Below are 137110 nucleotides of genomic sequence, written 5' to 3' on the forward strand. Positions count from 1 at the left end.
GTCTCCCATTGGTTGAGGGCTTACTCCGTGCCAGGCTTTGTGATTTATGGGAATGACCTCATTCAATCCTCACCACACTCCTGTGCCATTGGGGTTCTCATTATCAGCATTTTACAGAAGGAGAAACTGAGTCTCAGAGAGGTTAAGGGACCGGCCCAAAGTCACACAGCCAGTATGTGGCAGAACCAGCATTCAGACCCAGGTCTGCCTGCCTGACTCCACAGCCCCGCCCCACGGCACTGCTTCTCCTGCCAGTACACGAGTGAAGGGTGCAGGTTTGACAGGTCATCTACTTATGAAGCATTCATTTTTCTCGTGATAATTACATAAAACACTTTTTATACTAAAGTGAGCAGATACTCCCAGGAATGAAAGTGAATATTTGTGCCAAGATTGAAATGCAACTTGAGACGCCGGAGATATTCCATATGCCAAGGTCAAGGCTTCAGGCTCAGCCCCCGACTCCCTGAACCGACCTCTTCTCAGACCTCTGCCTTTGGAGGGATGTTGACCAGGGAAGCTCTGCTGCAGGGCCAGCTTCTGTGCGGAACCTTCCTGGAGGCCAAGAAAGATGGCCTCTCCCCAGTTTGCCATCCCACTGAATTGCTTACGAAGGTCATCGAGTTCCTCTGGGCTAAGGTTTCTAAATTCCCAGCACATATATCAATCTAGGACTGGGGACTGAAAAATTGGAATTCTTAGGAATTCCTGAAGTCATGTTATTCTGTATTTTTCATAACTTTCTATATTTTTTTAATAAATAAGAAATAAACATTTAGTAGTAGTTACAAAGAACTGTAGGCTATAGCAAATATTCAAAACCAGGAAAATACCAGAGAACATTACTGGGTAGTATTTGGATAACAAAATGTTTAAACCTTCAACAGGATCAACTACACTACACAGAGCCATGTGTTGAAATTGCCAATTTAAGGACTTGTTTCTAAAACTTTTGACTTCTCAGAACATCATTCATAGGATTTGTATAAGATATACAAGTAAACAGGTTAATATTTTAATCTGTGAGAATGACTCACTGTTAACAACAAGTAGGGCCACGAATACGTTTTTTATTTGTTTGTTTGTGGTGGCTTGTGGGATCCTAGTTCCCCGACCAGGGATTGAACCCAGGCCCTCAGCAGTGAAAGCATGGGGTCCTAATCACTGGACCGCCAGGGAATTCCCACGAATACGTTTTTTACATGGCAACAGCTACAAAAAAAAATGACTGATTAGTTGTGATCACTTATCTCCTATGTACTTCGGTCCCAAGTTCCAGAAATGTCTACCTTAACCTTGGACTCTGTCAGCGTTTCATTCTTGTGCCCTGCTTTTTACTTGACATCAGTGTATTCCTTCAAACCAGGAATTCCTCGATGTTTATTGTTAAGCATTCGTTCTCACAGGAGAATTATAATAGTTTTTCCTGTTTTCCCAATTTTTTTTTTTTTTTTTGCGGTACGCGGGCCTCTCACTGCTGTGGCCTCTCCCGTTGCGGAGCACAGGCTCCGGACGCGCAGGCTCAGCGGTCATGGCTCACGGGCCCAGCCGCTCCGCGGCATGTGGGATCTTCCCGGACCGGGGCAGGAACCCGTGTCCCCTGCATCAGCAGGCGGACTCTCAACCACTGCGCCACCAGGGAAGCCCCCAATTTCTTGACTGATTGTTCTTGGGATTCAGAAAAACACAAATTTCAGGACTTCCCTGGAAGTTTTGCATGCTGTGTGGTGCGGCCAAAAACAAAAAACACAAATTTCCTGAAAATGGTCGGGAAGGACTTCCTGCATCAAAATACTCTTCTGAGCTGAGTAGGGTTGGCAAGGCAAATATCCTGCAGAAATAATTCTCCTGTATAGCATAAAGCCCAGTCACTGAAGTTTCATGGTTTCAGGAACCTCAGAGTCAGAAGATCCAATTATGGATTCCAGCTCTGCCAGTTCCTGGTTGTGAGACCTTGGGCAAGTCACTTTACCTCTCTGAGCTTCAATCTAATGGATAGAATGCTACCTGCGAAATAACATGCTTGCTTTGTGAGGCTGTACTGAAGAAGGGTTAAAAGTGTGGCTTTGGAGTCAGACAGTCTGAGGTTTGAATCCACTGCTTACTACCTCTTTGATCTGGGGCAAGGTCTAACCACTCTGAGCCCCATTTTTTTCTCTTCTGTAAAATGGAAAAACTGATTGAACCCATTTCATAGGATTTTGGTGAGTTCAAATGAGATCACCTATAAAAACACTTAACACAGAGCATGGTACATTGTGAATCCTTGATGCGTGTGGACCAGTATAGTTATTATCTGCTGTATCTACTACCTCACAGGGCAGTTGTGAGGATGAAAGGGAGGTTATATTGTGGAAGTGCTTTCTAAGCTGTGAAATGGTCATCCACACACTTCCCTTTCCTTCAGAGATGAGATGGCCAGAAGCTCCTGGCAGACATCAGTGGTTTCTCCCAGTAAGGAGCCCAAGAATACCTACCTGTACCCACAGAAGGTAGCTGTGTTGAGGAGGCAGTGTCACCATGGTTACCTGGGAAAGAAGGTTTAATTGCAATCGGGTAGGCAAACTCCAGCATCATCTGACTGTGGGCACACTTTGGGGAAAGCCAGTTTTCAGAAGGAAGCTTTGGAGAAAGGACAATATTCAACAGAGCCTGCCCACCATAGGTTTGTTTAATAGGGATCGAATCAAGAGAAGGGGGCGTGTAATAGAAGGTGGTGAGGGGCTGTTGGACTGTTGTCTGAAGCCCTCTTATTGGCTGAACTTAGGAAACAATTCTATAAGCCGGAACCAGTGCATCCTGCTCCTGCCATGTGTGCACTTATGATGCGCATTCATTCTTAGGCTGTGGACAAAACACGAATCAAAGGGCTCTCCAAAGATGATCTTGTGTAATCCTGACAGCAGCCCCATAAAGTAAATACTAGCATTACTCCCGTTCTGTAGCTGAGGGCTTGGAGTCTGGGAAAGTTAAGTCCATCGCCCAAAGTCACATAGCCTATATGTTGTGGAGTCAAGATTCAGACCAAGTCCAAACCCTTAGCCTCCGCCAGGCTTCCTCAACTCAGCGGGTGCCAGATGCTGAGCTTGAACAAGGAAGAAGGAAACACAGACGTATAGGATTTAGTGCCTCAAGTGGCCTCCTCTCTTGCCTTCTGTAACAACTCTCTCTCCCCATACTATGCCTACTTTTCTGGACACTGTTTCTTTGCTTCCAGGGATGTTTTTCTCTGCTTAGCCCTTAAGTCCAGGTTTTCTGGGCCCCATCCTTGGACTCTTTTCTTTTGTATAGGACGATGAGAGATCTTTATGTCCACAGTTTCAGCTGCCAGTCATCTCTCCTATTTTTAATTTTTTTTATTATATTTTTTTAATTCTTTGGCTGCATCATGCGATTTGTGGGATCTTAGTTCCCTGACCAGGGATCGAACCTGGGCCCTCGGCAGTGAAAGCGCAGAGTCCTAACCACTGGACCGCCAGGGAATTCCCCATCTCTCCTTCTAATCCAGACCGCCCCTCTGAGCACCAGCTCAATCCAGCCAACTGCCTCCTTGACATCCCCTCTGACGTTCCAGCCTCCCAACCAAATTCATCCTCACCCCCTTAATATGCCTCGCCTCCTGAGTTCCCCTTCCTCCTTACCATGGCCTCCTAGTTTCAAATACTGGTGTAGTGGTGAGGAACCCTAGAAGTCTTCCTAGATAAAGCCTCTTGAGTCAGTTCTTGGGGCTGAAGAGGGACTGTGGGGTGTGTGCTTTGAGAGCTGCCATGGGTTTGGCGGTGAACTTGGAGGGTAGAATGCATCGTTTAATCAGCTGTCTGCTAAGTGCCCGGCAGTGGGCCTGGTCTAATAGCAGGGGTGGAGGACACAATCATGAATGAAACAGACAGGATCCCTGGCTTCAGGGAGCTTTCAGAGAAGACGGACCTCAAGCAATCCTCCCCAAATACCAGCTCTTACAAACTGTGACAAGTATCATGAAGGAAACGTTCAAGGTGCTATGAAAGAACGTGGTAAATCTATAATGGGTGGGGGGAGGGGGTCAAAGGCCATTTGGAGAAAGTGACAATTACTATATTCCTGAGAACTGAGTTGAGGGAAGAGAATTCCACATAGAAGCAACCGTAGGTACACACACAAAGACCCAGAGGTGGACAAGAATGCGGTGTGTTGGGAAAACTGAAAGGCAACTCGTGTCTATGGCTCTGAGTATGCTGGGGCATGTGGGCAAGACAAGACTGGCCTGGTTGGCTGGGGACGGTGGCAGGTGCCTTGTGGGCCATGGTCAGGAGCCTGGATTTTTTGGTTTAACTTTTTATTTGGAAATAATTTTGAAGTTACAGAAAAATACGAAGGGCATCCGTATGTCCTCTACTCCAAACTCATCTGTTAAAAATTACTTGTTCTCCCTCTATATGTAGTATATACACGTGACTTTTATTCTGAACTATTTGAGAATAAGTTGCATACATCTTGTTCTCTTACCCTTAAATTCTTAGAATTTCCTGCCCCAGTGCAGTACAGTTATCCACTTCACTAAATTTAACATTGATGCAATATGGTACCTAATTTACCATTCACTTTGTCAATTGTCTCAATAATATCCTTGATGTAGTATTTTCCCCTCTAGTCCAGAATCCAGGCTAGAAATGATGTATTGCATTAAATTGTCATTTCTCTTTAGTCTCCTTTAATCTGGAATAGTTAGCCTTTGTCTTTTATGACATTGACATGGTAGAAAAATGCCGTCTTCCCCTTTAATAGAATGTTCCTCATTTGAGCTTTGTCTACTGTTTCTTCATTATCATATATGGGTTAAGAATTCCCAGCCGGAAGACTGCATAAATGTTGTCGTATCCTTCTCAGTGTGACAGCAAGAGGCACACAATGTCTGTCTACTCCTTAGTGATTTTGTCTGATTTCTCCAATCTCTAGTTAAAATTTTTCCCTCATAACTGATAAGCCGTCAGGGAGATACATTACAACCATGCAGCTACCCTATTCCATAGATTATTAAGTAGATGAGATTGACTATCTCTTCATGATTCTTGCCTGAATCAGATCAGTCTTTATTACGATGGTTACAAAATGATGACTTCAACTCCAGGACTCCCTCCACTTGACATTCTTCTGCCTACTTATTTAATATTTATTATTAGTAGGGACTTTGAGATTTATATTATTTTCCAATAGTTTTATAGTTATTAACCTTGCTTATTTTGGTGCTCAAATTGCTCCAGATTTGGGCAGTGGGAGCCCCTTGAAACTAGAAGCCTGGTTTTTATCCCCCACTTCAGTGGAGTAGCATGATTCTGTTTGCAAATATGACCACCTTTTATTGTGTGACAGTGTGTCGCAGGGGCACAGACATAGGGAGACCTGATGGGAAGCTCTTGTGTAGTTCAGGAGGGAAACGTGGCTTAGACTGGGGCGGTGACATATTGGATGGAGAGAATGGATGGACATTGGAGGAACTTTGATGGTAGAATCAGCAGGACTTAGCGGGTGCAGATGGGGGTTGAATGTGTGAGAAGTCAGAGAGGGAGAAGTCAGGAGTGACCGAAGTGGCTGCAGGGATGGTGGAGTCGTTTACTGACGTGGGAAAGACAAGCAGAGTGAGGGGGTCGGGTGGGATGGGTATTTTAGACAGTTGAGTTTGAGATGTCTTTGACATCTGAGCGAAGGAGTCAAGTAGACAATTGGATATATTGTTCTGGAGCTGATGAGAGAAGTCCAAACCAGAAGAAAATTTAGGACTGCCACAGATGGATGATTTCTGAATCCATGGTCCTGGATGAAATGCTGTGAGAGGGAAGTGTAGAGGAGAGAGAGGGATCAGGCAGGGGAATCCTGAGGGAGTTCACTGTTTAGAGGTCTGGAGGTGCGCGGCAGGAGATGGCAATGGACGGGTCTGTGGGGTCAGATCCCATGGAGCCTGGAATGTCAGGCCAAATCCTGAAGGCTCTGGGAAAGCATTGAAGGGTTCTGAGTAGGGAAGTGAGTGACAGGGAATGATTTGAGTTTTAGAAAGATCGTTCTGGGAGCCAAGCGGGGATGATTTGGAAGGTCATTACAGTAGCTAATGCTACGGTTCTTTCTAAAGTAAATCGGTTTCTCTTTTGCCACTGGAACTTGCTCAGATGGCCACCTGCACCTAAATGCCCCCTCCTTGTCCATCTGGGCACAAAAAAAGATGAACTGAATATCTGCCCCAGCTGCACTTATCAGTCCCAGGTAATGTGACAGCAAACCCCCATCTCCTTGCCTCATTTTGGCTGGAGGCTATTTTGGGGGGGCGGGGGGTTTGAACCTTTTGAGCCAGGCAAAGTGTAGGTGTGCAGGTGATGGTCTCTGAGGTTTGTGAGAGTCTGTTTAGGGACCGTGATCCTCTGACCCGGCCTGCTTTGAGTTTAGCGTGGTCTCTGTCCCCCGGGCAACTGCCCATTTAAACCTGTATGTCGTCCCCTCCCCACACCCACACATGCAGGGGGAGGTGGGTCGCGTCTGAAAGAACATCTCAGTGCATCCTCTCCTTAGCAGGGGTGGTGCTGTGCAGGGGACCTGCAGTTCTGCCCAAAGGGTGTCGGCACCTGTTTGGATGGAGACACAAACAACCAAAAGCGGACATTTTAAGAGGCCAGAGGGAGGGGCAGATGCTCTGGAAGCCCAGGAAAGGCAAGATTGTTTCTAGTTGGAGAAATCAGGAAAGGTCCCCTGAGAAGGTGGCATTTGAATCAGGCCTTGAGGGTAGAGGATTGTTCTGTGAAAAAGAGGAAATAAAAAAAATCAAGTCCTGCGTCCTCATATTTTATTGACATTGTCAACACAGTCGTTATTGGTTGCATAAACATCCTGTTAGGCAGATCCTCCATTGTTAGTTCTCCGACTGTTGGAATCATTCATACCAGGCCTCGTGACATTGGCTTGGGGCTTGGGGCTGGGCACTGGGGACAGAAGCAACTTGGGACCAAATGCAACTCAGGAATCAGTGCTTGAGCCCACCCACTCATTCTTCCATTCAGCAAGACCCACCACCTCCCAGGCCCGAGGCTACGACGACGATGAGGAGGACATGGTTCCTGTTCTGAAGATGTCACGTCTGCTAGAAAGGGAGCCACAAGTGGAGAGAATTTATTGTAGGGCACGGGTAGATGCTGCCGTAGAGGCACAGCGCGTACAAGAAGCGTGCTGACACAGAGAAAGGGGCTGAAGGGAGCTGAGGCCTCGGGAGCAGATGAGTATATCAGGCAGAGTGGGACAGCGAGAAGCAGGGGAGGTCTGAGGACACACGTCAGAGGACCAAGTTCACGTGGAGCACAGCAACATACTTCTCTGTCCACAGGTCAGAAGGCACATCTCTCCTACTCAGGCTTCTGGGCATATTCATTTTTTCTGTTTTCTATTTCAAATATTTCCTTTCCCATTTTGGGGGTGGGGGAGTGTTTTATACTCTTTTCCAAAATCTCAACTTGCATGCTTAATTCATTTGTTTTATTTTTCTCTTTTTGACACTAAAAGTATTTAATGCTATTAATTATGCCTCTGCAGATAGCTCTGACTGTATCCTTTTTTAAAAATTATTATTATTTTCTAAATAGGTTGCTTTTTATCCTTGATTTACTTCTTGTCCTAAGGGTACTTTGAGATGTTATTTATGTTTTTCAATTTCTGAGTGGTGTGTTTTATGTTATTGTTAGTTCTACTGCATTTTGATCCGAGACTGACTTCTAGAATTCCCACTTTTCAAAATTTACCAAAATATTCTCTGTAGCTTAATATTTATTGAATTTTATCACTGTCCATGAAACTTGAAATGAAGGTACACTGTTTTCAGGGTCAAAAATTTATATGTTCATATCTTTTATGTCCTTATTTATTTTTTGATTATTTGTTTGGAAAACGTGTTAGGATATTTCCAATAAAAGTGTTTCTCATGTTTCTTCTTGTATTATGAAATATTTGATTGCATGGATCTTTGTTGTTATTTAACACATAAGAATTAAACCCCTTCACTGTGAAGTATACCTTTTATTTTTTTTTAATTTGATTTTACTTTTTATTGAAGTACAGTTGAGTTACAGTGTTTTGCAAGTATACCTTTAGAGAGTGAGGTCAAGAGCTCGCATTCTGGACTCAAGACAGCCTGGATTCACACCCCAGCTCCACCATCTCTCAGCTTAGATTCCTTATCTGCAAAATGGAGCTAGTAATGGTATTTCCAAGTTTGGGTTTTTTAAGCACAAGCTGTCTTTTCTCTTTGCTTGGCCCTGCAATTTTTTTTAAAAAAAAGGTATTTCCCTTGTCCCTTGTATAGTTGTTGGATTAAATGAGATGATGAATAGAAAGCATTTAGAATGCTGCTTGGCACAAGGTAAGTGCTCAATAAAGCCAGAATTCACTGCTACAATCACTGTTATGTTGCCTGGCTGACCATTCCTGGCATTCGAGGCCTCTGTTGTGGAGAAAAGGTCTCTAGGAACCTCTTTCTTTTTCTCCATCCAGTAAACATTTGGTAAACAGAATGCTTCTTCGTGCAGAACTTTAGAAGACATTGTGGGGAATTCCCTGGCGGTCCAGTGGTTATGACTCCGCGCTTTCACTGCCAAGGGGTGAGTATTCAATCCCTGGTGGGGGAAACTAAGATCCTGCAAGCTGTGCCATGCAGCCGGGAGGCATTGTGGAAAACAGGAAGAAAAAAAAAAAGCTGACAACTTCCCAGCATGCAAATGCAGTGACACACTTTGGCTTTGATGATGGGATCACTGGGTGAGTGTCAGTGGCCTGCTGCCACTAATGTGGGGGTGGGGAGGGCAGGTAGGACGGGAGAAGAGGGGGAGGACCCAGCCTTCCCTGGATATTGTATTGAACACTATCCAGGATGAACACATCCCTTCCACCAGTGCTGTGAGCCAGAACGCTGTAGGATTCCTGTCAACAGCTTCCACCTGCAACCTTCAGATGCTTGCCCTCAATGCTGGAGCCACTTTCCCCATGGGAACTTGCATGTCACCATGCCCTCCCTCCCCCAAGGGGGCTTATAGCCAAAGACTGGTGTGAAGTACAAAAGCCCAGCTCCTTGGCCTGAAGTAGGACAAACTCTAAGGTGTTATTTATATCCCAGAGCTGCTAACACACTTGCTAACCTGCCTACCTCACTCCCTTACTGGTTTTTCCTGGGAACACTTCCTTAATACATCACTTGTACTTCATTTATTTATGTTGGCTGCGTTGGGTCTTCGTTGCTGCACGCGGGCTTTCTTTAGTTGCATCGAGCGGGGGCTACTCTTTGCTGCGGTGCGCAGGCTTCTCATTGTGGTGGCTTCTCTTGTAGCGCAGCATGGGCTCTAGGTACATGGGCTCCAGTACTTGTGGTACGTGGGCTCAGTACTTGTGGCACATGGGCTCAGTAGCTGTGGCTCGCGGGCTCTAGAGCATAGGCTCAGTAGTTGTGGTGCACGGGCCTAGTTGCTCCGCTGCATGGGGGATCGTCCCAGACCAGGGATCGAACCCATGTTCCCTGCACTGGCAAGCAGATTCTCAACCACTGCACCACCAGGGAAGCCCCCATCACTTGTACTTTAATCCTTGGCCCAGGTTAAGCTTCCGGGAGAATCTAACCTAAGATAAACTGCTTTGCTCCCTCCTAACAGGAGGAATTCGGATGTGGAGAGAACATAGTAGTCAGTTTTTGTCCCTTTGGTTGCAAGGGACATAAACCCCAAAGGTACTAGCTTAGAAAAAAGGGGGAGTGGTTAGAAGGATGCTGGGATATCTTAAGTAATCACAAGGAGGAAATGAGTGCACCTGGGCCATTAGAAGCATCTGGAATCAGGACACTCTCTACCCAACATATTTCTTCTTTTTGGCCACGCCACGTGGCCTGCGGGATCTTAGTTCCCTGACCAGGGATTGAACCCGTGCCCTTAGCAGTGAAAGTGTGGAGCCCTAACCACTGGACCAGGAAATTCCCCTTTCTCCAACTTTACTTATGCTTTTATTCATGTCTGCTTTATTCCCTGAGAGTTGTATTTCCAAATAGCTGGAAATGAGGCTGCAAAGAGCGTCTCCACCTCACTTTCCTCAGCTCTGCCCCTGGTTTGTCCAGCATGGTACCAAATGGCCACAATTGGGGATAAGGAGTCACCTAGTCCCCATGAATCTCTTCTATTCCTAGTGAAAGAGGGGCTGTGACCAGAAGGAAGGAGGGGTGCTGGACAAAAAACAAAACCAAAAAACTAGCCCACCACACAGTTCTTCTGATGAAGAATGAAGTTAAAAATGCATGGCTTACTTGTATACCCATGTTCACAGCAGCACTAGTCACAAACCAAAAGGTGAAAACAACTCAAATGTCCATCAACAGATGAATGTATAAACAAAATGTTGTATATACATACAATGGAATATTATTCAGCCTTAAAAAGGAAGGAAATTCTGATACATGCTACAACATGAAAGAACCTTGAAAACATTAGGCTAATGAAGTAAGTGAGACACAAAAGGACAAATATTTGTTATGATTCCATTTATATGAAGTACCTAGAATAGGCAAATTCATAGAGGTAAAAAGTAGAATAAAGGTTACCAGGGGATAGTGGGAAGGGGCATAGGGAGTTATTGTTTAATGAGAACAGAATTTCTGTTTGGGGTGATAAAAAAGAAGTTTCAAAATGGATAGCAGTGATGGTTGCAAAAGATTGTGTGAATATATTTCATGCTAATGAATTGTGCACTTCAAAAGGGTTAAAATGAGGTGTTAGGCAGGGTTCTCCAGAAACTGAACCAGTAGGACAGAGATATATATAAAGAGATTTATTATACGGAATTGGCTCGTGCAGTTATAGAGGCTGAGGAGTCCAGACTCAGGAGAGCTGATGGTGTAAGTTCCAGTCTGACTCTGGAAGAATCAAGGAAGAAAAAATATATGACACACATAAAACAAATAGCTAAATAATAGAAGTAGATTCTTTACCAGCAATCACACTAAATGTAAACCCTTCTATTAAAACACAGATCAGGACTTCCCTGGTGGCGTAGTGGCATCTGCCTGCCAATGCAGGGGACACAGATTTGAGCCCTGGTCCGGGAAGATCCCACATGCCACGAAGCCACGAAGCCCGTACACCACAACTACTGAGCCTTGTGCTCTAGAGCCCGTGAGCCACAACTACTGAGCCCACGTGCCGCAACTACTGAAGCCCATACGCCAAAAGCCCATGCTCCACAACAAGAGAAGCCACCGCAATGAGAAGCCAGCGCACCGCAATCAAGGGTAGCCCCTGCTCACGGCAACTAGAGAAAGCCCGCGCTCAGCAACGACGACCCAACGCAGCCAAAGATAAATAAATAAATTTATAAATAAATACAGATCAGTAGCTTGGATTAAACAAACAAAAAAAACCCCTAAGGATCCATCTATATGCTCTCTACAAGAGACTCACTTTAGATATAAGAACACAGAGTCCTTTAGAAATAAGGACTCACTTTAGATGAAAGTAAAAGAATGGAAAAAAAGATATTCCATGCAAGTAGTAACCAAAACAGTGCTGGATTTGCTGTATTATTATTAGAAAACATAGACTTTAAATCAAAAAAAGGTAATAAGAGACAAATAAGGACATTATATATTAATGTTTTTTTAAAACAGGGTATTTATTTACTTATTTTTATTTATTTTTGGCTGCGTTGGGTCTTCATTGCTGTGCATGGGCTTTCTCTAGTTGCAGCAAGTGGGGGCCACTCTTCATTGCAGTGTGTGGGCTTCTCACTGTCGTGGCTTCTCTTGTTGCGGAGCATGGGCTCTAGGCACGGGCTTCAGTAGTTGTGGCACGTGGGTTCAGTAGTTGCGGCACACGGGCTTCAGTAGTTGTGGTGCAAGGGCTCAGTAGTTGTGGCTCGCGGGCTCCAGAGCGCAGGCTCAGTAGTTGTGGCGCACGGGCTTAGTTGCTCTGCAGCCTATGGGATCTTCCCGGACCAGGGCTTGAACCCATGTCCCCTGAATTGGCAGGCAGATTCTTAACCACTGTGCCACCAGGGAAGTGGTTAAGAGTTTTTAATTTCAGTTATTGTACTTTTAATTTTTAAAAGTTCTATTTGATTCTTTTCAAGTCTGCTTGGTCATTTGGTGGCGTTATTATTTCCTGCTCCCTGGCAGATATTTTAAGTCTATGTTTTATTTCTTTAAACATAATAATCAGAGGTATTTTATAATTTGGGTGTGATCATTCCGATATAGGAAATGTTTGCAGGTTGGTTTCTTCTTCTGGTTATTTCTCTGTATCCCTGGATATTTCTATCCGTATATTCTCCTTAAAAACTTATTTGGGGGAATTTGTATTTGCTTCTGCCAGTGCCCAAACACAGGCAATCGACAGCCAATTTAAATTTATAGCTTGATGTTTTTACTTTTGACCACACAAGTGAGGTGATTAGGAGCTACATATCCACCCCAGGGCTGGCTTGTCATCACAACTTCTCAGAAGTAGTTTCTTCTCCCAGCTCCTGGTTTACTCCTGTTCGATCACGGCAGGGGGTGTCTCTCCGTAAGCACTGGGCAGACGCAGGGCTTGAATTTCTGTTCTGTGAAGCATGCTAAAGTTCATCTAGTTTGGCAAATGCTTTCAGGGTAAAAGCAGTTTGTGTTCCAGTTCCTCTGTGGGTTCACACTTTCAGCTAAATTTTAGTCTGATAATTCCTTCTTCGTCCTTCAGTACTTTTAAGAAAATTTATAATTATTATTCCACATTTTTATTGTTTTCAGTGAATAGATTGCTCTGAATAGCCTGCCATATTTACCAGAAAGCGTTCTATGCTTTCAAGCTTCAAAAAATATTATTTATTTCTTATCTTCTTGCATTTCCTCTCTAGTTCTCTTTGTCTTGTGTACTTCAACCTGTTGAAAAGGTCTTTACTTTCATTTTAAAGGAGTTTTAAGAAAAGTCAGAGATAAAGTGCTTACAGACCACCATATTTAACCAGAAGTCTCCCATTAACGTCATTGTTATATCATTTTTGCAAATAAAATAATAAAATTCTAGAGGCTGGACGGGATGCTTCTCTCTGGTCCTGTCATCTGATGGCTAAATTTCAACTTGGGGGAAGGAAATAGTTGTTCCATAAGATGAGCCCTTTACTAGAGAGTAGATACCCTTCCCTCCCTCTGTTTTATCAGCCTCAGTCTTCCTTGCTGGACTGACTGCACACAGCACTGCTCGCACCACTCCTTCCCCCGCCCCTCACCATAATCAAGATTTGGGGGAATGAAGAATGCCTCCATGGTTTAGATTGAAAAGATTTCCCAAGTGATTCTGATATGACCTCATCATTAATTAGAGAATCACTGGGGTAGCTTACATAGGTGAGAGGAAGCTTTCTTGACTCTCACCTAAGTTAACTGAACCCTGTTATGTGCTCTGGTCACCCCTGTGTTTCTCTGATTGAAAAACTCCACCTGTAAATATTGATTTTCCCAAGACCCCAAGTCTGGTCCACCCCCCGCCTTTTCTATGTCAATTGATGGCGATTCCTTCCGTTGTTCAGGCCACAATCCTTAGAGTGATTCTTAATTCCTATCTTTATTTCATATCCCATTTCCAATTTAGGGGGAAACCTTTTGGGCTCTACCTTCAAAATATATCCAGAATCTGACCACTTTTCACCACTTACACCACCACCACCCTGGTCCAAACTACCCTCATCTCTTATACACTAGCATGCTTTTTTTTTTTTTTTAACCAAGCTGCTTTTATTTTATTTTAATGTCTATTTATCTGGCTGCACAGGGTCTTAGTTGCAGCATGCAGGATCTTTAGTTGCGGCATGCAGGATCTAGTTCCCTGACCAGGGATGGAACCTAGCCCCCTGCATTGGGAGCACGGAGTCTTGACCACCAGGGAATTCCCTTATTTTATTTTTGGCCATGCCGCTCAGCTCACAGGATCTTATTTCCCCCGACCAGGGATGAACCTGGGCCCTTGGCAGCGCAAGGAGTGTGGAGTCCTAACAACTGGACCACCAGGAAATTCCCTAACATGCATTATTGCAATTACCTTTTAGCAGACTTCCTTGCTTCCATCCTTGCATGTTTGATTGATTACCAACACAGCAGCCAGAGGGTTATTTTAAATATGTCACATAATGTCACTCTTCTGCCAGAAACCCTGCAATGGCTCCCTATTTCAAAGCAAAAGCCAAGCATACAAGACCCTGTAAGATCTGTACTCCCTGTCCCCTCAGTCGTTTCCCACCACTCTCCCTTCACTCACACGCTCCAGCCAGTTTTCTCCTCGCCGTTTTTCACTAATACCAGTCAGATGTTCCCTCTTGCCTTGGATACTCTCCCAGATAGCCCACTGGCAAACCGTCTTGCCTCCTTCAGTTCTTTGTTCAGATCTCACTTTTGCACTGGTGTCCAACCTGGCCACCTCGTTAATGATGCAACCTGCTCCACCTTACCTTGCTCTACCTTTTTTTTTTTTGGGGGGGGGTGTTATTCATCTTTTTATTGTTAAATTGTAAGAGTTCATTATATATTATGACTCCAAGTCCCTTCAGATATATGAGTTCCAAACGTTTTCTCCCATTCTGTAGGCTGTCTTTTCACTTTTTTTTTTTTTGGCCGGGCAGCACGTGGGATCTTAGTTCCCCGACCAGGGATCAAACCCGCCCCCTCTGTGTTGGCAGCGCGGAGTCTTATTAACCACTAGACCGCCAGGGAAGTCCCCCCCTTGCTCTACTTTTTTTTTTCCCCACAGCCTTGTCCCATCTTCTAACACACTACGTAAGGTATGATCTCCCCTCGTTAGAATACAACCTCCAAGAAGGCAATAATCAGGTTTGCTCACTGAGCCCAAGCACCTAGACCAGTGTCTGGCACCCAGCAGGCGCTCAATAAATGTTCAATTTAAACATTAAATGCTTGTATTCCTCGCAATACTACTACCACCGAGAAGTACAACAATATCGGGTAGTTTTTGGTCTCCCACTACCTTCGCCCACACCTAGGAGAGCAGCTACTTCGAATTGGAAACACGGAATTTTCAGTTCACCAAAGCTCTTTCTCTGCTCAGCTTCTCGAAAGTGTATGTCCCAGACTCACGGTTTCCAACCTGGGCGAGGTCCCACTCCCCAGCCCCAGGGTCACGCCAGTGATTGTACCCGACTCATCAACCAACCAATCAAAAATCGCCGTTCTTTTTTTTCTCTTGCCCCAGTAAATGACTTCACTTTCCGATTGGTTGTGCCAAGAGGGACAGGACGAAGCAATTTTGGCAAGGGGGGGTTTTACTCTAGGGCGGTTGCCTAGGTCACCGCCCGGCTTTCCGGAAGCTGAGGAAAAATGGGCGGAGCGAGTACACCCCACCCTTATTCACGATCTGGCTTGGTATTGGTTCGCAGCTTGCGGGCCACGCCCCCAACCCGGACTCGCGCCGCGCCCCAAGCGGTCCGCTGCTCCGGGCCGGGTTACGAGGAGATCCTGAAGGCTCCTCCCTGGGAAGGGGACCTCAAAAGCCAGGACACCTGAGCCCCGCCCCGAGTAATCGCCCCGGGCCGACGCAAGTAGAGGTGCCTCTGCCGGCAGGGACCCCTAAGATCACGTTCATTCATGCTACAGTGCGAGACCGTAGGTCTGGATCCAGGTCCAGTAAATTCCAAGAAACCTGGCCGGGGCCGACACCTCTTCTAAACCGCTGTTAAAAGAGGTTTTGGATTCTAGATGACCTCCAAGGAGCCTTCCCCGACTGACAGGCCCTATTCTTCATGGAAGTCTCTGGGCTCCGGCTTCCTCAAGTGTAAATGAATAGTGCCCCGCTATGGCACTCACTTGCTGTTTGGCCTTAGACAAGTTATATCCTATTTCTGGGCCTGTTTCCTCATCCTGGCATGAAGGCACTGGGCTAGATGTTCCCCAAGGTCCCTTCTAGTTATTCCTTCCTAACTATGAAACAGACCAGGTAACATGTATAAAAGTTCTTCATAAATATTTGACCCGTTATATAAATTGTAAGCAATTTACGACGCTACCTTCTCATCCTCCTTACTTTCTGTACCCAGGAGTTCCAGGAACGGAGAACGAGTCTAGGGTGGCACCTAAAAATGAAATACGGACTGTCAACAGATACGGAAAAGGCTGACTGCCTGCCGCTCAGGAGATGATGCTGGAGAGGAGGTGGAATAATCTTTAACCCCCTCATTTTACAGAAGAAAAACCTTTTTTTTTTTTGTGGTACGCGGGCCTCTCACTGTTGTGGCCTCTCCAGTTGCAAAGCACAGTCATCCAGACGTGCAGGCTTAGCAGCCATGTCTCATGGGCCCAGCCGCTCCGCAGCACGTGGGATCCTCCCAGACCGGGGCACGAACCCGCATCCCCTGCATTGACAGGCAGACTCCCAACCACTGCGCCACCAGGGAAGCCCGGAAGAAAAAGGTTTGAGAAGAGCTGAGTCAGGCTGCTAATGGGAAGAACCAGGTTTCCTGAATTGACTCCATGATTGGTCCCCTTACACTTTACAGTGCTGGCAAAGAGAAGGCATAACTGTGTTAAAACAGGTTAAAAAAATTGTTCACAGAAATAAAAGCAGACAATGTAATCTGGAGCACTTCCCACTTCCATTTACTTAGGATTCCTCTCCTCCTGACATTTGGGGTGACTAACAAAGAAGAAATAGAGCAATAAAAAATAAAACAGAAGCAAGTTATTTCCCTCTTCTGCTTTTCCTGTCACCTTTGTCTCCTTGGAAGAGCTTCTCAACTTCTAATGTTCCAAACCCACCTTTGTAAGACTCTTCAGTGGTCACCCACTCCCCTTCCAAAAACAAGGGGAAAAAAAAAAAAAGCCAACTAAAACCAAAACCAAAGTAGGCCATTTATACAGAATGTCCAGCCTAGGCAAATCTACAGAGACAGAAAGTACATTAGTGGTTGCCTAGAGTGGAGGGGGTGGGAGGTGGGAGGGGTGGGAGTGAAAGGGCAGGGGGGAGATTGGGAAGGGGGCGGACAAGAAGTGACCCCCATAGATAGGATGTTTATTTGGGAAGTGCTGAAATGTTCTAAAATTATGGCGATGGTTGCACAACCCTGTGATTGGACTAAAATTCCCAGAATTGTCCCCTTTAAGTATATACAGTGTGTGAATTCTACCTCAACTAAGCTGTTAAAACAAAAGAGGCATACAAAAAGCAAAACTAAAACCAACCAACGTGTGCCTTTGCTTCTTCCCTAGGTTCTGCGTGTTTAATCCTCTCACTCTTAGGGGATCTGGGCCATCTGGCCCTGCAGATGTTTCCTGAATCTCCAAAATGTGTCACCTCCAGGGTTGCCTGCCTCCTGCTCTTGCCACCCCTTCACATTCTGCAAGGCTCCATGTAATAGAAGGAAGCATGCTAGTTCCCCTGCCCGCCTGCTCCCCCCCTCCTCTGCCACCTCATTTCTTGGCCACTCTGGACGGCGCTGGGATAAAGAAAGGAAGGACAGACAAGGCAGAATAGAGGTGAGTCTTGCAGGAGATTGGAGAAGTGAGAAAAGATCTAGGGCAAAATGAGAAGAAACGAAAGGGAATGTTGAGAAGGAAAAGAATCAACTTCACTTTTTGTGTTTTCTTTTCCCCTTCCTGGAATACTTCAAGGATAGCAGATGGCACCTGAATCACTTTCCTTGGTCTAGGTTGTCTTCTTTCTCGAGTTCTTGAAGGAAGCAGCAGACAGGCAGTTGTTACACATCTGCTTCCTGTCAGTCTTTCACATGAAAGCTCACCTTCTTAAAGAAGTCCCCGCCCAGCCTCCTTCTCCAAAACTACAACAACTTCCCTGACCCTGACACTTCCTAGCCCCCTTCCCAATTTGTTATTTTGCTTTTCTGTCTTCCTTAAAATTTAACCTCTGTGAGGGCAGGACTTTTTTTTTTATCTGTTTGAGTCCCTGGGTCTGGCCCAATGTCCTCCTCAGTCTCAGATTTTTTTTTTTTTTCTTTTAAAAAATTGAGCTAAGGGACTTCCCTGGCGGTCCAGTGGTTAAGACTCCACGCTTCCAATGCAGGGGGCACGGGTTCAATCCCTGGTTGGGGAACTAAGATCCCACATGCCGTGGTGCAGCCAAAAAAAAGAAGAAAAAGAAGAAAGAAAGAAAGAAAAAAAAATTGAGTTAAAATACACACAACATAAAATTTACCATCTTAACCATTCTGAAATGTGCAGTTCTTTGGTATGAAATAGAGCCTCAGATGTTTGGAAGGAGCACAGTGCTAAGGTCAGAAGCCCTGGAATCAACCCACGTGGACGTAGCTCCTGGCCAGCCTGTTACTATGTGGCCTTAAGTGAGTTACTCAGGCATTAGAGTCTCGGCCTTCTCTCTGTGAAGAGGAGATACTCACAGTATTGATGCCATGGCCCTGGAGAGGCTGGAAGGCCATGGGTGTGTAGCAAGGGGCAGTGCTTGGCTCAGAGGGAGCCTCGGTACATGTGAACCATTGTTATTCTAGAGCTTGGAATTCAGAATCAGAATCAGGTTGGCTTTCACTCACAAGGTCACACGGATACAGCTCGGTCCTAGATGTAGCTTTAGCTGGATCCTGAGCAGAGCCTCCAGGTTGAGGGGTCTGTGAAGTGCTCCTGGCTTTCAGGACTGAGTAAGCCTCTGCTCTCTCTTCTCTGGGGCTGCCTCTCCATTCCTCTGGGGCTTGGGGGAGCAAGGGGTGCTGCTTCCAGCCATGGGACTGCACTGAAACTCGGTATTTATTGCTTGTCTGGGGCACCTCCTTACGGCACCTACCTCCTTAGCCATTCCCACGTGTCTGCTATGTGCCGGGCACTGTAATGGTTGCTAGGGCAGTGCAAAGATAGATCCAATTTGGACCCCATCCTCGAAGATCTTACAGTTCAACCACGAGGATAAGACATGTGTGACTGGGCCATTTATCAAGCTGATAATTATTTATTGACTGCCTACCATGTGCAAGATGCTGTATAAGACACTGATTCAGGCACGGCCACAGAAATCCAGGGGAGGGAGAAATGATGGTGGTTTAGTCATACTCATCTAACCTAGTGCCTGGCTTCCAGAAATGCTGATGAGACGGATGGGGTTGGTTGGATGTTTGGTTGTCAGGGAAGGTTTCACAGAATAGGAGAACAAGTCGAGGACACTGCTGAATAGAATCTACTCACTGGAGAAGATACTGCAAAGATATGGTCCTCCGGTTCATCTGAGAGGCTGTGAGGCAATCTAGCTGATGTGAGGGTTCCTGTAGGGCAAGTGGAAAATTCAAATGGAAATGGGGTCCAAGAAAGAAAAGGAAAAGCATGAAGGATGCTGAGAGCTTACTCTCTCTGTTGTCTTTACACAAAGGTCCCTCTGGGTTTACTTTCCATTTGAGTCCTTTTGATAGAAACCCAGGAGCCAAAACCTACTTCTCTATTCTAGGAAAAACATCAGTGCAAGCACAACAGCTGATCCTCAGGCTCAGAGACAGGGAGGATTCTGGAGTGGACGGGACTAGGGTGAACTGGGAAACACAGCCCTATCTAAAAGGGGGCAGCCACTGCTCGGTTCAAACTAGATGGTGGAGGCAAAAACCTCGGCCTGCTGTTTCCAGCTCTTTTGATGGATCGAAAGCTGGAAACCTGTTTGGTTTTTTCTTTAATGGGATTTCCCAATGTTAAATATCAACTCAAATTTTGTTAATTTTATTTCTTTTTTGGCCGTGCCACGTGGCACGTGGGATCCTAGTTCCCCAGCCAGGGATAGAAACTGTGCCCCCTGCATTGGAAGCACAGAGTCTTAACTACTGGACCGCCAGGGAAGTCCCAACTTGAATTTTGAAAAGAAACTCTGCGACCATTGAAACACATTTTCCAACTGTAGCTATCAGTCTATAACCTCTATTTAGGGAACCAAGAGAGATGAGGTTAGAAAGATGGGCTGAAGTGAAGTTTCAAATGGCCTTGAATGCCATGCTTAGAGAGGCCTGACTTGAGCCTATAGACAACTTCAGTTTGATAGACTAAAAGGGTTGTTTGAACAGGGGAGTGGCTTGATGCAAGGGTTTGGGGGCAACTGGAGTAAAGTGGGGAGGTGTGGCATATGAAATAACAGGGGAAGCAGTCAGGATTGAAGGTTACTGCAACAACGCAGGTTTGCAGCAATGAAAGCTGAAAGATGGTGGCAGTGGGACTGGAAAGATAGGTTGGGGGAAAAAAAAAAGACAAAGACTAACAAGATGATAAGGAAAAGATGGGGGAAGTAGAGGGGGTGGCAGGAGAAAAGATAACTGGGAGTTCCAACTCGACTTGGAATGAACCAGCTCTCTCGCAAAGAGAAAAGGCCAACCAGCTTGGTTTCAGGCCTGCTGAGTTGAAAGAAGTTAGCCTGATGCTAACCCACCACCCGAATGCTGAGCCGGTAATTAGTCCGCGGGCCAGAGCACCGCGGCGCGGTCCTGGCTCCGCTCCTGGCCCCCTGAGGGTCTGGGACAAGCCCGTTTATAAATTGACTTTATAAATCAGTTGCCTACAAAATGGGGGTGATGCCGCCGGCTTCTCAGGTAGGTTGTGGGCGTTAAGCAGGAGGCGAACGGGGCCGCACTTGGGAGCGGGGAGGAACGAGCGAGCGCAGTCTTACCCCGGGCTCTGGAACGTTCGAGGTCTCCGGGAGGGGCCGGCGAGGGCCCCGGCGGGCGACCGGGCTGCTGGCCCTTCCAGGAGAAACAGCCGCCCGCCCCGCGCCTCCCCGGACCAGCCTGCGGTGGAAAGACCACAAGCCTCCGGGGCGGCCAAGTTCAGGGGCACCACCCCCTACTCCCCGCACCCCGGTGGGCCCCTGGTCTGCGCGGGCCGGGCCCCCCCTCCCCAGCTCAGTCCCCGTTTTCTGGAGCCCTGCCCTTCCTCCCGTCCGCAGCTCATCCTCCCCGCGGGGAGGCCCAGGCCGAGGCCCGGTCCGAGCGCCGCAGCCCGCAGCCAGCCCGCCCGATTCCCGAGTCCCGACACGGCCGGAAGCGCATTTTCCTCCCGCCCCCAGCGCGGCCGCTCTAGGAACCCGGGGTGCGGGCTTCTCAGTGGGAATAACCCCTTCGGCCCCGGCAAGTGAAATCGGCTTCTGGAGGAATTGGTACACTTGCTCCCTGAGGAGGGTTGAGTTGCCTGGTGCTCACTCCGGGGGACGTTTTGATGATTCTGGTGCCTAGATCAGGAGGGCGAAGCCCAACTGCCTCGGTTTCTATCCCAGCTCGGCTGAGGTCATTTCACCTCTCTGAGCCTTGGCTTTCTTACCTGCAAACATAACCAAGCTAGCTCAAAGGCTTGCTGTAAGGATTCAATGAATTAATACATGTAAGCACTTAAAAGTGTGCTTGACACATAATAAGTGCTCAATAAACGCTAGCCAACGTCATTATTATTGCTATTATTACTGCTGTCTTTTTTAAAAGGTCTGTCGGTAGAGGGTCAGTTTTGTGACACAAGAATAAGGAACACGGTAGAGACAATAGTAAGGGCTGCTATTGATTGAGGACCTTCTTGCTAGGTTACTTACAGACCTTATCTCTATGGCCTTAGGGCAATTCTGTGAAGGGAGTATTATTCTTTGTCCCATTTTATAGGTAACTGAGTGTATGTCAGAGTCTGATTTGAACTCAGATCCCTCTGGTTCCAGGGCACATGCTCTTCTTCTCCTCCACACTGCGTCTCTGATATTGAAAACTTTTTCTGGGAATTCCAAACTAAAGCATCAAAACAGACATGGATGTCTAGTTAGTCCAGAGCTGAGGAGGCTGTGCAAAATCACCTAATTCCTCCAACGGGACAAAAGTCAATAATGAAGGGAACTGCCCCGGGATGGACACCATCCTTGCCTAAAGAAAAGGATCTTGTGACCTTAAAAACGAGCAAGTTGCGCAGATCCCCCTGGAGGTCCACTGCAGTGGGTACGATTCCTGGTGCCGGAACTAAGATCCCGCATGCCATGTGGTGCGGCCAAAAAATAGGAGAAAAAAAAAGCAAGTTGTAGACGTCCAAAGAGAGAAAGGCGTTGAGCATACATTTTAAGGATAAATTAAAACCATGTTTTTATGTGCAAAAACAATTACCATCCAGCCCGCCCTTTCACACACCCTGTGGAAACCTCAGGGGCCAGTTTGACTGGCCGTTTCTTCCTGCTTCAATTCCTCAGAGTCCCTCTGGGCAGTTTTCACTGGGCTCTAGCACTTAGTACTACTAAAGGTCCTTAGAGTGTGTGGAAGCCTGGAGGACGTGGGCGGCTGTTCTTTCTTCCTTTCATTCTCTAGGGATTTAGCAACTAGACAGGCATGCAGGAGAGCAGCCCAGGAGAGGGTGGGCCTGGAAGCTGTGAGTGAAAGGGGTGAGAGGCAATGGGAGATGAGGAACTGGAGTTGGTGGGCACCAACTTTCTTCCCCTCCTCCTCCCCATGTCCTTAGGCACCCCGCTCCCTCTGCCTGGTTGAACCTTTGAGAGGGCTAGACATTGTCCATCTTGTCGCTTCTGCAAGAAAGAGTGGGGCTTTCCCAGGATCACTCCACAAGTTAATGGTTTAGTCAGGACTGCTTAGGACATGAATACCTCATTTAATGTACCCAAGGCAGGAAAAGGAGCATGAGGCCACACTGGTTCAAAGACCATACACACTTTCTCCAGTAAGGAAAACCATGTCCATACAATACAGGGGAGATGTTTTCTAATAATTTTTCCTTTTCACTTCTTTTTTTTCTTTTTTTTTTTTGCGGTACGTGGGCCTCTCACTCTTATGGCCTCTCCCGTTGCGGAGCACAGGCTCCGGACGCGCAGGCTCAGCGGCCATGGCTCACGGGCTCAGCTGCTCCGTGACATGTGGGATCTTCCCGGACCGGGGCACGAACCCGCGTCCCCTGCATCGGCAGGCGGACTCTCAACCACTGCGCCACCAGGGAAGCCCTCACTTCTTTTCATAGTTTGAAAAAAAAATTCAAATGGTATAAAAAGATAAAAGTGCAAAGCCAGCCAGCCTCCTGCCTCTGGCTGCCCCATCCCCTATCAACACCTGCTGAGGTGAGCATGTTACCAATTTCTTATGTATCTTTCTAGAGATACTTTACGCATATGCAAGCATCTCCTTTTAGAAAAACATAAAAATGATAGCACACTGTAGATACTTGCTTTTCCCCTGGCTTTTTTCACATAGCAACATTTTTTTAAAATAAATTTTAAAATTTTATTTATTTATTGTTTCTGGCTGCATTGAGTCTTCGTTGCTGCGCGCGGGCTTTTTTCTCTGGTTGTGGCGAGTAGGGGCTACTCTTCGTTGCGGTTCGTGGGCTTCTCATTGTGGTGGCTTCTCTTGTTGCGGAGCACAGGCTCTAGGCGTGTGGGCTTCAGTAGTTATGGCACATGGGCTCAGTAGTTGTGGCGCATGGGCTTAGCTGCTCTGCAGCATACAGGATCTTCCTGGACCAGGGATCAAACCCGTGTCCCCTGCACTGGTAGTCGGATTCTCAACCACTGCGCCACCAAGAAGCCCTCACATAGCAACATATTTTGGAGAATGTTTCGAGTCAGTTTGTACATAACTAGTTCATTTATTTTCACAGCTGCTGAGTATACCATTGTATGGATATGCCATAATTTATTTAATCAGTTCCCCTATTGGTGGACGTGTAGATTATTCACAGTCTTTTGCTATAAAAACAACATTTCAGTGCGTATGATTGTGCATACGTCTTTGTGTGCACGTGTCACCAAGCCTGTAGGATCTAGAAATGGAATTGTTGGGTCAAAGGGTGTGGGCGTTTTGAATTTTGATCAGTGTAGCAAATTTCTCCTTCCTCCAAAGAGGCAGTGCAGATGTATCCTCTTATTAATCATGTTTGAGAGTGTCTGTTTCTCCACAAAGTATAGAATCAGACTATTCATATTTGATAACTTCTTAGGTTAAAAACAGTGTTTCATGGTTGTTTTTATTTGCATTACGAGGGTTTTTTCTTTTATAAATTTATTTATTTAATCTATTTATTTCTGGCTGCGTTGGGCCTTTGTTGCTGCACGCGGGCTTTCTCTAGTTGCGGCGAGTGGGGTCTAGTCTTCGTTGCGGTGCACGTGCTTCTCATTGTGGTGGCTTCTCTTGTTGCGGAGCACGGGCTCTAGGTGAGCAGGCTTGAGTAGTTGTGGCACGCAGGCTCAGTAGTTGTGGCTCACAGGCTTAGTTGCTCTGTGGCATGTAGGATCTTCCCGGACCAGGGATCGAACCTATGTCCTCTGCATTGGCAGGAGGATTCTTAACCACTGTGCCACCAGGAAAGTCCCTGAGGTTTGTTTTATAACCAACACTGGTGAGAGAAAATTGAAAGCTGACATTGGAGGTGTGAGATTTTAAGAAAGCATCATGCTGCTTTGAACTAAGTCACGTCTGATCTGATTTGGACGAAGAAAATGAGAAAATTTGCCAATGAGCTCTAAGCCACCTGACTCCTTGGAGAAGAGGTACAAAAGACAGACAAATGAAATCATGATTTTCAAAAGAGGGGAAAGATATCAGTAACACAAACCAACGGCCAGGAATCTTGATGTTTAACTCATCTAGAATTCTAAACCAGACCATCAAATGGATGATTTTTGAGTACAATTGAATGGTGTAGGGAAGAGGAAGGACACTGAGTCCTATCAGACTGCAATAATCACAGCTTTTACCTAACAGGGTGACCTTGGGCAAGCTACTTCATATATCTCTGAACTTCTACTTCTTCAGCATAAAATAGGGGCAGTAATAGCCATGGGCCAGAGTTATGGCAAAAACTAAAATAACTCATGGAAAATGCTTGGCACAAAAGATATCAGTGGGAGTTCCCTGGCGGTCCAGTGGTTAGGACTTGCGGCTTTCACTGCCGTGGGCCTGGGTTCAATCTCTGGTCCAGGAACTAAGATCCCACAAGCTGCACCGTGTGGCTGGAAAAAAAAAAAAAAAAAGATATTAGTTAAAGTGGAAGGAAGGAGGTCAAACCTGAGCCCTCTGAGGTTATAGGCCCTAGACATCTGAGAAAAGGGGAAGAAAGCTGGACAGATGATCTGGAGATAGAACAGCTGTAAGCCAGAGCAGCTTGATCGCCCCTGTAAAAGGCAGTATTTTCCAAATCTAGTGATCAGATCTCAAGGGTGAAAAGCCAGACAAACAAAACCTCCAAATACTATCCCCCTTAAAGCTTGAAACAAAACCATCTTCTTATCAGTTGGGTATTTCTAGGGCCACCAATGTTTCATTCTTTGTGAATGGCCCCTGGAGACGACAAGGAAGAGGTACTGTGTATCTAATCTGTCAACCCCCAAAAAAGCCTAAAGATGCATGTTGCAGTTACTCCCCTTATTGGGATTATGAGTGGGATGCGTAATTTGTAATAGTGTCTTTAAACCCGGCTGCGTTTATGGCAGCCATGCCGCTCATCACGCCCCGTCGGAGCTGTGTTTGCCATCTGTCTCTGTGTTGGACTGGATCCAGAATTGGATCCAGATTAGGGTTGAAGACATGGCCCTCGGCATCTCAAAATGTCATCTTGATGAGGACTCACCGGAGAACTTTCTCCCAAACCTCACGTGAGTTTTGTAACCAATCTTTGCTTCAGCCTCTAGAAAGCACAGCAAATCTGTAACCCGCTTTTAGTAGTTATAAACAGAGCTTTATACATATGTATTGTATACCAACCCTGGATCCATGTTATCATTTCACCCCTTATTTTCCCTTTGCCATTTTATTTTTTATCTTGATCATGATACCCTACTACTGCTACTGTCAGTAATTATGGCCAGCGTTTTAGCGGCTGTGAGGCTTACTAGATGCCAGGCACCTGTTGCAATGCTTCAAGTCTTTGTTGAAACCAAGCAAGGTACAAATAAATAAAGAAACAAACACAACTGCCAGGTTCCCTCATCTCCCTTATGGTACCAACTTAAAGGGGTCGTTTTAATATCTGAGGACATAAATCTTAGAGAAAGGCTGCATATCTTTGACTTTATAGTTCTGCTTATGAAGCTGTATTTGGAAATAAACAGACCTACAAAGCAAAACAAGAACCTCTCAGCAGTCAGAAGGCATCAGTCAGGGAATTCCCTGGTGGTCCAGTGGTTAGGACTCTGTGCTTCCACGGCAGGGGTCCTGGGTTTGAACCCTGGTCAGGGAGCTAAGATCCCGCAAGCTGCTCACTGTGGCCAAAAAAAGAAAAAGAAAAATGAGTCAAATTGAAGGAAACATATCAAATAAATAATAGTACAGTGGGTACCCAGATGTGGCAAAGGTGTTAAGTAGAACTTAGGAATCCCTGAGGTCAGACCCCCAGACAAAGGTGAGGGCAGTTATCTAGGAGACACTGTAGTCAGGGAAGGAAGAGGAAGGATTTAGCTGGATTTCGAAGGAGAGAAGCTCCAGTCTTAAAGCTGGGAAATCCAAGACTTCACAGTTGATCTGTGGCCTAGAACATGTTATCTGACTTGTTTGCAGTCCCATTCCCTTGTGAGTAAAAAGAGGATGATAATACTTGCCTCTCAAAGGTAGAAACAAATGCCTTCATGTGAATGAAAGTATAAGTTGTAAAATGCTTACTCAATGTGAGCTACTGTCAGGGCCTAGATTTACATTGGCTGGTATTTGATCAGGACCCTGCAGACAGACCAGACTCAGCTATGTGGACAGGAGGAGGGGAAGTGCTTTAGAGCATAGGGAGGGAGTCAGGGTTTGGTGAAAGGCCCAGAAGCAGGACAGCCCTTACTCTGTCAGGGGATGGGTGGGGTGGAGCCCTTGGTACGTGGGAGGGTGGGGATTACCTGTGAGGGAGGCAGAAAGGCTGCGTTCAGATAGGGCCAGGCCCTTTGGGGGTTTGAACTTCACTGTTCTATAGGCACAGTTCTAGGTTCCTTGGGGGATGTCAATGGTGGAATCAGGCTTCAAACTTTTGAGAGCTTCCCGATTTTTTAAAAAGAATTTTAATGTGTGTGACAATATAATACTCTCCTCCATCTGCCTTCAACCTTCTTTCCCTTGCTTAGGCCCCAGTAGAGCATTTGTTCCCAGGGCTGATGGGAACCTCTCCAGAAGGTTAGTCCATGTGTCACATATGGATAGGAAATCAGTTGAATCGACCTAATTTGACTCGGATTAGTACAAACCTGAAAAGGAAATCAACTTTTTTTTTAATCCCACAATCGCCACTCCTAACCTTCCATTTAAAAAGTGGTTGTGGGCTTCCCTGGTGGCGCAGTGGTTGGGAGTCCGCCTGCCGATGCAGGGGACGCGGGTTCGTGCCCCGGTCCGGGGGGATCTCACGTGCCGTGGAGCGGCTGGGCCCGTGAGCCATGGCCGCTGGGCCTGCGCGTCCGGAGCCTGCGCTCTTCCGCAACGGGAAAGGCCACAACAGGGAGAGGCCCGCGTACCACAAAAGAAAAAAAAAAAAAAGTGGTTTTTTTTTTTTTTTTCTCTAAATTGGAAATCATCAAACAGAACAAAAGATTACAAAGCTAAGTCTTGCTCTTACTTCAGATTCTCACTTCTCCTCCCCAGAAGTAACTCTTTCCAGGTACTTATGCAAACTCCCCAGAATAGTCAAGATATACACAAAAGTTATTCACAGAGTCGGACTCTTGGGGTTGGAGAACATCTGAGCGACCATGTCATTTTTCAGAGGTGGTAACTGAGGCCCTGAAAGCTTAGCGACTAGAGTTAGTTCAGATCATACCTTAATGCTTTCAAAACAGTATACAAAGATTTCATTTCTCTTCATTTGTATTATATATATATATAATATACACATATATATATAATATACACATTTACTTAATATATAAGTTAATTTTATTTATACAATGATATATGTGGTCTTCAGTAGCTTAATCAAAGTTATTTTAACTTTATAAAAATAGAAAAGTTCCGTAATTTCCAAAAATTAAAAAAACAAACAAACCATCTCTGTTGAGGATGAGGACCATGGAGTCATTCTGAGGGCAAACACTGCAGTGCCTTTGGGGAGACCCATGGGCACCAGATGGGTGGGGAGAAGTAAACGACACTGGAAGCAGGACAGCTGGCTGGAAAGTCACTGTGGTAATTCAGGAATGAGAACCAGGGGGCTGCAGTGGCCTGGGGCGGGCGGATGGAAGAGCTGGATGGACTCAGCAGGGGTGCCATAGGCCTGAGGACCTACTGGCTAAGGGGTACAGAAGATGGACCCCCCCAGGCTTGGTATCGTGTAGGGAAAAGGAGCCGGTGAATCTGGGATGAGGGCGAAGTGGACGGGTCTGTTCGGCAGATGGAGAGAAAGAGCTAAGGCTTTGAGGATGGGGCAGAGCTGGGCAGCTAACAGCTAAGGATTTGGAACTGACCACATGCAACAGGAGATTTCTGAGGAAGAGAATGTAAAGGAAGGACTTGGTTCTGAGCTCAGGGGACACGGTGGTCGGGAGGCACCAGGAGGGAAGGACTTGTTGTGACAAAGCCTTAGGAGCCACCGTTGGCACCTGAACAGTTCCTGAGTCTGGAATCTCAGACTCTCAGAGGTGGAAGGGACCTCCAGGTCCCCAGAGCCAGCTCTTGTCCCGCATTTGAGAACCACGTTCCTGAATAGCAGCTCCCAATATTCCCTGTGGGCACGCACATCTCCGCGGAAGAAGGCCCCATCCGTTCCTGGTGGCAGCATCTGGCAGCCTTTCTGCCTGTGGTTAGACAGCTGTCCTGGTGACAAGGTGCTTGGGGTGGTGAGGTGAGTGGCCTCCTCCAGCTTCACCTTCCCAGTCCTTGCATCCTGCCCTGAGAGCGTCCCCATCCATACAGCAGGGGATTGGAATGTCTAGTCGTGGCCCCAAGTCCTCCCAGATTACTCAGGACATTACCCAGATTTCCAGACTCCTGGCTCTCCTGCCCACCAGGCTGAGGGCTGTGCCCTCTGATGAGGAAGACTGAGGCAGACGTGGCTAGAGTTGGTCAGCTCCAAATTCTTGCATCATCTCATTTAACCCTCCCGTCCCTTGGAAACCAAGGCTCATCCTCTTTCCAAAGAAGAGGAAGTTAAATCTCCAAGAGACAAAGTGACTTGCCCAAGATCATACTGGCAGTGAGGATGGAGCAGGGTTTGGATCAGGATCTACCTCCAGGACCTCACTGCTCTCAAAGCAACCTGGGCCTCGGGGCACAAGGCCCTGTATTAAGGGGCCATGTGGGAGGCTCGTGAGCTGTGACCAAGAAGAACATGGCAGTGGGTTGTCCATGAAAGGCAGGGAGTCAATCCAATCCTCATCCTTCCAGGAATTCCCCTGCCAGGAGGGTCTCCTTCACGACCACTGTGCCAGCTGACTATAGGCAACAGGACAGCACACTGTCGTCTATAGTCAGAGCGCCCTTTGCCTCCCTAGAAGCAGGACAGGAAACTTTCTGGAAAATGGCTTGGCCCATCCGGAGTGCCCTGCCCTTCCCAATTCCTCTCTCCAGCTTGTGGAGCAAGATGAGGAGAGAATGGCGGGGCTGAGAGGCTTAGCCTGTGGTCCCAGAAACGCACGCACACACACACACACCCACACCCACACACACACACAGCCAACCTGAGCCCTGATGGTTCTGAAGTCAGCATGCCTGGGTTTGAATCCATCTCTGTCACTAGTAAGCTGTGTACAAGTGACTTACTCTATCCTCAAATAATAATAATATTGGTTTCATGAGTTGTTTTGAAGGTTCATGGAGTTACTACATGTAAACCCTTGGAACAGTGCCCAGCATATAGTGAATAATGAAAGGAACTACGTCAGCAGACATGATCCTATTTATTACTCTGAACCTGGTAGACACAGATCAAGGGGTACAGAATCAATAGCTACAGTTAAGTGGGTGCTGGAGCATCAACAGTGAAAGATGATTAACATACTGAAACCACCTTTCAGCCTCACGGTTGGGGAATACAAGAGGAGTGACAAGGATTGTGACAAGCTGGAAAGCCCGTGCCCCTCTAAAGAAGGAAGCTACCACCCAGCCAGTTGTTGCCATGTGAAAATTTGGGTGATGTTGCCACATCTTTGGATTTTCCAAAATTTGAATTTTTATGTGAAATGTACCAATTTTTAAATGTGGCAATTAATTCAGTTTTTAAAAAACCCCAAAACCTTGTAGGCCAAATTCAACTCTTCTGTGAGCCTCCAGGGTACAGCTTTCCTGTCGACTTACTGCCCCACGGCCAGGTCAGGCTTTTGCAGCCCTGGGAGGGCAGAAGAGAGCCTTGAGGGCCGGATCTGCCCACAAGCCTCTCTGATCCCAAGTCGGCCTCCTTCTCACCTGTCCCTCCGAGCAAAGGGGAGAGTGGGGATGTCTGGGAATGAATGTGATCGTGCAGTGGAGGCTCTGCCCAACTCTACCCCATCTGTCCAGCCTAGGGATTAATCCAGAAACAGATGGAAGAGGCAGAAGGATGACTTCATTCCACGCACTGAGCACCTACTACCTGCCATTACTGTTCTAGGTGCAGTGGAGACAGCAGTGATTACAAGAGGCCAGGCCCCTGCCCTGATGGAGCAGATCTTAACCCCTGTGTGTGCGGGAGGGGAAGGCAGTGCCAGAGGTGATGCGTGCTTTGAGAAACAGAGCAGGGGAAGGGGGGCCAGGAGGAGCAAAGGCCCTGAGGCTTGACTGAGGTGTCAAAGGTGACAGAAGCCAAGGATAAGATGGAGATATGCCTGCTAGGGAAGGTGGAAGGAGACAGCTCTGATAAGGAGCAGAGGCAGGGCCAGCAGGGCCTCTTCTGCTGGTCACACTCTCTAAACCGCATATGTAGGCCCAGAGGAGTTGCCTCCCCTTAGCAATTTCTGACAGTTTGTTCCTCCCCTCACTCCCTCACATCTCTGGACAGATAGCCCTTTTCACACTCTCTTTGTGAATGTGATTTGTAATTCCTTTGTGTTTATCACACACACACAAACACACACAATCAAACCTCTTGAGTTCTTGAGGGTAGAGAGCCCAATTTTTGTTCAGCTCTGAGGTCTCCCTGCCGTTATGCTCCCCACAGTGCCCAGAAATAATAGGCTTTCATATACCAAAGTGTTAAACTGAAATAATGGCATGGCTTAAGCACGTTCCCTCACTTCTCACACCTTAGTTTCCTCTCCTGTAAAATGGGGATAATCATTGATTATGATGAGGAGGAAAAGAGAAAAAGGCTATAAAAATTGGGGGCCTAGATAACCTGGACTTGAGGCCACCATGGTTTTTCTCTTGCTCTGAGTTGGGTGCCCCTGGAGCTACTGGGAAACATTCTTGCCCTCCTCCCTCCTGCCACCACGGGGCCTCAGTTTCCTCCTCTGAGGGGAGCTAACTGGGGAAGAGGGGCCAGCACACACTTCCCAGTGAGGCGGGGGCTAGGGACACAGGCTGCCACAAATCTCTCGTGGCTGCGCTGGTCCCCTCAGCCCAAATGCTTGTTGCTGTGACTACTTATTTCACCTAAGCCATTTTTGGTCTGTAGGATGTTCCGTCTCCAGGTCTGTCCTGCCAGCCCTGGCTCCCACCCCACAATCCAGGCATCCAGGACCCATGCCTGGGTCTGAGTCCCAACAAAGGCAGGCCCCGGAGACCAGCAGCCAACAAATCTGAGATAGGGCTTTCTGGTAGTGGCAGGCAGAGCCCCTGTGAAATGGAGGGCGGCCATAAATCCGGAGGCCCTCACTGGTATCTGGGTTCCCCAGAGAACTGGCTTCCACTGGAGACGGAGAGAGGGGCGTCGTCTCAGCCACCTCCCTGCTTCCCGTCCTCTTTTTCTCCCAGGCTGTGGGAGGCAAAGGGTTAAATCCCATAGAGCTGATGCTCTGACTCCAGGCTAGAGGGGCCCGGGAAGCTGGGGTCACTTCCTGCTCCGTCCCAGTCACCCTGAACTGGTCCCCGGGTCCTCAGCCTGGGATCACCCCTTGAGAAGGACCCCAGAGTCCTCGGCATCTAGCCCGCCCCCCGAGGCAGGGCATTCAAGGGGTTAAGTCCCCTGGGGCTGGATTCTGCCTTCCGGCCTTTCCCAGACCCCAGAGCCGTGAGTTGGGGGCGCCTGGGTTCCCGGGGGGTTGGCCCGGAGGGCCCGGGACGGCCGCCGGGGAACAATGGGGCGCGAGAGGCAGGGGCTGGGCGCGGGACTGAGCCCCCTCCCCCGCCCCCGGGCCGCCCGGGTTAGGGGTGGGGGCCGGGAAGGGGCCGTGAGGGCCGAGGATTCTGGGAAGAGCGCGAGGGTCTGGCTGTGGGGGAGGGGAGGGCGTGAGCATTCTGGGAAGAGGGAATTCGGCCTGGCGGGCCGGGCCGGGGGCCGGGGCGCCGCGGGAGAGCCGGGAATCCTGGGTGCCCCGGGCGGGGGAGGGGAGGATGCCAGGCTCGGGGTTGGGAGCCAGAAGGAGGGTCGTGGGGACCAGCTGGAGCAGAAGTCCAGGGTCCGGGCTGGTGTGGGCGTCGGGGGGCCGGGGCCAGGGTGGCTGTATTCCCGCGGCTGCCTCCATGTCAGGGTCACCCTGGGCCGCTCTCCACACCTCTCTGTGAGGCAGCCTCCTCCTCTCCTTCCCTCCCTCCCTCCCTCCCTCCCTCCGCAGTGGGGCTGGCCTGAGGTCGAGGCCGCTGCAGGCCCAAGCACTTCTTGCCTCCCTCGTTCTCCCCACTTTGATACTCCATGTCGGCCTTGTCATTAACCCCTTCCCTTCTACCCTGGATCGCTGAGTTTGAATTTCTCGAGAGTCGATCATGGTACATAAATTCTTACCTGTCCTTAGCAAACACAGCAGGCCTCTTCAACATAGTCAGGCAGCCCCCAGCTTGGCAGAAGTCCCTGCTTCCACCTTCCCAAAGACACTTACAGATGGGGGTGGGGGATTCTCATAGCCTAAGGAGCTGCGGAGATGAAGAAGTTCAGTTACTTCCTAACATCTAAGTCCTGTCTCTCCTACTGCTGTTTGGCAGGCTTCAGCTAGCTCCTGCTTCACTTTGGTCACCACCCTGCTGCCTTCTCACAAGTCCTTGCACCATCGCCCCCATACACACAGTGGTTATCCCACATGGCCACTCAAAGCCCAGGCCCTCCCCAGGGTCTCTCTTGGGAGTTCTCCTCCTAGCACTTAGCTCCTGTGGCCCTGTTCCCTCATCATGGAATCATATGACTGTCTCTGGAGTGACAACTGCCTGTGTTTTACTCTGAACTCCTGCTCCTCTGCTGCCATCCCCTTTAAAGGCATTGGACCAAACAGGTTTTCTAGGAGCAAGGGGCATCTCATTCATTCATCTTTCGTTCATTCAAAATTTATTGAGCACCTATTACGTGTTAGGGATGGGATACAGCAGTAACGAAAGAGAAGATGGATTAGAGGAAGGGGTACCAGGATGGGAGTGGTAGTGGAAGCCTTCAGTGGGGAGTACTCTGTTTCGAGTTCACAGCTACAGATTGTCAGGATCCAACCTCTCCTTTTACAGCCAGGGAAACCTCTTGATCCCAGGAATTTCTCCATCCCGTTCCCATGGCCAGCAGGCTCTGTCTGAGCTTCTTTCCCCAGCTGCCCACGTTTATGAGTTTCACATGACTTTCAAGGTCACTTCCCTCTCTTAGAGGCTGCGACAAGCCAGACACAGAGCCTTGCATATCTGGTCTTAGCTCTGCCACTTCCCAGCCTGTGACCTTGGAGAAATCTCCCTGGGCATTGATTTCCTAATCTGGAAAATGGACAGCCTGATTCCTGGGTCTCCTCACAGGACTGTGGGGAGGATGGGGTGCGACAATGAGGACAGCACAGCGGGCACTGTGTCAGCTAGCTGTCAGCTGCCAGGTGGTCTCCACACACTCATCCCGCCTCTCTTTTCCTTTCCAATTCCCTCTCAAGGTAGTTCCTGCAGAAGCCCCCGATGGCTTTAAACTGCCCCCTCTCCCTACCTCTGGCCCGAGCTTCGACCTTCTTTCTGTGCTTGGATAACGGGAAAGTGCCCCAGTCTTTTGGAGGGCCCTGTCCCCTCAGGGAAATCAGGGTGGTTACTTTCTTTTTTTAACTCTTTAAGTGTTCCAGGCAGTCTTGGTTGTCTATGGGGCTCATAAGGAAAGTTTATTGGTCCCAATTAGCAGCCCCATTAAGGAGGAAAATTAGAGTCTTTAATGAACTTCCTCTGATTAGCAAAATAACAGGTTTCCCAGCCTCTGGGCATCAGAGGGGTAGGGTGAGAGCCTGCTTCCCCTGTGGGTATCAGATAATACCTCTCCAGCCCCCAGTGTGGGTTCAAAGGGTTATGACTGATGAGCTTTTAATTACACTCTTAAATTCACCTACTTGCTTAGTTGTGATCTTAAGATCTGGAGCAGGAATCTGGCCTGCGGGGGCGGGGTGGGGGGAGGGGGGTGGGCGCGGTGAGAACTGATGCCCAGAAGAATGGGGAGGTAGGAGACTGCAGTTCAGATCAGGAGAAATAGGGGCTGGGGGGTGGGCAGGTGGGGGAGTGGGGCTGGGGGAGTAAAGGAAGGCGGGAGGTCAGCTCCCATGGTGTGCTCTCTCCCCTCCCCTCCCCTCCCCAGGGTCCCTGGAGCACTGGGCAGTCCTGAGTTCTGGGATGGAGCCCGAGGCAGCGCTGTGGGGCCCTGATCTGCAGGGTCCTGAGCTGAGCCCCGACGATGCTCATCGAGGTGAGGGACACAAGAAGGGACTGCGGTCCTGACAAGACAGTAGCCCCAGTTCAGGGAGGGGCGCAGACTCTGGGGGAAACCCAGGGGAGGGAAGTGATGCTCGGCCCGTGTTCTGAAAGGAAATGGGGGCTGGAGACTCCCTTTCTCTCTGTAGGTGCCGACAGTGGGAACGAAGAGGAGAGCCCTCAGCAGGAAAGTTCTGGGGAGGAGGTCATCTTGGGAGATCCAACTCAGAGTCCAGAATTCAAGGACCCACCAGAGATGCCCCTGGAGACACCCTCCCAGGATCCCTCAGTCCCGCAGGACCCCCCGGCCCCGCTGGGTCACTCCAGCCCCTCAGACCACCAGAGCCCTCTGGACCCCCCAACCCCCGAGGTAGTCCCGACCCCGTCTGACTGGACCAAGGCCTGTGAGGCCAGTTGGCAGTGGGGGACTCTGACCACCTGGAACAGCCCCCCGGTGGTCCCGGCCAACGAGCCCAGCCTGCGGGAGCTGGTGCAAGGCCGCCCTTCCGGGGCCGAGAAGCCCTACATCTGCAACGAGTGCGGCAAGAGCTTCAGCCAGTGGTCCAAGCTGCTGCGGCACCAGCGCATCCACACAGGCGAGCGGCCCAACACCTGCTCCGAGTGCGGCAAGAGCTTCACGCAGAGCTCACACCTGGTGCAGCACCAGCGCACGCACACGGGCGAGAAGCCCTACAAGTGCCCCGACTGCGGCAAGTGCTTCAGCTGGAGCTCCAACCTGGTGCAGCACCAGCGCACGCACACGGGCGAGAAGCCCTACAAGTGCACCGAGTGTGAGAAGGCCTTCACCCAGAGCACCAACCTCATCAAGCACCAGCGCTCTCACACGGGCGAGAAGCCGTACAAGTGCGGCGAGTGCCGGCGGGCTTTCTACCGCAGCTCGGACCTCATCCAGCACCAGGCCACCCACACGGGCGAGAAGCCCTACAAGTGCCCCGAGTGCGGCAAGCGCTTCGGCCAGAACCACAACCTCCTCAAGCACCAGAAGATCCACGCCGGCGAGAAGCCGTACCGCTGCACCGAGTGCGGCAAGAGCTTCATCCAGAGCTCGGAGCTGACCCAGCACCAGCGCACGCACACCGGAGAGAAGCCCTACGAGTGCCTGGAGTGCGGCAAGAGCTTCGGCCACAGCTCCACCCTCATCAAGCACCAGCGGACTCACCTGCGCGAGGACCCGTTCAAGTGCCCGGTGTGCGGCAAGACCTTCACGCTGAGCGCCACGCTGCTGCGGCACCAGCGCACACACACGGGCGAGCGGCCCTACAAGTGCCCCGAGTGCGGCAAGAGCTTCAGCGTCAGCTCCAACCTCATCAATCACCAGCGCATCCACCGCGGCGAGCGGCCCTACATCTGTGCCGACTGCGGCAAGAGCTTCATCATGAGCTCCACCCTCATCCGCCACCAGCGCATCCACACCGGCGAGAAGCCCTACAAGTGCTCCGATTGCGGCAAGAGCTTCATCCGCAGCTCCCACCTCATCCAGCACCGGCGCACGCACACGGGCGAGAAGCCCTACAAGTGCCCCGAGTGCGGCAAGAGCTTCAGCCAGAGCTCGAACCTCATTACGCACGTGCGCACCCACATGGATGAGAACCTCTTCGTGTGCTCCGACTGCGGGAAGGCCTTCTTGGAGGCGCACGAGCTGGAGCAGCATCGAGTGATCCATGAAAGGGGCAAGACCCCCGCCCGAAGAGCTCAGGGCGACAGCCTCCTGGGGCTCGGGGACCCTGCCCTGCTGACCCCACCCCCTGGAGCCAAACCACACAAGTGTCTCGTCTGCGGAAAGGGGTTCAATGACGAGGGCATTTTCATGCAGCATCAGAGGATCCATATTGGAGAAAACCCTTACAAAAATTCAGATGGCCTCCCTGCACACTCCACCCCCAAGCCGCCTCAGTTTCGACCCCCCAGGCTCCCTTTTGGAGGAAATTCCTATCCAGGTGCGGCGGAGGGCAGAGCTGACCCCCCAGGACAGCCCTTTAAAATGCCTGATGGGCAGGAGAGCTTCAGCCAAAGGCTGGGTCTGCTGTCCTCCAAGTCTTACATCTGTTCCCACTGTGGAGAAAGCTTTTTGGATCGCGCTGTCCTCCTTCAACATCAGCTCACCCACGGCAACGAAAAGCCCTTTCTCTTTCCTGATTATAGGATTGGCCTAGGGGAAGGGGCAGGGCCCAGTCCCTTCCTAAGTGGAAAGCCCTTTAAATGCCCCGAATGCAAAAAAAGCTTTGGCCTCAGCTCCGAGCTGCTGCTGCACCAGAAAGTCCACGCCGGTGGGAAACCCCAGAAGAGTCCGGAGCTGGGGAAGAGCTCTTCGGTCCTCCTGGAGCACCTCAGGAGCCCACTGGGGGCCAGACCCTACAGCTGCTCAGATTGTGGGGCCTCCTTCCTCGATCGCCTAGCCCTCATCCGGCACCAGGAGACCCATACCCAAGAAAAGTCCCCCAAACCTGAGGACCCCCACCCAGAGCCAGCCACCCTGTCCACAGGCCAGGAAAATGAGGAGGAAGCCCCCATCCCCACAGAGAGCAGCAGCCACGTGGAAGGGGGAAGCCCCAAAACGCTTTCGGAAGAAAAGCCCTATTTGTGCCCCGAGTGTGGAGACGGCTTCACAGAAGTCGCAGCCCTCCTCCTCCATAGGAGCTGCCACCCAGGGGTCACCCTGTGAAATGGGTCTGGAGACCAGGGGCCTCTCTCTCCTGAGAGGAGCACTGGATCTCCCCAAAAATTATGTGGGGAAAGGAGGAAAACTCTTTCAGATTGTAGCGAGGCAGAGGATAAAGAATGGTGGGTAAAAATAGTGCTTTTACATCAGTGATGAGAAACCCTTTAAAATTGTTGGTGGGAACCACTTATAAGGCAGTAGAGAAAAACTGTTGGGTTAGAAACCCTATAAATACGTAGGAAAAAAAAGCCCTTTAAGTCTGTAGCAGAAAAACCCTATAAACCATAGTGGATAAAAGCCCTATTAATTGTAGGAAGAGGTCCCAATATGTCTCTAGACAACTCTATAAAACTGTATTGAAATCCTTGTGAAACTATAGGGTCAGGGAAGTGCAGGGAATATGACAATGGCGTTGACTTGGGAGGAGTGACCCTTAGAAGGTGTAGACGAACCTCCCATGAACTTGCATTCTCTCCCCTTGGAGTATGGGAGGGAACCTCTCTCCCAGAGCCGTGGACAATTACACTGAGGAAACTGCTCGTCTGGGGAGGAGCGCGGGAATGGGGTGGAACCAGAAAAGGAAGAAAACAGAGGAGAAAAATAAGTGATGAGGAGCCCTCAGATCCACAGAGGAGAAATGACCCAGGAACTAGGAAAAGAAGGTGTAGCTCAGGACACTGGGGGTTCCTTGGGGTACGAGGGCAGTCTTAGATGATTGTGTGTGTGAAAGGAAGAGGCCCATGGAATTCCTGATCAGAAAGAACCCAAAAATGGGGAAGGAAAAAAAAATCCAGCCTTTTTAAAGGCTGAAGTTTGGGGTGCATAAAAGCTTTAAGTATAAGGAGACCACAAAAATTAGGGAGGAAGAGTAGGGGGTTGGTTATAGTGCTTTGAGGAAAGCAGACCAAGGTGGAGAAACTGTTCCGATGGAACCCAACAAACTCCAGGCTGCCCAGTCTTCCCTGTCTCCAGGAGCTTGTTAAACTACAAGTACAAGCAGATCCCAGCTCAGGCCATGAGGGTTCCCCCCACCCCCAAAGCAGGCAGGACTCCCCTCTCCCCAGCCCAGCTGGGGACGTCTACTCTCAGAGGCCTCCAGGGATGGAGGGTCCCTCCTGCCACATTCTCAGGTCTCACTGTCAGGAGGCTTCTCCTGAAATCTAACTGCCACCAGTCCTGCTGCAGTGGCAGCCCATTTCCTCAGATTCTGTCCTCAGTCAGAGAGGGAGAACCGCTGCTAGTCGACCTCCAAAGAATAAAGCCCTTCAGAGACTCAAGGCCTGTGTGTGGTTAAATCCTCCCCAGACTTCTCCAAGTCAAGAGAGCTATGTGTGGGCTCTCTGTGGCAACGAGGGACAGCAAGTTGACAGAATAGAGAGCTTTGATTAGCCAGCAACCTGATTTTAAACCTCACTCTTTCATCTGAGCTGTTAGCAAGGCTGCTAGCAGGACAAGCCAGCCCGCACACTGTGATGGGTGTCCAAACGCCCCACAGACTGGACCGTGGGTCCCTGAAGAGTATATGGAGACCTGACCACCTCACCCTGGTACCTGGAGCCCTCTGAGGTTGTTAACAACCCAGCCCGACTGTGGGCTTGCAAAGGGACAGATTCCACCCACTTGGCTCCTTTCCTCCTTAGCCAGAAACCTTCAGAGGGAAATGGAAGGATGAGAAACACACTCCCTGGCCAGGCTTGTCTCCAGTCCTCACACACCACACACAGTGACATACTTTCATTAACCCAGCCAAACCCGCTCACATGACTGGGAGTGTGTGGCAGGGGAAACAGACTGTTTTCTTCTAAAGTGGTTGGAGAGAGAAAACTCTTGAAACATCTGTAACAAGAACCCCATCCCCTAACCCTAGAGACCCTTAAAGAAGGAGAGGACTCCATCCAGTGCTGGGTTCAATGGAAGTGCCCACTGACCCCACGCTGGCCCCTGTAACGCACTGTGGTCCTGAAGTAAGAGGACTGAGATGCCAGGTGAGGAGTCACATCCCTGGAGAGGGTGACCCAGCTTCCTACAAACTTGTGGAAGAGACCTCTGATTCCACTACCTAAAAGTTCAAAAGGTGAAAGTCCTTCACCCTTCGTCTATCCTGTTCCCAAAGGGATGACCCTCAAATTCAAAGATCGAAGTCATAGAACGCTGTAGGAGGAAGAAGCGAGGCCTGCTGGGGAGAAGGAAAAGGCAGGCCTTGGATGACTACGGGGAGACCCTTGTTAACATCTGCATAAAGCCCCGCCCCACCCAAGTGCCAGTTCAGAGAGCACCACCAAGAGGGGAGAAGAAGGCTGCCTGCCTCTACTGACAGCATGGACCAAGGGGGTGTCCCTCTGAGACTGAGGAAGAGGAGACGATTCTCCAAGCAGGTTTTTTTCCCTGTAAGATGGCAGCAGAAAGAAACTTCAGTTGTAGAGACAAACCCCTTGTAAAGCTGGAAGCAGATCCTCTCAGAAACAGGTCTGAGGAATCTGTCTCCAGAAGGGTCCTGGAGAGCCCTTGGGGCTCCAGGGTCAGTCCAGGGGAAGATGGTCAGTGTGGTCAAAGGCCGACTGAAGGCCAACTGAGGACTAGGGTGTAGCATATGTAGTAGGATGCTCGCATGTTGTAGGGTGAGGGCCAGAGGTCTTGGCTCCGGTACTGAATGGATGATGTGGACACGATTAGTTGGGGTCTGGGGTTTCATAGCAAGAAAGGGGGCAGAGTCAGAGACCTTTGGGGCATCACCTGTTCTCTGTTGCCCACCTCCCCAAACTCTTTTAGCTGGGTACTTTCCTCCCAGAGCAAGCTACATCTTGGGAGGAACTAAACAGGGAACAGGCTGGGGGCGGTGGCAGTGTCCAGAGTCCCTCTGACCAGCTCAGGCCAAGGCCCAGGGGTCGTGGCACTTTCCCACCAGAACTGGGTCTGGAAGGCAGAGCGTAGCCAAACCCTCTCGTTCAACTCCACGCAAGCCTGACTCTTAAGAAGTGCCCTCGTGGAGGAGTGCGACACAGAGTCACAGCGTCATTGGTGAAAGCAGAGGGGAGAATAGAAACTGATCTGAGCTTAGGCTGAAACTTGAAACTGCTATGGATATGGAGGTCAGAAGGGAGCATGGGCATGAATCCTGAATGGTGGGGCAACTCGAAACCATCCCAACCAAGAGGTGGGTTCCATGGCACCCGCCCCTCAGGTGAGCAGCCCCGACTCCTTTGCCCCCGTGAGGGAAGCCCCACTCACCTGACTTGTCCCCCCTGGAGTGAAAAGAGGCCCCACTTTTGAGTGTTGTGTGTCAATAACAGTGTTGTGTCACTGGTGGTCATGTTGAATAGTTGAAGAGAATAAAGGGAATAAGATTTCCCAGGTGGTTTCTGTCTTCTCTTTCAAGCCTAGAGCAAGCTGAGAGAGCCCGTCCTCTCCCAGGGCAGCTTCCATGTGTAACCTCAAAAGCTCAGTCCAGCCCCAGGCCGCCCTTGCAGCCCTCTTCCCAGAAGCCTAAAATCCCCTTCCAGAGCTTGCTGGTGGGAGCCTGAGGGTTTATGGAGTTTTAAAATCTGCCCCCTTGGGAGACAGGGGCAGAAATGTGTTGAGAAGGTGGCAGAGCCAAGCAGCACGACATGCTGACTTCTGGGTGGCAGCCTGGTGACTGGCACTCGCTGGCTCGGGTCCAGCTGTGCTGCCCCAGGGAGGCCTCTTGGGCCCCAACACCTGCACCCTCCCCAGATGGCCACAAGGCAAAGTGCCTAAGATTCTAGTTCCAGAAGCCGGCAGCTACCTCCCCTGGTTCGCCTGGGTCCTGGCCCTGGCCCAGCTCTTCCTCTGGACCAGAGCCTCCTAGCCCCCGAGGAGAGGTGGGTGGTGACCTGGCTCGTCATCTCACTCTCAGGATGTAGCCCGTGAGCCCCCAACGTGTGGAGAGGCTGAGGCTAACAGGAGGCAGCCATTTGCCTAAGATGCGAGGGAAACCAGAATGGCCAGGAGCAAGCTCTGCACCCAACCAAGCCTCTCCTCCCCCACCGTTGGGCCTGCCTGGGCCTGGCCTGGGCTCCACACTGTCTGGGCCAGGCAGGGGTTGCTCCGCTGAATCTGCCTTGCAGGCTTGCCTCAGCGCTATCTCCTGAACCTAGACCTGGCCATGGCCCCTGAGTGGCTGCTTGAGGTCAATACTTGCTCTAACCCGTTGCCTGCCTCTGCCCCAGTCTGCCGGGGGCCCCGTCTCCCCACCTTCCCTGTGCTTCTCTGACCCAGACTCCCAAGGCAGACTCAAATTGTCTCTCCTTCCCCTTTTCCATCTGGAAAGCAAGGGGTGGGGGACGGTAGGGAAGGGGGAAAGAGAGGAGGGAATTGCGTTTCACGTAGAAGCGAGTAATGAAGGCTATTCTATATTCCCTGGGGACACTGAGGTACGTCAGCACAGGAGGATCCTCAGCAAAGTGAGGGGACTACAGGGGAAGAACAGACACTGGAGCACATTGGTTCATACTTAGCAGAAGGGGCTGTGTATCCAGACGTGGTACCTGCCACGGCAGAGGGTCAGGAAACTGGCAGAGGAAGTGACCTGAAGGTTGAGGGCTGCAGGAACAGGAAATAGTAAGTGTAGGGGCCAGGGGTGTGGTGGGGGATAGAAGGTGCATAACAGTTAGGTGTAGGCTTAGAGCATAGTGGAGTAGAAATTGAGAAAAGGGAGACAGCAGAGCCTGGAGTGTAGAGCATCCTGTTTGAGTAACTTTGGAATAAGGACACCATTGGGGGAGAGGGGGTTAAGGAGAATGATGTGATCTTATCCCCCTCACCCAACCCTGGCCACGAATGATGGTGATTTACCAGGTCTGGAGCTCAGGAAAGAACTGGGTTGGAGGAGTTGGGCCTTAGCAGCCTAGCTGTAGCCATGGTTCTGGGTAAACACACCCAGGGAGAGCAGTAGAGTAGAAAGGAGAGGGTCTAGCTTACAGGTAGAGGAGGAGGACCATGAGAAGGTGGTAAGTACGAGGAAAAGCAGGCGAGTGCAGCACCACAGGGCCCAAGGGAAGTTTTAAAGAGAGTAGTTAATGTCAAATGCTCCCCTGGACCCTGTGGCCAATCACAGACAGCAGCCTTAATTCTGGCTAAAACACGTAACTTTGCCACTGAGGCCAACATCTGCTTACCCTCCGAGGCCAGCCAAGGTCAAGATTGGTTCAGGAGGAGCTTTGGCCTGCCCATCCCAAGGGCCCAGAGTACCACACAGCCACTGAGATTACTGCGGGTTGTAAGGGATCAAATATCCTGAGTGGAAGGGGCTGACCAGCCCCTAAGGCAGATCCTCCCAGCACTGGGCAGGCTCATTGCAAACCAACGTTTACGGTGAGTTTACTCTGCTCTTCCTGCAGCATCAGTGCTTGCTCCTCCCACAAATTCTGGGATTTTTATCCCACTCCCTTGGTCTGGAGCTTGAGAAAGTGGTTTGGGCATACTTTATTAAGCATGAGGACTCAAGAGATTTTGGCCCTACTGGATATGGAGACTAGCCCAGGAGAGAGATTTGGGGAGGTGTCGCAGTCACTTGCATTTGTTAAGGAGCTCACGTGGAGGTGACTCCTGGGAAAAAGGGTAGTGCTCACAGAAGATTGGCGGACCCCGGCCCGCTCCAGGGCGCAGCGCTCCTTTCACAGCCAGACGGCATCTCTATGACGCAATGTGCTGCGTTTTTTCCCACCTTGGCCACCACTGCCGGGAGCCACGGACACCTCCTCGACGGCCCGATGCCAACCCCCGCCACGGCGAGCGCCTCGGCGAGCGCGCCCACTGCCGCCCGCCAGCCCTGAGCCGGAAGTCACTGTAGCCCGCGTCTCCGTCTCCGGACCGACCTGGTCCAACCGCTGCGGCCCCGCCGAAACCTTGGGCACCATGTGGAGCCCGAAGGCGGACAAGGCCGCGAGCCCCAGCAAAGGTGAGACCTCTGATAAAGCCGCAGCTTCGCGCAAGGGCGTGACTGCTGACAAGTCGGCGGCCGCTCCCGTGGCCATGGCTCCAGCACCAGCTCCCTCACCAAGCCCGGTCAACACCCGCCCGAGCGCGAGCCCCAGTGCAGCCTCCGGCCGCGTACCCGACAGCACACTGAACCCACAGGCGCCGCCGGACACACGGTTCCCGAGAACAAGGCCAGTGGCCAGTGCAGGTCGCAATGAAATAAGTCACCCGCTGAGGCGTCCTGCTTGTCCGTCCGAGGGGGAAGGGCGGGTGAAGCCATTGGGGAAAAACGGCCCACAGACTGGGTCCAGGCCCGCCTCTGGCCAGCACAACCGGGGACCCGTCTCTCCCCTCCGAGGATCTTGCCTAGAAGCGCCAATATAGAACTACATTTCCCAGGATGCACTTCGGGGTTCCCAGCATCCCTGCCGCCAATGACTGCGCGGGCTGTTGCGAGCCCGCACGGACCCTGCCGGCAGAGATGCGGAGATCCAGGGTGTGTCAGCCCCTTCCCATGGGAACAGGTGGGGCCGGCTGGCGACAGAGTGCTGACCACGATGCTTTCTCCCTGCAAACGCGCCCCCTCCCAAAGGCCCAGTCTAACCAGGTGTTGGGAGTGGGGGTCTCATCTGTGCAGGTCCTCCAGGTTCACACGCCAGCCAGGGCAGCGCTGGGAACAAGGGTAACAGCCAAAATCCGGAACCACATTTAGGGCAGGAAGCCTGGCTACCCGGACTACAGGCTGAGGGTTGGACGTTTATTCAAAACAATTAACAGCCTATACAAGACATCTCTAGGGCAGGGGCCAAGAGGAGCCTTGCACCTCTCAGCAGCTCCACCTTCCAGGCCCCTGCATACTGCCTTCACAGCCCATAGAGTTTGCTTGGGCAGGCAGCACAGGAAGCATTGTGGGTATAGGCTCAGTCACAGGGTGTTAGATGCTCTTCTACCTGGAATGATTGGAAGTCGGCCCAGCACACTAGTCTGTCCCTTTTTCCCCCTGGAAGTTCTGCCTCCACTAAAGTTAAGGCCACCAGGATGAAAGCAGGGTCAGGGCTGGGGACCCAGCAGAGCCCTGGGAAGCATCAGGGCTGTAAGTGGGGCCTGGGAGCGAAGTAGAGATTGGGAGGGGTCTGATTAGAATAGAAACTGATGATCTTAGTTCAGCACTCCCAAGATGAGTGCAAGGTGACTGCAGCAACCTTAGAGCTTCCCAGAAGACAGTGCCCCCACCAAGGAGGTGCTCTTAGTATAAGACCAGACCAAAGAGCCCAAGGAACTCCACAGGAGGGAAGGTCTGCCCAGGTCTGGGGAGCAGAGGGTAAAGAAACTCCCTGGGCCCCAGAGCCCAGTCTCAGAGCAAGGAGCTGGGGATCTGACCCACCCCTGGTCCTTACTTGTGGGTGTGTAAGCAGGTAGTGAACTTCCACTTGTGCGGGAAGTCACAGCCTGGGGAATTTCCCCTTTAGGGCTGGGATGGGCCCATGGAGTCAGTTGGAGAAGGTTTAGGGCCAGGTTCCAAGAAGTTCTGTTGAGTGCTCTGGGCCCCTCAGGCCTCTCACAGCAGACCTTTTGTGCAGGGCAAGTGCCCCCTAGGCTGTAGTTCTGACCTTGGGGAAAAGGTGAAACTGAGCTTGGTTAATCCCACTCCCACTAGCATGCACTGGGGCCCCCAAAACCAACTACATGGGGAGGGGCTGGGCCCACAGGGTCCAGAATGGAGGGTGGGGGCCACTGGGTGTGGGGTGGGGAGGGACTGGAGGCACAGCCCCCAGGGTCCATGGATGTTCCAAAGTCCCCTGAGTTACGGTTCAGCTGATGTAGACACGGTGGAAGTCATGGGCACCAAAGGCTGCGTTGCACTTGGGGCACTTCCTCTGGCGGGCCTCATAGCGGCCCCGTACGCACTCGAAGCAGAAAACGTGGAAGCACTTGGTGAGAACTGCATCCTTCTTGCGGGTGTTACAGCAGGGGCAGGTCAACCGCGCCTGGGCAGGGCAAAGGCATCAGCTCAGGAACAATCCTGACAGGGCCCGGATCCCAAGCTGATAGCAAGAGGTGGTCCAGACTAAGGCCACCACAGAGCAGACTGCACCTAACTCTCACCATAGCCCTAGGAGGTAGGGATAAGCACCCTCCAGATGAGGAAACTGAGGCTCAAAAGCCCAGGTTTCAAAACTAGAAAGTAGCACAGTCTAGACTCTAATCTGGGTGGTGATGGCCAGTGGTCACATGTCCCCTCTAAAGGTCAATGACCCACAGGCTCCAACCTGAGCTCCTCTGCCCTGGGGCTTCATCTCTTGCCCCTCTGGCCTTCTCTGGCAAAACCCCAATCCTAGCTTAAGCCGACTGTCTACCTTCTCTCCACCTTCTTCTCTCTACCTTCTTACCTGCATCTGGTAAGTCACAGCTGGGTATGGCAGTGCCACTAGAAATCTGCTGTTCTCAACCCTCAACTGGGCCCATCCCTGGTGCTGCCCAGAAATCCTGCTGTGGGTCCTGGGATCCATTTCTCTCTAAGGAGGTTTTACAAATCTCCTCTCCTATCTTGAAACTTCCCACCTGCCACCAGGTCTCACTTCCAACTCCAGACAGGAAATTCCCACAACTCAACATTCCCAACATGCATCCTCTGCCCTGCCCGCCACCTCAGCAACTCCCCACAAGCATCACCTCTTCCCTAGCTCTCAGAACCCTACCCATCAGCATTTGACAGGCTGCAGTCTGTTGTTTCTCCAAAAACCCTTCCCTGCTCCCTCATGGCTGCCTCGAGCTGCCTCTGCCCCTTCAAGGCCAAACTGCTTCAACAGGTTGTCTACTTACTGACTCACTCTCCACCCTTTCCTCACTGCAGTAGGTGAGAGTCCAGGTGATCTGACCTCCACCTCCACCTCTGCCCAAGAACTCCCACCAAGGCTGCCAAATCCAAGAGGCATCTCTCAACACCTGCTTCATTTGCCTTCTTGGCAGTTCTGAGCTCACCTCTGCCTCCTTGAAACCCTTCCCCAATCAATTCCCTCTAGATCGCTCTCCTTCCTCCTAAGCTACAGGCTCCTCTTCCTCTGTCCATTTAAGTTTCGAGGCTCCTCAGGGGGAGTGACCCCTGTTCCGTGTCATGCCACAGACCCTCCCTGGGTGACAACAGTTATATGTGGCTTCTACCTTTGCCTCTGCTGACAATCCCCCACAAACTCCTGTCCTCCACACCAGCCCTTTTGCTTTGAGTGCCTTCCCAGACAGCCTCCCAAGAAGTCCCACAGGCACCTCATCCTCAACATCCTTGAGACATCGCTCTCTGCACACTGACTACAGTGCAGCTCAACCTGGTTTACAAACCCTTCAGGATCTAACACTGCCCAACTCCCACCAGGCTTGTCACTCACCACAAAACCCATGTTCTGTCCTCCAACTACGACTGTCCAGCTCTGTCCTCCAGCACGCCTCTCTCAACTAAGGGCCTCCACCTCTGCCTTTCCCTTTGCTGGAATCGTTTCATCCCTGTTCATCACGGCCAACCCTGACTCACTCTTCAGTTTTTCTTTGGATGATATTCCTTCCAGGAAGCCTGCTGACCACCAGGGCTGTTAAGGGGCTCCCCTGATTTCCCACAGCCCCTCTCGCCTCTGCCATCACACTGCTCATCACTCAGATGGGAGAATTACTTGGCTGCCTCCTCCAACAGACTGTCAGTTTCAAGAGATCTGAGACCAGGTCTAGTGCCTAGCCCTCTCATACCTAGCCAGGCACTCTGCCTGGCACACAGTATGTGTACCACACTTGATAGTTATCTGATTCTCCACATCGGGTTCTGCACAGGTTTTGCCACCCTACCTTATTTCTGGGTTCCCACTACCCACCAGAGCTCTCACCAACCCCCCATCTAAGATTCCTAGGTCATCTAAGATTCCTGGAGCACAACCCAGCCCCAAGGCCCCACCTTGTACTCCTTGATCTCCTCCTGGAGGATTTCATCGGCATCTGCGTAAACCTCCACCTTCCTCTGCTTCTCCAGCTTGCGCCGCAGCCGTGAGATGTCCTCCTGGGGCAGGAGAGGGGCTAGGCTGAGTGCAAGGGTCCTCAATCTGAACCTCCCGCTCCCACCCCGCCCCCACCCCCTGCCCACCACACACCTGAGCCCTCTTGAGGTTGAAGCTCTCTTTCTCACGGGCAGCCCGGCTCTCTGCCAGGCAAGGCTGGATCTCTCGCAGCCGTGTCTGCACGTGCTCCAGCTGTACCTTCAGGTCCTCGGCCAGCTGAGCTGCTTCCACAGCCTGAGGTGGGTGGAGCGGGGAGGAGGGGCACCGTTTGCCTGAGCCTGGGGAGTCAGGCATGTGGAGCCATGGCCCACAGATGCTTGTGTCAACCATCCAGTGATTCCTGCTCTTGGGATAAGTCCAGTTACCTTCACTGGAACTGGTTCTGTCTCCTGACCTCTGAACGCTCACCTCCTCCTAGTCTACCTCATTCCCAACACCTTCAGTTCCTCAACTGCATAACGCTCTCTCCTGTCTTTGAGGCTTCACCGGGCTCCTCTTTCTACTCCCCTCAACACACTTTTTTTTCCTGCAACCCCCTGAGGCCTCAGCTCAAATGTCACCTCCTGAGACACGCTGTCCTATTTTTCTTTCATCCGCCTCTATTTCCTTCATAAGACATACTGTGAGTTCCCTGGTGGCCTAGTAGTTAGGATTCCAGGCTTTCACTGCCGTGGCCCACAAGCTGTGCAGCGTGCCCCCCCACCCCCACAAAACATGCTATGATCTGTAATAATGTTATTTTGTCTGTGGGATTATTGGCTTGCTATCTGCCCCTCAAAACTGGAAGTTCCCACTTCCAGCAGGACGGTCTTGTTCCCGTGATCTCCCCAGCACTCAGTGCAGGTCCTGGTATATAGCAAGGGTATGACTAATACTGCTTCAATGAATGAGCCAAATGGAGAAGAAAAAAAGTCCAGGAGGGGAAAAAAGATGAAAGTCAATGTTAATCTTAAGCCTTTACCATAAGCTAGAGGAGTGATGTCACCAAGAGGGCGCCACAGATCATTCCTAACTCTGTTACCCTCAGAAGAACAACTACCACAAGCTAAACATTTCTTAGGTTTAATACAACTACATGACAGAGACCACCATGCACATTTCACAGCTAACCAATGCAGTGGCCAGGACGTGGGCTGTGGAGCCAAGGAGACCCCGGGCCCAAATTCCAGTCCCACTCTTTCTTGAGCAAGTCAGCTACCTCCCTGAGCCTCAATCTTCTCACTTATGAAAGGTAACAACAAAAACTGTTGTAGGATTATTTTCAGACTGAAATGTGACCAAGCATGCAAAGTCCTCCAGTACACAGTCTGGAACACAGTAAGTGTCTGAGACATGAGCTGGGCTGTGAGATGAAGCAGAGCCAGACTTTGGCCCAGGTCATCTGTTTCAAGTTCTCTAAGCAGAGTCACAAAGTGAGGCTGTGAGCCAGCATCCCAGGTTGCTGTCCCCTCGCACAGGTCTGGCCTCACCTTCCTCTTGTTGAGCTCCAGGGCCTGGCTGCGCAGTGTCAGCTCCTTCTCCACACCCCCGAGGCTGCCCTGCAAGGCCCGCTCTTTTTCCTCCAGCTTCTGCACGGTCAGCAGCTGGGCATCCACCTGAGGACAGGGGTGGGGACTCAGTGCTGGGGAGCCCCTGCCTCTCCAGCTCCACTCTAACAAGCCCAGGGCAGCCATACCTGGGACTTGAGGCCAAGAACCTGCTCGCCCAGCTCATCCTTCTCCTCCCGCAGTAGCTTATGAATCTGGTTGGCCTTGATCCGCTCTGACATCAGCTTAAAGTTGGCATCGTCCTTTTCCCGCAACTGCTGTAGCAGCCGCCCATTCTGCTCCTGCATGTCCTCAAAAGCCTGGCCTGTCACATCCATCTCTGAGAGCAGAGCCTCCTCCTCCTGCAGCAAGTGGGCAGGGACAAGATGGAATGTAGTAGATGGACAAGACAACAGTGGGGAAACCACAGGAAAATATGGCTGAGCAAAGAACCACAGAATGGACCCAGGTCATGTGCTAGAACAGGAGGTTTAGGGAATTCCAATATTCAGAAGCAAGGGGACCAGAACGGGGTCGCACCTGCTTGGTGGCACCCAACTTGCGTTGCAGGTGTTCTATCTGCTCCTCTGCCTGACGAATGCGCCGCAGGGCATCCTCATCCGCGATCTTCTTGCTCTCCCTCCGATCCCTCTCCTCTAATTCCCGGATGCGGCTCCGTAGCTCATCGACCTATAACCACCAGAAGGAGGGAGCTCTCTTGTCACTGCTTCCTGCTGACCTAGGGCTCTGCTCTGGTTACAACCCCCTGGGGCAGCCTCTCTGCACACCTCATAGGCCCTACCTGCCCTCACCTCAGCCTTGGCCTTGCGTTCCGCTGCCATGAGCTGCACCTTATCCCGCTGCTCCTTGGGTGCAGACTTATACATGTCCAGCAGCAGTTTCATCTCCTTCTGACTTTCCTGGGCCTTCCTGGGGGAGGCACAGGAGGAAGGCTTGGTGAGTAGGGTTGGAGGCCACTTGGCAGGGGTGGGAAGGAGAAAGGAACAGGGCCTCACTTGAGCTCTGCTCGGAGACCTTTGAGGAGCTCTGACTCCTTCCTCTTGGCCTCCTCCACCTTGACCTTCTCCCGATCAGTCCTTGAGAGAGCTGAGGCTACAGATGGGGGTCCCAGCCCAGGCCCTTCCCGCTCCCGAAGCTCCCGCTTGGGTTTAGCCTCAGGTTCTCGGGCCCGGGAGGAGGGGCCCTGGGCCCCGGGGGTCAGGGCCTGGGCCTCTTCCTCAGAAGGGACCAGGTCTTCCTTCTTCACCAAGGAGGTAGTAATGGCAGCGCCAGGCATTGAAGCCATCTCCTTTCTGGCGTCAGGGGCACCAACAGGGCCTGGCCCACCCTCTTCTTTCCCTGGGGCTGGGGCACTCAGGCCAGAGTCCTCCGGGTGGCCCAGGGTGGGGATGGAGTGGGTAGAGCCACTGGCCTGGGCCCGGAGCTGCAAAGCACAGAGAGAACAGGGCTGAGGTGAGGCGTGCTCACTGGGGTCTAGCCGCAGCTTTCCCCAGGCAGCCCCCTCCTCACCTTGGCAATCTCAGCCTGCACCTCCCGCAGCTTCCGCTTGTATCGCTGAGCGTCCCCCTTTAGCTGGTGGTTGTGGTTTTGGAGGCTGCTGATCAGGTGGCGCATCTCCCGGTTGATGGGCCCTGGAAGAGTACAGGAAACCAAGGCTGGGCTGAAGGCTGGGCTGGTCCCTGGGTTAAGGGCCCAACCCCTCAGTGGGGGAAGGGGCAGGGCCAGAGCCATCACTCTCATTACAAAGGAGATAACAACTGAAGCCTTATGCAGAAAGTGTGATCTCATCAAATAAATGAAGAGAATTCACCTAAACATAACTTGACACTGCCTATGTGTGTTATTTCTGCTAATGCAGACTTCTAAAATATTTCCAAATTTCCTTTCAAAGGAACACATAACTAACTGTAAATTCACAAAAGTAAGTTAGTCCACTTCTTTTAGCTTTTTAAACAAATATCATCTTCTTAGTTACACTTCCCCGGCATTTCTCATAATACTTCCTATCTTCCCTCCCTGCTTTATTTTTCTTGATATATTTGTCACAACCTAATATACATGTTCAATTTTTTCCTCCTTTGTTGTCTGTCTTCTCTCACTATAACAATGCTCCACAATAGGGATCCGTCGTGTTTTGTTCACTGGTATCATCCCAAAGCCTAGAACTGAGCCTGGGTCATAGAAAGTGTTCAATAAATCTGTGAAAAATGAATTAGTATCTCAGAGAGGCACCATAAGGCCAGAGAAGTATGGATGAGGGTGACAGCTCCCGTTCTGGCTAAGTCTGCTCCATGAGCCACCTCATCTGGCTGTAAGCCTCACTGCGCCTTTGAGTCAGGTGGTGTGGTCCCCATTTTCCACAGAGAGATGAGGCTCTGGGAGAAGAAAGGACTTAAGCTCTTACATCTGGATAAGCATCTGGCCACACCAGGGCCCAGCAATCCCAGATAAGGCCCCACCTCAACCCTGTCCTCACCACATACCCGCCTGCTCGTTGGCCGCCAGGTTCTGTTCAAACTCGATGCGCAGCATCTCGTACTCCTTGCGTACCTGGGCCAGCGTATCCTCCAGCTGGATAACCTCTGTGCGCAGCTTCTTCTGCAGCCCCAGCTCATCACTCTGTGGGTTGAGGCATTAAGGACCCACCCAACCCCTTAGCTCCCGGCAAGCCCCCCCACCCTCAGGCCTCAGCAGCTCAGGAGGAATTTACTCCCAAGGCATCTCTGGCAGGCACACAGGGCCTCTGACACCCTTGACCCAGGAACAATCTGACCCTAAGGGTCTGGCCTTTACCCCTGTCCCCGGCCCCTGTTCCAAGGGCATACCTCCATGTGCTCAATGTGCCTCAGGTGGGAATTCTTGGTGGCCAGCAGCAGCCCACGGGCCTCGTCCAGCTGGGTCTTCACTTGCAGAGACTCATTGTAGAGCAGTGAGAACTGCGCCTGCAGCATTCGGTACTCCCCTGTCTCCCGTACCACCTCCTCAGGAAGGCTCCGCAGGGCTACCTAGGGGCAGGGATGTCCAAAGGCAATCAGCAAGAGGTTTCAGAGCTCCTACTGTGCAGGCTCAGGCCCTCGCAGTCCCAAACACAGCTCACCTTGAGGCGCTCATTGGTCCGCACAGCCCCCTGAAGTTCCGCCTGCAGCTTCTCCAGCTCTGCCATGCGGCTATTGGCCAATTCCTGGTTTTCCTCCAACTCCGCATTCAGCATCTCAAACTGAGGAGTGGGAAGGGCAGTGGGAGGCAGGGCCAGGCCAGGACGCATGCTTCCCTCATAGCCCCACCATATGCCCTACCCAAGCTCCCCTCTGCAGAGCAGTGATGTACTCTGAAGGCCCAGGGACAAGCCGGACCCAGGCACTTTCCTAAGGGCTCCCAGGCAAGTAGGAGAAAACTCAGTACTGCCTGGTCAGTGCTGGGAAGCAAGGCTTGTAACTGACAGGGGGTCAGGGAAGCCTTCCTGGAAGACCTGAAGAGCAAGCTGAGCAAGGGGAGACAGGGCGCAGTGACCCTGTAGCACCAAAAAAGTGTGCAACGACCAAGAATTGAGAGAGCAAAAGGACAAGGAATGAGACAGCGACAGCAAGGCCCTTTCTCAGCTACACAACTGAGAATGCCAGTTGACTCCAACATACCCCAACATCTCTTTTCTAAGTGGTACTTTTTTTTTTTTTTGGCGGTACGCGGGCCTCTCACTGTTGTGGCCTCTCCCGTTGCGGAGCACAGGCTCCGGATGTGCAGGCTCAGCGGCCGTGGCTCACGGGCCCAGCTGCTCCGCGGCAGGTGGGATCCTCCCGCACCGGGGCATGAACCCGTGTCCCCTGCATCAGCAGGCGGACTCTCAACCACTGCGCCACCAGGGAAGCCCCTAAGTGGTACTTTTAACCAGCTGATGTACATACGACCTTACCTAATTCTTGTCAGTTACCCAAACTAGAACTTAAGCTCCGTGAAAGGTTTAATCCCTGTCTGTTTCGTTCTCCAAAATGCCTGCTTCCTACACAGTACCTAGCACTTAGTGTTCAGCAATTATTTACTGAATACACACATGAAAGAATGAAATAAAGAGCACTGTGAGTAACGGGGAAAGACCTCCGAGACCACAGCTGAACGTCTGTCCTTAATTCTGAGGGGATGTTCAAGGGTAGGGTAGAGAACAGGTTGTGGGAGGGACGAGGAAGAATGCTGCTGCTCACCTTCTGCATGCTGAGTGTGATCTGGCCCCCCTGAAAGCCTGAGGAGCTCCCAGATACATAGTAGCCAGAGTTGAGCTGTGGAGAGAAGACAGAGGAGTAGACGGGTGTGGAGAAGAGAAGCGAGGGCCCCAAGTACCCTGCTCTGGCTCCATCTGAGCGGATGTATGACCCTACCTGCTCCAAGGCCTCCGCTAGGTGCTTATTGAGCTTTTGCTCACGCTTCCGCAACTTCTCAATGTCCCACTGCAGGTCTTCTACTGTCGTCTCCATCTCCAGCACTTTGGTCTCTGCAGATGTCACTTTATCCTGGAGCTCAGAGTACTGGGGACAAGGAAGGGGACAAGTACTTAGATAAGAGACCCGGCTCCCTGAGATCCTTGGGTGCCCATCTAATCCAAACCCTGCCTTGGTTCTAATCCCACCCTAAAAGCCCAACTCCCACCTCCAACGAGATGCGGTGGTGCTTCTCCTGTAGCTGGGTGGCCAAGTCCTGCAGTCGCCGGTTCTCACGGCCCAGCTCCCGGGTGCGTGCCCGAGCCGCCTCACTGGGGGGCTCACTGTCCCCTGTGAAGGGAGGGCTCGGGTAAGAGCCAAGTCCAAGGCAATGGGTCAAAGTACTGACTCATCCTGGAGTCTGCTAGGTCATTGCCCAGTGTGATCCACCAGCTGTCTTGCCATTTTCTCATGACAAAGCCAGGAGTCTTTGTCCCCACTGCACAAAGGAGGAAACCAGCTCAGAGAGGAGAGCCATCTGCTCAGAACGCCCAGGCTGGACTGACAGAACTAAGGCTGAGAGAAGTCAGCCTGCCTGCAAAGCCTGGGCACATGCTGCTATGCCTCGTGGATCAGCAACTGCCAGCAAGATTTGTGCACAGTGCTCCCAAGAGGTCTCCAGCCACAAGGGGGAAGCTCCCCCAGCATCAACAGCTCCTCCCACCCATCTCTCCAGAGCTCAACTCCAGGAATCAAAGCGAGAGCCACCATCAACAGCCTAACCCTGCACCTGAAAACATGGCTGATTTATTCCTTGGGGAACTGTGGCTGCCTCTGGGCCAGGAGCACTGAGGAGGGGATACCATAAAGATGCAAATGGAGTTGGACCCTCTGGGGTGGGGGCACAAAGAACTAACCTCGGCTGTATACTCGCTGACAGAGTTCCTCCACCTGGCGCTGTAGGCGGTCAGAGGCCTCCACGACACGGGACACAGCTGCCTTGGAGAATTCCATGCGGCCCTGCAGCTGCAGCTCCACCTCCTCACTACTGCTTGCACCCAGGGCCACCACAAAAGCCAAGGCTGGCTCACTGAGAGGTGGCCGCAGCTGCATTGGCAGGGGCTCTGAGAGGGACAGACAGACCCTCATGAGGATAATGGTAAGTTACCACCACTCTTTACCAAGTTCCAGATCGCCTCCTTCAACTCTCTATGGCTCACTGAGTCAACATAACCAACACCTGTAGTACTGTTGTTATCCCCATCTTAAAAGTGAAATAACTGCAGTTCAGTGAGGTAATTTCCTCAAAGCCAGAGAGCTACCAAATCACATCCTCAGGGAAGGCCTTCTCTGCCTTCCCAAGCTAAACTAGTGTGCATACACACTAATTCCCATTCAGGGACCCCTATACTTTTTTCTTATGGTTTATAATCACTTTCTCTGTAATGGTTGAGGCAGTAAGTATTTCTTATTTTCTTTGTCTCCTCCAAAGCTACAACAATGTCAACTACACAGTCAGCATTTAATACTTTTTTGAACTAAGAGTGTCAAAACAAGAATTGCACTCTTAACCATGTCACTCAGATTCCAAAACCTGTGTTCTTACCCACTGCCCTTTGCTGCCCAGATATGAAATCAATTTGTGTGTGTGTGTGTGTGTGTGTGTGTGTGTGCGCGCGCGCACGCGCAAGCAGGGAATTCAGCAGCCTAATGTCAAAGTTCCCTCCTCTCCAGGACCTTCCCCAGAACTTAATTAAGCTTCCCAGATCCCAGGGCTCTGGCCCTACCCCTCAGCTCCGATGTCCCTGGCTCTGTGAGAGGGGTCTCATCACGTGTTGGCCCCTCCTGGGTCCCAGGCGCCTCTGTCCCCGAAGACAGCTCCCCCTGGCTCTCATGGTGTCGGAGAAGGGCTTCCACAGTTTCATCCAGCTGAAGGGAGAAAGCACCAAAAATGTTATGAATCCCTCAGGTGCTTCCCAGCATGATACTCCTTTCCTAGCAGAGGAATCTGAGGATTGGCAGCTGGATCAAGGCCAGGTCTTGGCAAGTAGAAGGGCATCCACCTGGGCCCAGTAGCGATTGACAATGAGGAGTGTGGCGTCATCTGTGGCCTGCCGCTTCTCCAACTTCTCAATTCGTTCTCGGAGTTCATCTTCACAAGCCTGTCTCTGTTCCAACCGCTCTGCCAGTTTCTTATTCTTGAACTGCAAAACCTTCAAGTCCATCTCCTCCTACCAAGGAAACAAAGGGGCCGAGAAGATGGTCAAGCAGGGACCAAGAACCCAATCATAGAAAGAAACAAAGAAAAGCAAAATGGAATGGATGGGAGAGGGGAGTATCCCCAGACTAACTGCTAACAGGATTTAAAGAGGCTCAGACACCCACAGAGAAAGCGTCTCGGTTGTGAGGAGGGTCACGTTCTGCTTCTGCCTCTTCCTAACTCTGAAGTCTTTGACAAGTCACACGCCCTCTGGAAACCTGTTTTCCTATCTGTAAAGGGAAGGCAGACGTCGTGTCCTCGGTTTCTTTCAACAGAGTGTTCTGAAAAGTGGATCTTGCTAAACCTGGGGAACTGGGAGTAAGGCTCTGGACGACGTGGACGGAGAACAGAGATGGGAGTTCTGGTAAGTTGTGAGGCCTGAAACAGGAGCCCACGAACCGTGGAAGAGATGCCCCCAAGACGAATGGGCTCTATAAGCGTGGTTGTGGTCTTCTCCTCGCGACTCAGCTTCTTCTCTGGGGGCCCCGAGCCCCCATCGCCGGCGGCGCGTTTGTTGCCGGGCCCAGACATGGCCGCGGCGGGGAGGAGCGGCGCAGGCTCTCCCGAGGCACGTCAGGCAGGCGGAGGCGACGCTTCCGTCACCTGCAGAACACAGAGAGCAGAGATGTGGAAGCGGCCGGAGCTCCTGCGGCCCCGAGCCTCCTCCGCACCCACCTGCTGGACCCCGCCCCGCCGGCTCCGGGCCCCTCACCGGCAGCAGAATCACCCCACCGCCGCCATCTTGGACTCCCCTGGACGTCACTGGCCTCCCCAGCACAGAGCGCAGGCGCCACAGGCAGTACCGGATGTGGCGAAATCTTCTCCACTTCCTGTTTCTATTGGTCGCCCTTTGTGCCGCCTTTCGGGTCCCGTTTGGTTTCTTCCTGAACACCGCCTCTTCCTCTCAGTGATTGGCCAGTAGGCAGTTCCTATGGTAACCGACAACACACTTCCACTCTCCAGTCCTAATGACATCGCCTGCCTCAGAATAGCAACTTTGAAGCGAGGGCACGGGGGCGGGCCTTGCGGCTTATTACGCACGCGCATTCTCTTCTCACTGATTGGCGAGCGCCGTACACTTTCTCTCTTGCTCCAAGAACCCCCTTAGCAACGGTCACCGTTGAGACGGAGGAAGACGCCCCCAGCGGATTGGCTGCACCGGGCCTCTCTGCAGCGTAGATTGGCTTGAAGCGTCGATAGAGGTCCAGGCCTTGGCAGCCTCTGCCGGAGAATCGGCTGTCCCAGAACCGAGGCAGGACAGAACCTGTGGTGCCCCGCGGCACAGAGGAGCGACAAGATGATCCGCCGGAAGTCCAGCCAATTCCAGGGACTGAAAATGCAATCGGAGCTTGAACAGCACTACGAACTGCGGAGAGAACCCAAGAAAGACCTCAGGTCATTGGATGAATCGGCCACGCGGATGGGAACAGGTGTGCATACCGAGTCGGGGACCGTGGCTTCAGTGAATGCGGATGAAGATCCTGCAGCCGACTTGTTCCCGGTAAGGACTGGACAGAGTCGTCCGCTCATGAATGTTTATAAAAGGGCTCCCCAGCAGGGCGCCACCCGTCGTTATGCTTTCTAACGTTCAAGACGTTTCCCGGGCTGCCTTGGTGAAGAGACAGGGGTGTGTGACCCCCCCTTGTTAATATGCTCATGAATAGTACTTAGGGGTCGCTGAAGCCCAGCCCGCCAGCATTGCTCGTAGCTAGTCTTTAAGATGAGAAGGCAAGTTAGCGCGTTCTTAGGCCCGCTAGAGATTCGCAACGGCTCAAGAACTAGGGGCCACGAACAACACAGCTCTGCCTTTCCCAATCCGCTTTCTCTCTGCAGCCGTCACTGCCCCAGCCCCGGATCTGCATATGGTGAGTGTGAAGAGCTTTGGGGGAAAGTTACCCTTCACACTTGTATTATTCCTTTAGGGCTTCCCCACAATCCTGTCAAACAGCAACGGTATCCTCATTTTACAGATGAGGAGACTGAGGCCCAGAGATGCAGTTACCCGAGATGACTAAGTCAGGTCTCCTGCTGCCCCAGTCCAAAGAGAGTGTGAGAAGAGGGGAGCCAAAGACTGAGAATGTAAATGTAGTATCAGTGCCTCTATGGAGCATTGTACAAATGGGGACACTGAGGTTCACAGAGGGAGACTTGCCCAGTTATACAGTAGGGAGTGGCAGAGACCAGAACTCAAGTTTCCTAATCCTACGCTTTAGAAATGAAGAGGATCATAAGAGTTCATTTTGGCCATACCCTCTATTTACAGATGGAGAAAGTGAGGCCCAGAGAAGGAAGTGACCTGCCTAAGGTTACAAAGCAATTCAGTGGAAGGGCCAAACCTCTAACTCAGGTCTCTTGGTTCCCAGTCCAGTGCTCTAGCCATCATAGCCCTGTTATGAGGGTAATGCATAATGGCCACCAACACATTTTCCCCTCTTTTCCTATGACAGGAAGTACCTGGACATCCATTCCATGCACAGGCTGGAGAAGACAGCCAACGTTGAGGAGATGAGGGAGTATGCGGGGGGAGCAGGGAGGGGAATAAGAGCTAGCTCTTGGGGAAGGCTGGGAGGTGGATGGGCTGGGAAGGCATGAGGAATGCCTGGCTCCAAAGCCTGTTGTACACTAGTGTGGGGCGGTGAAGAGAGGCTCTGGTTGTCGCTCATTCCTTCCTCTCTCCCTCCCAAGGGTGCTGGCCGAGCTGTTGGGACTAGGCTCTCCTGCACAGAGCCTGCGGGACACCATCACCCTGGACCTCTTCTCCCATGCACTCATCTTCTGCCGCCAACAAGGCTTCTCCCTGGAGCAGACATCAACGGCTTGTGCCCTGCTCCAAGATCTTCACAAGGCCTGTATTGGTAAGAGAAGGCCCCCGAAGGCTGTGAGTCCAGGGGAGAGGAGAAGGCTGGCACAAGTGACCAGGGGAAGTAAAAGCAGGATTAGCACCTGAAATCTTTGTTCTGTCATCACTAGCAGCAGTATCACACCCGTTATTTCACCTTTGAAATCCTCTATTTCCTTATCTATAATAAGGCTACAGCACTAACATTATGAAACTGTTCTGAGAAATATTATATATAATAAATGTAGATATATGCACAGTGCTCAATAAAACAGGTCTTGCTTTACTCCTGGAACTAATTTTCTACAGAATGTTTAACGAGAGCTAAACTATGTCTTTCTTGGTTTATTGTCCATCACTTCCACGAGAAAATACGCTTCTTAAGGGCAGGAACTTGTCTGGTTCAGTGCCCAGAACAGTGCATAGTGGGTACTCAATATTTGTTGCCTGTATCTTTCTACTTCTAAAGCTCATGCTCAATAAGTAGCTGTTGAGTGACTAAAATGAATGATTATCAGGGAGGGTACTCACTGTCACATCTTGCCTTCTCTCCCAGCAACCCCCTTGGGCAACGTGGAGGAATGTTACCGCTACTTCACCAGTGTTCTTTTTTGCCACGGAATCAGGGTCAGTTTCACTCTCCCCCCAGATAAGGTCTAGCCCAGCCTCCCACCCTCTCTTACACACATGACCCTCATCTTCCTCTGAAGGCCACAGTGGGCTCTTCCTGCTCCTGGATTGCTGGGCACTTGGAGAAAAGGTGAGGGCTTCAGGAGGTGGTCAGTCCTCTAACTCCCAATCATCCCCACAGCGGCCCCCCTTCAGTATCAACCTCTTTAAGGAGGAACAGCTGCTGGCCCTGGCAGATTATGTGGTCAACACCTACTTCCGCCACTTCAAGCTCTACAAATATGTCTTCACACCCCAGGTACTGGGCCATGGGCTACAAGAGGCCACCCCTCATCTCCTCCCTTTCCCTCAGTGCAGACGTCTTCCTCCCTCTTCCCAGGTGCGGCTGGATCTGTCTTTGACTTACATGGGGCTACAGGCACCCAAGCTCTGGCCAAAGGATGAGACGGGTAAGGGAGAATGCCGGGGCGAGGGCTGGACTGGGCTGGGGCTGAAGCCTCCTCCTGCCTTCTGGCTTGCAGAGAAAGAAGAGGGCGAAGAGGTGGAGGAGCAGGCACTCACCCCAGATGAGGAGGAACCAGAAACAGTGGTCCAGCCAGAGCCAGAGCCAAGTGAGGACCTGGAGGGGTTAGGGTTCCCTGTGACTTTGGGCAGGTGTGAAATGAAGGGTTTAGACCATATCAGGACTTCAGAATTTTTGTTTTAGTCATGGTGTCCTTTCTCCAAATGATTCCTTATGCAGAAGTCCAAGATGGCAAACAGATAAAAGCACAGCTGCTGGGGGTGAGGCAGGAGTCCCAGAAAAGGATTATAAAACCAATGACAATAGGGCTTCCCTGGCGGTGCAGTGGTTAAGAATCCACCTGCCAATGCAATGGACACGGGTTCAAGCCCTGGTCCGGGAAGATCCCACATGCCGTGGAGCAACTAAGCCTGTGAGCCACAACTATTGAAGCCCGCGTGCCTAGAGCCTGTGCTCCACAACAAGAGAAGCCACCACAATGAGAAATCCGCGTGCCACAAGGAAGAGTACCCCCGCTCGCCACAACTAAAGAAAGCCCACGCACAGAAATGGAGACCCAACACAGCCATAAATAAATAAATAAATAAATAAAAATTAGAAGAAAAGAAAAAAAACCCAATGACAGTAATAGCCAGCACACATTTGACAACACTATGTGCCAGGCAGGCCCTATTTTAAGCATATATATATATAGAGAGAGAGAGAGAGAGACCTTTTTTTTTTTTTGTCTGTGCCGTGTAGCTTGCAGGATCTTAGCTCCCTGACCAGGAATCAAACCCGTGCCCCCTGCAGTGGAATTGTGGAGTCATAACCACCGGACTGCCAGGGAATTCCCACATTTTACATCTATTAACCCATTTAATCCTCTCTCAATCCTAGTTGCTATCACTATCTGCATTTTACACAGAGGAAACTGAGGCATGGAAAGGTTAAGTCACCTGCCTAAGGTCACAAGGCTACTAAGTAGCAATCCAGAAAATGCAGCAGCATAGCCACTCTGCCCATCTTTCTCTCACAGAAGGGCTGGCTGACATTTTCTGAATTGAAGCAACACTGCCACTAGTGTAGCTCCCAGGGCACCCTGGAAGGTTGTGTTTGCCTGGCTAGGGGCAATCCCTCAGCCCCAGACGGCATCTCTTCTGACCCGTCCCTTCTTCCCTGCCCCTGCAGGCCAGGTATCCATCCTCCGGGCCTACATCAAGACCCAGATGAACAAGGAACTGGAGCAGCTCCAACAACTGGTGGAGGAACGGCTCAAGGCCAGTGAGGAAAGGCTCAGCAGCAAGCTGACCGCACTCGAGCGGCCCCTCCAGCTACCTCCAGGCAAAGGCAAGAACAAGACCTAGTGACCCCCACCCTCTTCCCCAATAAAGACCTGGACCAAAGTGACCCTACCCCGCCTCCATCCTGAGCACCTTCTGGGCTTCCCTGCACCAGACACAGGACGCTGGCTCTCCCTGGCGTGTAGCAGATTTTATTGCATACGTGGCACAGGCAGCATGGATAAGGCCAGGCATGGCACTCTGGGTGGCTCTCTTCCACCTCAGCTCTGATCTCAAAGCCCTGGCCAGTGTGGGTAGGTGTACAGGGCTGGTCTCTATGATACTTTGATCAGTGGCGGGCCTGGCCAGGCATGGGGGCCTGAGGCCATAGCCCAGAGGGGCTGGAATGATAAAAATCCTCCTCCTGGAGAGTTCTGCTTCCTGGGATTCCTCAGGGCTGAAGTACTAGCCCAGCACCAGCATGGCCTCATCTTCAGTGATAGTAGCTGAGTCCCCCTCCTCTTCAGGGCCCATCATGGAAAAAGGCCCTGGGGGCCGGTGCTGGAAGAGGGCTGCCCGGTTCTGCTGCTCACCCTTCTTCACCCAGTGTCCATAGAGCCGGAAGGCACAGCTGTCAATGAGGCGCCGCACTGGCCGCAGCGCATAAGGGTCCCTCAACAGTGCACTCTTGGTCAGCGGCCGTACACGGTGGGTGCTTAAGGCCACCCGTCCAGCAGCCAGCACTGTCCACACTGCCACCTGGGAAAGGGGGCAGTGTGAGCTCCACGGGCACATCCACCGAAAGAAAAATCATGGGACAGAGGAGCAGGCCCACACCCTGACACTCTCAGGCTTACCCGGAACCGCTGGCGGGGGCTGAGGTTCCAGGGTTGGCTGCCTTCACAGCGCTCAAAGAATGGGTGCTGTAGGGCTTGCTCAGCTGTCAGGCGCTCCTCAGGATCCACCTGTAGCAGCCTCGAGATCTACGGGAAATGCCAGAGCATGAAGGGCAGCTCTTGGGCCTCCCTCCTTGCCCTCTCATGGCCCCAGCTCACCAGGTCTTTCACAGTGTCAGAACGGTCATCCCACTCAGGTGAACTAAACTGGTACTGGCCCTCCATAATCATGCGTAACATCAGGATCTGGCGTCGGTGCCAGAATGGTGGCGAGCCAGCCAGGAGTGTGAACAAGATCACCCCACAGGCCCAGCTGAGAAAGAGACCACAGTCAGGGAGGACTAGGTGAGCGAATGTGTTGAAGGACACTACACAAAGGAGGAGGGAAGGGGGAGACCAGAAACTCACAGATCGACCTCCTTGCCGTAGCCTGGGTGGGTTTCATCCATGGAGCACTTAAGGATCTCTGGTGCTAGATAACCTGGAGTCCCACACAATTCTGGGGAGAGAGGCCTGAGATTGATAGGATGTCACAGCCCCCTCAAGGACCCTTAACACCAGACCTCTGCTGGAGCCTCAACACCACCAGAGCCCCAAGTGTTCCCATTCTGCTCCTGCCTGCCTTCTGCCAAGTCTCGGTATTAGACCCTAGCCCTGCTGAACAATTCAAGGACCCACCAAGGCTCCTGGTGGCCTTCCTGGGAAAACCTGATTTTTAGATTGACTTAAAGGTGCTATCCAACTGTATCACTTGCCTCCCCCAACCCTCCAGCCAACCCACTCCTCACACAACTTTTTACCACGTTTTTACATATATACACACATAGAAAACAAAACTTAAATCTTTTCTACATTCCTTTCTGCCCAAATCTATTCCTCCTCCTATAATCTCTACTGCAGTTAGTGGAACCACCACTCAACCAAGGGGAATGAGTAGGAATATGGGATTTCTTAAGGCACATTCTGGGTAAATTGTTTGTTTAAAACCCTTCCCTGGCTTCCCATCATGGCCTCAGGATCAAGTCTAGACTCCTACAGCACAGAACCCTCCATGACTTGATCTAAGCCTGTATTTTTAGTTTCTTCTGGCACCAATTCTTCCATCCCAGCAATTTCCAAACTGTGATCCATGGCACACTTCGAAGAGATCTTAATAGGCCTGAATTGAGAAACTGAATTTCTCTGGGGAAATTCATTCCAACTCAAACTATTTACTGAACGCCTACCATGTGCCAAGCACCACACTAGACACAGTGGCGAATTTGATGTGCCCTTACCAAGTTCACCACCTGCCAGAAAGCAAACAAATAACAGAGTAAGACATGTATCATGAAGTGGGGGAGATATAAGAGCAAAAAGCAAGGGCTCTAACCTGACATAGAACTTTAAAGTAAAAGCTAAATTATCCAAGCCAAGGGAGAGGCTGGAGTGGGCAGGGGCAAAAATGATGCAGAATAGGGCAGTGTATGTGGCAGCCCAAAGGGACACAAAGCACAGCATATGGAAGATGTGTAAGTCCACAGATTAAGACCATGAACTCTGGAGTCATACTGCCCAAGTTCAAATCACACCTATGTGACCTTGGGCAAGTCACCTCACCTCATTAAGCCCACTTATAAAATAGACACAAATACTATTTCAGAGCTGTTGAGAGGATCTAGAGAAATAAGCCATGTAGACGCAGTGTGGTGCCTTACTCACAGTAAGTGCCCAGTGGATGTTAGCTATTAGTAAGTCCAATGCAGAGCCACTGAAGGAGAGGAAGTAGTATATTAAAGGCTCTGAGGAGTCTCACAGTTGAACTTTGTTTAGTTTTCCACTTGCACTAGAAATGGTTGTCACAACAAATGTGTGGGCACGAGGTGAGAAGGGCTGTCGCGCCACACCAGGCTCCTCATAGCACCTAAGCAGCACACTGTGGACCTGCCTCCGCCAGACCCCAAAGGCACAGCTGAGCCCTGCTACCCCTCGCTCCCTCTTTTTCCTCCTGTGACAAGCCCAGCCTCCCCAGGCCGAGGTCCGAGCCCCTTCCTCTGTGGGTCCCTACAGCTGAATCAGGTACTCCTTCCTGGCTTCCTGGCATGGCTCCTTGCCTGCTGTGTGCCATGATCTTCTCACTTGTCTGCCTCCAGGTCAGGAAGCCCACACTGATTTGCACACGAGGCTCTGCACCCAGTGGGGACCTGGCAAGTGCTCACTGACCTTCCTTTCCTTGGTACTTGGGACCCAGTTCTCAGACCCAGCCAACCAGCCCCAGGCCTGAGCCTCTTTCTCTCCCAAGCCTCTCAGGGTACCAGGTCCCCTCACCTCGAAGCTTCTCATCAGGTTCCAAGTGGCAGGAGAACCCAAAATCTGATAGTCGGATCTGCATATTGTCATCTAGGAGAATATTCTCAGGCTTCAGGTCTCGGTGTACAATGTTGTTAGCGTGGAGAAAGCTCACTGCTTCCAGCAGAGACCTCATGATGGACCTGAGGGAGGCACAGTCTGCTTTGCTTCCCCCTGTCCCGCCCCACCCCCTGCTCATCCCAGGGGTTGCAGGCTCACCCATTACCTGGTTTCCTTTTCTGAGAGGGCCACCTTCTCTGTGAGATAGTCAAACAGCTCTCCCTTCCGCATCCTAAGGGATAGGAGGGGTTGGGAGATAGGTGCACCTCACAGTGGTGGCTGAGAAAAGAAGCCAGTGCTCACAGAAAATACCACGGAAGAGGCCAGTAAAGAGATCCCTCTGTAGACAAATGAAAGGGTCTCGAGACAGAGCACTCCAAGAGTGAACCGGATGTCAGGGGCACTTTGGCCCAATGGGTTGGCCGTCGAAATATCTGCACTGTGCCACAAGGGGGCTATTTTAGCAAGAATAAGTGCCTTGTGATAATAATCATTTACAGGAAGTCTGTGTTATCTGAGAATACACTCACAAAACGCCTTCTGAAGTGAATCTATTTAGACCACGGACCAAAATTTTCCAGTTAATAGTAGGAAGAAAGTTGAATGGGACTTTATTTTGAATTTTGCTTATTTTATCTTGTCTTTAAAATCTGAGGTTATAATTGCAACTCTGCATCAATCCTTGAAATAAAGAACACACCAGGTTCTGCAAAGTTGCATGGTGGTGTAACAGACACTTCCCACTTCCCCTCGACTTTTGCAGAGGGTCATTACTGTCTGAAGACTTTGTAAGTTTCTTCCAAGGGCCTCTCTTAAACATCTGGTATCCAAACCATTCTCTTTTGAAGTACCTTTGCAACTGGTTTGCATTATAGCACTGTATAATATCTGACATTCAGCTTTAGACCGACCAGAAAAAGAACTGATGGGCAGACAGAGACTCCAGTGGAGGGTGTTAAACACTGGGAGACTGGTGAGGGAGAGTCTATTTATATGTGGTCAGCTCACGAATAAACACCCTCCTCCTAAAACAGGGTCTCATGAAGACCCTTTGTACTTAGCTGGTCACTATGACTCTTGAAGAACTTGCCTCAATCTGGGCACCTAGGGAGAAGGGCCAGAGCCCTGAGCTGGCAGGCAGGCCTGAGTGGGAGCAGAGGAAGGTCTTCAGCCCACTGTGCTGTAAGGCTGGGGCCATGCATGGAGGTGAGGAGGAGGCTTCTCGATTGGGGCTGGGAGATACTCACAGGTCAAACACCAGGAACATGAAGCTAGAAGACTCGTAGGAATCGATGAGAGTGACTGGGGAAAGAGGCAGAAAGGCAGAGAGACAGAGATGGAAAGGAGCAGATGCACATTAAAGGGCCTTTTCCACCCTGAGGCAGCAGTGGACTGTTACTGGGAAGGAAGGAGAACCAAAGGAGGCAGTAGGGACCCAAAGGCTGGCCACACTTTGAGGTGCAGCGGAGCCAGGACTAAGGGAGCAGAGGCATGGAGGCAGTGCTGGGGGAAGTGGGCTGTGGGCAGGGCTAACAGGAGCAGGGAATGCAGCCTCACTGATGTGGGGGTGGCCGGCGACCTGGCGAAGGATGTGTGTCTCTCGCCGCGTGGCTTCTCGCACCTCCTCCAGCTGCTCAGGACTCAGCCGCTCAGCTGTCACCTCCATGATCTTCACCGCAAACTCCCGGCCAGTAACTCGATGCACGCAACGGCGGACTACAGAGCTCACTCCTCTGCCAGAGTCAGACAACGCACAAGTCAGGGCCTCCTGCTCTCTCATTTCCACGCAGAGTAGAGCCTTGGCAGCCTCACACCCACTATGCCAGACTCTGGAAACCCATTTAGACAACAGGGCGAACTCCCAAGGAGCTCACCCTGGCCTGCAGGAGCTTCACAGCAGCATCAGCAAGCAACCTGGGCATCCAGCAATGTGCAACACAAAGCTCATAGGGCAGGCAGGCAGGCAGGGGTCCTGGGTTCCAGTCTCTGCCACTCCCTCCATGGGTGAGCCTAGGCACTGGGCCCCAGAACCTGCCCCTTGCCCTAGAACCCCACAGGGAGAAAGTGGGAAGGCTTCCTCCAGATTTTACCCACTTCCATGGTTACCCCATCTAAATCCCAAAGTTCCCCTACAATATCTCAAGTGAAGGAGGCTCCAAATAAATATTGGGCCACTGACCAGAAGACCAAAGTTGAGAAGTAGGAGATCTCGGTTTAGGCCCCAAATCTGTCACTAATTAACCTCCAAGTGACCCACTGACATAAGGTCTCTGGGCTTCCACTTCACCTGCTCTGAAACGTAGCCAACAATATCTTGAAGGGATGCTGAAAGGCGTTAATGAGGTAGAGACAGGAAAGCCCATTTGGCTTTGTAAAGACAAAGTCCTAGGGAATTCCACGTGGTCCAGTGGTTAGGACTCCACTCTTCCACTGCAGAGGGCTCGGGTTCGATCCCTGGTCAGGGAACTAAGATTACACAAGCCGCATGGCATGGCCAAAAAGAAGAAAAAAACACAAAGTCCTAGACAGGGATTTCCTTGCTTGGCTCTGTCACCAACTCCGTGTGACCCTACAAGTATTTCAGGCTAAGGTGAAAATCTCTCCAGGATCTGACCTCATACCACATTTCGCATGCTGGTTCCCTGGCTGCCATTCACAACCTCACTGCCGTGCTCCCAGGGCCTCCTTGCCTTTATGTAACTCCTTTTGCTTGAAATGCCTGTCACCCACATCTCTGGTTCAATCAATGGATGCAAACTATTGACCCTCCAGGCAAACACAGCCCACAGATATATTACACTGTGGTCAGTGCATTGTTATTTACAAATCTGAATTCACATATCTTAGTTGGAACAAGAACGCTCCAGCTGCCACAATGCTCACCACTTCCTCTTTTTTTTTTTTTTTTTTTTGCAGTACGCGGGCCTCTCACTGTTGTGGCCTCTCCCGTTGCGGAGCACAGGCTCCGGACGCAGACGCGCAGGCTCAGCAGCCATGGCTCACGGGCCCAGCCGCTCCGCGGCATGTGGGATCTTCTCAGACTGGGGCACGAACCCGCGTCTCCTGCATCGGCAAGCGGACTCTCAACCACTGCGCCACCGGGGAAGCCCACCACTTCCTACTCTTTTACTCTTGGCCACTTCACAGTTTTCATTTTCTGCCCAACTACAAAGGGCACCTGAGTTTGAGGTCCCTGGTCTAATTATTACTCATCTTTTAATGAACCTCTGAGAATTTGTGGAAAGCTGGAGACCTCTGCCACATATATCCAACATTTTTATTATTTCGGGGCAGGGGGGTGGTCAAGGATCCTTTGAAGCCATAAAGCAAAGAATCCCCGCTTTAAGGCCCAAAATGAATGCTGCGTCTACCAATTCTTTGTTTATTCTCCAGGAGGGAGGGACCACTCCCATCGCTGGTATCCTATAGCATGTTATCTGTAGGAGCATTCCCCTTTTTTTCTTTTATTTATTTATTTTATTTATTCTTTTTTTTTTTGGCTGCATTGGGTCTTCGTTGCTATGCGCGGGCTTTCTCTAGTTGAGGTGAGTGGGGGCTACTCTTCATTGTGGTGCGCGGGCTTCTCACTGCAGTGGCTTCTCTTGTTGTGGAGCATGGGCTCTAGGCAGGCGGGCTTCAGTAGCTGTGGCTCGCGGGCTCTAGAGAGCAGGCTCAGTAGTTGTGGCGCATGGGCTTAGTTGCTCCTTGGCACGTGGGATCTTCCCGGACCAAGGCTCGAACCCATGTCCCCTGCATTGGCAGGAGGATTCTCAACCACTGCGCCACCAGGGAAGCCCCTACCTGTAGGAGCATTCCCTTTTAATTAAGCCTTCCTACTATGTGTCATGACTATCTACATGGGAAACCTGGGTGTTCAGACTCAAAGTCCAAACTCTTCCTACTGATGCACCCCAGTACCTTGTTCTCTGCCCACCCCTTAAATCTTAAGACTTCCCCAGGATCCCATCCTTGGCCCTGTTCTCAGGCTATATACACTCTCAGTAATCTTATCCACCTCCATGACTTCAACATTCATGCTGAGATGTCTACCCCACCCCCTCGCCATTTTTTTTTTTATTTTTGGCTGCACCACACAGCTTGCGGGATCTCAGTTCCTCGACCAGGGATTGAACTCGGGCCATGGCAGTGAAAGCCCGGAAGCCTAACCACTAGGCCACCAGGGAACTCCCCTAGATGTCAGACCAACACATCTTACTGAATAAATTGCTTCCCAAGGGTCCTAGAGACCTCTCACTGTCATCATGACCACTGAACACTTCATCTTCCCGACACTAGCTCCTCAATTCCTGATCTCAATTAATAGCAGTGCCATTCAATCCGACTCCCAAACTAGAAACACTGGTGCTATTCTTGGCTTCGCCCTCTCCTTCACAATCTACAACATCCAACCAGTCCAGCCCATCCTGTATTATCTCTCAAATCTGTTTCCTAGTACTCCATCCCCACCACTACGATGGCCTCCTAACTGATCTCCCTGCTGCTAATCTCAACCACTGCCACCCATCTGCCACACTGCTTTGAGAACTAGCTTCTTAAAACAGTCCCAATTGTGTCATTCACTGCTTAAAAACTTCCCTGTTTAAATTCTTTACTAAGTTCTGTGTTCCCTCATTCCTCAGCAGTACCCTTAAAGCAACTGTCCTCTTTTTAAATGATACCTAATACTTTCAACCTTACAGTTACCTGTGGAATGCATTCAAAATTCTTGTTTTCTTTCCATACTGCCTCCCTATTAATTACAAGATAAAAGTCAAATCCGAATTCCTTCATCTGTCACTCAAGGCCTTCACCAACTTCTTAGTCTCTTTTCAGCCTCATCCCTGGCTATAACCCTGCTCTTCAACCTTTGTTTCAGTGACTTATAACTTGTCACCAATTTCCAGAATGTGTCAAGCTCTTTTAAAGCTTCAGGTCTGAAATTGGTACTCTGGAAAAAGTAATTTAGTTAGAGTGTGCAGGTAATTTACTGTGCAGGAAAAACAAGAGGGAAAAGGTAGAAGAGAGAGACGAGGTATGATGCTACCACAGTAATCTTGGAATGAAACGATAAGGACCCTACTCTCTGATCTGCCTTCTTCAAAACTGGTTCTTCTGTGCCCTTGGCAGTGGAACCACTGTTTTTACCTAAGGGCTCTTCCTAGCCTCAGTGCATCTTCCCTCACCTGGTCCTGAAACCTTGTAGCATCTCAGGACTTGGATCTCAGCTCTCTTCTTTTCCCAATATTCTCTCTTCCCTGTGACCTCCAACCAGACCCAGGAGTTTTGTGTCTTTTTTTAAAATTTTGATCACGCCATGCGCGGCATGTGGGATCTTAGTCCCCTGACCAGGGATCAAATCCATGCCCCCTTCAGTGGAAGCACAGAGTCCTAACCACCAGACCGCAGGGAATTCCCCCCAGGGGCTTTAAATACCAACTATGTGCAAATGCTTCCTGCTACGCTGTCTCAAGCCTTGATTTCTCTCCAGAATTCCTGACTCCAACAACCTTTTTGACATCTCCATGTGCTATCTAAAAGAAGTCTGAACAAATCTAACGGTCACACCACCATTGGATTTCCTGGCCTCAGCAGCATGTGTCACAGCAGACCATGCCAACCTTCCAGAAATACACTCTTCCTTTTTTTTAAAGTTGGTGGGTTTTTTAAAAAATTAATTTATTAATTTATTTTTGGCTGCACTGGGTCTTCATTGCTGCGCGCGGGCTTTCTCTAGTTGCAGCAAGCGGGGGGGCTACTCTTCGTTGCAGTGTGCGGGCTTTTCACTGCCGTGGCTTCTCTTGTTGTGGAGCACAGGCGCCTGGCATGTGGGCTCAGCAGTTGTGGCTCACGGGCTCTAGAATGCAGGCTCAGTAGTTGTGGCGCACGGGCTTCGTTGCTCTGTGGCATATGGGATCTTCCTGGACCAGGGATTGAACCCATGTCCCCTGCATTGGCAGGGAGATTCTTAACCACTGCACACCAGGGAAGTCCCAAACATACTCTTGTGTTTTTCTTTCTAACTCACAGATGGCATCTCTGTAGTTTCCCTTGCTGGCTCCTCCTTCTCTAACTCTTTAATGGTGACACGCCCCACAGTCTGAGCCTAGGTCTCTTTCACTACTTCACATTTCTCTTGCCAACTACTATCTATATGCTGATGCCTCCCAAGTAAACAGCTCTAGCCCAGCGCTCTTGTTTGAGTTCCAGACTCACATGCCCACTGGACAGCTCCAGTTGGTGGAACTCTTGACTTGCTCACACCTCCCTCCAGACTGATCTTCCCCAGTCTTCTTCATTTCAGTAAATGGTACTCAAGCACTCAAATCCAAACCTTAGAATTTATTCTTGTTTTCTTCCCTTTCCCTTGTGGTCCATATCCAATCCTTCAGGAAATTGTATCAAGTCTCCCTTCAAGCCATCACCTAAATTATCCACTTCTCTCCATCTCTACCACTACCACTCTAGTCTAAACCATCACCATCTCTAGCCTGAATGAATCAATAGCTTCCTAGCTGGTCTCTATGCTTCCATTCTTGCCCCTCTCCTATCCACTCTCCACATAAGAGCCAGAATGATCTTTTTTAAATGTAACAACACACCTGTATTAAGCACTCACCATGTGCCAGGACGTGTCCTAAGAGTATCATATTAACTCTTTCTGTCCTCACAGCAACCTACAAGGTAGGCTCTTTTTTTAATTCTCCCATTTATAATGGAGAGACTTTGAGGCATAGAAAGGTTAAGTTCCTAGGCCCCAAATCACAGAAATGTAAATCAGATCATATTACTACCCTACTGGAAACCACCAGTATCACCAGAGCAAACTTTACATTCCTTACCCTAGGGAATTCCCTGGCAGTCCAGTGGTTAAGACTTTGCCTTCCAATGCAGGGGGTGCGGGTTCGATCCCTGGGGAGCTAGGATCCCACGTGCCTTGCGGCCAGAAAACCAAAACATAAAACAGAAGCAATATTGTAACAATCAGTAAAGAATTTAAAGATGGTCCAGAAAAAAAAAAAAAAAAAAGATGGTCCGCATCAAAAAAAATATTAAAAAAAAATTCCTGGAACTTCCCTGGTGGCGCAGTGGTTAAGAATCCGCCTGCCAATGCAGGGGACACAGGTTCGAGCCCTGGTCTGGGGAGACCCCACATGCCGTGGAGCAACTGAGCCTATACACCACAACTACTGAGCCTGCCCTCTAGAGCCCACAAGTCACAACTACTGAAGCCCAGGCGCCTATAGCCCGTGCTCCGCAACAAGGGAAGCGACCGCGATGATAAGCCCGTGCACCGCAACGAAGAGTAGCCCCCACTCGCCGCGACTAGAGAAAAGCCCGAGGCAGCAACGAAGACCCAACACAGCCAAAAATAAATAATTAATAAATAAATAAATTTATTTTTTAAAAAATTCCTTATCCTGGCCCAAGGCTCTACATAATCCAACCTCTATTTACCTCTCCAACTTAATTTCCTCCACCTTTTCCCACTCTTACAACATTCTAGTCACTATCATCTTCTATCTGTTGCTTGAATAGGCCCTTTCCTATGCTGAGCCTTTGAACATGGCAGTTCCCTCTGCCCGGAATATATCCTGCCTCAGCTCATGACCTGTTCATTCTCATCGTCCAAGTCTCAACTCCATTAATTTCTCTTGTTCCATAACCCTATTTAATTTCTCCCTAGCACTTACAATGAACTTTAACTTGTTTTCATGTCTATTGTCTCTCTCTACCACTGGAACATAAACTCCAGGAGAACAGAAATCTTGTAAGATGTTAAGGTGTGGGTCTTACATCTCCAGTGCCTAGCACAGTGCACCCAGCACATTGTACATGCTTAGGAAACCTTGATGAATAAATGTATCGGCCACTGCCTCTACAGGTGATGACTTCCTTCTATTTGGTGTGTGCTGAACTCCAACTCATCCTTCAAGACCCAAATATCACCACTTCTGGGAAGATGTGGTTTTCTGAGACCCAGCAGCACTTTTTACACAGCCTGATACTTTTTATATGTTCATGTGTCTCCTTCAGTCACATCACTTGGAGTACCTCCAAGGCATAAACATCTCTTCTACACTCCCCATGTTTATCTTTGTGTCTGGCACCCAGTAGGTGCTTGAATTATGTTTGTTGAACACACAAATGAATGAATTCGTGAAAAAATGGGGGTTGACCCAGAATAAGAGTCTAGTCACCAAATGTTCCTCCACTCACCACTGACCCTTCTCATTTAGAACTCTTCAGCCCTCAGAGAGAACTGTGTACCCTGGCTAGGACCTGACCTCTCTGGACCTCTGTTTCCCTGCCGTGAGCTCACCTGCCAATGACGTCCTTAGGGTCGTACTTCTGGTAAAACTCCTTGGCCGCAGCCCAGTCGGGCAGCTCATCCTCCGTTCCCACGTCCAGCGTCATTTTGAAGTAGGTGGGGGCCTGTGTGGAGGAAACGGAGGGCAGTGAAGGCAGGGAGGCCCACAGGCTCTGAGAGGACGAACATCGCGGCTCGCAGAGGCGCAGCCCTTGCGGCTGGGGAGCCAGGATCCTGTGGGATGGGGACGGGGTGGGGGAAGGACAGGGACTAGGGAGACCCCACGAAAGGGCCTTAGGGGTCGGGACGGGATAGCAAGGCAGGGAGGGGGGCGGGGGAGAGGAAGGGAAAAGGTGCGGAGGAAGAGGGGAAGGGGCAGTCGGGCTGGTGGCTGTTGCTGCGCAGGCGCACTTGGGCGGGCGCTGGGAGGGGGCGCGGGGTCTCGCGCGGGCTCACCCGCGGGGGCGGGGAGAGAAGTCAGAGTCGACGCGATGCCGCCCTGTCGCCTGGTTCGCCTCTAGTCCCTTACCTTATCCACAGGCAGTGCCGGCGACGACCTCAGGCCCCGCCCCCATTCTGTCCGCCAATGGCCAGCGCCACCCGAAGACTGAGGTTCAAAGACCCTTCCGATTGGAAACTGGTAGTCCAATAAGAAGCCGAGAGTCCCGAGGCTGGCGCGGGAGTTGGAGCTCGGAGTTACCTGGGGTTGCGACGCTAGGGCGGGGCTTCAGATACGGCCAATCAGGGCACGGCATCTGCTGGGGCCAGCAGGGGGCGGAGCTTATTGACCAGTGGGGCTGGAGGCCTGGAACGGGACCCGGAAGTTAGATTTACCGGTAAGTGTGACCTCCGGGTAGCTGGGACGCGGGACTCGCTGCGCCTTCGACTCCCGGACTTGGGCATGGTCCCCTCAGTCTCTCAGAATCCCTATCTCAATTCGGCTTTTAAAAATATTAGCAGCCTAGTCCAAAGCGCCTGCTTTGAGGAGCAGAGCATGCAGCTTGGCCCTCAACCTGGCTACTTGGTACGAACTTGTACGAGCCACGGCCCGTCAGGCAGAAGAGGCTTTGTCGTCCTGTGGCTGCTCCGACTCTCGAATACCTCCAAAGCCCTAGTGCTCACCATCTGGGGTTATACATTTTCCCAGTCTTCCACTACCACCTCCCGAAAGCCTTGGGGAATATCACACTTTGTTCGAGGCCTACCAGGTTATGAGATTCTGCCAGGAGCGACTCACTTCATAAATCTCAGCGCACAGCTCAACCCTGGCATTCACTTACTCATTCAACAAATATTTGTTGAGCGTCTAAGAGTTAGACTAATAGCAATGAAAAAAAATAAGGTCCCTACCCTTGTGGAGGTTGTGTTCCAGGAGGCAGAGAATGAATTCATTTAATCTTAGAAATGTCACTTTGGGATTGCAAGCATGTAAGAGGAGAAAAACGAGTCCAAGTAACTTTTTAACAGAGTACTTTGACCTTATACCGTTAATCTAAAGACAAAATAGTTGCAAAGAAATCTTGTACTTAGTAGACTTGTTGTTTGGTAGCATAATGGGATAATTATTTTGAAATTGAGCAAGTCAATAAAGATTGATGTAGTTGGCAGCCTAGATTCTTACTGTGGGAATATGGAATTTAGAATAGGGAAAGGAGAGCACCTTATGATTGATTGAAATTGGAGGTATGATTTCAAGAAATGACTTAAGATAGATAAAATTAGATATTTTCTAGCTCTAACCTCTGAAAGGGCCTAGAAGCAATAATGTCCCAGTAGAGTGAGCATAGCTAGTGTCTAGATACTGATTTCAAAGTAACAGTCCTCAATAAAAGAAACCAGGCCTCCTTGGGAGAAATGGCCAATTCCCAGGCTGGAGCAGAGAAAGTACAAGATGAGCCTGGAATAATTTGTGCCAGAAAGCAAGTGAAGAAAGATGGGGACTTAAACACAAGAACCAGGTTGAAATCAGGGACAAAAAGGATAATGAGACTGAGAGGGCTATGAGGGAGCCTTCTGATGTACTAGAAATGTTCTATTCACCTAGGTGGTGATTACACAGGTGTGTTCGTGTAAAAACATTCACCATTCGGCACACATAAGATCTGTGTACTTTACTGTAGGTAAATTATACCGCAACAAAACAATTTAAGAAGGCTAATGACAGTAATGGGTATAACAAATTGAATTTAAAAACAATCTGAGACCATACTGACACTAAAAATTGTAAATAAATAAATGAAAGAGAAAAAGACCTTCTTTATAGTAGAATGCCAACTAATAAGTATAGAAAGAATGATAAAGTTAAAACATCAACATTTTGTAAGCCTCAGAATAACTGACTTGGGCAAAATGGACATTAAAATTACTGGTAAAAAGTTGCTGAGGTATTTATACAGGTAACTTTTTTTTTTTGGTAAATTTATTTATTTTATTTTTGTCTGCGTTGGGTCTTCGGTGCTGCGCACGGGCTTTCTCTGGTTGTGGTGAGCGGGGGCTACTCTTCGTTGCGGTGCGTGGGCTTCACACTGTGGTGGCTTCTCTTGTTGCAGAGCATGGACTCTAGGCTCGCGGGCTTCAGTAGTTGCAGCACGCAGGCTCAGTAGTTGTGGCGCACGGGCTTAGTTGCTCCGCGGCATGTGGGATCTTCCCAGACCAGGGCCTGAACCCGTGTCCCCTGCATTGGCAGGCGGATTCTTAAGCACTGCGCCACCAGGGAAGTCCCTATACAGATAACTTTTTAATTACAAAGGAAAAAAGTATCTTTACCTCTGCAGAAATCTGACAGACACTACCTTAAAATCAAGTTGTCAATGTTACCTCCACCAGTAAAAGGGCAAATTGACATATACCTCTCGATGTGATGTATTGAGGACATACAGCTTATGTAATATTTTAGCCAAAAATGCATAACCTGAATTCAGTCATAAGAACCCAAACCGAGAGACGTTCTACAAAAGGCCTCACCTCAAAAATGTCATGAAAGACAAAAAAAGAAAGGGTGAGGACCTACTAAAAATTGAAGAATGCTAAAGAGATATGACAAACTAAATGCAATAAGTGTTCCCACACTGGACCCTAAAGCAGAAATTGCTATACAGGACATTACTGGGACAACTGGCAAGTTTGAATATGGACTATATAGTAGAAGATAATATTGTACTGATGTTAACTTCTCTGAATTATATAATTGTACTGTAGTTATGTGAGAGAATATCCTTGTTCTTAGGAGATATAGATCATGAGGTATTTAGAGATGAAGGGCCTTCAACTTACCCTCAAATGATTCAGCAGTAACAATTACGTATATTTAGAAAGATATAAAGCAAATGTGGTGAAGTTAAACATTATAAATCTAGGTAAGAGTACACATGAGTTCATTGTACTGTTACTGTTCTATAGATTTGAAATTTTTTCAAAATAAGGAGTTAAAAAATAGCAAGACCTCATGTAATCAGTTTGGGGAAATGGGATATTCTAGTAAACTGAAGCTGCTAATTAATCAAATACTAGCTTCAAAAATTTTTTGTAAAAAATCTCTCTAAAATGAGTTATCCTGATGCCCAGGCAGCAATTCACACAAATTAAATCAGAATCTCTGGGGGGGTAAAGCTCAGGCATAAGTTACTTTTTAAGGCTCCCCAGGAGGTTCCATTGTGAAGTCAAGGTTCAGAACCACTGCTGTTTATATGGCTTCTACCCATTGTTGTAGTTCTAACCTCTGGACCAACAATGGATTCCCTTCACTTTTCCTTCCTGAAACACTCTGGAACACTGAAAACAACCATCATGTGCCCCTCCTTCCCCTTTAATCTTCATCGTGCAACATCTCTAATTCCTTTAGGTGCTCTGCTGGTGAAATCACCCCAAAATTTCATTCCCAGGGTACGTGTACTTCAAAAAACATGTACAAGAATGTCCAAAGCAGCATGATTCATAATATCCTAATGGGAAACATTCCAAAAGTCCACTAACAGAAAATCGGTAAATTGTAATATAGTCATATAATGGAATACTATACAGTAACGAAAACTACAGCTACACCAAATATTGATCAATCTCACAAGCGATGTTAAGTAAAAGCAGCAAGACATAAAAAGAATACATATGATTCCATTTATATAGTGTTCAAATGCAGGCAAAACCAAACTACATTGTTAGAAGTCAGAATACTTGTGGGTAACAAACAGAAAGTTACCTGGGGGAAGAAACGAAGGTGTAGTGATTGAGAGGGGTATAAAGGAGGGTTTGGAGTGCTGGCAATGTTAAATTGGTTACATTGACTGAATGGTGGTTTTTCAGATGTTTTCTTTGTGTTAACTTATTGAGCTGTCTATTCTGTTTTGGATATTTTGCTTTGTGTACCTCACAATTTTAAAAATGTTTAAAATATTATCACAAGGCCCAAGATACAGGATATGAAAATTCATTATAATCATACAAGTTTCTACATACAGGGTGGTGGTTGCTATTATCCAATCCTTTCACTCCTCTCTCAGCTCTGGAACTAACTGTCTAGGTTGAATTCCAGCTCTGCCACTTACTAGCTGTGTGACCTTGGATAATCTGTGCCTGTTTCCTCAACTATAAAATAAAAACAGTAGTACCTACTATTGAGTGATTTTGAGGACTGAAGAAGTTAAGAAATATAAAATGCTTAGCACACAGCCTGGAATATAGTAAGCACTCAATAACTAGTAGCTGCTGCTACGACTTTTCCTCTGTGGCCTAAGGGTCTCTGTTGATAGGTAAGGGAGAAGTTTGGGTCTTTCCAAGAAGGGAAACTTCCAGAAGAAGAAGGAAAAGGGGGAAAAAAATCCTTTCCTCCTCTTGAAGCCCCTAGGTAAGGGGAGATGCAGGCTTCTGCCATCAGTCAGATGTCCAGTCTGGCTCTCACTAAGGGCCCAGGGAAAAGCAGGGGAAGAACAATTAGACAGGAGCATTTCGCCACGAAAAAAGACTTTTATTACAAAACAAATACTAATAAAATCAGGCCTGGGCTTCAATCCCACCTCCTAGAGGCCCCTAGGATGGAGGAGATTGGGGGGAATAGGGGATGGTGGGCACTGAAAGAACAGAGCAGGCTGACCTCCCCTCATCAGTCTCAGCTGCTGCCTCTCTCTTCCAAAGCCCTTTGAGAGAGGCACCATCCTTCCAGCCAGGAAGTACCATTGTTGGCACCAGACCCTAGCAATGCCGCATTGCAGGATTCAGGATGTCTCGGCTGACTCTCAGCAAAGGCCAGCTAGGGTCACTCAGCCTGGGCGATGGCGTAGGAGAGCAGCCATAGAAGCAGCGGGCCCAGAACAAGGACAGCAAGCCAGACGGCAAAGCTGGCCAGGATGAACCTCCGGGCCCGGGCCCCCCAGTGCACTGCCTCCTCCAACCGGCCTGCCTTATGCCGCTCTTCCGCCTGTGGGGGCAGGTTTTTGGTTAGGTTCTCCCCCTGCTTCTGCCCCAAAATGCCCTCTGCCCCACTCCAATCCTACATCCTCATCTTGGCTCAAAATCTCACACCCAAACCCTCCACCTCCCTTTCCAGTTTCTAACTCTCATGTCTCAACTGCAAAGTAAGGTACCCACTCTGCTCTGCCTCCTTTTCAGGATGGCTGTTGTTTGCTCAGAAGATCGCATACGGAAAAATACTTTTCATTTTATTCCCCATCCTTTTCTACTCATTTCAGATTCATTCAGAATTTGGAATTCTTGGCAAGAAACAGTGACCAATCTTGGAGTATTTCACTCATGTCCAACCAAACAACACTCTATTCTCATTAGCCCAATGGGCCTCATCTTTTTCATTAAGGATTCTTTTTATGATTTTGCCCTAATGAAATCCAGAAATTATGACGATAAGAAAACAGTTTCTGATAAAAATACAGCTAGGGTCGAGGAAATTCCAAAAGGTACACATGAGGTTTCTGTTAGATGTTTTGAAATGGTGAAGCCCTCTCAAAAACTTCATAGCTTCTTCCGAACTCCTATAGATTGTTCTAGTTACTGCTCAGCTGCCCCGAGTCTTGCCCCTTCCCATTCATCCTCTTTATAGGCCTTGAGAGTAGACCTTAACTACAACACAAATCTGACCATGTCATTCTCCTTTACAAAAATCCTTGAAAGGCTCCCCAGTACTTCCCAGATAAAGCTGAAACTCCTAAGCACAGCACTGGAGGCTCTTGGGAATCTGGATCCTCTGGCTTCATCTCTCACTGTTCCTTACTGGTTCATTCATGCTGAACTAATAGTCCAGGTTGCCTTTGTATAGGCTGCCTGTGCTCCCTTCGCCTGGAATGCGCTTTTACCCTTATTCACTCATCCTTTAAGATTACTTTCTTTTTACTCCCTTAGGATGCCTTTCCTGTTCACCTACTCTATTATAAATGTACATGTACTTACATACATATATATACACATACATAGCTCCTGGAATACACTGTGCTTCCTCTATCATAGAACTGATGAGCTGTATTCCATTAATAATTACCCATTTTCACAGCCATCTCTTTTGTTAGACTGTGGGCCCTTTGACGGCAGGAACCATGTCTTTTTCCTATTTCTGGCACCAGGCCCACAGCCAGGCTCTGGCAGGTACTTATTAACTGTTTGATCAATATAGATAGATCGGGTATACAGAACCATTGCCTTACTACACCCACACCCCTGCTTCCATAGGAATTGCTTTCCTCACCTTGATGGCAAACACAAGGGCCACGACTCCCAGGCAAGAGCAGCCACATATAATGCTAGTAGCTGCCAAGTAGCGGAGGCGGAGCGAACAGCAGCGAATGGGGGATGGAGAACGAGCAGCGTCCGTGTTGCTCACCAAGCTCTCCACTGCCTTCTCCTCGTCCTCCATCACCTGTAGGCGATACAGTCAAGACACTTGTAAGCCCAACAACTGAACCCCTGGTAGAGTCTTGCTCAGACTCTACCCACCTCTCTGATCATGTCATGGCCTAGTCGAACTCTCAGAAATGCTGCCTTACCTGGGGAATTCCCCTAGTGACTCATAGACTGAGAGGAAATGTGTGTCTGGAATCCTTTTTCCTCAGCCTAAGGTTCCCAGTCTTTAAAGGCAAGCTGGTGTGAATGTAGCATTATCTGTTTTACTTACTGTTTTGGCAAGTGGGGAAAAGCAAAATGACAGGTGCATGCCGAGAGGCAGTAGAAAAACACAGAATCTCAAAAACTGCTAGGAGTCTGAGACTACCCAATTCAGTGATTTTAAACTGTATTTCAAAGGGCCCTGAAGCTCCTTAGAGGCTGCCCTCAAATATTAAGGAGGAATCAGAGAATGGCATCCTAGGTCCTGTACTCCACTTTAAGGAAATCAGCCATTTCATGGGAAAACACAGTGCTGGGGATGGGGGAAAGTAGGGGAAAAGTACCCATCTAAGCTCTCTTTGTAGCTGAGGAAACTCAACTTCAGAAACATCTCACCCTCCCCAAATTAGAGCCTCCCTTGCTATGCTGACTCCCTTCCACCTCCTCTCTCCATTTAACCCAGGTCATACAACACAATCAGATTAACACTGAGTCCAAATGACCTCATAAGCCACACAGAAACCTGCATAATGATGCCCTACTTAATCATTTCTCATCTCCCTATTTCCCAAGCCCTCAGAGCCCTGGCATCAAACTGCCTTTCTACCTTCATCCCCAACCATTCCCCTTCACCCTAGACAAAATGAAAACACTTGCAGTTCTCAGAACACAAGTAACAAAGGATAGGAAAGGTTAAAGAAAAGAGGCAAGAGCCAAGAATGATATGTGCCACAAAGCTGCAGGAGAATGGATGTGAGTAAACAACTGAGATGAGGTAAACACAGTACAGTCATCAGGGGAGAACACAAGGAGAGGGTCCAGGGAATTGAGATCAGAGAAAATGTAAAAACAAATGGGGACTCTTACCTGGCTATAGGCCTTGAGGAACTGTGAGTTTCGGCTCCTGCCTCAGGTTTGATTTGGCTTGGGTGGAGATGGAGCTGACTCAGGGCTCCAAGCCAAGCCCAGGGGTGGGGTTGGGTGGCCAGCCACCATCCGAAGAGCCCCAGAAGCTCGGAAGGGGGTGTGGCTGATTCAAACCAGTCTGGCTAGATGGAGTAACTGGAGGTAGAATGCCTGCCTTCTGGAAAGGGAGTGAAAGCACCTGAGCAAGAGGGATTAAAGCAGGGAAAAGTCTGAGGCATCAGATAGCTCCCAAGGAAAGTCCAGCAACCAAGGGAATAGAAGGTAGGAGAGGAAAAGTATGAGTCTGAATGACTTAAAATTGAAACTTTAGGGAAAGGTACCCTACCAGATAAGATTTGCCATTCTTCCCTCTTCTTGCGTGGAGATTTCTGCCTCAAAGATACATAATTCTGAGTTAGAGATCAGGTACTAGGGTCTTAGCAAGAGCAAGAGAGAAGAGAAAACTGATACCCAAGTTCCCACCCAACCCTCCACCAGACCAGAAAATCAGAAGCCTCCTTACGCGGATGCTCATACAGAAACTAAGTTTATTATTTTTTTCTTCTTAAAAAAAAAAAAAAAGAAAAAAAGAAAAAAACTCATTGTAGAGAAGCCCCTCCCCCTTCCCCTAAGGGTGGGGGGCTGTGAAAGATAGCTGGGGAAATCAAGTACAAGGGGGTGGGGACAAAGACTATCTTGCCACCCTTAACACTGCCCAGCCATGTGGGGTGGAAGGGAAGGGGATATGTGAAGAGCCCCGTTTCCATGACAACCAGTTGCCTACCCCCTACTTTGGTGGAAAGAAGGGAGAAGGCCCCTATGTCTCCCTGGAGGATTCCCCCCTCAAAAGACTTCAAGTAGTGGTTAACAGAGTCAGGCCTGGTCATGGAGGGAGAGGGGCCATGGCAGAAAGCCTAGGTGAAGGGGGGCAGCCCACTCACGTCTTGGCTTTACGGCCTCTGTGACTAATGGTAGGGCCAGCCAAGTGGGAAGGGGCGCTGCTGCGCAAAATACGCTGGTCCCCTTGGTTGGTGGCCCCACCAAGCCGGCGGGGGCCAGGCCGGCGCCGTGGGGTCCCATCCCCTTCCTCCTCCTCACCTGAGGCTTCAGCCTCAGACTCCTCTACTGAACCCTCAGGCCCCAGGGGACTTGGGGGCTGCAGGCGGCTCCGCTTTGCCAGCCCAGGACCACAGCCAACTGGGGCCCCTGCCCGTTTGCGAGGCACCTTCTCAGTCTCTAGTGGGGGAACTAGAGACCCTGGACGCAGCCGGGTCGAACGCAGTTTTGGAGCCAATGAGACCACGGGAGGTGTCAATTCTAACCCGCCTGGCCCACTATCCGCTAAATCCAGATCATCCTGAATTACAGCCACTACCATGGACCCTTCACTCTTTCGTCCCCTCATTCCTTCTGCTTCAAGACGTAAGCGGGCCAGGCGGGTGAGGGGGCGGCTTCCATCCTCATCAGATGAACTACCCTCACTCTCCCCCTGGCCCTGGGGTTGCCGCTGCTTCCCCAATCCACAGCTCTCAAGGACAGGAGAGCTGTCGCGGTCCAAGACAGGGAGCTGGCTGGGCCGAGGTGACGGTGGATTCTTGGGAGGTCGGCCCCGCTTCCGCTTGGGTGGGGATGTTGAAATGGTGAGAGTGGTGACAGTGTTGGCGACAGTAGCAGTGGGACAGGCTAGGAGTGGTGGGAGCGGTGGCAGGGGTGGCGGTATCGGGAGTGGCTGTGTCCGGCTCTCTAAGCTGCCATCCCCTGGAGAGGAAATGGTCCCAGGAATGGGCAAATCTCGGGCCTTAGGGGGCCGCCCACGCCTTCTTTTCTCCACAGGTGATAGGATGACAGGCTCGGGTCTATGAACTGGCTGGGGTCCAAGAGGCTGGGGCCCAGGAATAAGCTGGGGTGCCAGGACAGGCTCCGCAACAATAAGGGTCTCAGCCCCAGGGACTGAGTCAGCCCCACTGGTTTTTCCCTTAGAGGTGGATGAAGGTGCCTCATCCACCCCTCGCCCAGCATCTGCTGGAGACCTGTTCTTCTTGGGGGGCCTCCCCCTGCGACGTTTCACAGCAGGAGGGGTGATGGCAAGTAGTGCCCCTTCTCCATTTTCTGGGCTGCCCCCACCAGTCAGCCCCAGCTCAATGCGACGGCGAGCTATGAAGGGCTGCTGGGTTGGGATGGGCAGTGTGGATGGGGGAGCAGCTTCACAGGGACCACTGGTGGGAGGTGAGGATTCTGGCCCCGACATGCTGCGGGTAGATGGGCTTCCCGGGCTGGCACCAGTCTCAGAGACCCCAGGCACTAGGGTGCTGGCAGCTCCCCGCTGCTGTCGCCGTCGCCTCACCAGTTCCTTTTCCTCTACCACAGTCACTAGCCGTCCTGGCAGCTTGCGAAGCACTTTGGGACCTGGAGGCTGCCCTGGCCGACCAGCCCCCTGACCCCTAATTTCTACATCGGCACTGGTGCGACGCCGAGGGGGCCGGGCAGGCGAAGGACCCTCAGGTGTGGAGGTGGCCGAGGATGAGGTTGATGGGGCTGCGGCCTCAGCTGAAACAAGTTCCTGTGGTTTCTCTGGGGTAGACGTTGGGGTCTGGGCTTCCACCAGCTCTTCTGAGTTCTTGTCAGCCTCCAGTGGCTCCTGAAGTAGCTCATCAGATGCTGCTGAGGGTGGGAGCTCCAGCCTATTGCTCTCACTCAGACACGTGGCCACTTCCTCACCATCAGGCAGCACTGAGAGGATGGTCGCCTCAGCAGGCTCGGGCACCTCCTGCTCTTGACCGTTGGGGACGCTGCCAGCTGCCAGGTTTGGGCTAGGTGCAGAAGAGGTGAGAGAAAGGTTCTTCTCTGACATAGGCAGGATCTCAACAGCAACTGGCAACAGATCCTTAGGGGGCACAAGAGTAATTGGGGAAGTCTCGGAACTGGCCATATCAGCCAGCTCCAGGGACTCAGTAGATGCCATTGCTTGTGCACACAGCTCTGCCTCAGGCCCCATGCCCAAGGGGAGGTTGGTGACTGGTGGGGAAATGGGCACAGAAGGTAGACCAAGCAAGAGAGGGGAGGAAGGAGTTAAGAGAGAAGTCTGGGCTGGAGGTGGGGTATGAGCTGGTGGAGGGGTACAGGCAGGAGGAGGGGTACAGGCAGAAGAACAAGAGGGAGGAATCTGTGCAGAAGGAAGAGGGGGAGAAGGCAAGATATGGACAGGAAGCATGGTTATTGGATTTGGGGCTGAAATGGGGATTGGGGCAGAGATTGGGGCAGGGACTGGGGCAGGAATTGCAGCAGGAGCTGAAGCTGGAGTGGGTCGAGGCCTAGGCGCTGGCCGGGGAACTCGGTCCCTGGCAGGGCTGCAGCGGGGGGGTGTGGAGGTGTTGCGGGGGTGATGCATGGATGTGACAGGAGTGTGGTTTGCCCCTTGAGTTTCAGCCCGGGCTCCACGAAGACGCTCACTGACGCGAGTCCCTGGCCTTTCGGGGGCCTTGGCCTTCTTACTGCGCCGGTGGCTGCCTCCACCAGTCCCACAGGAAACCTCATCCCCAGCCCCTGGCCCCTCCTCCTCCTCCTGGGGTAGGCGGAACACCTCCTCCTTCGCTTGGTCCAGGTCCTTGCGGGCAGCTTCCACTTGCTCCTACCAAAAACAGAGCCCAATGAGTGGTCAGAGGGAGGCAAGAGGCATGGGGAGTGGGTGGAAAGCAGCCACTTTCCACTTCTATCCCCACCCCCATACTCACTTCTGCCTGCTTGAGCTCCTCTCGGCTCACCTCCTCCAGTGAGGCTTCCAGGAATTTCATGGCATAGCGCTCAATGGGGGTCAGCTGTGGGGAAGAGCAGCGATGATGAACATAGGGACCTGGTGCCCAGGGCCCATCACCCTTGAATATTTTCACCAGAGAAGACAGAAAGAAGGTCGCAGAGTCCAGAGGAAGGAGTTGTGGAGGGTGAGATTGAGAACTAGTGGATCCAACACAGACCTGTTCTACAAGGGCAGCAATTTCCTGCTCAGCCCGGGACATCTCCTCATCTTCAGCCCCAGGCCGACCAGCCTCCTCTCCGTCAGCAGCAGGAAACCCATCATTCTCATTGAATTCTGCAAGCTCAGCCACCTGTTCAGCCTTGGCCTGGGTGGCCGCACGGATATCCTCTTCATCCTCTGCCCGACACAATGCCTATGAGGGTGTGGGGAAGAATAACCATGAGAATTAAAGAACTTTACATCCTGTGATTTGATTCTGGCAAATGTTTGAGGCCACGTTTACACCAAACCAGATTTACATCAGAACTCAACTCTCTTCTGGGCCCCCAAAATTACCAAAGCAACACAGTGGTCCACAAAGAATGGAACAGATTCAACCAGGAGTGCCACCAGGGACAAAATAACTGTTTTAGAGACCTCTAGTTCCACTTACTTTCCATTCAAGTAAGCCTTAAATCTCTTTAAAAAAGCAATCCCAGAAGTTTTGAATACAAAATAATCCACAATTCTTTTTTGCACTGAGATGCCTCATGACAACAGATTAACATATGATCATTCCCCTGAGATGAATATCCAGGGAGATCACAGCAAAGTCACTGAGGGAAGTAGCCTAGAGCATGAGAGGAAGGCACTTGGTAGGGGAAAATTTCTCCATGATAATCCACACCTACAGTTCCTAAACATCTGTCTACTTCTGAAAAAATACAAATGCCCAGACCTCACCACTCAAAATCATGATTTAAGTAGACTGTGAGATGGGACCCAGGAATCAATCTTTTTCAAAGCCTTCCAAGTGATTCTAGTATGCATTAATGTTTGGGAAATGAGAGTTTTACACCATATACAAAGCACTTCTTACATCCACTATGCTATTTAACCTTCAGTTACTTCCTTCTAATTTAGCATTTCAGAAAACTCGGAAGTGAGGCTCAGAAGATTAAATGGATGTGGCTTAACGAACACAATTAAGAAGCACTGTTGGGGCTTCCCTGGTGGTGCAGTGGTTGAGAGTCCACCTGCCGATGGAGGGGACACGGGTTCGTGCCCTGGTCCGGGAGGATCCCACGTGCCGCGGAGCGGCTGGGCCCGTGAGCCATGGCCGCTGAGCCTGCGTGTCCGGAGCCTGTGCTCCGCAACGGGAGAGGCCACAACAGTGAGAGGCCTACGTACCGCCCAAAAAAAAGAAGCACTGTTGGAGCTCAAACCTAGAACCGTGGACTCCATATTCTGTGTTCTATCTATGAAATCATGTGAACCAATAAACAATCTACTCACAACTATCAAAGGCCAACTGTAATCTGGGAAGCAGCAGAAATAGTTCTTTCCCCTTGGACAAACTCAAAAGACTGAGAGACAACACACACTACAACCATTAGCTCTACTCTAGGGACTGCCCACTCTTTTTCTGCGGTGGGATCTTTGTTCCCCGACCAGGGATCGAACCCGTGCCCCCTGCAGTGGAAACACAGAGTCTTAACCACTGGATGGCCAGTGAAGTCCCTGCCCACTCTTTTTTCACCTGCTCCAGGATATGGGTCTGCTTGCTGGCCACAGTCTCTTCCTCTTCTTCAGGGGCAGAGGGTATAGATGAGCCAGATGGTTCCTCCAGAGGCATATCAAACAGCTCTCGGATGGTCTGCTTTGGAAAGAACATATGAAAAGTGTCAGAGCCAACGGAATGTTAGTCCCAGGTCTATAGCTATGAAGCTGATAGCTCTTAGTAGTATCAGATGCACCACTAGTTGAAGAGGCAGATCTGTGGAGGCCAAAGCATCCTTTTTTTTTTTTTTTTTTTTTTTTTTTTTTATGCGTTACGCGGGCCTCTCACTGTTGTGGCCTCTCCCGTTGCGGAGGACAGGCTCCGGACGCGCAGGCTCAGCGGCCATGGCTCACGGGCCCAGCCGCTCCGCGGCATGTGGGATCCTCCCAGACCGGGGCACGAACCCGTGTCCCCTGCATCGGCAGGCGGACTCTCAACCACTGCGCCACCAGGGAAGCCCCCAAAGCATCCTTTTTAATAAGCAGTAGTAACTCCTACAGCCATAGCAGTTCTCTCTTGCACAGACTGGAAGATCTTAGTACCTGTTTAAAATAGGCTGTGGTGAAGTTGCCTCCCTCAATTGCCATGTCTCCCAACATTCTCTTCTGGTTTGCCTTTTTTAGGATGTTCTCTTCCACTGTCCGTTCACTGATAAGCCTAGGGGGTGATAAAGGACATGTATAAACAGACAAATACATCAATAAAACCCTATTAGCAAAGGGAAAGTAAGGTAAGGGGAGAATAGGCAATACCTATATATGTGGACATCTCGGGTCTGGCCAATTCGGTGACAGCGATCCTGGGCCTGAGCATCCATGGTAGGATTCCAGTCGCTGTCATAAAAAACAACAGTGTCTGCCCCCGTCAGGTTCACGCCCACACCCCCACTCCGAGTTGAAAGGATGAAGCAGAATATGCGTTTGTCTGCATTGAATCGTTCCATCAAGGCCTAGAGGAAAAGGAAAAAAAAATAGTATTGGGAGACATATCTCCAAAAACACACCAAGGCTTAGTGGGGGCCCCTCCTGGGACTCTGAACCCTGGAAAAAGGAGACAGAGTTGAGGCGAGCCTCTAAGGGCCGGAGATGCCTGGGTTACCTGTCTCTGTTCAACTCTAGTAGACCCATCCAGACGCAAGTAGAGGTGGCCATGGTAGGTGAGAAACTGCTCCAACACATCCAGCATTCGGGTCATCTGGGTGAATATGAGCACCCGGTGGCCCTCCGCCTTGAGCTGTCGCAACAGCACTGCCAACATTTGCAACTTTCCTAAAGAGATATGAAGGGGTACAGGGAGCTAGCTATAAACTGGAGTGGGAAAAACACAGCACTGGAAGCCTGTGTAGTTGAAAGATCAAGTTTTACGCCAGGGTTTCGATCAACCCAGGGGAATCAAAAATATTTAACTTTTTATATTTTATTCCCTTAAGGGTTCTTCCTCTTCAGTCTGCTCCCGTCTTGGATCTGACTTCTTTCAGTCTAACTAGGGGTAGGGTAATACAGACCCTCAGGGGGAAAAAAGAAATCCTCAATGGTGTATGAGCAAGAAAAGACCTTCAAGTACTACACTGAGTTATACCAGCTGCAGCACAAGCCATTCACAAGATAAACATCAACAAATCCATTGATGTCATAGCTCACTTGGATGGAAGGTCACTGAGATAAGAACCAGAGAGGCAGGATCTTATGAGGTTATGTAGTTTAACCTCCCATCAAACACGAAAATAGTGATTCAATCAGTTTGAACACTTTTAACAAAGACTTTCAACTCACCTATTCTGAATGGTTTCAAATGTTATAAAATTATCTTTTTACTAAAATATTTATTGAACACATATTAATAAAAATTCTGCTGACTTTCTTATGTTCTAAGACGTTTAAGAAATCTGCAAATATATTACTATAGAAATACCTGTGCACAGTTGTGGCAGAAACTATTCGCTACTGTCCAACAGCCATTCTCAGTTAACAGAACCCGACTAATCCTATGGACACCTGGCAGAGATCCCTTGATTCCCACGGAAGGCGCACGCCAAACCAACCCCAGAAAATGAATCATTATTGTTCTAAATAAGCCACAGTTCCTTTTTCCCTTAGTCAGTGATTACTCTAAGGATGGGCATATGGCCCAATCTGAGCCAATGAATTTTGAATCAAAGTCAACTAGGAGGGCTTTCTTTCCCAGAAAAAAATGAAAGACTTGAGAGTGTTTTATTTCAACCCCTTGCTTCCTGCTTGGAGCACTGGTGTGCTCCCTGGAGTTATAGCAGCCATCTTAAGACCATGAAGAAATAACCATGAGAATAAAAAGATAAAAGCTAAGGATAGTAAAGTCCTGGGTCCATGAAGATACCACTAAGCCGCTGAACCAGCCATATACCACCATTCTCGGCATTTCTCATTTAGTAAACAATAAATGATCTTGTGGTTTAAGTCACCGTTGGTTGGTTTTCTGTTACCTGCAGCCAAATTTCTTCTAATCAATAAGATTCTATTCAAAAGACAAGCATCCTTGTTCAAATCTTTCCCCAAGGGCTTCCCTGGTGGCGCAGTGGTTGAGAATCTGCCTGCTAATGCAGGGGACACGGGTTTGAGCCCTGGTCTGGGAAGATCCCACATGCCGCGGATTAACTAGGCCCGTGAGCCACAACTACCGAACCTGCGCGGCTGGAGCCTGTGCTCCGCAACGAGAGGCCGCGATAGTGAGAGGCCCGCGCACCGCGATGAAGAGTGGCCCCCGCTTGCCACAACTAGAGAAAGCCCTCGCACAGAAACGAAGACCCAAGACAGCCAAAAAAAATAAATAAACAAATGTGGGGTTTAAAAAAAAAGAATTTTAAAAAAAAAAAAAAAAAAAAAATCTTTCCCCAAAACAAAATCTACTATTTACTTTTTTTTTTTGGCCACCTGGCTTACGAGATCTTAATTCCCCAACCAGGGATGGAACCTGTGCCCTCAGCAGTGAAAGCGTGGAGTCCTACCACTGGACCACCAGGGAATTCCCCCAAATCTACTATTTACTGTGCAGTCTTATACCACCACACACCTTTCCCCATAAATCTGAAAACTCCACGCTGTGCTATGTCATTTGCCATTGTATCCCAAATGATGTAACATGTTCACAAAATAATCACTGAATAAATGAGTTAGCAAACATTTTCAACTTTCATCAAAGTCAAATTCACGAATGCCAAGAATCTATCATGAGGCCTACATTTCTTCATCTCACCCGGAAGCATAACCTAAAAGACTATCTGATGTTTAATGAAATCCACAGAGACCTTATGTACAGCAACCCTTTGATGTAACAGTCTTCAGGCTAAGACAAGAAAAGAGGTCAAGAGACCCTCACTGGCCAAAGAACTCACCGCAGTCATACTGGATAAGCCTCAGGTCAGGAAACTGGGTACGCATGTTACACACAATACGGTGCAAAGGACGAGCCCGGGGCCAGAGCTCACGAGCCAATTGCTCCTGGAAGGCTGCCTGACGAGGGGCCAGCCAAGGAGGTGGGTGGCAGGCGTGCAAGGAAGGGGGAGGTGCCTCCACAGGAGGCATGACAAAGATGAACCTGTAAAAAGAAGGCAAGCAGTATAAAATATGGAACTCTGAATGGCCCCAGAAGTTAGCACCTTTACCAGCCCTAACCACTATATCCACTCAGAGGCCCCAAGACCCACTTCCCATTAGCACTTAGCCCTGCCAACCTCTCAATGATTTCTGACAGCTGGTCTAGTCGTTGCTGGGGAAACAGTACAGCCTGGCGGGCAGCCTCGGTATAAGTCCAAAAGGTGGGGTGGCTGGGGCCAGGAGAACGAGGGCCGATGGGGCTGGCAACAGGTTGGGGCAGGGTACAGAAATCCAAGACTTCAGTCCCATACACGGGTGCCAGGGCCCCATGAGCCTCACTAAGTTGGAAAATCCGTTCCAGGCGTTCAGACCGCTGCTGCTTCCGCTTTTCCTCCAGAGCGTCCTGAGGATAAGAGGAGAAAAACACAGAAAAAGTGATCAGCGTCCTTATAGAAAATCTGGCAATTCCTCCCAGAATTAAACATAATCTGTGGAAACCATAAGATTCAACAATACACTATTTTAGTTCTTCCAAATTGTCAATAATGGGAGTTATTCTTTTCCCAATGTTAAAGGAAATAACTTCTCCGCAAAAGAAAACTGATCTTCCCTGTATGCTACCAAAGCAGGTGCCTGAATATTCAAAATTAAGATCCATATGTTTGACAAACTTATAGAATGGATGATTTGCGTGAGTTTTCCCATATAACACTTAAATCCAGAATATCCAAGTTAATTTATCTTCTTGCAGTAGATCCAAAACGATTATTAAAATCCCTCCTCAAATCACTGACCAGGATACAGAGAGGCTAATCAAATCCATGGCAGGTTTTTGTCCAAGGTCAGACTGGAATGGGGTGGGATGGGAACAGCTAACCAGACATCTAGGTAACCCCGAGAGAGAAAAGGGGAGTGCCCTGGCTGACAGGATACCTGTATGACTTTGACCCAATCCTTTCCCATCTTTGTGCTTCCAGTTTCACAGGCTATAAAACCACCTAACTCTTTTGTAGCACTTATCACACTTGCAGTTTTACATGTATAGGATTCTTTGATTAACATCTTCTACCTACTAAACTGTAAGCCCCTCACTGTAATCATCCAGTATCCCAACTCAGTTATCTGGCACAAAGTAGGCTTTCAATAAATATGTTATTAGAATGAACAAATAATGAAGGAGACTGGACCCTACAAGATGGTCCTGAAAAAAAGCAGTGTCCCAACTCTCCCTTCCTGACTGCTACCTTAAGCTTGACCTCTTGGCTCCTGGTGGTCTAATAAGTGAGGAAGGAAAGCATCCTAGCAGAGGGAAAAATCATTAAGGCCAGCTCTCGTTAAGTAGCAGCAAAGGAGACAGTATTTGCAAATCATCTACCTGAAAAAGGACTTGTATCCAGAATAAAGAACTCTTACAACTCAATAACAAAAAGGAAAAGAATAAAATAACCCAATTAAAAAAGGGAAAGGATCTGAATAGACATTTCTTCAAAGAAGATATACAAATGGCTAACAACCACTGAAAAGATGCTCAACATCATTAGCCATCAGAAAAATGCAAATCAAAACCACAAAAGGGACTTCCCTGGTGGTGCAGTGGATAAGACTCTACTCTGTGCTCCCAATACAGGAGGCCCGGGTTCGATCCCTGGTCAGGGAACTAGATCCCACATGCATACCTCAACTAAGAGTTCGCATGCCACAACTAAGGAGCTGGCGAGCTGCAACTGCAGTGCCCTGGAGCCGCAACTAAGGAGCCCCCCGCTGCAACTAAGGCCCGGCGCAACCAAATAAATAAATATTTAAAAACCACAGGATACCACTTCAAACCCACTAGGATGGCTATAATCAAAAAAGACAAATAATAACAAGTTTTTGGCAAAGATGTAGACAACCTGGAACCCTCACAAGCGCTGGTGGGAATGTAAAATGGTACAGCCACTTTGGAAAACAGTTTGTCAGTTCCTCGAACAGTCAAACATAGTTACCATAACCCAGTTAATTCCACTCCTAAATTTACATCCAATATAACCGAACATATATGAAAAGATACAAAATCTTATACATGAATGTTCACAGCAGCATTATTCATAACAGCCAAAAAGAAGAAACAAACCAAATGTCCCCCAATCAACTGATGAATAGATATATAAAATGTGGTATATTCATACAATGGCATATTATTCAACAATTTTTTAAAAATGAAGTACTGATATATATACATATATATATGTCAGTTATAGCATAACATGGATGAACCTCAAAAATATTAAGTAAAAGAAGCCAGTCACAAAAAACCGTATATGACTCCATAAGTAAATCTACAGATACAAGTTACTTAGAGCTAGGAGGGATGGAAAGGTCAGGGATGATGGTTAAGGGTGTGGGGTTTCTTTTTTTTCAGGGCAATGAAAATGTTCTAAAGTTGATTGTTGTCATGGTTGCATAACTCTGTGAATATACTAAAAGCCAATGAATTGTATTGTTTAAATAGGTGAACTGTATGGTATGTGATTTATATCTCAAACTGTTTAAAGAAAAAGTATCAAGAAGCTGCTACCTACTTGCAGAGCAATGAAAATTTAACACAGACCATGGCGTTGTACCCTTGGGCTAGGATCTAGGCTCTCCTCTCTCTACTTCCAAAAAGCCAGACCAACCTGGCAGCATTAGAGAAAGACCAAAGTGGCAAAGATGGAGGGTGGGGGACTGGGGCCGAGAATAAGCAGCTCTATTATCAAAGTGAGAAAAAGACAAGAGGGCCTGGAAGGACTCACTAGATCTTTCTCATTATTAGGTCCTGGGTTACTTACTCTGAGTTGCAACTTTAGTTAACCAAATATATATACAACTATATATATGATAGAAAAAAATGGCTACCAGAAAGCTCATGAAGGGACAGAGTTCTTTTTATTTCCCACTTAATCACCATGGAGGTAAAAAACTACAGCAAATGACCCTCAAAGTCAAAACGCTCATGATCTTTAGGGAACTGTATTCCGTGGTGTCCTTTCTCCCCTAGAAGTTCAAATACTTAATGGTGACAGTCTTAGCAACTGAGAAAAATCCTCCTGTCTCTGAGGACTGCCTCTTGTGGGGAAGAAGAGAAAGCAATGGAGCCAGCACATCTGTGTTCTCACAAGTTGTATAAATTTTAAAACATCATTTAGTAGGCTAGTTTCATCTGTAAAATGGGGCAACTAGATGCCAACACTAACTCAAAAGAGTAAGCAAGAACCAAAGAGACCAAATGTAACAAGAAAGCCTTGAACACATCAGTGATTAATAGTTTTAAAAGCACATTATGTCCTCAATTACTTCCTCTGTGAAAAGTAGGACATGGATTATTCTTCCCATTTTACAAATAAAAGTAAAGGCCCAGGGAAGGGCTTTGTCCAGTGACATTCAAGTATTAGGTCCACAAAACTAGGCTTCGTAATTTACCAAGATAAAGGTGACATTATTTTGTTCCATCCACTCTGTAGCAACACTCCAAAGAAATTCAATTTCCTGTTCCCTCTCCTTTGAGGCAGTAAAACTTACCAGATAGAAAGGGGAACGAGGTGGTGGTGGGGGCTGGCGTCGAGGTCGGGGACCACTGAACGAGGTAGCAGTGGAGGGAGGGCTGGGGGGACCAGAGCGTAATGTCAGTGTCTCAGGCTCATCCTTGGAAACAGGCAGCCGGGATACCATGGTGACAGGCAAGGGAGCGGCACCAGTTGCCGAAACCACAAGGGAAGATGCCTGGGAATCTGGGGCCTGTGTTGAGGCTGGGGCCAGTGCCAGAGTCTGAGCTGCCGCTGGGCCCAAGGTGGGCACCGGCACTGGGGCAGGGCTCAAGGTCAGTGTTTGCACTGAAGCTGGGGCCAGGAGTGAAGCAGATGACGACACCGTAGCCAAAGTCAGTGTGTGAGCTGGGGCCGGGCCCATTGGAGAAACTGGAGCCAGAGGGGGTGCTGGAGCCAAAGACAGCGTCTGAGATGGACACAGTGGTGGTCCCGGTGCCAAAGACAGTGTCTGGGCTGGAGCTGGTACTAGGGATGCTGCTGGAGTCAATGACAATGTCTGAGCTGGAAAAGAACCTTGGGGGTTCCCAGTTCCCAAAGAGAGTGTCTGAGATGGAGACGATCCGCCAAGAGTGGATGCTAAAGCTGGGGGTAAAGCCAGTGTCTGCGTAGAAGCCGGACTCGGGAGAGGTGACGGAACTGGGGCTGGTACCATAGTTTGAGCTGATGATGGAGCCAACACAGGAGCTGGGGCTGGCACCAGTGAGGAAGCTGAGGCTAAAGGAGTTCCTGGAGTAGATGATGAAGCCAGAAGTGGAACCGAAGTCTGCGATGGAGCCAGTACAGGAGTAGGACCTAGTGATGGAGCCAGGACTGGAAGAGGAGCCAGAGAAGGAGCTGGAGAAGGAGCCAGGATTGCTGTCTGTGGAGCCACCATGGGAGCCAGAGAGGTGGCTAGAGCCTGAGATGCAGTAGGTGCTGGAGCCAAAAGGGAAGCCTGAGCTGGAGCTTGATTTGATGCTGCCGGAAAAGGACTGGCCAGAGCAGAAGCTGGCACCAGGACAGGTGAACATGCTGGGGCCACGGCTGAGTTCAACCCTGGAACATGTGAAGAGGCTGGAGCCAACAACAAAGGGTGACCAGGTGCCTGAGATGGGGACAGGGATGGAGTTGTGGCCAAACCTAGAGTCAAGGCTGACGCTGATGGAGAAGCCCCAACTGGTGCCAAGGAGGGAGGTCCAGGAGCCGCTGCCAGTGTTGGAGTCACATTAGTCAACAGAGCTGGGCCTGAAGCCGAAACAGGCAAGGGGGCTGAGATGGGGATGGTGAGTGGAGCTGAGGCTGGGGACGGAAGCGTTGTGCAGACAGAGATGGGGAGTGAAGATGATACTGCAACTGGGACTGTAGAAGACACAGGACTAGCAAGGGGAGAGGAGTTGGGAACTGGCATTGGAGAAGAGGCTGGCCCAGGTAGTGAGGATGACACGGGGAGAGGAGAAGAGATGGTCAAAGGAGCAGCTCCAGGTGCTGAAGCTGTGGAGACAGAGAATAAGTTAGACCCCAAATTCTTTTATTGCTCCTTCTATTACCCTGTCCCACCCCTTCCCTTACCCCCAAGCTTCACCTGTTTCCCAGAAGACCTTCACTCCCACACCATGAGACCAAAGATTCAAGGAATCTAACAATTCAACATTTCCTTTCCCTCCAAAGTTCCAACTTATGTATCTTGGAATTTGGCAAGGGCTCAGCAGACCATTTTGGGGGCTAATGCAAATCAGTATACTGATAACGGAAGGATCTATTGTGACTTAGAAACCCTCTGGCCCACCCTATCTCCATTCCTGACAAAAATTTGTGGCCTCAGCCACCTGAACTCACCACTGACTTCAGGCGTAGGACTGTGGACCAGCTTGAGAAGTGGCCTCACCAGAGTGGACGTGGGTATGGGAGCCCGGGCAGTACCCAGAGCAGGTGTGGGTAGCCGGCCAGGGGTTAATGTGGGGCGTGGAGTCAACACAGCTGGAAGCCCAGAGCTCGGAGGCCGGGGTGCTGGGGCCAACGGAGGAACAGGAGTCAGTCCATCCCGAGGGGCCTGTCTCACTACAATCTTCACCACGCCTGTATTATTCACCATGGTTGGTGGCACTGCAAGAGGAAGCTAGATTGAGGGGAAGGTAGAAAAGAAACAAGAGACCCAAAGGATGGAAGAAGTCCAAGGGCAGGAGAGGGTAGCAGACAGATATCAGAGATACTGGCAAAGGAAAACAACACTGAGGGAAGGCTAGACAGACAGTAGCCCAGGGCATGCCTGGAAGGACCAAGGCCAGCAGGGCTAAGTAAGTAGGAAGGCCAGAAGCCTCACCCTGGTTAGCAGCAAGCGGAAGGCTGAGGCCAGTGGGGGCAGGGGTGGTGCTGGGGGTCGAAGAAGGCAGCACAGAGACAGGGGTAGGGCCAGGGGTCGGGGCCACGGCCTGGATGAGGGCCACATGGGCAGGCTGGCTGATGAGGTGGTGCTGCCCCCCTGCTGACACCAGGTGCACCACATTCCCTGGGTTAAGGGAAGAGAGAAAGAAAGAAAGAAGCAGCTATCAGCCGGAGGAGGGCAGAGGCAAGAGAAGAGAGAAAGAACGAAGAGGGAATAACTCCTCCAGAATAAACTCATACCTATCTTGATCAAAAGACCCCCTCCAACCATTCCCCTTGGCCCCACCCACCAAAAGGTAGGGAAAGAAACATACAGGCTGACATCTGAAAAGAGCCACAAAAACAAAGGGACAAAGAGGAGGAGGAAAAAGGCAGGACAGGGGGTGGGTTTTACCTACTTTGCAGCGGGCGGGGCTGCCCCACAGCAAGCTGGCGCACCTGCGCACCAGTCAAAGTCAGCTTGTTGCCCTGGATTTGGAAGGTGAGAGGTTTGCTTCCCCCTGTACTAGCCACTGGCCGTTGTGCCAGTGAGGCTAACTGCCCGATGCTGACCACTTCACCTGCTATGAATAAAGAAGAGGCTTAATGTACATGGGGCTCACTCTGCTCAAACTCACTTCACAGACCTTCATGAGGCACAAGTCTCCAGTTTCTCCAACCCTCCCCCTCAACTTACCATGTTCCAATAAGCTTAGCCTCCACCTACAGCCTTTGAGCTTTTGACACGCTACTCCTTCCAATCCCACCTGTTTGCTTTGCAATCTCCTTTACATCCTCTAACAGCTTTCCACCATACTGAGCTAATCACCACCTGCCTCCTCTACACTGCCCTTTTATCCCAAATAATTTTCTACTGCTAGGCTTACCACTATTTATTCATCTATGGATCATCTCCCCAACTAGAGACTGTGAACTACTTGAGGGCTCTTACTTGATTATGAATTACCAACGCCTGGCAAAATACCTAATATATGTTAGCCACCATGATACACTCATGGTCCTGAGCTTTTCCTCTCCAGCTCCATGGCATGTAGGCTTTCCTCCCATCTCAAGTCCTTCACCCTCACAGAGCCCTGGGAACTTACAGGGCAGGCGAGCTTGCATATCGGGAGACAGGATGAGGCGCTGTGGAGCAGGAGTAGGAGCTGGCACTGCCGTGGTGGGAGCCGTGGCTGTGGTGGTACAGGTGGTGGTGACAGCAGCAGAAGGGAAGGTATAGCCTGGTGGCACGGTAAGGGGCTTCAACAGGCTGGAGGAGCCTGGGGGCGGGGCAGGGCTCAGGCGAACAGGAGCAGGTGGGGCTGGCTTCAAGGATAGGGTTGGCGTGGGAGGCCGTGAGGTCCCACTCAAGACCCCCAGAGGGGATGGCATCACTGTAAACACAAAGCAAACACTTATCAGATATACCTTGACTAAAGCCTCAGCCTGGTCCTAGAAACCTCCATACATAATCCCTTGTAGCCCATCAAACACCACACCCCTGTCTCCAACCCAGCTCCTCAAACACTAATTTCATTACTTCTCCCCCAATCTGAACAATCTGTCTGAAGTATCCCCCAGCACCCTGGCTCCCTTGGAACTCACCCTGGGGAAGAGGCCCACCGTTTGGCTGCAGTGGGGGCAAAAGAACAGGGCCAGGAGGCCGGGATGCCGGAATGAGTGGGGGCCCGGAAGGCGAGGCCGACACCATCAGTGGTGCTGGCAGCACTGGGGGGGTTGGGCCAGGGGTGGGCTGGGCTGAGAGCTCAGGGCCTGGAGGGGGTCGGACTGGGACAGGGCCCAGAGGAGTCCGTGGACTGTTCACCACCACCACTGTCCGGCCTTCTTGCTTGGGCATTGGCTGCAGCATCCTACGAGGAAAAAACAAGGGGATGGGTAGGGAAGGAGGGAGAGCGAAGAGTAGGAAAAGAAATTAATAAGGAAGATGAGGCAGAAAAACAGATTATAAAAGCAAAGGAGGGAAAGGTAAGACCCAATGGAGAAAGAGGGAAAGAAATCCGATAACCAAAAAGCACAGAGCAAAAAAAGAAAAAAGAAAAAGCACGAAGCAGAGAGAGGAGGGAGAAAAAAAAAAAATCAGTGACAAACACAAGGGCCTCTCCCAAAATCATCTTCTGGTTATTCTATCCCCCAATTCCTCCAAGTATTTTTCATCCATCTATATGAACATTCCAGCCTAGCCTCCAACTCTTACCTTTCCACCCCAATTCCCCCCAGCCAGCTGCAGCCACTTTTTTCTAGGAACCCACTTCCTTATTCCTCGGCCCTGGTACCTGTTGACCTTCATCTTGACCGGCTTGGGCCGGGGTGGGGGGTCTGGAGCAGTAGCCACCTCTAGCAGAACCCGGCGGGAAAGGCGGTGCTGGGGTAGAAATGTGTCGGCCTCATATCTAGAGACACGACCCTCCAGGCCAATGAGATCAAATCGACCCATGTCTATCCGCTGACATAAGAAGGAACACAAGAGCATAGTGTCAAAGGAGCCAATTTGGCAATGATTTCTTGGATATCACACCAAAAGCACAGACAACAAAAGAAAAAAACTGATAAATTAGACTGCATCAAAAGACACTATTAATAAAGTGAAAAGGGAACCCACAGATTAGGACCAAAATTATTTGCAAATCATGTATCTGGTAAGAGGCTAATATCCAGAACACACAAAGTCCTACAACTCAACAAAAAAAAACAAACAATCCAATTTAAAAACTGGCGGGAATTTCCTGGCGGTCCAGTGGTTAGGACTCTGCACTTTCACTGCTGAGGGACCAGGTTCAAGTCCTGCTCGGGGAATTAAGATCCCACAGGTCCCACAGCGTGGCCAAAAATAAAAATAAAAATAAAAATTGGCAAAGGTCTCAAACAGACATTTCTCCAGAGAAAATATACAATAAGCACGTGAAAAGATGTTCAACATCACTAATCGTTAGGGAAATCAAAATCACAATGAGATACCACCTCACCTACTGAGACAGCCGTTATCAAAAACACAGAAAACAGGTGTTGGCAATGATGTGGAGAACTCAGAACCTTTGCAAAATGCTGGTAGGAATGTAAAATAGTGCAGCTGCTATGGAAATCAGTATAGCGGTTGCTCAAAACATTAAAAATAAAATAATCATATGATGCAGCAATTCCATTTCTGGGTATATATACCCAGAAGAATTGAAAGTAGGGACTTAAACACACATTTGCACACCTATGCTCACAGCAGCATTATTCACAGTAACCAAAAGGTGGAAACAACTGCAGTGTCCACTGATGAACAGATAAACGTGGTATTTGTCTCTATGTATGTAAATGTATACATGTGCATACTCACATACATGTATACACATACACAAGAACATGTACAATAGAATATTACCCAACCAAGGAAATCCTTACACATGCTTGAAGACATTCTACTAAGTAAATATGCCAGTCACAAAAGGACAAATACTGTATGATCACACATACATGAAGTACCTAGAATAGTAAGTTTATAGAGACAGAAAGTAGAATGGTGGCTGCCAGGTGCTGGGAACAGAGGGAGAATGGGGAGTTATTATTTAATGGGTATGGAGTTTCAGTTTAGAAAGATGAAAAAATTTCTGAAGATGGATGATAGTGATGGCTGTACAACTATGTGAATGTACTTAGTGCCACTGTACCACATGCTTAGAAATAGTTAAAATATTTAAGCATTATTAATATGCCAGGCAATTCTAAAAATATTAACACAATTCTCACAAACATACTGCAGAATAGGCCTTATAACCCCAGTTTTGAAGGGCAAGCAAATTTAGGGTTAAAGGTTAATAATTAGCTTGCCCAAAGTGACACAGTTAGAAAACAATGGAATAATGCTGAGGTGACAGGGCAAGTAAGTATGCAAAAGGTCAGACTCCAGCATAAAGAAAAGAGGTGCAGGGTTGGGTAGGGCCAATAACCTTGGAGGCAACTGCTTACCTGGAGAGGGTGGACATCAGTGGCCCTTAGCACCAGAGAGGCGGTGCTGAAACAGATGCCTGGAGTGATGAAGGGGGAGGTAACGGGTCGAGGGTCAAACAGGTTTGGATGATTGCAGACTTTCCGCAGCTGCATCAAAATGTTGATGACGCTCATGAAATGGCCCGTGGCTAGTGTCTCCTTAGTTCTGGGAGAAAGGAGAAATAAATGGGACATCTTGATAGTCACCTCTGCTCCACTGTAGGGTCCCAGGCCCACCCTCGGTCCTCCCTTACGTGGTCTGTGCCATGAAGTCATCATAGAGACAGCGCTGGCGCTTGGAGAGCCGGCAGCGGATAACATGCTCATATTTTTTGGGCATCTGCTTCTCAACATCCACCTTAACTCGGCGCAGCAAAAAAGGCCGCAAAACCTAAAAGCAAATAAGCAGGAGGCTGACAGGAGAACAGCGGGCACTATACCCCAGGCTAGACCCTCTACCTGGGTCTTGGCCTGATGACCAGCAGAGCGCTGGCTTAGCCCATCAGTAAACACTCATGGAGCCATGCAGCATGCCGGGAACCAATCACACAAAGATGAATCAGATGCAAGCCCTCCTCTCAAGGAATTTATTATAATGAAAGAGACGAACATAAAGATAATACCACAACACAAGAAGTGATAAAGAAGGCACTGAGGACAGAGCAACTAACTAAGCAGAAGGGATGGGTCAAACTACAGTTCCAAGGAGTAACTGTAAATTTACAAGATTGTGAAAGTAAATCCAGCCAAGAAGCTGAGAACAAATCTGTGGCACTGACAGCAGCATAGAAAACCAAAGACAAATCTGAGATCTCAGGAGATAAAATCTGATATGACACAGTCATCAAGTTGACATGGAAGAAGTGAAAAAAGAGAAAATAAAGAGGTATAGTTTCACTAAATCTAGTGTGGTAATCATTTCATGATGTATATAAGTCAAATCATTATGTTGTACACCTTAAACTTATACAGTGCTATATGTCAATTATATCTCAATAAAATAGGAACAAGTAATATTAAAAATATTTTAAAACTTTAAAAAGGAGGAAATATAGTTAAGGAAGACATCTTGGTTTCTACTGATAGTTTGATTTACCAAACTGATGGTGTTATTGACCAAAATGGAGTAGAAATAATAGGCTATAAGGCTTGAGATGTTTGGCTTATAACAGAGTGAGTTCAAGAGGAACTTTCTGGCAGGGTAGGCGACAGCTGCCAAGGCAGGGCTGAGCCCCAGGGGCTAAGGAGAGAGGGAAGTGCCCCTTGCATTCCAAAAATGTCAGGCTGAAGGCACCAAGCTGAGAGGGAAATTTTTTTTTTTTTTTTTTTGCGGTACGCAGGCCTCTCATTGTTGTGGCCTCTCCCACTGTGGAGCACAGGCTCTGGACGCACAGGCTCAGTGGCCATGGCTCACGGGCCCAGCCGCTCTGCGGCATGTGGGATCTTCCTGGACCAGGGCACGAACCCGTGTCCCCTGCATCGGCAGGCGGACTCTCAACCACTGCGCCACCAGGGAAGCCCTGAGAGGGAAATTTTTATTGTTTTCTGTATAAAAATGTCCATCAGATGGGGGTCAAAAGGGTTGGGGGCAGATAACAAAAATAAATAAATAAAATTTCCAAAAAAGAGGAACTTTCAATTAAAGACATTATCAGAAAATTTAAATACAGGTTGAGTGGTCTAGAGAGTCAAGGAATTATATAAATCAGTATGCCGATGAGATAAGTAAACTGGGTGACAAAAAAAAAGTAAAGATCAGAATGCTGAGAGATGTTATTTAAAAGCTGGACACTGGACAAAGGAAGAGGAGCCAGAGAAGACCAAAAATAAAAAAATTTAAAAAATAAAAGAAGAAAAGAAAAAGAGAACACAACAAAACTATGTAATTGTGGAAAGTCAGGTAAAGAGAAACCCAAGCCAGGAACTGATCAGCATTATCATTCTACTCAAAGAATAAAAACAGAAATGCTACCATTAAAGAAAACAAGCAGAATGATGACTAAGATGGGGTCACTCAATCTGGCAATGAGTTAAGTCACTGGAACACTGCAGTTTGACAACTGGGTAAATTCAGCCTAGCACTGACTTCCCTCTTCCTAAGGGTTTTCTGGGTATTGCCCTTAGTTCCTTGCCATTCCCAATGCCCTTGACAAACTGGTACAGGCCCTACCTTGTGAAGGCGTTTGACTAGACCTTCATTGTACTCTTGGCTGCCCTCAATCATGCCAGTTAGGGGATTAGAGAACCATTCTTTGAACTCGCGATGAGACTGGAAGACATGGGGCATCAAAAAGTGCATCAAGGACCACAGTTCCATGAGGCTATTCTGCAAGGGTGTTCCTGTCAGGAGCAGGCGTCTCTGGCTGCAAAGAGGCAGGGAATTACAGGGAGGATGGTCAGCAAAGTCCCAACTGTGCAAGAATCCCACCCGGCAGGCCAAGTCAACCCTCCCATCAATCTCAGACATCTCCATCTCCACCTGTTGAAGTTGAGCAATGACTGCCAGCGCTGAGACTTGAAGTTCTTGATGTTCTGAGCCTCATCCAGAATGAGATAGCGCCAGTTCTTGCGGCGGAAGGCCTGGTGGTCCTGCAGCACCAGCTTGTAAGATGTGATACACACATGGAAGGCATTGGGCTTGGTCCAGCCCTGCAGTATCAGGAGAAAGTAGCAGAAAGTGGGGTAAAAAGAAAGAGCAAAAAGAAGACATCCTAAGATCTTCCAGGAACAGAAATCATGTTGGGAGAAAGGAGAAAAGTCCCAGGAGCAGAATGGGGTAACAGAAAGGGAAGGGAAAGGAACTCATTTGAGGAAAGGGCCTAAAAGTATACGAAACATCAATAGGGGAAGGGAGCAATCACATGGGGAAGCAAACCTGCCGCTTGAGCTTCCTCTCCTTCTGGGCTCCATAGTAAGTAAGGATTTTAAAGCTGGGGCACCAACGTTTCAGCTCCATCTCCCAGTTCAACATCACGCTGGTGGGGACAATGATCAAATGGGGACCCCAGTTACCTGTTTAGCGAAAGAATGAGAGATGTACAACACGGTGACTGCAGTTAATAATACTGTATTGCACATGTGAAATTACTAAGAGTAAATCTTAAAAGTTCTCACCACAGGAAAAAACAAAATGTTTTGTAACTATGTATGATGATGGACCTTAACTAGTCTTACTATGATGATGATGATCATTCTGCAGTGTATACACATACCAAATCTTTATACTGTACATCTGAAATATAGTGTTAAATGTTAATTATACCTCAGTTTTAAAAAATAAAGTAAGATTCAGAGAGATCTGGGGCAGAGGAATTTTTAAAAAGATGAGAGATGGTAAGGAAATACAAACTGTGGGGTTCTGGAACTCAGGTATAAAACCCTGACGAGGGGCTTCCCTGGTGGCGCAGTGGTTGAGAGTCCGCCTGCCGATGCAGGCGACATGGGTTCTTGCCCCGGTCCGGGAAGATCCCACACGCCGCGGAGCGGCTGGGCCCGTGAGCCATGGACGCTGAGCCTGTGCGTCCAGAGCCTGTGCTCCGCGGCGGGAGAGGCCACGGCAGTGAGAGGTCCGCGTACCGCAAAAAAAAAAAAAAAAAAAAAAAAAAAAAACCCTGACGATTCTGTCCTAATGGCCCTTCCTAAGAATCCTAGCACCATAATACAAATGAACTTATTTACAAAACAGAAACAGACGTACAGACACAGAAAACAAAATTATGGTTACCCAAAGGGAAAAGGGAGAAGGGATAAATTAGGCGTATGGGAATGACAGATACACACTACTACATGTAAAATAGATAAAAAGAATTTACTACATAGCACAGGGAATTACATTCAATATCTTACAATAACCTAAAAGGAAAAGAATCTGAAAAAGAACATATACATACATACGTATAACCAAATCACTTTGCTGTACCCCCCGAAACTAACCGAAAATTGTAAATCAACTAAGTCAAAATTTGGGGCGGGCGGGTTGGGGAATCCTAGTGCCTACAATGACCTCTCTATACAGTTATTGACCAGAGTCAATGAAGCTACTTATCAGCAAGAGACTGTTTCACCATGCTACAGCTGAAGTCATTAAATAAGCTTCCCAGGAAATTGGCCAAGAGAGACCCAAGAAGAAGGGCCCGGCCTAGTTACCTTTCTCACAGGCCAAGTGGGCAAGCAGGGAAATGGTCTGGATCGTCTTGCCTAGCCCCATCTCATCAGCAAGAATGCCATTAAGCTTCTTCTCATACATAGTAACCAGCCAGTCCAGCCCAATGTGTTGGTACTCCCGGAGCTGGCCCCGTAGGAGCAGGGGGATGGGTGTCTTCACCTAGTAGGTAAGAGGAGAGGTAACACAATGGAATTGAGGAATCTGTCACTGAGAAACAGGAGACTCAAGATATGAGAAAGCAGGGGCTTCCCTGGTGGCGCAGTGGTTAAGAATCCACCTGCCGGGCTTCCCTGGTGGCGCAGCCATTGAGAGTCGGCCTGCTGATGCAGGGGACACGGGTTCGTGCCCCGGTCCGGGAAGATCCCACATGCCGCGAAGCGGCTGGGCCTGTGAGCCATGGCCGCTGAGCCTGCACGTCCAGAGCCTGTGCTCCGCAGCAGGAGAGGCCCCAGCAGTGAGAGGCCCGTGTACCAAAAAAAAAAAAAAATCCACCTGCCAATGCAGGGGACATGGGTTCGAGCCCTGGTCCGGGAAGATCCCACATGCCATGGAGCAACGAAGCCAGTGTGCCACAACTACTGAGCCTGCACTCTAGAGCCTGCCAGCCACAACTACTGAGCCCAAGTGCCACAACCACTGAAGCCCGCATGCCTAGAGCCCATGCTCCACAACGAGAGAAGCCACCGCAATGAGAAGCCCGCACACCACAACGAAGAGTAGCCCCCACTCGCCGCAACAAGAGAAAGCCCGCACACAGCAACGAAGACCCTAGGCAGCCAAAAATAAATAAATAAATAAATTTATTAAAAAAAAAAGATATGAGAAAGTAGAAGCTTGGGCCTGGAAATACCTGGGTAGTGGCCAAGGTATAACCCTTGGGCTGGAGACTTTCAGCTGCTGCAGCGATGTCAGTAATTTCTTTCTTAGGGCCTAGAGTGGTGGTGGGCCCTGGGGTGGGAGGTCCACTGCCTCCATCTGCCTCACTCTGCTCTTCGTCCCTGGCAAGCAAGTACTCCACCCCAAAGTCATCATCTTCCTCCTCTTCCTCATCTGCTTGGCTCTGTGACTGGGACTCCTCAGATTCCTCAGACTCAGATTCCTCCGATTCCGAACTCCCGCTTGTCTCTTCCTCTTCTGAATGCTCATCTTCCTCATCCTCACTCTGTTCCTCAGTAGAGTCTAAAGCACAAGATCAAGGCTTAGTGTCCACCATACCTACTCCTCCAGTCTTGCCCTCCCCAGCTCTTGCCTCATGACCACACATTCACCTGACTGACTGCTACTATCCTCTTGAGTAGCCTCCTCAGCTTCTGTGGCCGCCTCTGGTTCACAGTCAGAGCTGTTAGCCTCAACTTCATCTTCATCTTCCTCTTCACTACTCCCAGAACCTGGGGCAGAGGCATCAGAGGCATAGGCTCCTGCGTACTGCTGCAGTAGCTCCTCCACAGACAGCTCACCTGGAAGAGAAGTGAAGGATAAGCCTTTACATGCTTCACGGGGAAGAAGGGGAGGTCTGAGTGGTGCCAGTTCATTTTACCTCAGCTTCTACAGACACTGCTAGGCCCAGGTCTGAAGGGAGGCAAAAGAGTTTACTTTCAGCAGCAGTTATTTTCAGCCAAGCCCCGTAACATGGGCTAGAAGTGTGGATGGTCCTGCCTTCCATTGGGAAGGACGGCATCAATCTGAGGAACCTCCCCTTTAAGGTTCAGATCAAACATGGCCACTATCCTCTTCCAATAGTTCTTCCCTCCACTCAGCTCTCACATCACTTTGTTCAAACTTCCATCATAACCAATCATAATTTTCTACTTATAACCATCTATAAATCTGTCTCTGTCATTAGATCTGGAGTATCTCCAGAAAGGATAAGAGTGCCTTATTCATTTCTTTATCTCTGGCATTCTGCACAGAGACACCAAGTGGGTACTCAGTAAAATGTCTGGTGTCACCTTCTCGAGCCAACTCGCTCAGCTCCATGGCATGATCCACCTCCCCTTCCAACTGCTCCTCAGCTGCTATGGTATCCTCTTCATCCTCCGCTAGGAAAGAGAATGAACCAAGATCAACGGGGACAGAGGCTCAGAACACAGTCCAAGTGGAAGAGGTGAGAAAGTCTGAAATATTAGGTCCAGACAATTTAAGGGGTAAGAGGCAACAGGACTGAGAACAGGCCTGACCTTCATCTTCATTGGCAGCAAACTCCTCATCCTCCTCATCTGGATGCCAAGGCTGTTTGTTGCGCTGTGTGACAGAGGAGGGTGGGGGCTTTACCTGTTTGGCAGACGATGAAAAAGGAGAAGGCCTATGGTTAGAGCAGCAAGAGAAAGACACAACGTTGAATAAGATGTCACAGAATAGTCTCTCTGTCCCACTGAGTGACAGTTGCCACTGACACCGTCCCAAGGCAAGGATACAACCAAGGGTTTTCAATTTCAGTACCAGCTACCAAATCCTGGCCCCACTGCCCAGGGGAGGACCCGTGAAAGTGCTAGAAGAGAAACACAGGCCCCCAACACCAACCCCATGCACTCGGACACATGGAAAAACAAAAAGCTTAGGTCCAGAAGAGACTTCAAGGTTACCATCTCAGCTCCGAACCTACAAACCAGCAAGTGAGTATTAGGGCCATTTCACAGAAGCGACAAGGACCAAAGTTCAAGCTCACACAGCAATTCTAAGAGTACAGTACACTCTTCCACACATCAGAAACCTGGCCATCTCACACTGTAACTTGCCCCAAACCCAGATTCTTTCCTATCCAACCTCAAATGAGAGCCCAACTGCTCAGACCATGGAGGACTCCTAAAAACCACAACCAACCTCATAGACCGGAAGAACTCAGTCCTTAAGGCTCTCCCTCTGCTCCCACTCTGAACCCACCTTCTATCCCCTTCTGCCCATACCTTCAACACCTGAGAGGACTCTTCTTCACCACCTTCTTCAGGCCCATCTCGGGTGTCACTATCATGAGATGAGGGGGTTCTTGAGGGGCTGGAAGGCCCTCCTAGCAGCTGAGGGGGGAGGGAACGGAGCAGCTCTTCCAGTGGCAGTTCTCCCTCACGTCGAAGTAGCTCAATCTCACGCCTCTGGGTCTCTGCATCATTGCCTTCCTGTTGTTCTTCAACCTCAATCGTCTCCTCATCATCCTCTTCCTCCTCCTCTTGGGGTTGGAAGTCCCCATCTATAGCAGGAGAACAAGGTCACAAAGTCCACGGGGCCCTGCAAGCCACAGGGTGGGTTTTCAGCTCTGGAAAGGGTACATGAGGAAGAGTAACAGAGCTAAAGAGGACACACACCTTCATCATCCATCCGGGAAACTGGGGGTGGAGGACTAGAGGCAGCTGAGGAAGAGCCAAGGCAAGGGGAGGAACCAGCTTTGCTGGAGGTTAGTGGCTGGTTGAGGCTCTGAGACAGAAGGTCTGAGTACTTTTCAGTTTGCCCCACGATGAAGTCCAGGTGCAGGTCCAGGGCTTTTTTCCGCTTTTCCTCAAGCCGGGACTGTTGTTTGAATTGCACCACCTGACACAAGCATGAAATGGAGGGATCACCAAGATAATCTTTTACTCGTGTATTCTTACTCAACATTTAGGGAAGCCTCCACTATGCTAGGCCCTGGGCTGGCTTTTCAGGAGGGAAGAGCTAAATGACCTTAAGGGTGCTTCTGAGGAAAGCAGAAAGGAAGCACAGAATAGAGGAGCCAGCTTAGTCTCTGGCAGTGGGGAAAGACTTACAAATGTATCTGGAGCTGAATCTTAAAGATTAAGTAGGTGTTCCCTAAGTGAAGATGAGGAAAAAGGCATCCCCTGCAGCAGAAAAAGCATGTGTAAATGGCCACGGACATACAAGAGAATGTTTGAAGTGGAAAGAAGAAAAGGGGGCTTCCCTGGTGACGCAGTGGTTGAGAGTCCGCCTGCCGATGCAGGGGACACGGGTTCGTGCCCCGGTCCGGGAAGATCCCACATGCTGCGGAGCGGCTGGGCCCGTGAGCCATGGCCACTGAGCCTGCGCATCCGGAGCCTGTGCTCCGCAACGGGAGAGGCCACAAGAGTGAGAGGCCCGCGTACCGCAAAAAAAAAAAAAAAAGAAAAGAAAAGGAACTGGCAGAATACAAGAATGAAAATATAGACAGAAGCCAGGTAATACTTAAGAAATAATTACAGGGACTTCCCTGGTGGTCCAGTGGTAAAGAATCCCCCTTACAATGCAGGGGACATGGGTTCGATCCCTGGTTGGGGAACTAAGATCCCACATGCCGTGGTTCAACTAAGTCCACGCACCATGACTACTGAGCTCGCACGCCTCAATGACAGAGCCCACGTGCTGCAAACTACAGAGCCCATGTGCCCTGGAGCCCGGGCGCCACAACTAGAGAGAGAAAACCCACACGTCACAACTAGAGAGAAGCTCACACACCGCAACTAGAGAGAAGCCTGTGCACCACAACGAAGACCCTGACACAGCCCAAAAAGATAAAAGAAAATAAACAAAATAACATTAAAAAAAAGAAACAATTACAACTTAATAAATGAGAACAATTCAGTTAATGAGAACTTTGATGGTATTTAAGCAGGTAAATGGCACACACTTGAAAAAGCATGCTGAACGGGCTGCAAAGGACAGATGGCCAAGGGGAGTCAAGAAGTCCTATTATCAATCCCCAAATGCAGGACCCATATTTTTCCATTGTACTTCTCTCTTCCTCGTAGAACTCAATGCTTGAAAGGTCCAGCACACAACAGAAACGTCATCAGAGTTGCATGAAATAATTATCCACTCTCCCGAGGAGAACTTTTGATCATTCCTGCTACCATGCTACCCACCAGTCAACACCAAGGCATTTCCCTTTCCCAATCTCTGCTGCCTACCTTCTCCACATTGCTCCAAAACTGCCTAACATCCTTGGCCATGGTGGAGGCGATTCGGCGCAGCTTGGCCTGCTCCTCCCTCCGGGCCCGTTCCTCTTTCTGCCGCTGCTCCTCGTGGTGCCGGATCACCATTCGCACCACCTGTGGGAATGAGGTGAAAACACTCCAAGGCCAGACGCTCGGCCCGTCCCCAAGTCAAGGGTAAAGAGAAAAGTCAAAGCCAAGAAACCTGGTAAGTCAGAGCTTGCCTCTTGAGACTAGAAGCATTTACAAGCACTGTACACCATTATGTTTGGTTCCCTTCCAACCAACCTACCCATCAAGAAAAAGCAAACCTGAAAACAAAATGGAAGGTAGTAGGTCCAGTTGAGGACATACCTTACGGGCCACACCCCGTTTCCAACGGCGCTCCTGAGCAAAGTCGGCAGAGAGCCACTGCATCTCCTCACACAGATAGTCCCAGTGGCCCTTGGGGCGGGGAGGCTCGGGCACTTTAGGCAGTCTCTTCAGTGACCAGAAACCCTCCTTCCGCAGCTCAGCAATCCGAGTCTCAATCTCAGCCTCCTAATGAGGAAGAGCTAGGTCAATCAAGTTACTTGACATATACTTCACCTCATGACCATGGCTGAATCCCTGACCTCTGACTACGTACAGGCACTGACTGGACTGAGTGTTATATGCTTGTCTTGAGTCCACATACCAATCCTACGAGTTGATATTATACGCTCTCCAGGTGAGCAAAAAGAAGATCAGGGAGATTGAGTGATTTACTTGCGATTACAAAGATAGGAGCTGATAAGTACTGGGAATTAAAAATAGGTCTGACTCCACACACCAGATTTCATGCTTTTTCCATTTTTTCACACTCCATACCTTATGAATATAGGCACAACTTAGGAAAACATATCCAAGGGAAGCTTCCCAGAGAACAAGGAAAGCATGCTTCCTTACTGACTCTAGATACATTGCAGGGACCTTCACTGCCGCAGAATTCTACTTACACAAGAGTGTATGTTCGTACTTAAAAATATGCTATAAAATCCAATTTACATAATCCTGTTTGTTTTTAAAAAATATCATTTTTATAAAATGTATTTTTTAAAATGTACTTTTTTGTGGAAAATACTGAACAGTTATACACAAAAGATTAACAGTGGTTAGTATTACAAAAAGATAACAATGTTTCTACATTCGTTATATCATAAAAAGAAAAATGAAAGCACTTGAAATTTTTATTTAACAGAGGTGACTTATAAACTCAGGACAACTGCCCTCATTATTTTTGTCCTCTCCTGACAAAAACTAAATCAAAGGAACTAACAGCCACAGATGAGACAAGGAACTAAATGGCCTGATGGTCACCAAGGAAACACCAAGAAAGACATGGATATTAGACCAATGGCTCTCAAGTTCAAGCATGCATCAGAATCATCTGTAGTGCTTTTTAAGACAGTGCTGGGGGCTTCCCTGGTGGTGCAGTGGTTGAGAGTCCGCCTGCCGATGCAGGGGATGCGGGTTCGTGCCCCGGTCTGGGAGGATCCCACATGCCGCTGAACGGCTGGGCCCGTGAGCCATGGCCGCTGAGCCTGCGCGTCCCAAGCCTGTGCTCCGCAACGGGAGAGGCCGCAACAGTGAGAGGCCCGCATACCGTAAAAAAAAAAAAAAAAAGACAGTGCTGGACCCCACGCCTAGAGTTTTAAATGGGTAGGTAGAAGAAGGGTACGAAGAATTTGCATTTCTAATAAGTTCCCAGGTAATGCTGATGTTGCTGGCCCAGAGACAACATTTACCTCTGGTAAGTTTAACAGAGACTACAGGAGAAAAACGTGAAGTAGAAACCAGTAAATCTTAGGAGGCTCATAGCTTACAAAACACTTTTGTGTCTATTTTCTCCTTTAACTTAAACCTTTTAACAGCCTATTCACTCCTACACCATCCCTATTTAAAAAAAAAGAAAATGAGGCTCAGAGTCCAAGAAACTTGTTCAAGATCAAAGCAGAGACTGTACTGTAAATCAAAGATAAGGAAAGAAATGTAAAATACCCATGGGACATAGGAGTTCAGGGAGGAAGACTCCCAAGAAGCCTCATGGGCCTTCCCAATACATACATGCTTGGCCTGCTCTGCAATCTCAGCATGGCTCTTCTCCCACTTTGGGCCCTTGTTAGCCAGGTCAGCAGCCTGGGGTAAGCTGAGCCCCTCCAGGGGCACTGTGGCACCATCTGGGGGCCCTGGAGGTCCATCCAAAGAGGAATCTTGAGCTATATGCTGGGGGGAGATGCCACCTGCCCCACTAGAGGCTGGGGAACTGGATGAGGCAGGGGACACAGGATTGCTGCCTGTCATGCCGTCCGACACCATCTAGAAAAGGGAGAAATGACAGGTAAGATGAATGCTTAGCAGCACTCTACCATGGGTTTTAAGTACATTCCTTCATTCTATCTCCACAAGAAAAAGCTCTGGAGTAAGGTATCAACCTCACTTTTATAAACACAACATTTGGGATAAAGTTTTAATAAGGTACTCAAGACAGCAAAGCCAAGTTTCCAGTAAACACTTGGCATGCAAGAGGAATTAGAGCCTGACATTTACACAATTCCCAAATTCAAGACTACTACTATAGCACATGACCTCAAATTTTAATGATCTTTTCAGAACCTCAATGATTTCACTCACATAAACAACTCCCTGTTTTTCCCTCCTTTTCACAGCAAGTATGACAGATTCACCCATGCGAATAAATCTGAGCTACCACCAAATTCAAAAAGCATCAAAAAATCCAAGATCACCTAAACCTCTTTATGTTCATCACCAGCCTCGATAGTTTCCTTTACTGGAGAGGTAGATGGGGAAAGGGAGGATTAGTCACTGTTCTCAAATATCCACCTATTACAAGGTACCGTATAAACAATAATGAGTATAGAACAAAGTCCTACTTAAATGTGCATAGTGAGGGAACTCATGAAATTCACTCTGGCACACAAGCCTCATAGTGGGCCACTCAAATTCCTACCTCAACTAAATGAAGAAAGACATTATGTCGCATAATTTCCCAGCTGCTCAGGAAAATAATATCAAACCCATAACCATAAAAAGCCTACTGTACGGAAAACGTAGGTCTGTCCAGTTTTTTAAAAGTCATCATTTTCTTCTACCTCCAGCACTCCCTCAGTATGAGAAAAGAATGAATACTACACACCATCCACAAGGCTTACCTCATTCCAGTTCCAAAAGAAACCGAGCTATTCTCAAAGTACGCAGTCTTAAAAGCATTTTGTCACAAACCCCATTTCCAACCTGGCTTAATTCAACTTTTTTCAGGTAACGAGGAATTTCCATGCTCTTAGAGATCAACATTATACTAATGTCAAGTAGAATATGACTATCCAACAGGCTTGACAGCCCACCTGAGCATCAAAGATTCTCCAAACTCAGTTACCAAGGTAGCTAGGGTCATGGAAACACGGCTAAGACCTTCCACACTTCTTCTGCCTCAAAGCCAGCAGCCCACAAAGCAGAAGCAGAGAAGGAACCCTCCCCACTTTCAAACCTGTGTTTGCAAGATTGGGAGCTGAGGGTGAGCAGGGGAGGGGCTGCTCTGCATGGTCCCACTCCCAGGCTCCTCTTTGGATGCCTGAAGAACGACTGGGTCGTTGTCACCACTGCTGCTGGCCGAGGGGCTGGCGTCCGGCTGCAGGGCATGCTGGGAGCTGGCCTCATTCTGGGCCACCGGCCACCGGGACCCGCCTTCCAGGGCCCGGGGCCCACTAGGGCGTCCCAGCCTCCTCTCAGGTTCACCGGCCTCTGGAGCACCTAAAGTAGGGTAAAAAGAGTAGAAATGGGATTTAGAAAGATTAAGGAATCTTCTTAAAAAACAGGGATAACACTAACAAATAAAGATAATCGAACACAGTGATTATAGCTTACGTTTCTTGAGCATCTACTATGTGTCAAATACTTTACTGAGTACTTACTTGATGTGTTCTATAATCCTCCCATCTACCTTATAAACCAGATACTTTTCATGCTGTGATAAATGCTTACTTAGCTCCTTCTACATACCAAAAACAGAGCTACGCAAAAAAGACCGCTGACATAAACGCAGCTTACATTCTAATATTTCCTCTGTTTTATAAATTAGGAAATCAGAATACAAAGAGACCAAAAGACTTGCATAAGGTCACAGTAAGGAAGTAGGAGGAGGAGGACAAACCTAGACAGTCTGATGCCAAAACCGAGAGAACATGCTACTCTCCTTGGTAGACTCAGGGTGATCAGATCTTTCTCTCTCCATAGTCCCAGATCTGTTATTGCACCACAATCATTATCTCAAACATCTTTCCCATTAGCATCAGCACATGAAATGGTATATGAGTCCTCACCTGTGTGAGCTGAGACCACACCCCCTGTGAAAGTCTGTACTTCCACGGTGCCGCCGTACTGAGGGGAATCACGCCTGAAACAAAAAGGGAGGAAAACAGCAGTGAGGAACTAATCCACATTTACCAACACCCATCAAAGCTTTCTTTACACCAACTTTTGAGGCTTTTAAATATACCCAAATCAGTTTAAAGGCAGAAGACAACTACAGTAGTAAAAAAAATCACATTTCAGAAAAATAAAAACAAACCACGTTTTGTGAAAACAGAATTCCCTAGTAACATGAGATTTTGGCTGGGGAGGAGAAGCAAGGAAGTGAAGCCCCCCAAACAAGTTTATAAAGCTTAAGGGTAAAAGGCTCCAACTTCTGAATGGAGGACAAATTAACAAAGCCAAAAAAGCTGTCACAGCCAGAAGCTCAAAAGGTGCTGGCTGCCTGGCAGCCAGCTCTCCTTTCCAGTGAGGGCTAAACGTAGGAGGATCCACCCTTCCTCAGGGCAGGCCCTGCGACTCCTATACCTGCGCCATATGACACTTCCCCAAACAGCAGAACTAGAGCAGGAGACCTTAGAGGAGCAGAGGTAAGGAAGCCCGAACAGCAAAGAACCATACCCCGGAAATAGGCAGGGTAAACCCACACAAGGCCCGGAAGTGTTTCCCCAGTGTTTAAGGAAATTCTTTAACCACAGTGCAGCCTTCGATTCACTCCACCTTCCACAACAGAGTCACTGGAATCGAGCTAACCAGAATCCAAGAAGCTTGAACTCTCGACCCCCTTCTTTATTACCGTCTCCCAACCCGTCCCCACAGCCTGACCCAGCGTGACCCCTGACCTCTGTCCCAACTTGCCACTAGCCCTAAGATAGCCCCGCCCCCTCCTAGACTCCCACCCCACCCAACGTGCGCGACTGGGGGAGGGGCCCGCGCGTGCGCGCCTGGAGGCGGAGAAAGCCGGCTGCGCGCACCGCCCGGGGGCTCCCGCCAGAACCCAAGCCCACGCACCCAAGGGTCGCAGGACTAGGAAGCCTCTCATCCCTGCCCGTCAGGGAGCCCCCACCACCAGACCGCGAAAGGCTGAGATAAGGGAGGGCTCGTGCCGCCAGGTCCTGGCTCCTGACTGGATATGGTGGGCGCGGGCCCCGACTACTCGTCCCACGCCCCCCTTCCTCTTCCCGCGCGCCCCTTAGGGGGGACTGGGGTTGGTGGGCGGGCAGGAGCGCACCTGGGTCCGTCCTCTCACGGCTCGCTCGCTCGCTCAGGCACGCGTGCGCAGACGGGCGGGAGGGGAGAGAAGACGCGCCCGGGCCCAGAACCGGCCGGCCTGGCCCCCCTCAGCCTGTCGCTATGGGCGCGCGCCGACAGCCTCGCGCACCGGCCCCGGGGCCCCGGCCGAAGGTGCGCGCGCAGCACCCCGGGAAGGTGGGAGGGGAGGCGGTGGCGGAAAGATGCGCGCGCAGTCACCCGTAAGGGGAGGGGAGCTGTGGGGCGTCCGCCATCTTGTCTCCCTCTCCTTACCTGCGTCCTCGGGGGCGTGCGCACCACCCCCCCTCCCGCCGAGGAGGGGGGAGGGCCCCCTCTTGGCCGCCGCCTTCGCGGCCTTTAAATTCCCCTGGGGCCCGCGGTTACTGTCACCGCCTTGCTTCCACTGCTTCCTCTCGCGGCACAGAGATGCGGGCGGTGGGTGGGAAAAATGGGAGACGCTACTCGCAGCGAACCGCCACCGCCGCTTCCGAGGCCTCACCAAAATGGCCGCCGCCGTCTCGGCCGCCACCACCAACACCACCGCCACCACCACAGCTCACTATCGCTACCGCCGGCGCGGCCCGTCCTCTCGCGAGAGACAGTAACAGGAGGTTCGGGGAGCGGAGAGGTTCGCGTGCTAGCGTAGGGCGCTGTCCGAAGCGCAAGGCAGGCTGGGAGATGTAGTCCTCCCGGAGGCTCGCCGCTTGGTCCGCGGCGGAAAGCTTACCCTCCACCACGGAACCTGCCGCTGGGGCTGCTTTGCGGCTGCCAACTCGGATCGATACACCCCACTTTTTTTTTAATAGATCACCCAGAAAGCTGAAGCAATTTCTCAGGTACTTTCAACAAGTTAGCAGTGGAACCTGGGCCTCTGGATTCCCATGACAGTCCACTTATGTAGAGCTGCTTCGTTTTACACAAGGATGGTATTCCCAGTAACTCCTAAGCACTTATGCCATCTGTTAGCCAACTTTTTAGGTTAAGAACCCCTTTGGGAATATGATACCCTCACCCCGAAATAAAATAATAATAATAACAGATACCTTCTATTGAGGCCACTTTGTGCACTTGATTATCTCTTTTAATCCTAGCAGTGCTCCATTTTACAAATGATTTGAGGCTCATAGATTAACTAGTGACAGAGTCCAGAACGAAGATTCATAACAAAGCAGTCAAAGTCACAAGGATACAAACACAAAATTTACCACCTAAAGCCCACCCTAGGAGCCAGGTACAGAATCCGAGATAAAGCTCTCATTCAGCTCCTCTTCATCCACTCCGTTGAGCTCTTCCCCATTCTACTCAAAGAGCTGATTCTCTCTCTGTGTCGTTGATTTGAAGTACTGTTTTTGTTACAGCAAAAACCAGGGGTTGAAAACTCAAAAACCTAGGAGGACCAGGAAGGTAGTGTAAATAAAGCAAAGAGGGGCAAAATACATCAGATTCAGCCACAGGCTGTCAGTTTGCTACCTCTGTCCTATGCTGGAGCCTCAGGGCACACAGAAGCATCAAGGATGGATTGTTTGATTGAAAAAGTGGGTAAGTGCCCATCCATTTAGGCCCAGTTCAAAATCTTTGCAGGCCAAGCTTACATATTTCTGAGACTCCATAGAACCACACTGAACTCCCAAGAGAGCTCACATTTCTTGGCCTTCCCATATACTTTTTTATCCTTTTTCAATATTTTTCCTTCAGAATTTAGCTCAAGGGCCACAACCCCCAGATGATCTCTCTTGACTACCCTTCTGGCTCCCATATCCTCCTGGGCTCCATAAAGAACTGATTGCATTGTATCTGGATTCATGGTCTGTCCACCCCACGCCCAAAACTGTTGTTAACCCCTTGAGAGTAAAGACATGGTTTATACCTGACAATTCACTATGCCAGTCTCAGAAAGATTATTCAGGAAATTTACTAGTATTATCACACCTTATGAAACACAGAAATAACGTATTGGATATGTGAGCTCAAACTCAAGGTAAGTCTAAAGTCTGTCTTCCATTTTCATTGACTATAACCCTGGTCCAGCCACCATCATCTCTTGGCTTGGATTACTCCTGACTGGGCCTCCCACTTCCACTCCTGTTTCCCTTTACTCCTTCTCCACACAGCAACCAGAGTGACCTTTTCATATAAATCAGAGCATCGTGCACTCACACTTAAGATCATCTTAGTTCTCTTAAATGAAAATGATGTATCATGGTTTAAAATTCCCATAGGACAGACATTATGTTGAGCTGAAACAGCCAGACACGAGAGTAAATGCATAAGATTCCAATTATATAAAATTCAAGAGCAGACAGAATTAATTGATGGTGATAAAAATCAGAACAATAACCATTGGGAGAGAAAGGTTTTAACTGGAAAGATGCACAAGGGGGATACTAGAAATGTATCAGGTTGGTAAACTATGGCCCAAAGGGCAAGTCTTGCCCACCACCTGTTTCTGTACAGCTGGCAAGCTAAGGATGGTTTTTACATTTTCAAATGGTTGAGGAAAAAATCAAAAGAAGAAAAAATATTTTGTGAAAAAAAAAATATATTTTGTGATACGTTAAAATTACAAGTAATTCAAATTTCAGTGTCCGCAACTAAAGGTTTATGGGAATCTGACCATGCCTCTTCATTACATAGCAACTATGGCTGCTTTCCTGCTATAATAGCAGAGCTGAGTAGTTGCAGCAGAGACCATAGCCCACAAAGCCTAAACTATTTTCTATCTGGCATCTTACAATAAAAAGCTTGCTGACTCCTTCCTGTTCTATATCTTGATCTGGATGAGGTCACATCCAGGGTTGTATACAGATGTAAACATTCACTGAAATGTGCACGTAAAATTTGTACACTTTATGTATCTCACAACATGTATTTTATACTTTTTTTAAATAAAATAACCCTACAGGATATGATCTCTGTCTATTTTTTTTAACCTCATTTACCCCTTGTTCACTATACTACAGCCACCTTGCCCTTCTCCAAACCATCCATCCAATTCACTTCTGCTTCCAGAGCCTTCATCTCCATTGTTCCCTCCATCTAAAAATTTTTCTTGGAATTCCCTGGCGATCCAGTGGTTAAAACTCAACGCTTTCACTGCGTGGGCCTGGGTTCTGTCCCTGGTCGGGGAACTCAGATCCCCCAAAATAATAATAATAAAAATTTTTCTCATGGCCAACTCTTACTTTTCATGAAGGTCTTAGTTCAAATGTTGCCTCCTCAGAGAAGTTCCCTGACATTAAATAGCCCTTTCACTGCCTGTCACTCTTTATCATGTGCCTTTTTCACAACCCTTACCTGAAGTTATTAATTTATTTGTATGTTTGTTTATTGTCTGCCCCCTTCCCACTAAAAGATAAACTCCTTGAGAGCAGGTACATTGTCACAGCATTCACAGTATCTCTAGATAATTAATATATGAAAACCATTTCAAACAACCCTGTGAAGAAGAGATTGTTCCATTAGGCAAATGAAATTTTGGTTGAATGAAAAGTGAATAATGAAGACTCAATATTGTCAAGATGCCAGTTCTTCCCAACTTGATCTATAGATTCAACGCAATCCAATCAAAATCCCAGCAAGTTACTTTGTGGATATCAACAAGCTGATTCTAAAATTTGTATGGAGAGGCAAAAGATCAGAATAGCCAAAACAGTATTGAAGGAGAACCAAGTTGCAAGACTGACACTACCAGACTTCAAGCCTTACTATAAAGCTGCAGTAATCAAGACAGTGTGGTATTAGCAAAAGAATAGGCAGATCAATGGAACAAAAAAGAGAGCCCAGAAATAGAGCCACATAAATATAGTCTACTGATCTTTGACAAAGGAGCAAAGGCGATACAATAGAACAAAGGTAGTCTTTTCAACAAATGGCGCTGGAACGACTGGACATCCACATGCAAAAATTTAATCTAGACACAGATCTTATACCCTTCACAAAAATTAACTCAAAATGGATCACACACTTAAATGTAAAGCACAAAACTATAAAATTCCTAGAAGATAACACAGGAGAAAATCTAGATGACCTTGTATGTGGCAATGATGACTTTTTTTTTTTTTTTTTTGGCTGCATTGGGTCTTCGTTGCTGTGCACACGCTTTCTCTAGTTGTGGCGAGTGGGGGCTACTCTTCGTTGCGGTGCTCGGGCTTTTTATAAAAAATAAATTTATTTATTTATTTTTGGCTGTGTTGGGTCTTCGTTGCTGTGTGCAGGCTTTCTCTAGTTGCAGTGAGCAGGGGCTACTCTTCGTTGCGGTTCGCGGGCTTCTCCTTGCGGTGGCTTCTCTTGTTGTGGAGCACTGGCTCCAGGTGCGTGGGCTTCAGTAGTTGTGGCACGTGGGCTCAGTAGGTGTGGTTTGCAGGCTTCTAGAGCGCAGGCTCAGTAGTTGTGGCGCACGGGCTTAGTTGCTCTATGGCATGTGGGATCTTCCCAGACCAGGGCTCGAACTGTGTGTCCCCTGCATTGGCAGGCGGGTTCTTAACCACTGTGCCACCAGGGAAGTCCAATGGTGACTTTTTAGATGCAACAACAAAGATATGATCCATGAAATAAATAATTGATAAACCGGATTTCACTGAAATGAAAAACTGCTCTGTGAAAGACAATGTCAAGGGAATGAGAAGATAAGTCACAGACAGAGGGGAAATATTTGCAGAAGACCCATCTGATAAAGGACTGTTATCCAAAATATACAAAGAACTCTTAAAACTCAAAAATAAGAAAACAACCTGTTTAAAAAAAAAATGGGTCAAAGACCTTAACAGACATCTCACCAGAAAAGATACACAGACAGCAAATAAGCATATGAAAAGATGCTCCACATCATATGTCATCAGGGAAAGGCAAATTAAAACAAAAATGACATACCACTACACATCTATTAGAATGCTCCAAATCCAGAACACTGACAACATCAAATGCTGATGAGAATGTGGAGCAGTGGGAACTCTCATGCATTGCTGGTGGGAATGCAAAATGGTACAGCCACTGTGGAAGACAACTTAGTATTTTTTTACAAAAGTAAATATACTCTTACCATACAAACCGGTAATCACTCCCTTTAAACACCCAAAGGAGTTGAAAATTTTTGTCCACACAAAACCTGCACATGGATGTCTACAGCAGTTTTATGTAGAACTGCCAGAACTTAGAAGCAACCAAAATGTCCTTCAATGGGTGAATGGTTAAATAAGCTGTGGTACATTCAGACAATGGGCTATTTATTATTCAACGCTAAAAAGAAGTGAGCTATCAAGCTATGAAAAGACATGGTGGAATCTTAAACACATTACTAAGTGAAAAAAATAAATCTGAAAAGACTGCATACTGGGACTTCCCTGGTGGTGCAGTGGTTAAGAATCTGCCTGCCAGTTCAGGGGACACGAGTTCGAGCCCTGGTCAGGGAAGATCCTACATGCCACGGAGCAACTAAGCCCGCGCGCCACAACTACTGAGCCTGCGCGACACAACTACTGGAGCGCACGCACCTAGAGCCCATGCTCCGCAACAAGAAAAGCCACCACAATGAGAAGCCCACGCACCACAATGAAGAGCAGCCCCCACTCGCCGCAACTAGAGAAAGCCCGCTCAGCAACGAAGACCCAATGCAGCCAATAAATAAATGAATTAAAAAAAAAAAAAAAGACTGCATACTGTATGATTCCAACTATATGACATTCTGGAAAAGGCAACACTATGGAGATAGTAAAAAGATCAGTGGTTGTCAGGGATTGGGGGTGGGGAGATGGGACGAATAGGAACACAGAGGATTTTTAGGGCAAAGAATACTCTGTATGATACTTACTGGCGGGTACATGTCATTATACACTTGTCCAAACCCATAAAATGCACGTCAGGAGTGAACCATAATGTAAACTATGGACTTCGGGTGATAACGTGTCAGTGTAGTTTCGTCAGTTATAACAAATGTACCACTCTCATGGGAGATGTTGAAAATGGGGCGATACTATGCATGTGTGGGGGCAGGGGCTATAGAGGAAATCTCTGTACCTTCCCCTCAATGCTGTGAACCTGAAACTGTTCTAAAAAATAAAGTCGTGGGGAATTCCCTGGTGGTCCAGTGGTTAGGACTTGGTGCTTCCACTGCAGGGGCCTGCGTTCTATCCCTGGTCGGGGAACTAAGATCCCGCAAGCGGGATAAATAAATAAATAAATAAAATACAAGGCACAGGGATATTAGCTCGGTGCTTTGTGACAGCCTGGAGGGGTGGGATAGGGAGAGTAGGAGGGAGGGAGACGCAAGAGGGAAGACATATGGGAACATATGTATATGTATAACTGATTCACTTTGTTATAAAGCAGAAACTAACACACCATTGTAAAGCAATTATACCCCAATAAAGATGTTTAAAAAAAAATAAAATAAAATAAAGTCTTAATTTAAAAAAAGGTGAATGATGCCCATCTTTTTAGACCCTCCTCCCATCATCCTCAGAAGACGAGGCCAAGCCAGAGTCTGAATGGATTGAACATAGCCTTGTACTACTAATTCCTTACTATGTGACCTTGAGCAATTCACCTCACCTCTCTGAGCCTCTCTCCCCTCATCTGTAAAGTGGGGATAGAGTTGCTGATGTAAAATTGCTTTGAAAGCTCTAAAGAACCAGCTAAATGCAGGGGTGTATTTTAAACCTCTATTTCAGAGTCTCAAACTCATGATCTTCAGGTCAAGTTTAGCCTTCAGATGTGCTTTACATAATGTTTTGATATTCTGAGTATTATTAATACTTTAGGCAGGAGAATGAAGGTTCTTACTTGCCATAAGCCCCACCATTTCTAATTGTCTTTTACTGGGCGACCTCACACATTCATCATATCTGCCTGGCTCCTGAAGGCAGTTGAATCTGCAACTTCTTGTTCCTACACGTGAGTGGGAGAGACGGGAGCAAAGATGACACAGCCCTTGCTCTCAAGAATTTAGTCTCATTACGGAATGAGCTGTGAGCTTGGTAAAAAGTCAGGGCAGAGCGTTTTGATGCCACGGTGGTCAAGGGTCGTGTCAGATCCAGTGGGGAGGACTTCCAAGAGAAGTTGTCGTTTGAGTCTGACCTTGAAAAATTTAGGTATGAAGGGTAGGCACTTCAAGAAGATGACATGGCCTCAGTGAAGCTGAGGGTTGTGGGGGACAGTGAGTAGATCAGCTTATTTTCTTTATAAGGGAACAGATTGAGACAGATAGGTCACATGGAGCCAGGCTGCCAAAGGCCTAGCATGCCACGCTAGGTAGTAAGGGATTCGTTCAGAGGTTACAGGGAGCTATTGAAAGTTGTTGAGCAGGAATTGGCATGGTCCAGACTCCACTTTCCAAAGAACAATCTAACAGAATGAATGGGGTGGCTGTAAAGATAGCTGTAAGGCTGGAGATAAGAGAGGCCAGAGCTGTTACCCAGTTGTAATGGGGGCTACTGGCCAGCAGGTGGCAGTAGAGATGGAGGGAGAGACACTGAAGAGGAAGAATTAGCAGGATTTGGCAGACAGTTGATTGCTAGTGATAACGATCCTCTAAACAGCAGTTCCTCTTGCCTTCTGTGAAGCTAGCCTTTCCCAGTCTCCTCCTACCTCCTACCTCCCTGGACGCTCCTTCTCAGTCTTGCTTACAGGCCACTTCTCCTGGACACCTCCATCAATTGTAGGGGGTCCTCAGCATACTTCCCTCAATTGCCTTCTCTCATCCAGCACGTTCTCAAGGGCAGAGGCAGGTACCCCAAAGCTTCAGGACCCCTCCCTTACAGGGACCCTTCATTACTCGAAGTATCTGGGGGTTATAGAACAGTCTAGGTGAGGTGGGAAAGCCAGGTTGCAACCCGAAAGCATTTGCACATAAGCATTTCTGATAATTTGCCTAAAGAGAAGAAAAAGACACTAATCCCTAAGGCTCCAGTAATTTGTCATGATTTCATCATGCAGTCCAATGACCACCTCTTAAGTCAAGGACTCGCAAGAGTTATTCCCACCTTGGAACCTGGTTTCCCATCTAACTCGTGGATTCCTCCTGCAGGCATCCCAGGCACCTTGGACACATACATTTAAAACTAACTCTGGTGGTCCAGTGGTTAAGACTCCAGGCTTCCACTGCAGGCGGCGCAGGTTCGAACCCTGGTTGGGGAGCTAAGCTCCTGCATGCCTCGTGGTGCGGCCAAAAATAAATTAATTAATTAATTAAACTGAATTCATGACCTGAACCACAAATCCGCTCTGCAGTCCACCACTATCCACCCAGTTCAAACCAGAATGGAAGGCAACACCTTCCCTTTCCCTCACATCTCACATCAAGCCACCGAGTATTTTCCATTACATCTGAAATATTTCTCTCCAATGGATATTTCTATCCATTTCCCTCCAGTCCCACACCCAATTCTTAGCCCTTGATGACCTATAACCAGTGACAGTACCAAGAAATGGCTTGTTGGGACTGCAGGGACTTTAGTCCTCCCCTGCCCCACTACCAATATCTCTAACTGCCTCCCCACCCCATTCTTTGATATGGCCAATGACTGTTTTCTCAGTCTTATGTAAAGTGGTATGCAAATGAAGTTTCTAGGGGAGTCTAGTCCTCTAGCCTTCTGCTCTCTACCAGCCAGACAGCTGTTCCTAACCCTCCTCCAGACAGCTGTTCCTAACCCTCCTAGGGCTTGCGCTGTCTTCACCAGCCTCCTGAGTGGTCTCCCTGTGGCCAGTCTCTCCTCCCGCTAAAGTCCCAGCTCTGGCAGGGTTTCCATTCCAATGGGGGTAAACAGAGAACAGGCATGAGAGAGTGTAGTACAATGTCAGGGCCTCATAACGTGGTAAAGCAGGTGGAGAGGGGCAGAGATGGGGGGTCTGGGAGATGCCATCTTAGACGAGGTAGTCTCTGGTGAGGTGGCCGTTGAACAGAGACTTGAAGGTATCTCCTCCACACAGCAGCCAGGAAAACCTCTCTAACTTCAAAGCTGATACAGTCACTCGACTTCATATCCTTTCATGGTTCCCATGAAACTCCTTTCTGAGACCCACAAAGCCCTGCTTGGCGGCCTTTGCCAAATCCTCCAGCCTCATCTCTCCCAGCCCTCCACACACCAGCCACGCTGGTCTTCCCATTCGTGTCCCTTTATAGGCTCTTTCTCTACTCTGGGCTTTCTCACACATGGTTCTCTTTCCTTTCCACCCAGTCAAAGCTTACAGAGTAACATCACTGCCTCCAGAATCCTTCCCTGGTTCTCAGACTACATTATATCTCCTATTACATTCTGTGCTTTTTTTTTTTTTTTTTTTTTTTGCCTCTCATCACTTTAACACTGGAAATAATTACTCGACTTCCTGAAGGCTCATGGCAAGAGAGGTGTCACATTTGTCTTGTTCCCATGTCTATACCCATTGTCTGGAAGAGTGACAGGCACATACTAAATATCAATGGATAGGGGTTGGTTGTTGACTCTATGGGGTTTTTTTGCAGTACGCGGGCCTCTCACTGTTGTGGCCTCTCCTGTTGCGGAGCACAGGCTCCAGACGCGCAGGCTCAGCGGCCATGGCTCACGGGCCCAGCCGCTCCATGGCATGTGGGATCCTCCCGGACCGGGGCACGAACCCGCGTCCCCTGCATCGGCAGGCGGACTCTCAACCACTGTGCCACCAGGGAAGCCCAGTTATTGTCTCTATGACCCACATATGTGAGATTCACTCAAAAATTATAACAGTGACAAACACTGTAAGCACCAACCTGTGTTTTTACACAAATTAATTCTCACAAAACCTTATTGAGTAGATTGTCATCCTCGTTTTTACAGATGGTAAAAAAAAAGATGGTTAACTAACTCGTCCCAAGTGACAGAGCTGGGAAGCAGCAGAGCAGGGACTCGAACCCAGAGAGACTGGCTCATGTGTGTGCCCTTAACTGCTGTGCAACATAGCCTAACAAATCCAGGTCTATGAAGCTCCAAGTATTATTCTAGGCACCAGGAAGATAGTATTGGAAAAACAAACCAGTGAAAACTCAACATTCAGGTTTTTATTGAGCTGATATTCCTGATGGAGAAAAACACAGAACAAATTTATAAGCAAGTAAAAGTATAAAATAACGGTAGGTAATATGTGTTATGAAAAAATAAAGCGGGGCTGGGGCGAGGGAGTGAGGGGCACGGGTGGTGCTTTTTTGGACAAGGCGGTCTGGTAAGGCATCTCTGGTGTGCTGACATTTGAACGGAGAATGCTTTGGGGGAAGAATATTCTAAGCGAAGGTAAGTTAGTACAAAGAGGCTGCCCAGCTTATCCTGACAGGAAACAACCAGAAGGCTCAGGAGGCTGCAGGGGACAGGAGAACAGTAGGAGATGAGGCCGGAGAGGGGGGTCAGGCTTGGATCTAGTAGGGTTTTGAAGGAGTTTACATGGAATTATAAGTGTAGCAGGGGGGCTCTGAGCAGAAGCCAGTGTTGAGAATGGATTATAGAGGTGAGATTAGAAGGCGACTGCTGTAGACTAGGTGAGAGGTGATGGACACCAAAATGTTTAGGTAGCATGGGAACCCAGGGATAGGGTTGCCAGACTTAACAAATAATTCCTCCAGGGGACCTCCCAGAGGAGCCTCCAGAAGTCAGCTGTGCAGTGGGTGAGGTCCCAGGAGCCTAGGAGAGGGTGGCAAGCTGCTAGAATACCTCTCTCTTCTCTGGGAGGACTGGGAATTTGTGAGAACACAGCCAAGCACAGAGACTTTATGGGTTGATTCCAGCACATCTTAAGCTAGCACAGCAATCAAAAGCATCCCCAGCACTAAAAGAGGGAAACTAAAATCATGATGCGTGGTTCTAGGAAGGGTGTGAAAACAGGCACTCACATGCTGCAGGGGGAGTGTACATGGGCACAATCATTTTGATTTGGGTTTTTTTTTTTTTTCGGTTGTACCAGGTCTTAGCTGCGGCTCGCTGGCTCCTTAGTTGCGGCTCGTGGGCTCTTTAGTTGTGGAACGGGGGCTCCTTAGTTGTGGCATGCAAACTCTTAGTTGCAGCATGCATGTGGGATCTAGTTCCCTGACCAGGGGTGGAACCCGGGACCCCTGCATTGGGAGCGCTTAGTCTTATCCACTGTGCCACCAGGGAAATCCCGATTTGGATTTTTTTAAAAGACTGTTTTTTAAAAAAAGAAAATAAAAGTATTAAATTTAAAAACTATTCTTTGGGAATTCCCTGGTGGTGCAGTGGTTAAGAATCCGCCTGCCAATGCAGGGGACACGGGTTCGAGCCCTGGTCCGGGAAGATCCCACATGATGAGGATCAACTAAGCCCCTGCGCCACAACTACTGAAACCTGTGCGCTTAGCGCCTGTGCTCTGCAACAAGAGAAGCCACCGCTCGCTGCAACTAGAGAAAGCCCGCGCGCAGCAACGAAGACCCAACGCAGCCAAAAGTAAATAGATAAATAAATTTATTTTAAAAATTAAAAAAAGCACTATTCTTTCCCCAGAAATCACACTTTTAGAAATTTATTTAAGGAATCAATCCGAAAAATGAGCAAATATCCACGGACAAAGAAGTCCATCACAGCATTGTTTATAAAGGCAAAAAAATTTGGATATGACATAAAGTTTCAACAAAAGAAAAATAGGGAATTCCCTGGCGGTCCTGTGGTTAGGACTTGGAGCTTTCACTGCTAGGGCCTGGGTTTAATACCTGGTCGGGGAACTAAGATCCCACAAACCACAAGGCGAGGAAAAAAAAAAAAAAAGACAAGTATGTGAAGAAGTAGTTGGGAGACAAGGAAAGTCAAATCACCAATAAATATATTGAAAAGATGGTCACCCTCATGAATAATCAGGGAAATGTAAAAGTGATAACGTTACCATTTCACAAAACTAGGAGGACTTCACTTTACCTGTAAAGTTGCATTTTATTTAACAATTCTGCACCCCAACAATGCACCTTAGCACCCAGATTATGGTCTCTAACTAGGGCTGGTTGCAGAAAAGGCCAAGTCTGTGTCTAGGGCTGAAAGGTACAAGATGAGCCTGGAACATCTTGTAGACCCAGGAAGCAAGGAAATTTTCAAAGATTAACATAGTCTTGTTGGAAAGACAAGAATCTTGACAAAGGGGCTCCCGCTGGCCAACGCTAAGACCATTAAAACCCTAAAAAAAACCTGTTGGGCTGAGGTCAGTGTTGGGCTTGGTCCACTAAAGTATTCACAGAAGAGTGAACATAAAGTCCTGAACTCTTTAAAAAGGGTGAATAGAATAAAATCATCCTATTTTGTCGTCTTGTTACTGAAAAAAAATTTTTTTAAATGAAAGCAAAAATATAACAAAATGTGTGTTTGTTAATTCTAGGAGATGGTACACACGTGTTTGTTTCAGTTTTCTTTTTTTAACTTAAAAACAATTTTTAAGTGTATCTAGGATAGAGGTAACACTAATGTTTGCTTTATAATTACTTCGTAAGAAGTACATACGCTTTATACATTCTTCTGATGTATGCTGTATTTTACAATTTAAAAGTTTTTGTTAAAAAAAATTCAACAGTGAGGGATTGCTTGATTAAATTTCAATGTAGCTGTTATATGGCATAATGCGCAATCATTAAAATGATGTACTGACATGGAACATATTGAAAACAGCAGGGTACAGCATAGTGAATTTTGTATAATTGCAACTTATAAATTGAGAAGATGAATATATTTGTATAGGCAGACAAGGAAATGTGAGTGTGCTCACCAATGTGTCAACTGGGGTTATCTCTGCGTGGTAGGATTTGGGATAATTTCAATTTTTTGTGAGCTTGTCTGAATTTTTAAAAATTTTGATCACAGGCATGTATCATCATTATAAAAGCAACATGCTATAAAAATCCAAACAACCTCAATCCAATCTCCCATACATAACTACTCTAAACAGAGTTTAATGACTATTCTCCTCGACTGTTCTTTCAGACCTCACACACACGTTTTCTTTTTTCTTTTTTTTAACAAAAATGAGAGGACACTGTACCTATTGTTCTACAACCTGCATTTCTTATTTAACAACACAGTTATAGAGATATTTTGTTTGTGAATCACACTTGTACAGTCAGAAAAAAGTACAATTATTTATGGTTTTGGAAACAAAATGCTGTAGGTATATATTATTAACACCATAAAATGTGAAAAAAAGACTAACATATGTAATATGATTCCATTTCATAAAAATAACTAAATCTAAATAGGCAAACAAAAACGCAGACAAAAATTTTTAGAAGAATATACCAAACTGTTAAATGTGATCATCTTGTTGAAGATGAGAAGGCAAAGCTGTTGATCTTTTCTTCTTTATATTCTTCTTTATTTTCTTTAAAAACTTTTTTGCAATGAGCATACATTGCTTCTTTTTAATTTATGAACTTTACCCCTCCCCAGGTTTACTGAGATATAATTGACATTGTGTTTTGAACTCTTAAAATCTTTTTTTTTTTAAATCGCGGTAATAAATGTTTGCTTTTCATCAAACATAAAATCCAGTACTTTGAAGTATAAACCAAAAGGTGGGGCTTCCCTGGTGGCGCAGTGGTTGAGAGTCCGCCTGCCGATGCAGGGGACACGGGCTCGTGCCCCGGTCCGGGAAGATCCCACACGCCACGGAGCGGCTGGGCCCGTGAGCCATGGCCGCCGAGCCTGCGCGTCCAGAGCCTGTGCTCCGCAATGGGAGAGGCCACAATAAGGAGAGGCCCGCGTACCACAAAAACAAACAAACAAACAAACAAAAAGGTGTGTCTTTCCTTCACCTTCTTAATTCCATCCCCAGAGGTAATCAGTGTTGTTACTTGTATTTCCTCAGAAATTTTCCATGAGTATGTCTTTTATACCTAGAAATGATATCATACTGTATATATTCTACATCGTGCCTTTTTACACTTAATATATGTGTAACATCTTTCCACATCAATACATACAGACTTATCTCTTACTTTTTAAAAAATAAATTTATTTATTTTATTTTTATTTTTGGCTGTGTTTGGTGTTCGTTGCTGCACACGGGCTTTCGTGAGTTGCAGCGAGCGGGAGCTACTCTTCTTTATGGTGCACAGGCTTCTCATTGCGGTGGCTTGTCTTGCTGCGGAGCACGGGCTCTAGGCGCGTGGGCTTCAGTAGTTGCGGTGTGCGGGCTCAGTAGTCGTGGTGCACGGGCCTAGCTGTTCCGCGGCGTGTGGGGTCTTCGCGGACCAGGGCTCGAACCCGTGTCCCCTACATTGGCAGGCGGATTCTTACCCACTGCGCCACCAGGGAAGTCCATATCTCTTACTTTTAAATAGCTGCCCATCAATTGTGTGCATATAACATGATGTCTAGCTAACTTTGTACCATGCTGTGATGGACAGCGTTGTACGTTTATATCTTGAGTTGTACAAGTAAATCTATAAGGTAAATTCTTAAAGTGGAAGAGAATTGCTGGGTCAAAGAATATGTGCATTTAAGATTTCCATAGACACTACTAAATATTGCCCTCCTAAGGTGCTACCCTAATTTCTAGTGCCACCAACAGGGTACGAACGGTGCCCCTTTGCCCCTCCCTCATTAATATCACTAATTAGCAGGCTTTTATTTTTTTAATAAAATTAATTAATTATTTATTTTTGGCTGTGTTGGGTCTTCGTTGCTGCACGTGGGCTTTCTCTAGTTGCGGTTCGCAGGCTTCTCATTGCGGTGGCTTCTCTTGTTGAGGAGCATGGGCTCTTGACGCTCGGGCTTCAGCAATTGTGGCACGTGGGCTCAGTAGTTGTGGTTCGCGGGCTCTAGAGCGCAGGTTCAGTAGTTGTGGCGCAGGGGCTTAGATGCTCCACGGCATGTGGAATCTTCTCTGACCAGGGCTCGAACCCGTGTCCCCGGCATTGGCAGGCGGATTCCCAACCACTGCACCACCAAGAAAGTCCCTAGTAGGCTTTTAAAACATCTCCTGTGAGGGCTTCCCTTCCCTGGTGGCGCAGTGGTTGAGAATCCGCCTGCCAATGCAGGGTACACGGGTTCACGACCCGGTCCGGGAAGTCCGCGAAGATCCCACATGCCACAGAGCGGCTAGGCCCGTGAGCCATGGCCGCTGAGCCTGCGCGTCGGGAGCCTGTGCTCCGCAACGGGAGAGGCCACAACTGCGAGAGGCCCGCGTACCGCAAACAACAACAACAACAACAAAAAAAACCATCTCCTGTGAAACATCAACTCTACCGAATAAAAAGCTAGTTTTTATTTTAATTTTTCATCTTGACACAAACCCTTGTTGCAAAGACATTCTATGCACAAAGTAAAACAAAAATTCCAAACAGTACACAAAGGTATACAGTAAAGAGAAAGTCTCCCTATATGACCCTCCTACCCCATCCAACCCAGATACCCTGTGAAAGGCTGGTGTATAAAAATAAAAAGTTCTGTGCATAGTGAATGAATATTTTCCCCGCTAGTGTTTTTTAGTGTAAGGTACATGCTTTTTTTTTTAGAAAAGACTTCAGGTACTAAGAATTGGATTAATTAAAATCCTTAATAACACATTGCTATTATCTGTTTATAGCCCTCTTTTATTTCTTTATCCACTTGTTTTATGTTTTTATTTGTTTATTCATCTATTTATATATTTACTTATTAATATTACAATAATATTGACAATAATTCCCATCTTCTGATGGGCTCTACCTTTGTCCTGTTCAAGCTGCTTCCCCTTCCCCACACCAGGAAACCACCATCTGGAACTTTGTGTTTATTGTTTTCTTGCCTTTAGTTTTGTAGTTTTGTCCTATCTATGATGATTAAACAATATATTATTTAGTTATAGTTATTTCTGAATTTTTTAAAAGGTTATCACGGTGTAGGAGTCCTCAGGTTCTCACTTTCTGTTTTTACACTCAATGGTCTATTAATGAAATTCATTCGTACTGTTATGTGTAGCTGTGGTTACTTCCAATTCCACTCTTGTGTACTATTTCGTTTTGTCAAGATGCCCCAATGTATTTATCCATTCTCCTGTTGAAGGGCTTTTCGGGTTCATTCTGGGTTTTGGCCATTTGTTCACTGCTGTTATGAATATTCATAGACATGTCTCCTGGAGCACTTGAGCAAGACTTGTTCCTGGATACCTGCCCAAGAGTGGAAGTGCTAGGCTTTAAGGTGTGTAAATGTTCAATTTGACAAGAAAGAATGATGAATTGTTTTCCAAAATGGTTGTATGGATATGTATTCCCACCAGCAATGTATAGAAGTTCTTCTCCAGTACTTGGTGTTTTAATTCTTGCCATAGACTGGATATCTCATTATGACGTTGATTTGTATTTCCTTGAATGATGTTGAACATCTCTCAGTAAGTTTCTTAGCCATGCTTCCTCTTCTTTGAAATGCACGTTTGAGTCTTTTGCCCATTTTTCTGTTGATTTATTATGCTTTGTTGGTTCGTAGACGGTCTTTAGATCACCTCAATATATATATCCTTGAATAGTGATATGTGTTTGCAAATATCTTCTTCAAATTTGTAGCTTATAATTTTGTTTTAATTTTAATATAGTTTTATGTATCAATATTTTATTTTATAACTAACCTTTTGTGTTTTGAGATTCGTTATTACTCCAAGGTCAGAAAGAAATTCTCTTATATTTTCTCCTAAAACTTTTAATGTTTTGCCTTTGATAATTAAGTCCTTATATCTGGAGTTGATTTTTGTGTATAGTGTGAGGCAATGATCTAATTTCATTTTTTCCTATAGAGAGAACTTTTTTTCCAGCTCCATTTATTGGATAGACCCTCCTAGGATCTGCCGTGCCACCCCTGTCATTTATCAAAATTTTTTTTATTCATGAGTTGATTTTGGTGAATTTCTATCACTACCAACACCATCTTGTCTTCATTGCAATAGCTTTTTAACAATTCTGGTAGAGCAAGTCTCTTCTCTTTATTCTTCTTCAGAAGTATCTACCTGTTCTTAGCTCCTACTTCTCTGTATATATTTTTTAATTGGCTTGTTGAGTTTCATGAAAAACCCTGTTGTAAGCTTTATTAACATTGCATTGACGGTTACAGATCAATTTGGAGAGAACTGTATCTTTACAATATTGTCTTCCTATCCATGAACACAAGCTAGCCCCATTTGCTTATTAATAATAAATCTTGGAGATTGTCCCAGATCTGCATGTTGGGATCTACCTTATATTTTATTTTACCTTATATTTTAAAAGGCCATACTAGACCATTGTGTGAATGTTGAGTGATTTATTTAATCACTCTCCTATTTTGGACAGTTTAATTATTTTCATTCTCTAGCTCTAGGAACAATATTTTTGTGGAAAACCTGTAGTGAATATCTTCACATACATGAAAAACAGTGTTTGATTTTGTTTTTTAAGTCTTTCTTTATTGCTAACTTTAGCCTGTTCTGCACCCAGCACAATGGCTCTAGATGTCCTCCGTCTTTTTTCATCACCGTCTTCCTCCTGCTGTGTCTTCCCCAGGAGACTGGCAATGGCTCTGTGATCCCTAAGTATTGGGGTCAGGGTCCCCTAGAGAGTCTACAATTGCTTCTCCTGAAGCTAGGGGTGGGGTGGGGAGATTTGGAGTAAAATAAAGTGATTTTGTTAGGTAAGAAAAATTGCTTCATTTCTAAGGTGTGTCAAGTGTTTCATACACATTTCATCACAGCCGCCCGACCCAGCCCTGAGAGGTGAGCATCGTTACATCGCTGTTATTCCTACATTAGCCTTAGACACTGAGGCCCCAGTTCACCCAGCGTTTTAGAGACCTCAACTGGATTCCAAGCTGGGGTTGTCCCAGCTGGCCTCAGGAAATGTTTATTGACAGTAAAGCAGGGTATGAGTATATCAACAAACACTTATTAACCAATCTTTCTCCTTTTTCAAAGTTCCAAATATTTCCATCAAGGGCTCACTGTCTCGTTAATGAAAAGAGTAAACGCTCATTTGCATCACTGAAGACCTCTTCTCCTTCACAGCTTGGGAGGGCAGGGGCTGGTATTAGGGAGAGAGTTAGAGACCATGAGACCTGGTCTCTAGGCACCTAACATAGGCTCTGACACCTGGTTCCGTAAATGTTATAATCATTCAGGACATTTACAGAATAATGACCCTAACAGCTGCTATTTCCTGGGCGTTTACTATGTCCCCAGCGCTTTGCGAGGCCGCCTTCTTTTGCCGCAGCTTTTAGTCCTCCAGGCTTTTGAGGTCCAAGGACTTGTCCCTTTTTTGGTAGGTGTGGTTAACTCTCAGGTTCAGAGAGGTAACTAGCCTAAAATCACAAAGCAAACAGCTAGCAAAGCAGGGTTTCAAACCCATATTTTGTCTGACCCTAAAGTCTGTCCCTCTTGAATTTTTCACTAAATTTACATGAGCCTTTTTCATTGTTGCACCTCAGTATACACTGAGGATACTCATCCCAGTCTTACCTGCCTTGCAAGCAAGCCTTGTGGGCATTACATTCTTAGTATTAAATAACCAACTCAAGCAAGTTGGTGCTAGAGGCAGCCTAATATGAGTAAGCATCTTAACCATTTTTAGAACACCAGTGATTCTCACAGCAACTCCATTGAGATACGCTTTATTACTATTCTCACTTTGCAGATGAGGAAACTAAGGTTCAGAAAGGTAAAGTCATTGGCTCAAGGTCACTCAGCTCAAGCCTACTCTGGATTTGATGGGTCCTGGAGAAAAGGTGGGAGAAGGGGGGAAGGAAGGCAAGAGAGGACTCCCTCCAAGAGCCAGGGCAGGGCCTCCCACCAGTTGGTGGGAGGGTTTGGGAGGAACTAGCAGCTTGGTGAAGGCATTTGTCAGTCTTACCCACCACTGCCCACGCACAACCCCACAGCGAAATGCCTGGCATGTAGAAAGTGCTCCACAAACACTGCTCCCAGGCTCTTCTTCACTTGGTAGCCGGCAACAGCCCACACGGCTCCCCTCGCTGAGGCTCCAGCTCACCCAGCACGCTCCCACCTCAAGGACTGGCTGGGCACTGCTCCCCCTTCTGCCTGAAGCATTCCTCTCCCAATTTTTCTATTTTTAATTTTTGTTGTGATAATTAAATTTTATGTTTTTGTAAAAGTTTTACATATAAATATATATATTTTTTAAGTAGAAAGAGTAGAACATGATCCGTAAAGGTGAAACCGTATCTCCACTCCCTAGAAGTTCCTATTGAGCAATTCTCAAATATCTTTCTAGAAATACTCTATGCATGCATAGATATATACTTTTCTCACATAAATGGTAGCAAACTATACACACAGTTCTTCCCTGAATTTTTTTCTTTGCGGTACGCGGGCCTCTCACTGTTGCGGCCTCTCCCGTTGCAGAGCACAGGCTCCGGACGCGCAGGCTCAGCGGCCATGGCTCACGGGCCCAGCCGCTCCACAGCATGTGGGATCCTCCCGGACCGGGGCACGAACCCGTGTCCCCTGCATCGGCAGGCGGACTCTCAACCACTGCGCCACCAGGGAAGCCCTTCCCTTAATTTTTTTAACTTAACACTACATCACAGGGAGCTTTCCTTATCTGCCACACCAACCAGTACAGACACACCTCATTCTTGTTAATTGTTCCATATTTATCCATTGATGATCCTACAAGTTTAACAGATGCCTGTGGCTAGACATTTGGGTTGTTTCCAGTCTTTCCATGATAACAAACAGGGTTTCCGGGAACATTACTATTATTATTGACTTATAATTCATATACCATAAGTTCACTCTTTTAAAGTATACAATTCAAAGGTTTGGGGTTTTAGTATATTCACAAAGTTGTACAACTACTACCACTACCTAATTCTGGGAACATTCTTTTTTTTTAAAAAAAATTATTTATTTATTTTTTTAAAGTTCCAACTCACTTCTTTTTTAAATAAATAAATAAATAATTTTTGGCTGCGTTGGGCCTTTGTTGCTGCACGCGAGCTTTCTTTAGTTGCGGTGAGCAGGGGCTACTGTTTGTTGCGGTGCATGGGGTTCTCATTGCGGTGGCTTCTCTTGTTGAGGAGCACAGGCTCTAGGACGCGTGGGCTTCAGTAGTTGTGGCTCATGGGCTCTAGAGCGCAGGTTCGGTAGTTGTGGCCCACAGGCTTAGATGCTGCGCGGCATGTGGGATCTTTCCAGAGCAAGGCTGGAACGCGGGTCCCCTGCATTGGCAGGCGGATTCTTAACCACTGCGCCATCAGGGAAGCCCCTTTAATATTTACTTTATTTATTTATTTTATTTATTTAGTTGCACCAGGTCTTAGTTGTGGCTCTCTGGCTCCTTAGTTGCGGCATGCATGTGGTATCTAGTTCCCTGACCAGGGATCAAACCCAGGCTCCCTGGATTGGGAGCCTGGAGTCTTAACCACTGTGCCACCAGGGAAGTCCTTGGGAACATTCTTGAACACATATTTTTATGGCCTTGCCTGAATGTGTCAGCAGGAGGCACCTCTAGAGGTGCGGTGGATAAGCTTTAGGGAGATGATTACTTCCAATGGGAAGAAGGGTGGGGCTTATTTTTACGAAGAGAGGCTTGGGATCTCTGCATTACCCTCTCCACACTGAGCACATGCCTATGGCAATGACCACCTTGTCCCTTAGAGAAAATTAGGTCCATCTGGATTTTCACACATTGGATTTGCTTAAAGCAGGCTAGGCCCCTAAATCGTCCAGTTAGAACAGGCTAGTGATGGGAAATGCCCCCATCACGCGTGGACTGTAACAACCCCCTTCACAGACCTTACTGTTGTGCCGTTGTGTGGTCCTTTAAAAAACTAAATCAGGTAATGTCTTTCCACTGTTCTGAAATTCTAAAAAAAAAAAAAAGTACAGCCTAAATAAACTGTAATGGCTAGCATCTCACTCAGAGTAGAAGCCAAAATCCTCAAGTCCCTACAAAGGCCTGCCAGGTCCTACACGATCTCGTCCCCGCACACCTCTTGGATCTCATCTCCCATCCCTCTCCCTCTCACTCACTCTGCTCTAGCCACACTGGTCCCCTGGCTGATCCTCCAGCTCACCCAGCACATTTCCACCTCAAGGACTTCACCCTGCTCCTCCCTCTGCCTCGAGCATTCCTCTCCCAGGTATTGCATGATTCCTTTCCTCACTTCATTCCCACTCTGCTCCCTTGGCATCCCTTAGAGAAACCTTCTTTGATCTCTCATAGAAAATTGCACACCAGGGACTTCCCTGGTGGTCCAGTGTTTAAAAATCTGTCTTACAATGCAGGGGATGCCAGTTGGATCCTCGGTTAGGGAACTAAGATATCACATGCTCAGGGGCAACTAAGCCTGAGCTCCACAACTAGAGAGAAGCCTGCGCACTGCAACAAAAGATCCCAGGTGCCGCAACTAGGACCCAGTGCAGCCAGTAAATAAATAAATAAATAAATGTTGAAAAAAATAAAAGAAAATAGTACCCCAGAACTTTCTAGCCTATATTCTACTCTTTTTCCTTAACAGTTATCGCCAACTGACATATATTTATTTCTTTACTCTTTCTGCCCCCTCTAGAATTTTAATCTCCCAGAGAAAAATACCTTTGTCTTTTCTGTTCACTGCATGTTGCTATAGCACTGTAGATAATAAATATTGATGGACTTAATGAATGAGTAGCTTTCACTGAGGCACAAAACAAAGATTAGAAAAAGTCTAAAGGGCAGGGGAGGGGGGAATGGGCAGAGGATCTGAAGAGACAATTCACAGAAAAGGAGAATACAAGTGATTTGTAAACGTCTGGCAAGATGTTCAGCTTCACTCATAATAAAAGAAATGCAAATTAAAACTTCAGTGAGTCACCATCTTTCACCTATCTGATTAACAAAGATCAAAAAGCTTGTTATGGGCTTCCCTGGTGGCGCAGTGGTTGAGAGTCCGCCTGCCAGTGTAGGGAACGCGGGTTCGTGCCCCGGTCCGGGAAGATCCCACATGCCGCAGAGCGGCTGGGCCCGTGAGCCATGGCCGCTGAGCCTGCGCGTCTGGAGCCTGTGCTCCGCAACGGGAGAGGCCACAGCAGTGAGAGGCCCGCGTACCGCAAACAAACAAACAAAACGCTTGTTACTTCTCCATGTTAGCAAGGGTGTGGAGAAACAGGTCTTCTCATACACTGTTGGTGAGAATGAAAATTGGTGAAAGGTTTTGTGGAGGACAATTTAGCAGCATCTAAATCTTGAAAGCATGTACTCTGGCTTAGCAATTCCTTGTCTAGAAACTGATCCTGCAGGTTTATTTGCTCAAGTATACAAAGATGTGGGTATTCACTGCAGCACTCCTTATTCTAGTAAAAGACTAAAAAGAACGTAAATGTCCATTGATGGAGACTGGTTAAATATATTATGGTATAGCCTTACAATGGAATACTATGTAGAGACTAAAATGGAGATGGATTTCTATGTGCTGAAATGGAATAACCCACAAGAGACTGTTAGTTGAAAACAGCAATGTGCTGAACAGCATGTACTATATGTAAACATTTGTTTAAAAGAAAGAACAAAGGAATTGTTCTGCAGAAACAAACAAGAAATCAAATGATGTCTCCGGGGAAGGGGAAATGGAGCAGGGTAGGAGGGTCAGAGGAAGGAAGAAAACTTTTTATTCTACCTTTTTTAATAACCTACAAACTTTAATGTTAATTACCCTAGGCATAGAAGCAGATAATACATGCACATGAGACAAAAATCCAAAAACATAAAAGGGTAATAATAAAAAGTAAGTCTCTGCTAAAAAAACCCAAAACACCCAGAACAAAAAACACAATGGGGCTTCCCCGGTGGCGCAGTGGTTGAGAATCGGCCTGCCAATGCAGGGGACATGGGTTCGAGCCCTGGTCTGGGAAGATCACATGCCGCGGAGCAACTAGGCCCGTGAGCCACAACTACTGAGCCTGCGCATCTGGAGCCTGTGCTCCGCAGCAAGAGAGGCCGCAACAGTGAGAGGCCCGCGCACCGCGATGAAGAGTGGCCCCTGCTTGCCACAACTAGAGAAAGCCCTCGCACAGAAACGAAGACCCAACATAGCCATAAATAAATAAATAAATTTATTAAAAAAAAAAACACAATGATGGGGGTACATCAAAGGGACACAGGAGCCAACTGAAAACTGGAGAGTAATAATTAAAGTAGTACTAGTGTTTAACCTAAAGTATAAAATGAATATCCATAAATCCATCATAATATAATATAAATAAATGATTGAATAAATAAATTCTTACCATACAGAAGAATTCCAAATAGTTTATGTAGATA

The 137110-nt window shown here is 48.6% G+C and overlaps 6 protein-coding genes and 1 non-coding gene across 10 annotated transcripts; 2 read left to right on the forward strand and 5 right to left on the reverse strand.

Moving 5' to 3' along the window:
• Positions 1–18498: 18498 nt before the first annotated feature.
• Positions 18499–37309, forward strand: ZNF629 (zinc finger protein 629). Its single transcript, XM_065892806.1, has 3 exons — positions 18499–18621; positions 34514–34621; positions 34776–37309. Exons 2-3 carry the CDS (start codon positions 34549–34551, stop codon positions 37307–37309), a joined length of 2607 nt encoding a protein of 868 aa, XP_065748878.1. The 5' UTR covers positions 18499–18621; positions 34514–34548.
• Positions 37310–43986: 6677 nt separating this feature from the next.
• On the reverse strand, positions 43987–56262 carry RNF40 (ring finger protein 40). Of its 3 annotated transcripts, XM_065892801.1 has the most exons (20): positions 56209–56262; positions 55896–56099; positions 55300–55467; positions 55024–55165; positions 54154–54360; positions 53466–53587; positions 53198–53344; positions 53024–53098; positions 51925–52044; positions 51653–51832; positions 51311–51446; positions 50337–50458; positions 49823–50250; positions 49619–49736; positions 49347–49496; positions 48956–49168; positions 48750–48875; positions 47374–47514; positions 47181–47282; positions 43987–45231 (listed from the first exon to the last, which is right to left on the reverse strand). In XM_065892801.1, exons 2-20 carry the CDS (start codon positions 56025–56027, stop codon positions 45055–45057), a joined length of 3006 nt encoding a protein of 1001 aa, XP_065748873.1. In that variant the 5' UTR covers positions 56028–56099; positions 56209–56262; the 3' UTR covers positions 43987–45054. The 3 variants fall into 3 exon arrangements, with proteins under 3 accessions (XP_065748873.1, XP_065748874.1, XP_065748875.1); XM_065892802.1 differs by lacking the exon at positions 56209–56262 and having other exon boundaries at positions 45055–45231; positions 47181–47279; positions 55896–56027; XM_065892803.1 differs by lacking the exons at positions 51653–51832; positions 51925–52044; positions 56209–56262 and having other exon boundaries at positions 45055–45231; positions 55896–56027.
• A 484-nt stretch (positions 56263–56746) lies between these two features.
• CFAP119 (cilia and flagella associated protein 119) lies at positions 56747–60889 on the forward strand. 2 transcript variants are annotated; one of them, XM_065892810.1, is made up of 9 exons: positions 56794–56997; positions 57330–57361; positions 57944–58009; positions 58182–58351; positions 58892–58962; positions 59147–59263; positions 59345–59414; positions 59487–59576; positions 60659–60889. In XM_065892810.1, the coding sequence occupies exons 1-9, from the start codon at positions 56794–56796 to the stop codon at positions 60832–60834; spliced, it is 996 nt and encodes a 331-aa protein (XP_065748882.1). In that variant the 3' UTR covers positions 60835–60889. The 2 variants fall into 2 exon arrangements, with proteins under 2 accessions (XP_065748883.1, XP_065748882.1); XM_065892811.1 differs by lacking the exon at positions 57944–58009 and having other exon boundaries at positions 56747–56997.
• A 57-nt stretch (positions 60890–60946) lies between these two features.
• Positions 60947–72906, reverse strand: PHKG2 (phosphorylase kinase catalytic subunit gamma 2). Its single transcript, XM_065892809.1, has 10 exons — positions 72799–72906; positions 72355–72467; positions 65592–65767; positions 65282–65336; positions 64201–64266; positions 63954–64117; positions 62055–62145; positions 61806–61959; positions 61608–61733; positions 60947–61509 (listed from the first exon to the last, which is right to left on the reverse strand). The coding sequence occupies exons 2-10, from the start codon at positions 72447–72449 to the stop codon at positions 61216–61218; spliced, it is 1221 nt and encodes a 406-aa protein (XP_065748881.1). The 5' UTR covers positions 72450–72467; positions 72799–72906; the 3' UTR covers positions 60947–61215.
• Positions 72907–77292: 4386 nt separating this feature from the next.
• On the reverse strand, positions 77293–80445 carry TMEM265 (transmembrane protein 265). Its single transcript, XM_065891825.1, has 3 exons — positions 80251–80445; positions 79028–79198; positions 77293–77752 (listed from the first exon to the last, which is right to left on the reverse strand). Exons 2-3 carry the CDS (start codon positions 79193–79195, stop codon positions 77591–77593), a joined length of 330 nt encoding a protein of 109 aa, XP_065747897.1. The 5' UTR covers positions 79196–79198; positions 80251–80445; the 3' UTR covers positions 77293–77590.
• Positions 80446–81226: 781 nt separating this feature from the next.
• SRCAP (Snf2 related CREBBP activator protein) lies at positions 81227–111904 on the reverse strand. Its single transcript, XM_065892799.1, has 32 exons — positions 111851–111904; positions 110410–110661; positions 108679–108864; positions 108301–108441; positions 106732–106954; positions 106339–106616; positions 105613–105706; positions 105385–105474; positions 104704–104892; positions 104286–104614; positions 103417–103594; positions 102146–102282; positions 101750–101919; positions 101441–101633; positions 99525–99661; positions 99250–99436; positions 97572–97741; positions 96883–97148; positions 96384–96671; positions 95697–95861; positions 95237–95422; positions 94753–95019; positions 92912–94407; positions 89509–89774; positions 89170–89372; positions 86901–87070; positions 86555–86751; positions 86345–86459; positions 85782–85901; positions 84261–84455; positions 84021–84104; positions 81227–83917 (listed from the first exon to the last, which is right to left on the reverse strand). The coding sequence occupies exons 1-32, from the start codon at positions 111902–111904 to the stop codon at positions 81227–81229; spliced, it is 9717 nt and encodes a 3238-aa protein (XP_065748871.1).
• LOC136135760 (small nucleolar RNA SNORA30/SNORA37 family) lies at positions 105797–105927 on the reverse strand. The gene has a single exon (XR_010656605.1). It is a non-coding gene; the product is annotated as a small nucleolar RNA SNORA30/SNORA37 family (small nucleolar RNA).
• Positions 111905–137110: the final 25206 nt, after the last annotated feature.

The sequence above is a fragment of the Phocoena phocoena genome, chromosome 15, assembly GCF_963924675.1.
Source record: "Phocoena phocoena chromosome 15, mPhoPho1.1, whole genome shotgun sequence".
In the NCBI taxonomy this organism is placed as follows: Eukaryota; Metazoa; Chordata; class Mammalia; order Artiodactyla; family Phocoenidae; genus Phocoena; species Phocoena phocoena.

Bases quoted from the DNA above. Each gene is read 5' to 3' on its own strand.
- ZNF629 (XM_065892806.1), top strand. From the start codon at position 34,549: ATGGAGCCCGAGGCAGCGCTGTGGGGCCCTGATCTGCAGGGTCCTGAG. The intron at 34,622-34,775 runs GTGAGGGACACA...TTCTCTCTGTAG, and splicing joins CCCCGACGATGCTCATCGAG to GTGCCGACAGTGGGAACGAA.
- RNF40 (XM_065892801.1), bottom strand. From the start codon at position 56,027: ATGTCTGGGCCCGGCAACAAACGCGCCGCCGGCGATGGGGGCTCGGGG. The intron at 48,876-48,955 runs GTATGGCTGCCC...CCCTGTCCTCAG, and splicing joins TTCTTGGCCTCAAGTCCCAG to GTGGATGCCCAGCTGCTGAC. The intron at 47,515-48,749 runs GTGAGGCCAGAC...CACCCACCTCAG, and splicing joins TGGAGCTCAACAAGAGGAAG to GCTGTGGAAGCAGCTCAGCT.
- CFAP119 (XM_065892810.1), top strand. From the start codon at position 56,794: ATGATCCGCCGGAAGTCCAGCCAATTCCAGGGACTGAAAATGCAATCG. The intron at 56,998-57,329 runs GTAAGGACTGGA...TTCTCTCTGCAG, and splicing joins CTGCAGCCGACTTGTTCCCG to CCGTCACTGCCCCAGCCCCG. The intron at 59,264-59,344 runs GTACTGGGCCAT...CCCTCTTCCCAG, and splicing joins AATATGTCTTCACACCCCAG to GTGCGGCTGGATCTGTCTTT.
- PHKG2 (XM_065892809.1), bottom strand. From the start codon at position 72,449: ATGACGCTGGACGTGGGAACGGAGGATGAGCTGCCCGACTGGGCTGCG. The intron at 64,118-64,200 runs GTAATGGGTGAG...TGCCTCCCTCAG, and splicing joins CTCTCAGAAAAGGAAACCAG to GTCCATCATGAGGTCTCTGC. The intron at 61,510-61,607 runs GTAAGCCTGAGA...CCCCTTTCCCAG, and splicing joins GCCCCCGCCAGCGGTTCCGG to GTGGCAGTGTGGACAGTGCT.
- TMEM265 (XM_065891825.1), bottom strand. From the start codon at position 79,195: ATGGAGGACGAGGAGAAGGCAGTGGAGAGCTTGGTGAGCAACACGGAC. The intron at 77,753-79,027 runs GTGAGGAAAGCA...CTGCCCCCACAG, and splicing joins CCCTTGTGTTTGCCATCAAG to GCGGAAGAGCGGCATAAGGC.
- SRCAP (XM_065892799.1), bottom strand. From the start codon at position 111,904: ATGCAGAGCAGCCCCTCCCCTGCTCACCCTCAGCTCCCAATCTTGCAA. The intron at 101,634-101,749 runs GTGGAGATGGAG...GCCTCTTTGCAG, and splicing joins TCATTGCTCAACTTCAACAG to CCAGAGACGCCTGCTCCTGA. The intron at 86,460-86,554 runs GTATTGCCTATT...ATCACCCCCTAG, and splicing joins CGAGATGTCCACATATATAG to GCTTATCAGTGAACGGACAG.